Genomic DNA, 144,179 nt, shown 5'->3' on the forward strand with positions numbered 1-144,179 from the left:
TGACTATTTTTGCACGACAGATTTAAATTTCATGTTTATAGTTCAATTTTATGTTATATAAACAAAATAATTTTTAATACAGTGCATTTTTTTATTAATTCAACAGCACCCATGTTCAATCCACTTAAGTTTGGAAGGTGTATTGGAAGGTAACGCAGATATTTCTTAAGTGGGTATCCAGAGATATCGTCCCCCCTCCAAGCACCCCTTTTCCCCACTACTTCTGTATGGAGCTCGACAGGAGGAATGGAGAGGTAGAGAAAGGGGTTAGTCTCACACATAATGTAATGCAAAATAAAGAGTAAATACAAGTGCCATGAAGCAGAATTGAGCTCCAGCAGGCCTCGACTTACAGTAAAGGATTTGTAAGGCAGACATGCTAACAAAACAGCTTTACATTCCCAATTCCAAACCATTAATGGGCAACCTTAGAGTGACGACGGCTAAAAAAAACCTTCGCTATAAGCAGGAATGAAACATTGTGAAAAGCCAAGACTCCACATGAACATGTTCTCCCCTTGCAGAGTCAGATCACGCATTTGAAGTGTTCCCAAGTGTTTGTGTGTTTTAGGTTCCTGTTAGTGAGGGGTCCTTTGCCATTCTGTCTGACATCCAACAGAAAGTCCACTGTGTCTCTGCAACTTAAGCTGAGTCAGTGTAAGTGTGTGGCTCAGTAGCTCAAGTATTTGGGCTTGTAATCCAAAGTTTGCTGGTTTAAATCCAGCTTCAGATGGATAACTGTATGTTCATGGGCCATTGAGTTATGAAAAATAATCAATGTAGTGAATCACTATATTCTCAAATTACTTGTTGTACTTTTACAAACAACACCGTTTATTAAACAAACAAATCTGCATTGGCAGAATGAAGAATTAAAAATGAAAATAAACTATCATTTAAGAAACTGTGGAAAACTGAATATACAATATTTGTAAATTGAAGGAAGAGTCCATTAACTTAACGGAAAATGTGCTGGTAATTTTCTGCCACTACATTTTCCATTTTTTGGTGGATTTTTTTTTTTACAGTGTATGACACGCTTGAATTCACTGAGCTCAAGTGTATGTGAAAATTAATATATTTACATCTAGTATGTTTCATGGCTTCACTGTATTTCCCTCTGCAATGATCAGTTTCATCTAACTGCTGATGTTAAAGGCAGAGCTGAAATTTAGTTTAGTCATGACCTCAAAATTTAATTGAAGTAGGTATTCTGTACAACCAGACGGAACTGCTGGTTGGGCTGGTCATCACCTGCTTTTCTAAGTGAGGTGTAAATGTAAAGTTTCAAATTGCACAATATATATTAATCTGTTTTTAATGTTTTTGCAAAATATTTTTTATGTGTTTGCATCTTATATTTTGTATAACAGGCTTGTACATTTGATTCTTCCTTGATTTCGGTGTAATGAAGTGTAACTAGTGAAAAAGAGAGAAGCTTTTGGGAAGCATTATTGAGCTGATTGTCCAGAGTCACTTGGGTGATAATTAAGGTCAATATAAATCACCTATTACCCACTGTAACCCTTTGTATTCCCCCCGCACACTCTGTTAACAAAATAAGAGGGTTGAAGTTAAATCAGGTTAAAAAGGTAAATTTGATCCTCCGCCTATCATGGAAGATGCGTTCCAGACCCATCAGCGATAGGTGAAAATCCACGATACAGAAAGACCATATAAATTTTTTTTTAAGTTTAAGCCTCAAAATACCCCTCCCACATGCTTTAAACACATGTAATCTCATTAAAACAGCACATATATCTGTATGTCGGGCTAAGGATATGAGTGACATAATAATAATAATAATAATAATAACAATAATAATAATAATAATAATAAAATAATAATTTTTAATATATATACACACACACAACTTTCTCTCTATATATGTAATAGAATATATAAAAATAAAAACATATATGGCTCTTACACATTCTTTTCATCCTTCTTCATGTAGCGTACTGTTGATTCATTCAAGCCATAATGGCGAACGCCGTCCGCATAACGCTTTCCTTCCCGAAGCACATCCAGAAGTTTTACCTTCTCCTGAATGGTCAACGTCTTCCATCATAGGGCTTAGAACAAAACGAAAACAATCGGACCGCAAACAATGTACGGGATACGCAGAGAATCGTGAGGCGTCGGAGAAAAATCCGCGATATAGTGGGGGAATCGCTGTAATGTGAAATCTGCCAATCCTGGTTTTCAGCACCATGGACAGAAACCTGTCGTTTATAGGGACCTATTATGCCCATTTTCACTGTTCATAATTGGATTTTTATGGTCTGCTAGAATAGATTCACCCTTTTAATAGATGATATCCTAGAATCCAATATATTATTGCAGGGCTGTTTTCATTTGATATTAACCAAACGTGATATATTTATTTTTACTTTTGATATCTCATCCTTTTCCCCTTATCTGATAAGAGCCGCTGTCCGCTGAGACAAGCTGGTGTGTTTTTACTGCTCATTGAAAAGTGGGTGGTGTGGACTTTGTGTATTACATCACACTCTGAGACAGTCACTGATTGGTGGGCTCTGAGGGGGCGGTGTGACCTGAAAATCATCCATCAATCAACCCAGGATGGGGGGCCAGCCCATCGCAGGGCAGACTCACACACCATTCACTCACACATGCTCTCCTACGGGCAATTTAGCAATTCCAATTAGCCTCAGCATGTCTTTGGAATGTGGGGGGAAACCGAAGTACCCAGAGGAAACCCCACGACGACATGGGGAGAACATGCAAACTCCACACACATGTGACCCATGCGGAGACTCGAACCTGGAACCCAGAGGTGTGAGGCAACAGTGCTAACCACTGTACCGCTCCTGAAAATCATGAACTATTTTAAATGTTGAAGTATTTTTGAAATATTTATTAATTTTAAATATTTATTAAATCAAAACATTGGGCAGTCTACATGTTATAGCTACTTATTAATGAATAAGCAATATAATAAGATTCAATTTTGCTTTCACTACTTAAAGCGCCAGAACAACGTATTTGAAAAATTCAACAGCAATATCTCTTACCAGAAATCAGGAACAGGTTAAGAAAATCCACAGACTTCGTCGCGAGCAGTTTAATATACGAACTATTTCCTTCTACCCAACTCCACACATCAATAATATCACTGCGCAGCAGATATCGCCAGGGAGCTCGCGCTTGTGTCTAATGCGCAGTGATACGAGTAGTGTACTTCGATAGAAGCCCGACATTTCTACGGCTGATATTTCCAAACCTGAACAACTCCCAGCAGAACTTTGATGAATAGATAACATTAAGACCCCTCTAAAATATATTTTTATAGTTTTGGGGTGAACCTCCCATTTAAACGAAGTACATGGTGGTGCTCATGAATTTGAAAGCCTAGATGCCTCACCTCGCTTTTCCACAATGTGTCAGCAGCGCCACCATCTTGGAGCGGTAATTAGACATAAACAAGCAACATGTCAGGGTGTAGATGGAAAGATCTTTTAGCCATAACTTCTTTACTAATTAACGCATTTATATCTTACAATTATGTAGAATAAATAAACAAGCCCACCACTACTGCCCCCCCCCCAAATTTATGTAGTATTGCTCATAGTATTCTCAACAAAAACTAATGCTAGTATCCCATCAGTGTGACAGGCTAGTAAACATGTTATGTATCTTATTTGACCGTACCGCAGATTTTTTTTACCTGTGAAATGTGGTTCCCTGTTTTCTAGTTTTAACATTCCTCATGTTGTTGCAGTTTCGAAAATAGTCGGTTCACTAAGTCATATCTATGAATCCTCTATTTCACAATTACCGCGCCAACATCGCGTATCGGCATACAGGGTTTCAAATCTATGGCGGTGCTGCCTACGCTACTACCAGTCACATGACACAGGAGCTACCGAATTCCCGCCAATCGGGAGCCGGCTAGATCAACCACGCCCACCCGTCACATAAAGAAGAGTGAGGCGAAAGAAGCGAATCAGTTTAAAAATGTCACCATTAACGCGGTATTTAGTAGTCTGGAGATATTTTACTTTAAGCAAGGCACAAAATAAAGTTGTAGTATTTGTAATAAAATTTGAAGATTAGCCATCCCCAAGGAGCTGACAGGAAAGCCAGGTACAGGTTTAGTCCTCCTTAATCAGCTTGTCAGTTACTAAATGTCGGCAAATAAGCTTGCCTTTTTCTGTGATTTTTTTTTCCAGTTTAATTGACACTTAACGAAGTAATCTGAGACCTGAGATATAACATTAGCAACGATGGTCATTTTTTACAATCATGGATTTTAACATTGAGGACGTGTGTCTCATGTCATTTTCACATAGAGGGAGTTTAATTGTTTTTATCTGTGTCTGTGTGTCAACATATGTCTATTTAGTTATGCTAGTCATCAAATGTATGATTAGTATTGACATTTCCGTAGACTACTATGTTTTAATAAAACTGTATGATCCTTTGGGAGTTGGGCAATAGAACGGAATTGTAAAGTATCAATAAGAAACGCTATTAATGAAGTAGCCGCCATAACCTTTTGCTTTGTATGAAACACAAATAATGCAGTTGTACTGTTATGTATATAATTTAAAAGGTATACTTGCCAGCAAAAGATTGAGTTAATTAAATTAAATGAAAAGTATTAAGACCCCTTGTCATTCATAGTATTATATACTTCTTAATTTTACAAAGACTTTTTTTCTCTGATATATTTAAGTTTTTGAAGTTGATAATCTGGAAAACTGCTGCTTGGGATCAACTATCCATTCTTGACTCTTGGAATAGGAATTGAAGTCGAATAAAACAGCCTTACAGCACCCTCTTGTGACATACAGTAATATGTAAAACAGAACAATTACTAACTGAACGCAACATCCCCCCTTTACTTATGTATTCTTCTTCCTGCAGCAGCACTGTATTCTATAAAAGACACGCCTTACCTGTAACATTTCTTCCTATAAGGTCATTACACCCCAGACAAAAAATAATGTAAGTTCAACAAAAAACATTGTGCTTGTGCCTTCCTGTAAGTGCACAACCTTTTCACTATGAACTGCCTGTTTTGCTTCCAACAGATATCATTTACAATTAGAAATGTTCCATTCACTGAGGACCACAGTAAGAGGATCTATGAACAACTGTTATATATTTTATACTGAATCTATCTTTTCCTTTAAGGTATCTCTTTCTAACCAGAAAATCACGCTCAGAACATGCATTTCATTTCTTTGTTTAATTCTGTGAAGTTCCATAGTCCTTGAGCCGATGATGGTTTGTGTGCCCTGGCTGCACAGCTTCCAGTTCCTTAGGCCATTCCAAGCTCAACTGTTCTTTCAGGACCAGTCTTTGGCAGGGCTGGAAATTTGGGAAGTCCACTGGGTACTGAGGCCAAATGGGCAGCATGCCATGCTTTCCCGTCAGCCAGGATGGGTCTCGATGAGTGCAGAGAATTTCTGATGCCCTTTTTGCACATGCGCTGGTTTCCACAGCCGCACTCTGTGCCCTTCTCTGAATGAGGGAGTGCGAGCTCCCTGTCTTGCATCACAGTACTGTTTCATGCGAGGTTGGCAAAGAGACACCCAGCAATGCACTTTATTATCATGTCACTTAATTATCACTTATGCCCCTTCAGTATCAGGCCAAGTACAAACACTACACAAGCAGAGTATTCTGTGGGGAAAGATTAATGTCCTCAACTGCTGAGAGCAGCGTGCTGGTGATGCTCTGTGCTCATTACATCTGTGAGCTCATTACTCTGTAGTGCTTTTCAATGCTGCATTGAGCAGCTGCCAGGATGTTATGCTGCCTCTGAGGATAACTGTTTGTTTAGAAGTAGAATAATTCAGAATAATTCAGAAGATGGATACAGATTTTCTCTTATTAAACAAGACACTGGCTCACTCATAATTGTCCAATAAGAGATAAGGAGCATTCCTATTGAACAATCATGACTTCTAGCTTAAGTTAACTCCGCTAACTGAGAAATCCTGCTTAGTGGAACACCTCCCAGGTCAGAAGAGAACAACTACAACAACCAAGAGTCACTACCTGGGTTCTGGTTATTGTGCATTAGCTCTCAGCTCAGACTGGGAGTCATTTCATAATGAATCGACTCCTCAAGTCCAAGCCTTGCAGTGGACTGCAAAGCATCCAGGGACACTGCGCAGCACGTTAAAGGACAGCTCTTATGGAGTGACCACTAAACGTAAAAGTGGAAAAATAAATCATTTAAAAAATGTTAAATGAATAGTTAAGGAAGATGTAGCATTTGATTATGTCCATGCATTTTATAATCTATTCAGTACAGGATCATAGGGGAGTCACAATAGGACATACTGTAAGGAAGGGGAATATTCTGCCAAGAAGGTCAGTGCATCATAGGACTCACTGACAGACACAGATACACACACGCACAAGGAAACAAGCAGCAGAACATGCATATTACATGCAGAGCCAACAAGCCTGTAGGACCTAAGAACAAACTTAGATTTGGGTTTAAAGTGTTCTATCTGGGATTTTCTTGCTGTTGGTACTACAGCCAGACACACAACAGTCTGTAGTCATGATCCTCGTTCCCCAGTAAAATACTATTATTTTCTTTCATGCGTACTTTGACAAAGACATCAGCTTAATACAATGCACAAGGCTCACAAGTTGAAACTTCAAGAATAGGCACAGACCATGACATCATCTTAAAACCAGCTTGGAAGGTGATGAAACTGTAACCTGGCTGTCTTCATCGCCTGATTTAATCCCCATCGTTAACTATGGGGCCTTAATGTAGCATAAGATTAACCACGATCACAAACATTACACTTCTCAGAGCGGCGTCTAGGAGGTTGTCCTAGTTGCTTGTGTGTGTGTGTGTGTGTGTGTGTGTGTGTGTGTGTGTGTGTGTGTGTGTGTGTGTGTGCGTGTGTGAACTGATACCAGGCTCATGATGGTCATTGACAAGAAAGGGCATTAAACTTGGCAAAAGGGACCGCAAAGAATGGCAGATTGTTATTCTTTATATAAATTCAATAACTAACTAAGTCTTCTTTTATTATTGCTTCTCTTAATAGAAAAGAGAGAAAAATCCGTCAGTTTCTTTTGTTTTCGTTTGTAACAAATTTTCTCTAAAAAAGAATTTACTTTTAGCAAGACAAAACTTCTGAATTCATTTTCTCAGTCTGTCAGTTTGCACGCACACACACACACACACACACACACACACACGCACAAACACACACACACATACACAGTCAAATGCATTCATAAATGTATATATATAGTCAGGAGTGGTACTTTCACCACGATATGTCACCCATGTGCACTGTCTTCGAGTAGTGAACCAGTTTTCAATACAATGGTTAAAAAGGCTGTTACGATCCTCAGTCTAGGGTTGAGGACCGCCAGAAAGGTAAAGGGAAAGGAGAGGGGGAAACGAGACAACCAGGGTATGGGAAAAGGGAACACGGGACACAAAGGGATCTATTTTTGTATTTTTTTTATGTTTATTCACAAAGACTTTCACACACAATAGGGCAACAGACTTCGGGAGTGACACCGCCAAAACAATAAACAAAACACCACTAACGAACACGTCCCAAACTAAGCTAACTCTAAACGAAAAGAAAATGACACAGACTAATCCTAACTCCCTAACCAAAACACAGAATAAGCAACACGTACGCAAAACAAAACAGCCGTCACTCCCTACGCACTTAACAGAAACCAACATACAGAACACCAAAGCCGAAACACAGTATCCGAGGGGCGAAGCAAGAGAGGAGTCAGGAGGAAGGCAATAGATCACAAACCAGAAAGCAGTCAAAACCAAAGGCAAAGGTACAGAGGGATAAGGCAAGAGACGAAAACCAGAAAACCAAAACTGTCATACACGATCAATCAAAAGAACACAAGCAACCCAATAACGCAAAAACCAACTGTGAGCAGAGCTGCCGCTACTCTCCCGCCACGGCCTTTTAAATCATAAATGCGGAAGTAGCGTATAGCTCGGGGCGTGGCCAGGTCCGGGAGGCGGAGACGAAGGCAGCCGGACAACGATCAGGACAATCCCCCCCCCAAACCTTACGGCACGTAACAAGGCTCAGACCTTCAGTGCCTCGTTGTGCCATCTCTACCAGTGTTTTTTCAACAGGGAAAATACAACTTGTATGCTGGCCTTAGAAGCACAACTTCAAAGAATAGCTGCCATGCTTCTGCCTAGCATGGCAGAGGGAGTAAAATGGTATGGGACTGCATTGGTGCTGGTAAGGTGGGTGATTTACACAGAGTATAAGGTGCAATGAACCAGCAAGGTTACCGCTCTGTTTTACAACTCATGCCACCCCCTGTGGTCAGCACTTCTATCAAGCAGCAAGGCTGATTCAAAGCACACTGGTGAAAGATGAGGAATCCAGAGAACTGTCCTGCTTGACTGGCCTACAGAATCATCGTTGATGGACCACTTGCTGAGGCTGAGGATGGTGGTATTTACGTATCCCCACTGTTAGGCCTCTGCACACCCATTTCTTTTGCTGACCTGTTGCACAGAAACATTTCATAGTAAACTGTAACATGACTACAGCAATTATTTCAATGTTGTTCAGTCAGTGAGAATCATTTACATAGTAGGGAGCAGATAAGCAAGAAGGGAGGTGGTGCTGCAGAATATGTAAAAGAAAACTTGCAGGCAAGGGAACTCACTGATAAAAATATAGCTAGAGAAGCTACAGCGCCCTCCACAATTATTGGCACCCCTTGTAAATATTTGTGTTAGGTTGAAGAAACAGTTGTTAATCATTTCTGTATGATCAGCAATGAGTGTAAATATATATGTATACGTTATTTCTTATCTTCTAGCCACATACTCTTAGCTATTGTACTCTAAGTAGGTGGTTAACAGCTGCCTACTTAGATAAGAATCTCACTTCCCTCTCTTGCGCCCCCCATTGACTATAAATAAAGAAGCCAAGGGGAACCACCCTTTGTAACACATTCTGCTGTAGTTTGCATTGCAGAGAGTGTGGGTACCCTTGCAAGTAAAACTGTAACCTGTGTGTGTCTCATAAATGTGGAGTTGGGGTGGAAACGCCGGGCGCTTTCCCCAACACCTCTAGACCTCTGAAGGTTTGCTGTACTATCTGCCATGTAATGAGCCTCCGTCACCCGTTCACATATTTCCCTACAGTTTTGGAGATGCTGTGACCGAATCATCAAGCCATCACAACTTGGCCCTTGTCAACTCAAATCTTTAGGCTTGTCCACTTTTCTGCATCCCAGTATATCCTACACATTGTTTATTTGCTGCCTAATAGGTCCCACCTACTAGCAGGTGCCACTATTACCAGGTAATCAATATTATTCACCTGTTAGTGGGCGCAGTGTTTGACAAATATAGTTTAAAATATCAGTCATTTAACCTAATTCCGAAATATTAAATGTGGAATGGAAATAATGGAAGCTATTGCTTATGTGGAGTGAACTGAACTTAATTTTGAACAATGTTTCAAATTGCTACATACCTGAAATGTTTGTGGTTTCTTGTAGAAAGAACAGAAGCACTTGAGGTTTGCCTCCAGGACATCACACCTCCTATTAAGCACCTTTACAAAGTAAGTAATTTCCTTGAAATATCATCAAAATATTTTTTTTCTGGACAGCTCTAAGACTGGGTTTCCGTGGGACATTATTAGGATTAGAAGTAATTAAACCAATTTGGTCTTACATAGCATTAAAAATGGTTTAATTGACAAACAACGCCTTAAATGGCTTTAAAAAGCATGACGTTTTATTGTCATGTACATTAAACATTTAATATACACACAGGACCAGTTGGCTAAATTCTCCAACCTGTGATTGGCTGGTTTGTGATGCTTGTGGATATCACTGTGCTCTCAGAATGGAGTCACAAATATACCAGTGTAAAATATACGGTGTTAAGGGGGAATTTGCTTCTGGGTTAATTAGTGACAATTGCAAATGTTTTGTGTTGATTCTTCAGCTTCATATACAGATTCGCAGATTCATAATTACCACAGAAGGGGAAGTAAAGTCTGTTCTATTTAAAAGCCAGACATGTTAAATTACTGCAGGGCACATTAACCTGTCCACAGTGCCTGTTGTATGAGAGCATCATGATTATTAATAATATACACTGTATTTCAAAAGGACCTGTGGGATTAAAACTGAGGGTTATTAAGACACACCTTGCTTATACCTCTATACCACTGTGAGTCCAAGTCCTCACCCAGCATTTACTGACACAGGTTAATGTAAAGAAACATCAGCACATTTTAACATGGCCACGATTCCATCTTTAGCAAATACCTTATATATATAACATAATATGGATTTGCAGACACCCTCAAAAACCCTGTAATAACAAGAATAAGGCTATATAAACTCTTTCACTGGCTGGTTTGTTTTTTTATCTCATACATCTTACTGACTGATCCGAATGTCAATACATTTTGATGTACAAGTTGTAGTAATTGCATGTTTGAAGAAGCTCCATCCTCCTAATATTTTTTTTCTTCTTTACCATTATAGGCAGGAGAAAGAGTGAAATGGAGGAAAAAATACATAGATGGGTCAAGTAAGCAGCAGGAGCAAAGAGCAGAAGAGGAAATAGGAAAGAAGAAGGGAGAGGAAAAGAGAGAGAGAGGAGAGAAGACAGATGAGGAGGGAAAAGCAGTGGAAGAAGGAAGCAACAAACATAAACTTATAGCCCAGCGAAGGCTTTCCAAGCCCAAGGGGGCAAGCGGCCGGTAAAAGGAAGGAAGCAACAAATGTAAAGGAGGAAGAGGCTATGAAGACGGAGCTTATAGCCCAGCGAAGGCTTTCCAAGCCCAAGGGGACAAGCGGCCGGTGTTATGCCGAAAAAGGCATCCCTGCCGTAGAATGCATGCCTGTCTCGGGAGCGCGCACCGCTGAAAACAGCGAAACGAAAGCTCTTTTTTGTAATGCGTAGAAATGATCGTTCCTGTTTACTTAAACTCATAAAACTCACGTAACACATCACATGACGTTGTATTTTGTTAAAATACAGATATATAACACAAAACAAATAAAATAGATCGCTGATCTGAAAACGCTTTGTTACTTAATGGGCTGTCACTGTTGATATCGATTCAAAAGTTCAAAACAGCAGACATTAACGTGGCAATATAAAGCTTGTTACATTATAAGTGTGTATCAGATGCACAGCAACACTGTTTTTTCACGGAAAAAAAATTTGTTACTCAATCTTTTTAAAATGTCTGGGTCTCGTTTTAATTAATGGCTAAAATAGTGTTGCACCATGTAGCTCAGATGACACTGACCTGTCTCTAAATTGTATTAGTTAGACGTGCATGGGGTTAGTGCAAATATAATGATGAAGTTGGTGAGGGGCTATACTTTTTTTCTGTGGGGGGGGGGGGGGGGGGGGGGTGGGGGGGCAGCGTGTGGCTTGATTGGCTAAGCCTGTATCCATGTAATCAGAAGGTCACTAGTTCAAACGCAGCCTCAGCATGTCTGCAGGTTCTTCAGCAAGGCTCTTAGCCCTCAGCTTTCTGGGTGTCCCACCAGATGGCTGCCCTTTGCAAACAACTTACTCTATAAATAGGGAGGTGTAAAGACAATTTCTCCATGAGTATCAATGAATTATCTATTATTATTATTATTATTATTATTATTATTATTATTATTGTTGTTGTTGTTATATACTTGATGATGGGAGCTACACAAATCCAAAATCCAAGGGGATGCCTTTTTCGGCAAGCACCTGCCGGAAAAGGCATCCCCCCCGTTAAAACTGGCTGTACTGCAGCTATGCAGCTGAAATTTGCACAGGTAACTTAACACTCTCTAAAATAAAAAGTCCCAAAGGCACTTGATATTGGGAGCTACACAAATCCAAAATCCAAGGGGATGCCTTTTTCGGCAAGCACCTGCCGGAAAAGGCATCCCCCTGTTAAAACTGGCTGTACTGCAGCTATGCAGCTGAAACTTGCACAGGTAACTTAACACTCTCTAAAATAAAAAGTCCCAAAGGCACTTGATGATGGGAGCTGCAAAAATGCAAAATCCAAGGGGATGCCTTTTTCGGCAAGCACCTGCCGGAAAAGGCATCCCCCTGTTAAAAATGGATCTACTGCACCTACACTGCTGAAACTTGCACAGGTGACTTAAAACTCTCTCAAATACACAGTCCCAAAGGCACTTGATATTGGGAGCTACACAAATCCAAAATCCAAGGGGATGCCTTTTTCGGCAAGCACCTGCCGGAAATGGCATCCCCCTGTTAAAACTGGCTGTACTGCAGCTATGCAGCTGAAACTTGCACAGGTAACTTAAAACTCTCTCAAATACAAAGTCCCAAAGGCACTTGGTGATGGGAGCTGCACAAGTGCAAAATCCAAGGGGATGCCTTTTTCGGCAAGCACCTGCCGGAAAAGGCATCCCCCCTGTTAAAAATGGATCTACTGCACCTACACTGCTGAAACTTGCACAGGTGACTTAAAACTCTCTCAAATACAAAGTCCCAAAGGCACTTGGTGATGGGAGCTGCACAAGTGCAAAATCCAAGGGGATGCCTTTTTCGGCAAGCACCTGCCGAAAAAGGCATCCCCCTGTTAAAACTGGCTGTACTGCAGCTATGCAGCTGAAACTTGCACAGGTAACTTAACACTCTCTCAAATACAAAGTCCCAAAGGCACTTGGTGATGGGAGCTGCACAAGTGCAAAATCCAAGGGGATGCCTTTTTCGGCAAGCACCTGCCGGAAAAGGCATCCCCCTGTTAAAACTGGAATAGTTGGAATAGTTTTATTAATATTTTTTATTATAATTTGCAAATATAATCTATGTCTTCTTTACTGCAAAGAGTCATACCTTATGTGTAATCTAATGTGGCGATTAAAATAGTTAGTTTTCAGCCAATATAAAATTTTGTAAAATGTCTATTATGTAATGGCTTGTGCTTGTGGTATTATATCTTTGTATGCTTGCGGCCACAGTTTTTCTACTCAATGACTGTGCCTGGTCCTTACCTGTTGTGATGCAATTTTTAGTATCTGTTGCTATCTTACCATTTGGTCACTGACAAAGGATAAGAGCCAAAACTTTGAAACCTGATAGTCAGGTGCCCAGAGTAATTACTGCCATAAAGTTGTCACATGTATGGAGAAGCCTTCGGGGAAGGCAAGAGAAAACAATTTTACCAAACGAATAATGCTGGAAATATCTAGTGGTGGGCTTAGAGGGCAAAGTATTACTGCTGATTAATTTTTTTCCCACCACAAACGTTGCCTTACGATAGTATGCACTGTGCGCCTAAATCGTCCAGAGTTGCGGCGGCTGTACTCTTCAAAGTTCGTATTTGCACATAATACAATAACTGTGTTCTATATCCCAAAAAAACTTTTTTAATGAGCACATTCCACAAGAAAGTAAACGCTTTCGCTGCTAAACAGAAAGCTACAAATTATACTAGATTGTAACAAAACTAAAAACAAAAATAAAGTGATACAATAAACCAGCCCATTGCAAACCACAGCTGCAAAAGAAAAACATTTTGCTTCCCTATTTTATAACATTATGGATATTTCAGCACACAACACATACGTTCTGTGGAAAGAGCGAAATCCCAGATGGAAGGCAAGCAAAAAGCAAAGTCGCAGAATATTCCTGCAGGAGCGCCCATCGCACCTAATTTGGAGAAGCCCAGCTCAGTGGACGGGGCAATCCCCCCCCCCCCCCCACCCCCCCCCCCCCCCCTCCCCCGCCGGGCGGACAAGAGGACATGTTGCGCCATGTTTCCCTACATCTGACCGCAAAAGAACATGTTGTGAATGTGGGTACTGCCCTAATCCCAGTCAGGTGAATACTGGGTACCCAGAACCTAAGTTGAATCCAAATGGACCTAATTTTTTTTAGATTACAGCATGACTGTTCCCCAAAACTCCCAAAGTCACGTCTAAGCGGAACCAGACAATTTCAGTAAAAATGCTCTATATTTTAATATCCCCATCTGGGTCCCCAGGAGTATACATAGGTATATATAATATTGTGCTCTTTATTCACGCATGCTTAAGCATGTTCATCTTAATTTTAGTCATGCATAATAAATTGTCTTTAAGAATAATATATTGCTCATTAGTGACATCAGCGCTGTGAGTAAAACATACAGTGTGGTCTTTAGGATCTAACGTAAGCGGTTGTCTTTTACGTTGCTGCGCAACTTTAACCCAGCAAGCAGTGCTCGGAGTTGGTTATATAGTGCGTTATAAACTTCAGAGTAGTTTGTTTTGAAAGTTCTTTTCAAATCAGAAATGGATCCTCAACTTTACAGAGAGCTATTAGAATACAAAACGAAGAAGGAGTACACAGTTGCTGTGTCAAAGGCACAAAAAACTGAAATTCGTCGCAAAGCCTCCAAATATGTGGTAGAAGGTGAGAATAATACAATCTTTACCGTCACCGAGAACAACATTTTTATATATATTTTTTAGAATACAACATTAAGTGACAACGACCTCCCATAAATTTAGTTTGAAACTGAAATGCATATACCCACAAGAAATTTCTGCGCTGAATTATTATTTTGGATTAAGGCCTAATTGATATAATTGTTCCTTTTGTAGGGGGAGTGCTTTACTATACAAAAGGGCCAGAGAAATCATTCAAAACGAAGGTGGTTGTTGGTGCTGAAGAAGCCAACGCCATCTTCATTGAGTTTCATGACAGCCCAATAGGGGCCCACACTGGGCAAAAACGGACAAGGGATGCTATTAGCAGACGATTTTACTGGCCTGGTATGTCTGCAGACATTGATAAATGGGTGAGTAAGCATTATAATTACAGTCATCCCTTCACATCCGCTAATTCTTATATTTGCGGCTTCGTTTCTTTCGCTGTTAAATTTGAATATTTTTGGAGCTTGCTGCCCCAAATTAGCAGATGACACGTAAGCAAGATATATAGGCATATAAACAGTATAAACAGTGTGTGTGTATTATTATATATTATTGTATTATTGTCAAATCTTAACATTTGCACCTTAGGAGCTGAGTTAGACTAAGTTTCTTATGAATATGTGTCTTAAACTACTATTCGACGTCCACATTATTACACAGGTGGCAGAATGCGCGGTGTGCCAGGCCAGCCAACGATTAATTAAAGAAGAAGTGCAATACACTCCTATTAATGTACGTAAACTTGGTGAATCTTTTCAGATTGTGCAAAGTTTTTTTTTTTCTTTTAGATATTTCTGCTTTAGTATCAAATTTCTCATTCCTTATTTACATATAACTGTATAATATTTATGAAGGAATGTAATTATGACTGATAGTGAATGCTTAAAGTATATGGCCAATAAACATCCTATTTATATTCCTAAATCTGCATGTAGGTGACCCACCCCTTTGAACTGGTAGGGATGGACCTCATTGGAAAATTAAAGGAAACAAAAAATGGCAACAAATACATCTGCGTGCTGGTGGACTATTATACTAAATGGCCACAAGCTTATCCACTGAAATCAAAATCTGCTGGTGAGGTGACACAGTGCATACTTAACTTCTTCTACCAGTTTGAGGCACCAAAAAGGATCCTCACAGACCAGGGAACGGAATTTGTCAATGCTGTGAGTGTGATTTTATTTTGTGTAATTTTGTTTATGCTGCCAAATAAATGTTTATGTGTGTTTGTGTGTGTGTGTGTGTGTGTGTGTGTGTGTGTGTTTGTATATATATATATATATATATATATAACACACATACACACTTCTGGTTGTTTGTATCTTATTCACAGGTTAACAAGAGGGTTTGTGAAAAACTCCAAATAAAGAGAAGCCTGTGTGCCCCATACCACCCCCAAACAAATGGCTTGGTGGAGAGACTGAATTCCACTATACAAAGGTTTTTTATTCATAAAATCCAAATGAGCTTTCACATGCTGTTTTCACTTGAATACAGGTTTAAATTTGCACTTTTTTTGACCCATTACATGTTTATGGGTCCTCTGTTTCTTGTTTCCAGAGCTCTGAGTAGACTGGTGGGACAAAAGCCGGACACCTGGGACCAGTACTTGGATGCAGTAATGTTTGGCCTACGTACCAAAAAACAACTGACAACCAAATACTCCCCATTTTACCTCATGTTTGGAAGGGAGGCCCGGTACCCTTCTGAGGTCCCAGAGCACTACCTAGTACGTCAAAATGTTTCACATTCATATCAGTTTTACTTGTATAAGTTAAATTGGATAAGTGTTTAGCACTGTTGCCTCACACCTCTGGGACCCAGGTTCGAGTCTCCGCCTGTGTCACATGTGTGCGGAGTTTGCATGTTCTCCCCATGTCATCGTGAGGTTTCCTCCGCGTACTCCGGTTTCCCTCCCACAGTCCAAAAACAATAAAATGACTTAATAGGTGATGATAGAAATTCTTTGCTTACAGATAGACAACAGTGTTGAGGCGGTTGTTGGAGAAGAGATGGTGTCAGAGGACATCAAACGGCTGGATGACCTTAAAGACATAATCCAGGAGAATGTTAGGAAGGTGCAGGAAGGTTCAAAAAGAAGGCTGAAGTCAGGAATTCCAAAGCCGGACTTTAAAGTAGGCGATAAGGTGTGGAGACAAAATGTGAGGAGCCAGCAGAGAAAGGGTGGGAAGCTAGAGCCCAACTTCCTCGGCCCCTTTCTAATCACCCAAATCGAGGGCAAGAGTGCTGACCTTTTGGGAGAGGATGGTGCTGTTTTTAATAAAGTTAGTGTGGACCATTTAAAAATGGTACAAGAGAAGCTCCCTCGTCTTCCACATAAACTTTCAGCACCAGTCTCCACAGCACCAACAGCCCCCCCAGCACCAATGGCCTCTCCAGCTGCAGCCTCCCCAGCACCAACAGCCTCCCCAGCACCAACAGCCTCCCCAGCACCAATGGCCTCTCCACCAACAGCCTCCCCAGCACCAATGGCCTCTCCAGCTGCAGCCTCCCCAGCACCAATGGCCTCTCCACCAGCAGCCTCCCCAGCACCAACAGCCTCCCCAGCACCAATGGCCTCTCCACCAGCAGCCTCCCCAGCACCAATGGCTTCCCCAGCGCCAATGGCCTCTCCAGCAGCAGCATCCCCAGTCACAAAGGCCCAATTAGAAATATGTATGTATTACAAGTATCTTATACACTTGTATTTGAATTTGTTTAGAGTAGAACTGTGAAGGATCTTCCTTGATAAAATTACCGTTACAATAGAACATTTCGCTAAACAATCACTTTGCATTTCATTTGTGCATGACCTAATTTTATAATAATTAAATAATAATATGTTTAATAATTTAAAACTCAAATGTAAACATTTTGCAGATCTCCACGATGCTTGGGCAGGCAAAGATGTGCATGTACTGTTGTCCAAAATTGGACCATACAAGATATTCTACTGGGACATAAAGAAGACTGGTCCTCACCAGCAGCTTGAGAGCGAGGTATGTCTTTACATTTTTTCTATGTATAAAATTATTCACATTTCGGGTATAAATTGTTCTTATCTACATCGGTCAATGAATGATTATTATTATTATTATTATTATTGTTAATAATAATAATAATAATAATAATAATAATAATAATAATGATAGTGATAGTAATAATAAACAAAATAAATTACAGAATCTGGTAATGATCAATTCTTTATGCATTCATAATAATATTCTATGTTATTTTAGGTAATTAATGCTTTCTTAAGGTTGCTGGTCATTGAGAACAATAAGGTCAACATGAGTAAGGCAGTCATGATTGACTCTTATGAAATGACAGCAATCTGGATGGGGAGGACATCCAAAGTTAAAGTAAGTATAATATTGTTAAATTGTAATCCCTGTTTTATACTCAATTCTATTCAGATGTTACAATGTAAAATATTTCAAATATTTTAAATGTAATCAATATCTTTTCAGATGAATCCAATGGATTTCCAAACCGTTTTGGGCATTGTTAATGTGCATTACCACTGGATGCTGATGGTAAGGCTTGAAGTATAATGTCAAGCATGTGAATGTAATTGGAATTGAAATAAGCCTTTTACCCTAGATAACTTTAAGTATGACAAGTACATGTGAAAGAAGGTCTTAGGAAGAGTAAAACACTATCAAATATTGCTATACATACTGCATGTGTCACATAAAATATTTAGAGTCTCTGACAAACATCAGGGTTTTGACCCTTTTTTAAAATAAAACAATCACCCAGGTTTCTCTATAGATCATTTTGATCCTGCATATTCTGAGTGGAATGTTAGCATTTCAAACTGCTCAACTCCAAACATACAATGCACATCTTATGGCTGACATTGCAGGTGATCTCTCCGCATGAGAAAAAGTGTGTTTTCCTGGACCCAATGGGAGAGACTTCAGGAAATATAAAGAGATGCTCAGATGTAACAAGGTAAATTCAGCCGTGACTATAACAATAACACCAGATACGTGTTATTTTGTAAACAAAGGTTTTTTGTAACAATCTTTTAATTCTGAAGGGCATTCATGCGGAAAAAAGGGTGTAATGTATCCAGATGGCCCTGCAGTGCTCTGCCACATGAACGTCAGCGAGACGGTTCATCATGTGGCATTCTTACTTTAAAAGTAAGTGTACAAGGGACTTCTGTTGTGTTATCAGCATTAACATCAGTGAAATTAAATAGAAATAGTAAATGACCGTTAACTCTTTTAAAAGTTTGAAGGTAGTTTTTAAAGTATCATATGATATATAAAACAAGATTTACATTTTGTTTATCATGAGGGTAACATTTACAGTGTATTTTTAATGCTCCCTTATCCTGATGAAATACTCACAATGCCCTTAAGTTTGCTGAGTGCATCTTGAAGGGAGTGCCAATCAACATCCTGACCACAGAGGAGGCTGTGAACCAGATGAGGTGGGATGTTGCAATAAAACTTCTTGAAGAATCAGGTATGCTAGACTTAGTGATGTTCCGAAATGTGTGTATTCGGTGGTGATGTTGATATTACCATGCACAAATTTTCTTCTGAAATGCATATTGTTAATGTTTATGTATGTATTATCTTCACAGACAATCTCAGCAACCTGTGTCATTATTGTGGGTTGGATGAAAATGAAGACCCAAATTGGGTAATTTCTACAGTATAATGACAATCAGATGTTGATTGACATTGTAACAGCTGCTCATTGTCAAGTCGTCAATATAATAATACAAAATTTAATAATATATTATATTTTGTATAATAATAATACAAAATTTAGTTATGTTTTTAGGTACTCGGTAAGGATGAATAATGCGAAATATGTAATCTGAACATTTTAGGATGATGTCCATAGACTTAAGGTTTAGTTTTTTTTTGAGGATGGAAAGGGGCAGGTTGAGGTGTATGATGCATTGTAGTGCCTACTGAGAACCTACATCATTACTTTCATATAGTGGGCCTAATATGTGAACTAAAGCTTCCTATATGTAAATTCTAATTACCCAGATGGATAAAGATGATTTATTTGTGCCAGACTAGCAATGTAATGTTTAGTGTATTACATTAGTTATAAAGGAGATAGCTTCTGTAAAACAAAATATGGCACTCAGCAGTAGAAGTGGTGATTTAAGGGCATTGGTGACCCTTTAGTTAGGGAAGTGTGCTTGTGACTGGAAGGTTTCAGGTTCAAATCCCAAGTCAGGAAAGTACCACCAAAATATCCTGAGCAAGCTACTATACCCACACACTGCTCCCCAGGCACTAAATAATAGCTGCAAGCTGCTATGTTATGATGTCACATATGGGCTGAACATGTAGGGCACATTGTTGTGTGCTGTGCTGTGTCATCAATGATAATCACTTCACTTTATTTTTTCAGATCTGCTGTGATAATTGTGGGAGGTGGTACCACCATGAGTGCGTACAGAGGCCGCCACTGCACAAGAACTACCTGTGCCCTGCATGTAAATAAATGTTCAGTTCTTGCTTTTTTTTGTTAATTGTTGTTTGCATTTATTTTTTTATGTTCTTGTTCATTTAATTTGGAAAAATTCGTTATTTATTGATTAATTATTCATTCTTGTTCTTTTAATTTGGAGCAATTTGTTATTTTTTAGTTTATTTGTTCATGTTCTTGTAATTTTATTTTGTACAAATAATAATTATTTATTATTATTTATTATTATTTATTATTATTGTTATTCAAATTATTGTATTAATATTTTGTTTGGAACTATTTATCAATGTTATTTATTTTATTTATTTTTTTATTGTTTGCGAAATTTGAATAATTTGAGTATTGTTTTTGTCTTGTAATTTTAAAACAAAATTAAACTTTTCTACTTCTTCACCATATACTGCCCTCAAAACCACATAACTTCTTTTAAACATAAAATACGATGTTATTAGCATGATTACTAAGCCAACAATGTTATGGCAAACTGTAATACAGAGAAAAGTGTCCTATCATCATTTTAATCCTACTGTAAAATTACTCCATTTAGATTTCATTGTGATTGTGAAAAAAATGTAATACAATGTAAGAGTAAATGGACTGTAGTTATGAGTACATATACAATTACAGTATGCTTTATTTTGATCAGTTTATTTTACCTGTGCATGTATCACATGTGTAGTTACAGTACAGCCAGATTAACCAGAAGCCAGGGTCCAAAAAAGTTTTACATTTCTGTTACTCCCATTATCAAGTGCTTTGTATAAGATGTAGTTACAACATGGCATGATATAGGGCAGTGCACAGCACACCTTAGAAACAAGGGGACTTAATTATAATAGAAACTCAAAAGGAAAAAGTAACAAGGACAATGATGGGTCAAAATAAAGGCAGGCAGGTGAAACAAGAGCTAACAAGAGCCAAACTAAACGCAAAGAAAGACTATGGAAACAAAGCCAAGAAATGCAAGTCGAAAAAGGCATCCCCTTGGATTTTGGATTTCTGCAGCTCCCATCATCAAGTGCATTTAGGACTTTGTATTTGAGAGAGTGTTAAGTTACCTGTGCAAGTTTCAGCAGTGTAGGTGCAGTAGATCCATTTTTAACAGGGGGGATGCCTTTTCCGGCAGGTGCTTGCCGAAAAAGGCATCCCCTTGGATTTTGCACTTGTGCAGCTCCCATCACCAAGTGCCTTTGGGACTTTGTATTTGAGAGAGTTTTAAGTTACCTGTGCAAGTTTCAGCTGCATAGCTGCAGTACAGCCAGTTTTAACAGGGGGATGCCATTTCCGGCAGGTGCTTGCCGAAAAAGGCATCCCCTTGGATTTTGGATTTGTGTAGCTCCCAATATCAAGTGCCTTTGGGACTGTGTATTTGAGAGAGTTTTAAGTCACCTGTGCAAGTTTCAGCAGTGTAGGTGCAGTAGATCCATTTTTAACAGGGGGATGCCTTTTCCGGCAGGTGCTTGCCGAAAAAGGCATCCCCTTGGATTTTGCATTTTTGCAGCTCCCATCATCAAGTGCCTTTGGGACTTTTTATTTTAGAGAGTGTTAAGTTACCTGTGCAAGTTTCAGCTGCATAGCTGCAGTACAGCCAGTTTTAACAGGGGGATGCCTTTTTCGGCAGGTGCTTGCCGAAAAAGGCATCCCCTTGGATTTTGGATTTGTGTAGCTCCCAATATCAAGTGCCTTTGGGACTTTTTATTTTAGAGAGTGTTAAGTTACCTGTGCAAATTTCAGCTGCATAGCTGCAGTACAGCCAGTTTTAACGGGGGGGATGCCTTTTCCGGCAGGTGCTTGCCGAAAAAGGCATCCCCTTGGATTTTGGATTTGTGTAGCTCCCATCATCAAGTATATAACAACAACAACAATAATAATAATAATAATAATAATAATAATAATAATAGATAATTCATTGATACTCATGGAGAAATTGTCTTTACACCTCCCTATTTATAGAGTAAGTTGTTTGCAAAGGGCAGCCATCTGGTGGGACACCCAGAAAGCTGAGGGCTAAGAGCCTTGCTGAAGAACCTGCAGACATGCTGAGGCTGCGTTTGAACTAGTGACCTTCTGATTACATGGATACAGGCTTAGCCAATCAAGCCACACGCTGCCCCCCCCCCCCCCCCCCCACAGAAAAAAAGTATAGCCCCTCACCAACTTCATCATTATATTTGCACTAACCCCATGCACGTCTAACTAATACAATTTAGAGACAGGTCAGTGTCATCTGAGCTACATGGTGCAACACTATTTTAGCCATTAATTAAAACGAGACCCAGACATTTTAAAAAGATTGAGTAACAAATTTTTTTTCCGTGAAAAAACAGTGTTGCTGTGCATCTGATACACACTTATAATGTAACAAGCTTTATATTGCCACGTTAATGTCTGCTGTTTTGAACTTTTGAATCGATATCAACAGTGACAGCCCATTAAGTAACAAAGCGTTTTCAGATCAGCGATCTATTTTATTTGTTTTGTGTTATATATCTGTATTTTAACAAAATACAACGTCATGTGATGTGTTACGTGAGTTTTATGAGTTTAAGTAAACAGGAACGATCATTTCTACGCATTACAAAAAAGAGCTTTCGTTTCGCTGTTTTCAGCGGTGCGCGCTCCCGAGACAGGCATGCATTCTACGGCAGGGATGCCTTTTTCGGCATAACACCGGGCTTGTCCGTGTCATCCTTCTTAATGATCTTCACCATCTCCACGCTCTCGCCGATGTTCTTCTCCAGTGCCTCGTTTTTTGGGGAAAAAGTTCCCCCTTCCTTGGGTGTTATTTTAACTTTGATTTTAATTTTAATTTTAATCTTAACAACTTTAATTTCTTGCTTGTCCATTTTTTTAAATGCTGTGAGTTTTCCAAATGCAAACTGTCTCTCAGATGATCGTAAGAAGTTTGAGAAGATAAGTACATGTGATTCAAAAGTAACCAAGCTGTTGTCACGGACGCCTATTCGTACCATAACAGACGATGCGATCCTCTGCAGCTCGTCGGTGACTTTCGGCCGCGTTCGGCTCCGACTGACCGGTCGTAGGTCCGATTCGGCTGTAAGCAGGTTGCCAACTCTGACGCATCTGGCGCGAGACTCGGGCTTTCAGACTCAAACGCACACAGCAATAAATCTTATGGAGAATCTCTATTAATCCATTTAAAACCTAAAACTGGCTACATCAAAAGTGTTTGGGCAGTTTGCAAATCCTGAAGACTATTTACAAGGTAACAAAACCGTTATATAAATGTGAATACGTATGTAGACTTGTCTCGAATTGAAAATCTCACGCCAACCAGCTGACCAAAGTTGGCAACCCTGCGTAAATCGACCCTTTATTTTATATGCAAACATGATCATATGCAGGGGGCACATAACTGGTATGAAAGTACTTATTCGCCGTTTAAACCGATACGCGCGGTAATGTTTTGTAGCAGCACAAATACGTGTTTATTTTATGTACATTCGCAATGTTATGACAAGAAATCATTGTGCATTTTAGCCTTCATGCCGCAGACGAAGTACAAATTAGCCACATAAATGTTAAGATGCAGGGTAATTTCTTTTCATAACAACGTGAATGCACATAAAATAAATGGTACGCATTTGCGCTGCTACAACAAGGAGTTGCCGCGAGTGTACAGGGAATGCGTACTTGCGCACCATGCAGTTATGTGATCCTGATCATATGTATAGCATATTGTACAATAAATGCTATGACATTTAAGTTGTATTGTTGGATCTTTTTTAATCATAATTTTCTTCGTTCATTCCTGCCGACAGTTGGGGCAGAGACTGTCATATGCTCTGGGTAACACTCACAGCCAGACGCGGCCTAACAGTAAAACATTTAGAAATGTGACAAAAGGTCTTCTGTTTGTCCATTTATTCCTACATAGAGTTTTAATCCCGTTTACATGAAAAGCTGTACTTTTTGTGTCCCTGACTATTCCAAATTTCTTTTTGCAGCAAACTGACAAACCGAATAAGCCCAGGACACTGGAAAATACTTGAAAAACATGGTAAAGTGGATTTCAGCATTTTCTGTCGTCACATTTGTATTAGAATTGTAACAAATGTCTTCGTTAGTACTATATTGTATTTAGCAGGATGTTCCTTGACAGATTGGTTCTGTGGACTGTGGTGTGTTCATGTTGATTGTTGTCACGTCACGGATCGGGGAAGCAGGAGCAGGAAGACGGAGAATCGGGAAACAAAGGATTTATTGGGGAAACCAGCTAGGAACACGGAACAATAGAAGTAGCGACTTAAATGACATGATTGGGGAAACATATTTTGAAGCGGAGTTAAATACATAGGACTAATGAAAACAACTGGAAACAGCGAATGACATCGGGGTTCCACACGAGGTTAACGAGGGGGCGTGGCACACGGGAGGAGTGGACAAGCGGCGCATGACAATTGTAAGACAGACCACCTTGAATTGTTGGACTTGTAATACAGAGAATGTATTGAAGTATTCCCCCCTCCCCTCCCTTTTATCAGTATGCACTCTGCATGGCCTTGGTGTGTCTTGAGTATTACAAAATGCACCATGAACTGTCTATATTATATGTCTATATTATATTTTTATTTATGTCATAATATGTGAATTTGATCTGTTGTTTTTCAGTGAGTTGCAGGGATTTGACAAAAACATCCTTTTAGAAATGCGTGAGGAAGTAAGTTCTTTTCTTTTTGACAAGTAGTGTATCTGTCAGGTCACACAACAGAGAAATTAAATATTTTATTTCACTCCTCAGGGTCAAGACTCTGGTCTCCAGCTCACCGCTCTCTCTTACATTTCCATGGCCATTTTGTCCGATAGTATTATTGGATTTTTCTATGCTATATATATATTTTTTATGTTTAGTTATTCTGTGCTCCATAATTATAAATAATAGTTTATTTTCCTTGTGACGTGTCTGTGCTTAATAGTATTAAATAAGAGTTTAAACAATTACAGTTTCCTCAGTAATGTATCTCATGAACTGATACTTCCCCAACAAAACCCATGCATGCATTCAAGTCTCTGTCATGGTTTGTACATAATATTTGCAACAACCATTATGAAATTTTTTGCAGAATATGTACTACAAGCCTCTCCAGTTGCAGCCACACCCATATCCAAACTCACATATAAGGTATATTTGTATATGTGTGTTTCCAAGGTACCAACATTCCTACAGAACCATGTTACATAATATATCCAAATATAGGGAATTTCAGCGTGAGCCTTGATGCATTATGCATACTGCTTTCAAATCTGTGATCAAAGCACTGACTGCAAAAAAACATGGAGACCATAATGTCTCTAAAAGGTGAAAACTCTACATGTCAAGCGCCCCCTACTGGCTGGCTGCAGTACCATTATTAGCACCACCCATCCCCATGTGTTTCAGTGGTAAGAGGCGATTTTCCACATCACTTTCATGTCTTTCCATCCACATAATGACAAACCATTTCTTCTCAATGTATTATTAGCTATGTAATGAATGTAATCCGAAAATGAACGTCACTAATATTATTATTACAATTAATTTGCATATTTTGAAAATCTATACTTTTCTTCAAGACAAAGTGCAGCTTCTATCCCAAGCACAATCCACATTATTACTTAAAAGCTTATTGACCCCCTGATTCTGGTATCACTTACTTTTCAGTATTTTCAAGTAAACATTATATGTGCTGTATTTGTATGATGAAACCAATCCTTGAGTCCAATATAAAATAACTGAAATAAACACACAGTGATTCAAACTTCTGCATTTTTTAATTTTGTTTTGTCTTTCAATAAAAGCTGAAAAGGCTAAAAAGTAAATGCTGGTGTTATCAAAAACTATGTCATATAACTATATTCCAGATTTATTACAGCCAAACACATCTCGGAGCTCCGAGGAACCTCCTTCTCCTTACATTTGGGGAAGATGGTGGCGCAGGAGGTAGTGCTGTTGTTTAGCAACCAGAGAGTTGCAGGTTCGAGCCCTGGTTTCTCGTGACCCCATCAAAGTGTCCTTGAGCAAGACACTGAACCCCAAATTGCTCCCGGCATGCAGGTTGGCGCCTTGCATGGCAGCCTCCGCCACCAGTGTGTGGATGGGTGAATGTGAGGCATGAATTGTAAAGCGCTTTCAGTTCTCATAAAAGTATAAAAGCACATTTATCATGTGTGTTTTGGATTTGGATTGTATTAGTGTGAAGTCAATCGCTGATGTACATACTCAATCGCAGTAACATTTTCACAGGAATTTGGGAGGTTGAAGTGCTAATTCTATGGGGGTGTATTCAGTGGGAAAGGTGTGTATGTAGGGCATGTCCCCCCCCCCTATTTGTGGTGTTAGATATTCTGTTCCCCCCCGTGTGTTAAGTACTGGGTTTGCTTTTGTGTGTTTAATAAAAGATTGTACTACACTGCTTGTCCTGGCATATTGCCTGTGGTTTGGGGGGAGGTTAATCTGTGTGTGTGACCATGAGTGACGCGACATGTGTGCTACAGTATACATCCAGTATGTAACTGTATAAAGTAAAACTCACTGTGTAATATTAAATGCAAATGGATACTGTAATATGAAGCATTGCAGTAAGAGGACAATATTACAGTACAGGGCACATTGTTGGATTACATACCTGTTGGCTCTATAAAATGTTTGAATGGTTGAGGACATGGTTGTTCTCCCATCATTCGGCCAACCAGCCTCAGCCATTGTAAGGCCATGATTGAGGACCTAAATATATATATACAGTACTGCGCAAAAGTCTTAGGCAGGCAAAGAAGGCAGGCACCTCATATAGCTAGTCAATCTCTCACTGACTTTTTGAACCAATATATTTAATTATTTAATTGAGCTGTTGGTGAAATTTAACAAAATCGTGGAACGGCTGATGTGCCCCTGAAGACAAGTTTGGGAACTGAAGCGGTGTTCATCTAGCCATCCAACTAGATATCAGTAACTTTTTAGAAAACAGAAGAAATTACTAGTTTTTATTGTGTTACTCTTAGTTTGCACACATTCTAATATTAAATTGTATTTTTTGTTCTAAGCCAAAGTGCACTTGCTACCCAGATAAACAGCTTTAAACATTTCTTTGGACTGCCTAAGACTTTTGCACAGTACTGTACTGTATATGGTAATGCTAAATTGATAACTCCTATCAGTGTTGTGTTTATGGGAAATATGCAAAATTTGCTGATGCAGTCTTCTCAGTTGCCCCTTTATCCACCTTACTTACTGTTGCTATGCCTGCTATGTGCTCACTCTGCGTGCCTTAATTATATTATGGGGTTTTATTATTAATTTATTCATAATCATTGTTATTTTTTCAACCTCTGTGTGGTCATAATATTTTGGGTTTTATAGTTACAGTCATGTGGATTTGTCACGGGACGTGGTGCGCGAGCGCGGCGGAGAGCGGCGATTGTGCGGAAGGAGGAAGCAGGCAGGCAGGATACGGGACGAACGGGGTTTAATCGGGAATACGGGGATCTCACGCAAACGAACATCAATAAACATCAATGACGGACACAGGACTCGGGTAAGACACGGACTGAAATACACAGGACTGATTGAAAATAATCAGACACAGCTGGGTACAATCCGGGAAACACACGTGGGCAGGCAGGGGGCGTGGCACACAGGAGGAGCCGACGAGCAGGGCATGACAGGATTAATCTATTTTCTCTGTGTTTTACCATGAAGAACAAGGTGTGACAGGGGATGATTTTGTGGACATTGGGGAGCAAGATGTTTACCTTTTGTTCCCCAAAAACCTCAGACTGAGGAAATCCCTAATTTCCATTTTAAAACTAAAGTCAGGTAAACTGTCTGTTTGATAGCAAGCTCTGTGTTTTTTGTGGTTTCACAGACATACTGCTGTCAGGTCATGGTTACAGAATATATCATATTTAGTTTCATGATCTTTCCCTCAATCAGTCTGGAGTGGAAGCAGAAGACTTCCTAAAAAATAAGCAGGGAAATCAGCGGCAACACCTGAACAAAAGAGATTCAGTGTAAGTATCACACAGTCCTGGAAATAGAAACTAAAGTGGACAGAGCTGTTAGAACACAGACAGTGCAGGTGGAAGTAGAATCAGCAGAATAAGTGGTTCTCACATCAGAAATACTGCTACCATTCATTCTGCTCATTCTATGTCCACCTGCACTCCTCTCTATTCTAACGTTTTTGGTGGAAAACTGATATCTTTCTTTTATCTACACGTCTCCACCAGGCTGTTGTAAGATCATCCCTGGGTGCATCAAAAATGTGGACCACTGCCTGCAAGGGAGCGGAAATTGACTGGAACCCTGTCATAAGCAAAGTCTGTACCTCATAAAATTTTTTAAAATCAATATTTCTAATCAAATAGTTTAATTTCTCTATTTTACTTTTTTACCACATAAAGCCCAATGAGGGCTTAAATTTTCAATCACCAAATAAAGTGTTTTAACAGAATATTTCATGTAATTTCAAGGTCACAGCAGAGTTGCCCTGCAGCCTCGTCGGCAAAGAGCAGGAAATTCTGAAAAAAGCCTTAAAAATGCTCCGAAACAGGAGCGAGGACCTCTGAAGGTCAGGAAAGGTAATACATACTGTACATAGGGAACCCGCAAGCAAGTTAAAATTATTCAAGCCCCCTGCAGTCAAATTAAATCATGAATGTAATGTCCGGAATACAGACCTAGTCAGCCAAGGCTGAATAATGTTCCTGTTCATGTTCTGCTTCACTTTTCTGGCTTCTCATGTCGTGGCAAAACTTCATTTCTACTGATTCCATTGTCTAGAAGAGAGAAGGACTTCAGCTTCACTCCAACAGTATGTAGCTTTTCTGTATTTATACCTTATCATTGTGTAATATAAATAGTAATACGTTTCATAATTTAGCTTCTAAAATATTGTGCAATCACCAGCCCAATTAATATTTTTGCCATCTTAATCCTCTCAGGATCAGTACAGTATATGTGCAAACATATTTTATGTCTTTACAGACGTGTAAGACTGCTGAAAAAAGGTTGGAGAACAGTGGCCCTTGGAGGTAAAATGTGTTTTTACATTTTTCCAGTGCAGCTGCATAATTCACTGTACTGCAGTGTCAGGTTTCCCATTGCTCAGCACACCTAATTTGGCTAAAGAACTTGATGATGTTACGATGATCAGTGTGTTGGCCAGTGAAACTGACAATGTGCTGAATTTTGGGAAATTTTTAAATGTATTATAAACACAGCATATTAATCTGCACAATGTAGCAAAACAGTCTGAAACGTAACTGAGATACAGAGGTTATACACTGATCAGCCATAACATGTGAAGCGAATAACATTGATTATTTGGTTACAGTGGCATCTGGCTGTGGGGGGGTTATATTAGGCAGCAGGTGGATGCTTTGTCCTTGAAGCTGACGTGTTAGAAGCAGAAACAATGTGCAAGTGTGAGGATGGGAGTGACTTTGACATGGGCCATTTGGTGATGGCTAGAGAGCTGGATCATAACCCCAAGCTCTTGTGAGATGGTCCTGCAGTGGTCAGCAGGTTCATGGTGGGGCCCAGGCTCACCTTTGCCGCCAAAATAGCCATGACTCATCAGGGCGTGGATTCCTCTAGACCTCTGAAGGTTTGCTGTACTATCTGCCATGTAATGAGCCTCCGTCACCCGTTCACATATTTCCCTACAGTTTTGGAGATGCTGTGACCGAATCATCAAGCCATCACAACTTGGCCCTTGTCACTCAAATCTTTAGGCTTGTCCACTTTTCTGCATCCCAGTATATCCTACACATTGTTTATTTGCTGCCTAATAGGTCCCACCTACTAGCAGGTGCCACTATTACCAGGTAATCAATATTATTCACCTGTTAGTGGGCGCAGTGTTTGACAAATATAGTTTAAAATATCAGTCATTTAACCTAATTCCGAAATATTAAATGTGGAATGGAAATAATGGAAGCTATTGCTTGTGTGGAGTGATCTGAACTTAATTTTGAACAATGTTTCAAATTGCTACATACTTGAAATGTTTGTGGTTTCTTGTAGAAAGAACAGAAGCACTTGAGGTTTGCCTCCAGGACATCACACCTCCTATTAAGCGCCTTTACAAAGTAAGTAATTTCCTTGAAATATCATCAAAATATTTTTTTTCTGGACAGCTCTAAGACTGGGTTTCCGTGGGACATTATTAGGATTAGAAGTAATTAAACCAATTTGGTCTTACATAGCATTAAAAATGGTTTAATTGACAAACAACGCCTTAAATGGCTTTAAAAAGCATGACGTTTTATTGTCATGTACATTAAACATTTAATATACACACAGGACCAGTTGGCTAAATTCTCCAACCTGTGATTGGCTGGTTTGTGATGCTTGTGGATATCACTGTGCTCTCAGAATGGAGCAGTGTTGTGCAAGTTCACACTTTTCATGATCTAGTTCAAAGTTCAGTTCATACATGCTCAAAGTGAACTGTTCACATTCATAGCTCACAATTTAAATTTTTGAACTAGTTCAAAGTTCAGTTCATTTTATTTTTAGGTGCAATATATAGTCTAAATCAAAATTTGTTTTGTTTTAACATACATCTATAACCTACCTACATTCTTGCATATATGGACATGTATAGACAAAGGACACAAAATATGATTCTTATTTATGGTTTATTTATCTCTTGCCCCAATACTAGACAAGGGAAGGAAAAGAAAAGTACTGTAAACACATATCGGCATCATATCCATCTCAAATGAAAACTAGACAGAACAGAATATTTATTATTCAGCAAAATATCTCTTTAGTTTTATTTAAAAAAAAAAAAAAACTCACACTTCTTGAAGGTGTGTGGCACCATCTCACTGAACTATTAAAAATAAAAACTTTCACATACAGAAGCCATTGTTGTAGTAAGTAATGAACACTCCACAGACCATGCCTATGGCTTCAGTCCAAACTGTTTTTTGTTCACGTTTAACAGCAGTTGCTTTTCAAAGTTGGCATCTCCCAATCGGTTTCTCCTGGGCCTAAATATCTGGCCACCAGTATTGAAGAGTCTCTCCACTGGAGCACTTGATGGGATTGCTGTGTTATATTTGATGAAGAGCTTCTTCAGTTTGGGCAGCAGCATGTATTCAGTAAACTCGTCAGTGGTTGGGGCGTCCAGATAGATGTCCACCTCAGACTTATTGACAGCTGATGGGCTTTGCTTGAACTTAAAAAAGGATGAAGCACTCTTTTTCCCCTCAAGGTCATCAGGGGGTTAAAATAAAGGTTTGGATGAGGGGGCGGCATGCCGTCAGACCTGGTGTAGCTGTAGGCTTTGAACTCTCATCCAACAGACCATCCAAATCATTTTTCAATTGCACAATGGTAGGAGCCAGGTAGCCGAGGAATGTGTTTTTTTCCCCCTGAAGGATGTTCAGAGCACATGCCAAGGGACCCATCACACTCACAAACTTGTTGATGAAGTCTATTTCCTCTGGAGTGAATCGACGAAGCCCAAACTCATCACAGATGGTGTGCAGAAGGAGTCTGTCATACTCAGGAGTGGCATCCAATGGCACTGTTAGATTGCTGGTCTGGGGAGTCAAGGTGGCTATGTGAGCCAGGCGCTGCATTGAGAGGAACATAGAATTCCAACGTGTGTCGTTCGGAGTGACAAAGCCAATCTTTAGCTTTTACTCAACAAAATCTGAGGCTTTCGCACTCCTTTTCACCCTATTCCACAGAGCAGATGCCTTGGAAAATACAGGCCTCGCTAATTTGTTGTACAGCCTATCCGTTACATTCTTTGCATCTGTGGCAACAAGATTTAAAGTATGGGCCATGCACCTTCTATGAGGTGGGAGGCAGGGATCCTCTAACTCTGACAGAGGTGCAGGCTCAAGACCATCGTCCTCATCATCGGAGCTCTCAGCAGGGGTAGATCCTGTGTCACTGCCTTCAGTCACCTCATCAGCTGCTCTAATAACAACACTGTCTCCAAAACAGCTGAATGCTTTGACGAAATTGGAAGCATTGTCAGTCACTGTGCACACAATTTTGTTTTGAATTTTAAATTCCTTGTACACATCCGTCAGCACTTTAGCCAGGACATCATATGTGTGTGACCCTCTGACACGACGACATGCAAGGGCTGCTGATCTCCTGAATGACACATCATTTTTATCAAGCCAATGAATTGTGATGCCCATGAATCCTTTGTTGACAGCTGACCAGCAGTCAGCTGTTGTGCATACAAAGTCAAGCTCAGCAAGTTCAGCTTTTAAATTACTGATAACCTCAATGAATTCCTTATTCATTAGTCCCTGCACCTGTCTTCTTGAGGGCACATGTCTGCCTGGTTGCAAACCAGTTACTAGTTTTATGAAGGAGGGTTTTTCAACCTTACTCAGTGGCTGTAAATCTCCAACAATGTAGTCTATTATTAATCTGTCTACCTGTTGCTGGGAGATTATACCCCTGAAGGCAGCAGGCAGTGTGACTTGAGTCGTTTGGGGACTTTGGCTGGGGGTTTTGCCCTTCCCTCTATGACCTTGAAGGGCTTGCATATATGCTTTCACGCTGGACGAATGCTTCAACTCAACGTGTCTTTTCAAATTGGAAAATGAGGTCATTGATGTTCTAACTTGTTTTTTCAGCGCAGGTGGACAAAGCTTGCACAGAAAGGTTAGGTTTTTACCGTCAGAGTCTCTGTGAAACAGTGTGTAAAATGCCCGTAAATTGTCAGTTACAGCCAGCATCATCCGTGTTTTCTGTGCCAGCTCCACTGGTGGTTGAGCTTTCCTCCTCTGCGCTTGCCATGGTTACTGCTGTTACTACTATTATCATACACTGTTTACACTGTGAACTCAGGCTGTTACAGCGTACATGATGGTGAATTCAGGTCTAACTGACTGCAGAAATACATCATATATTTAATATAGTTCTAACAATATTGCACATTGTCCAGTATTGCACATTACTGTATATTGCACAATCTACTCCTCTTCCTCAGTTGCACTGTCCTGTAAGTCCTTTGCACATTGTCTTGTCTTGTTCTCTATATTGGACTAAGTTTATGCTTACACTGTGGGCCCTGAGCTTCGCCATTTCATCTCTCTGTATACTTATATATGGTGGAGATGACAATAAAGTTCAATTTGACTTTGATCTTGGGGGTTTGTTCACGGTGCAGCAATTTGGAAAAAGAGGGAACTGAGCTGGAAGGTGAAGCTTTTAATTTACCAGTTGATCTACGTTCCTACCCTCACTTATGGTTATGAGCTCTGGGTGATGACCGAATAAATGAGATTGTGAATACTGTACAAGCAGCAGAAATGAGTTTCCTCAGCAGGGTGTCTGGGCTCAGCCTTAGAGAGGGTGAGGAGCTCAGACATCCGGGCTCAAAGTAGAGTCGCTGCTTCTCCGCATTGAAAGGAGTCAGTTGATAGTTCTAGGATACCTTTTGGATGGCGCCCCGGGGAGGTGTTTCAAGGCATGTCCAACCAGGAGGAGGCCTGGGGGCAGACCCAGAGATTATATATTATATATAACCTGAGAGATTATATATAATATATACTACATTATATACCAGCCTAGATGCGTCCGTGTTGGGAGCATCGCGTTGGTGCGCTGCTGGAGAGAGGTGTGTGTCCAAAGTGGATTAAAAGACGTTCATATTGTGATCTAAAGACAAACTCACTTTTATTAATAGCTGTTGTAGAATCAATATTAAACTCACTATTTTATTTGTGTCCATTGCTTGGTCAAAATATCAGGCGGATCATTGTGAGCAGCAATAAGTAATAAACATAACAATCTCAAATAATGATAGACATTAATTAGCTTTGCACATTAGTTAATTTTGCACATTGCTTACTAAGCAAAATTAGCACAATACGATCATTAATAACATAATCAGTTTACTGAATGTGTCTGGCAGGCTGTGGGGTGGACTCTCTATAAAACAAAACAGGTGTTTAGTACCAAATTAGGACCCAATAAACTCATTTTTAATTCTTAATTAAAAATTAAGGATGGCATGGTGGTGCAGTGGTTAGCACTGTTGCCTCACACCGCTGGGACCTGGGTTCGAGTCTCCGCCTGGGTTACATGTGTGTGGAGTTTGCATGTTCTCCCCATGTCGTCGTGGGGTTTCCTCTGGGTACTCCGGTTTCCCCCCCCCCAGTCCAAAGACATGCTGAAGCTAATTGGAGTTACTAAATTGCCCATTCAGTAGGTGTGCATGTGTGAGTGACTGGTGTGTGAGTGTGCCCTGTGATGGGCTGGCCCCCCGTCCTGGGTTGTTCCCTGCCTCGTGCCCATTGCTTCTGGGATAGGCTCCAGACTCCCCGCGACCTAGTAGGATAAGCGGTTTGGAAAATGAATGGATGGATATATATATATATATATATATATATATATATATATATATATATATATATATATATATATATATATATATATATATATATAACCGCACACACACACAAATAGAATATATGTTATATATTAGATAAGTGACAGAAAAATCGATGGATGGATGGAACTGTATGAAAAATAATGCTGCTTATGAAAGTAGGCAAGTAAGAATTTCAGGTTAGAATTTCATTGTACCTTGTACGCATGACACTGCTTTCTTAGAAACTTATACTGCCATTAAATTTTGAAGACGCTGTACAAAGAAGGACACAATAGTGTTCGGAATATTTTTTTCTTGTCTGTGAAAATATACAGCTCTTCTGGACACTCATTCTTAAAAAAATCAGATGCTACTTTAATACTATCTGTACCGTTAGTAAAGACAATGTTCCGTGACAAAACGTGACCATACTGCCACGCCAATTTCTGGTAGCACTGCACGTCGCGCATGCGTCTTGTTATCCTCATGTAAGTGCACAGACGAAGCCGGAATCAACACAGAAAACACATGGCGGCCAGACTGGTACCTCTCCGCGCACGTATAAGCGGACGTGTTTGTATAGACTTTTATGATGCATTTTACTCCTCCGCGGACGACCGCCTGCCGCACTCCAAATTTGTCTTTAAACGCCAACATAGATGATTTTGATGAGGATTGGGGTAGTTTGCAAACCCTACAGCCAATTTTCAAGGTAATAGAACTGTTACATACATATAAATGCGTATGCATATGTGTGCAGACTTGTCCCAAATTGAAAATCTCACGCCAGCCAGTTGATCAAAGTTGGCAGCCCCGTGAACTGCCGCTCTGAATTTGTAAAACGTAGGGAAACATACACAGACCTCGCGGCTGTGGTACGTGTGTAGGGAATATCAGAATTACTACTAATACTTAAATAGGACACGTGCGCATGTGCAAAGTACACAGCTTGACCAGAGAAATATGAACGTTTCCATGTACGCATACGCGGTGTAATACGCGAGTGCTGCGCTTTGCGGAGAACCAGCCTAGATGCGTCCGCGTTGGGAGCGTCGCGTCGGCGCGCTGCTGGAGAGAGGTGTGTGTCCAAAGTGGATTAAAAGTTCATATTGTGACCTAAAGACAAACTCACTTTTAGTGGTAATCTTTGTTGTGTAATTTTATGGTTAATATGTTTGATGAATGCTGTTTCTAATTTTATTTACCTGTAATTAAGCCTATTAGTTTAACACCCGCGTCATTTCGGCGCGTCTTCCCACCGGCGTCGCGCGGGCGTCCAACATTTCCTGAGGTATTTCACATATTTGACTTTTTATATTTTATGTATCGTACAGAATAATAGAGCGCAGGCTAAAGTGCAGTTCGGCCCCAGCGAGTCTCTCAGCGCGGCGTGTCTCACAGCGCAGGGGGCAGCCGGAGCGCCGCAGACTCGGGCGGCTACATGAGTATATTGGGAATAAAATGTGTGTATTGGAGCGAGTTCTGTGTGAGTGAGTGTGTGAGGTGTGACAGTGATAATGATGGAGATGCTGGGCTTCGTCATGGGATTAATGGCTCTTCCTCTTGCCTACAGACTCCTGCCAGCTGACGCTGGACCCCAACACTGCAAACAGCCGCCTGTCTCTGTCAGGGGGGGACAGGAAGGTGACAGGGGGGGGCAGAGCAGCCATATCCTGATCATCCAGAGAGATTTGACTGCTGGAGCCAAGTTCTGTGCAGAGAGAGTCTGACTGGTCGCTGTTACTGGGAGGCTGAGTGGGATGGATATGGAGCCTGGATAGGAGTGACTTATAAAGGGATCGGGAGGGAAGGATGGAGTGACTGTGTGTTTGGAGCCAATAACAAGTCATGGATGCTGTGCTGTTATACTGACAGTTACTCTGTCTGTCACAATAATAAAGAGACTCTCATACCCATAAAGCCCTCAGGTCCCCACAGAGTAGGAGTGTATCTGGACTGGGGGGCTGGTGCTCTGTCCTTCTACAGAGTCTCCTCTGATGGACTGACCCTGCTGTACAGCTTCACCTCCTCATTCACTGAACCCCTCTATCCAGGGTCTGGGGTTTATCCAAACTCCCCCGAGTCGCTGTGCATGCTGGGATAGCTCACTGTGTGCTGGAGGAATCATTTTTACCGTATCAGAGTCTCACATGTCGCTGCTTCTCCATGGCAAAAAGGTAAAATCTCTGCTTTATAACCAGTATAACCCTTTTTACTCTGTCTGAAGTGTGACGTACGTTAATAATTGGGTTCTGTAAGCTGAACAAACATATAAAATGACTGTTTTTCTCTGACTTATGTTCTATGTTGGCTGTTAATGCACCAAAACTGCCTAAACAAATTCATAGTACATGCAGTTGTACCAATGGAGTGAATTCTGATTCTGAATAAAATAAAATGTAATGAAATCTAAGCCTGATGAGTGGGGGGAGCTTTTCCCCTCCCCTCTATATGTATATTTTATATTTCGGTCTATATATTGTATTTGCTACCTGTACACTGACAATAAAGGCTTCCTATTCTATCCCATTAATGTCCCGGTTCCGCGCTGCCCAGAACGTAACTGAGTAACAGACTTAATCCGCGCTCTCTGCTCACTGAGCGCAGCAGCCTGATATCGCAGCGGCGACGCTTTGGCCAGCAGGGGGCGGCAGACGGCAGACAGTTTATTAACTCAAAACCTACAGCGGTCCTGAGGTAACTTAGTAAAGATAATGATATAATCAAATTAATCATATATTAACTAAGTAAACATAAATAACATAAAATCTTAATAAGTCACGTTAGTACAACAACAGAAAAGCACCTGATCATCATCAAGTAGTGTAGGTGATTACCAATTACCAGAAAAAAACACATAAGTCCTGTTTCATTAGGAATCCTGAGATATATACAGTACTGTGCAAAAGTCTTAGGGAGTCATAGGAAATGTTTAAAGCTATTTATCTGGGTAGTAAATTTATATTTTCTCAGTATGAAAAAGAAAATGTAATATTAGAACATGTGCAAATTATGAGTAAAACAAAAAAACTAAAAGGAATTTCTTATGTTCTCCAAAAAGTTACTGATATCTTGTTGGATGGCTAGATGAACACCAATATGGTTCCTAAACCTCTCCTCAGGTTCACCTCGGCCATTTCATGTATTTGTTAAATTTCAGCTCACTTAATTAATTAATGAAACTAGTTTTATAAAGTCACTGAGGTACTGATTAGCTATATGAGGTGAGCTAGTGGTCATGTCAAAAAATACATGAGTATATTGAAAATACTGCCAATACTGGGATGACTTTAGGAGAGATTTTGAAACGGTTAAGGGCAAACAGTTTGACAGACATAATATCATAGGTTTAAATCAACATGGAGATCATTTTAAAAGTTTATGTGACTGCCTAATATATATATATAATGTGTGCAGTTATATATATATATATATATATATATATATGGCCAGCCCACAGCTGTTTCTGCTCCCATTGCATTAATATGGAAGCCATCTGTTTGTGTTGATGTTTCGCCTGATATTTCAGGTGATATTTCAGGATGCAGGCGGGTGGACTGGGTGGTATTACTGTTATAGTGGGGTTTGCTGGATAGATGGACGATTCACAGTTTATATTCCATGAAAGTCCACATATATCATTCCATTCACCCTACTCATGTACACCATCACAGTGGCCAGCGTCCAGGCAGGATGTTCACCAGCACTTTTCAGTCTCTTAATGCATGTTACAGTGAGCAGCTGCCATTCTGGGAAAGTCTGGCTTCCCTCTTGGGGACATGATCAACAGAACAACGTGTGAAAGACAGTGAACTAAGGTGATGTGTTTTGGGGCAACTCTCAGGGGGCGGCTGATTTATCACTGTTTGCCCAATTGTGAGTCAAAGTCAGAAAACAAAAGCCTTTGTTCTGTTTTGGGCTCCTGCGCCCAGATGGGGTGACTGGCCCTGCAGGCTGTTTGACTTCACTGGCTTGTTGTCAGACAATTTAGCTGTACCTGTGGCTCAGATCACGTGGGGACTTGTGGAACCCATCAGCTGGGTCCAATAAATCTGACCGCCGTAGTCACAGTTAGCATTAGCACAACTTTTCTATCCATGGCCTTCTCACTTCATAAGTCAAAGTCAACTTTACTGTCATTGTGTATGAGCACAACGAAACGGGGTAGTAGGGCCAATAAAGGCAGTAGGATAGAATAAATAACAATAAAGGCAGTGCGACAATTAGCGTCTTGAAAATATATATATGAAATTGCTAATGGCCACATTCGGATTCAGATATAAAGTCAAAGTAATTAAAAATCTGGGGCCGAGTGCCTGAAAGACTACAAGTCCTGCTACAGGTTATTGTGTTTGTGTCACAGTCAAGTTTCCAGCAAATCCAAGTAACTCTGGGCAATGACATACAGTGGTTTGCAAAAGTATTCATCCCCCTTGAACTTTTCCACATTTTGTCCACTCTTCCATAAAGGCCAACTTTGTGCAGTGCACGACTAATAGTTGTCCTATGGACAGATTCCCCCACCTGAGCTGTAGATCTCTGCAGCTCGTCCAGAGTCACCATGGGCCTCTTGGCTGCATTTCTGATCAGCGCTCTCCTTGTTCGGCCTGTGAGTTCAGGTGGATGGCCTTGTCTTGGTAGGTTTACAGTTGTGCCATACTCCTTCCATTTCTGAATGATCGCTTGAACAGTGCTCCGTGGGATGTTCAAGGCTTTGGAAATCTTTTTGTAGCCTAAGCCTGCTTTAAATTTCTCAATAACTTTATCCCTGACCTGTCTGGTGTGTTCTTTGGACTTCATGGTGTTGTTGCTCCCAATATTCTCTTAGACAACCTCTGAGGCCGTCACAGAGCAGCTGTATTTGTACTGACATTAGATTACACACAGTTACACACTATTTAGTCATTAGCACTCATCAGGCAATGTCTATGGGCAACTGACTGCACTCAGACCAAAGGGGGCTGAATAATTACGCACACCCCACTTTGCAGTTATTTATTTGTAAAAAATGTTTGGAATCATGTATGATTTTCGTTCCACTTCTCACATGTACACTACTTTGTATTGGTCTTTCACATGGAATTCCAATAAAATTGATTCATGTTTGTGGCTGTAATGTGACAAAATGTGGAAAAGTTCAAGGGGGCCGAATACTTTTGCAAGCCACTGTAAACCACAGGCATCACCCTAACGGTAAGAAGTGTGATCCGCTTACGACTGACACGCAGTAGAGACAGGATCCCATCCAACATGGGACCCACTATAGGCTCACACAGAAATAAAGGAGAAAAACACCAGCTGCCTTTTCCAAGCTGTTTACATTCCTGCGCTTCCTCATGGTGACAGTAACAGCCCGTGTCACATGACCACTGTCATGTCCTACCCATCACACCTGCCTGACCCTCCTGTCTCCTCACTAGCGCGACCCTCATGATTCATGCCTGTTGGTTGTTGCCCCTCGTTAGTCTTTGCATTTAAGTATCTATTTGTCTCGGTCATTGATGTTAAACCTTCCTGCTGCCTGTGACCTTCCCGGTTGCCAGTCCTCCCATTTGTGATCCCTCACGATCCTCTTTGTTTCCAGTCTCAGCCCATCTAGTTCAGCAAACCCCCTTTTTGTTTCGCTACCAAGAATGCAGAGATGAGAGTCTTTTACCAAGCTTACAGTGTCCAGAGTGGATGAGCATGACCACAGTGAGAAGAGGATGTGATGGATGGAGGACCTAAGTACCATAATCTTAGTAACGCATGAGCAGAATTGGACCATAAGAGGAACTGGCCGGCTCCATCTCACACATGGTACGTGGCTGCAGAAGTTACTCAAAACCATATGGCTGAAATCCTCCACATGTGCATTTTGAATATATTGGGCATGCTGTCCTGTTTTAACCATGAGAATCCAGTGAGGGGCGGCTCAGTGGGTAACAGGGCTGCCTTGCAGCTGCAGTGTCGAATGTTTCCATCCTTCTCCTATGCTGTCTGTGTGGCGTTTGTTTGCTCTCTTTATCCCACATGGGTTTCTTCCTGCAGCGACTCTGACAGGCATCTGTAAATTGTCTGGACTCCATAACTGTGAGTGTTCCTTGTGATTAAATGGCATTGTATCCATGGTGGACCCCAGCTTTTTGCCCTGCGTTTCCTGTAATTGGCTCTGGGATACCCTTGTGATAAGTGTTTGGAAGATGGATGCATCACATCTTAGTACTTGTGACGATCTGTCCCGTCTCCTCCTGATTGGGCCAGCAGAGGTCACTGCTGACACTCCGTAACTCTCCTAACCCTCCCCAGCTGTATCCCATTGTTGACGTTCTCCACCCTGGTCTGTTAGCCTCCTACACCTCTCTCCCGTCGGTGATTACTGTGTATAAATGTTCCTGCTCTCATGGTTCCTCAGCTCCGTCATCATTCTTCCAAGTGTTGTTTGCTGTATTCCCTTAATAAAGCCTGTGTCTTTCCCAGAGCTACTGCATCTGAGTCGTCCTTAACCCAGATTATATTACTCATCACATAGAATATCCATTTACATTTAACCCCATGGACACTAAGCTTTTCTCCCAGGGGTCTAAGGTAAGAGAGACCAATTGGACCAATTCGTCCAGATAAATACATTTGTAAAAGAAGTAGTGAATACGTTTCCAATCAATTCCTATTACACATTGATGTTATAATCAGAAGCCACATTATGAAATGGAATATATCCAAACAGCATTTTAATCTGACCAGTAGGGCATGCTGTTGTACCACTTGTAGAAACACTTTTGCATTTACCAGACTTGTTTACCCAAAGTGACTTACAGCAGTGGGAAGGGTTATGTTTTATGCATATTGTTGGGGGATTTGAACCCATGACCAATGCATCATAAATGCAACACTCTACTTGTTCAGCTAGAGAATCTCTATGAAAAAAGTCCTAATGACTTGAAGTAATCAGCTCCTAATGCCAGGTAGCTGAAAACACAATGAGGTTCTTCCTCAATGTGATGCTGCCCAACCCAGCAGACGGGAATCTGATGAATCAGACACGCCTGCCAGTGTCCAGTTTAACCTTTGGGGTCCGTGGACTCGACGGCCAATCAGAGATGGCAGACAGCTGTCCACATGGCCCCAATTGAGCGGTACGTTTGCGTAACCTGCTGGCTGTAAAAGGAGACCATGTGTTTGAATGCTGCATCGCAGGCCTGACACATGAGAAAGACCAGATGCCAGCCACCTCAGACATGTGGATTTTATCTGTGTTCCACAGGCACTTTCATATAAGTGATTTACAGGAACAGGCAGTCTAGTGCAGAGCAGCGCAAACACCCTCATGCATATACTGGTTTTAGCACAGCTTCATTGTAAAGCATTTCAGATGGCCTCAGAATCCTGCTCCCTGCTTAATACAAGGTGAATAGGGAGTAGGAACTGGGGGACTAAGGAGTAGTGGACTATGGGATTAGGGGCCACAGGACTAGGAGACTATGGGACTAAGGGAATAGGGGACCAGGGGAAAAGGGGCTACAGTGTTAGGGACCATGGGACTAAGAAACAAGGAGACTAGGGACTTGTGGATCATGGAAGAGGGGCAAAGGGGAATTGGGCACTATGGACTATGAGACTAAGGTATAGAGGGACCACAAAATTTGAGCACTTAAGACTAGAGGACTGTGGGACTGCAATGCATCATCTCCGGAAACCTGTTTACTCCTGCTGGGCAGCTTTCATGTGGCACCCCTTGCTGGACAGTGGAGACACTACAGAGGCTGTGTATTGTGTTCAGTCACCTTTTACTGTAAATCACACATGGGTTCACGCTCACTTGTGTCTGCTCTGAATCCCCATGCGCCGAGGTGAAAACTCCATCCACTTCAGGTAATTCAGGGGCCTCTTGCCAAGTTATGTGAGCTTCGTGTCTGATTCTTTGGGCTTCCGTACTGGAAGCAGTCCAGGGTAATTCTGGGAAAGTGTGGAGCTTAGACAAACCAAACTACAGCGTAACATGCAGCCAAGGGGGATTTTAAGATTTTGGTATATTGTGTGGACATCTTTCTGTTCTTGATATTGATTGATGTATGTAATTATGTAGTATTTTTAATATACGGATAGCGCACTATTGTATACAAAGCGACAAGCCAAGCTTGCAGTTTTGCAGTGTTCATGTGCTGCCACCTTCTGGGAAAACGAAGAACGGATTTTCAGATTAAGATCTAAAAAACTACACATTTACATTTTAGCCCATGTTACACTGGGCTTTTCTCCCAGTGCAGTAAGGTCAGAGAGACCTACCAGAGAGAAATCTACCATAGTTACTGTTGTATATACATTTATACTGACTTACATTTTACTTATTTATCAGAAGCTTTTATCAAAACGACATACAAATGAGGAAGCAGATTGACACTGTACGGTGCTGGGCGTCGCCCCGGTATGCAAAGTGCTTGGAAAGATTAAAAGCAACAAAACATTGTATCAAAGATCGAGTGCAAGTGCATCAATTATTAAAAATAATACTTAAGAATATCAGTAACAGAGCTCAGCACCAGCATTTATGGGCCCTCAGGACCTGTGATGATGAGCCCAAAAACACCAACGCAAATCCCCAAACTGCACAATATTGTGTTTGGAGTGAAACCTCAATGAGTCTTTAGGTCCATGATACTGTAACAATTTCGAGGAACTTTGGCGCTACATGCAATTCCCAAAGCGCACCACTAGATGGCGGCTTCCTACCGTGAGCTGAAACAGCCGCCGTAGGGGCGATACGCGGCAAGTTTCCCCAGCCGCCAACCGGCGTGCACCGGGGCTGCGTCTGGGTCAGGCTTTTGCCTGCTGCTTTCCTCCAGCTTATTTTCTTGTGTAACTTGGTGCTGGGCTCCTCGCCATAGAAACAAACTCAGCCTAGCAAACATTAAGAAATCTGGATGCTATGAAAGGATCGTCTACCATACTCCCATATTCCACTCTGCTTTCATCCGATTGTCTTTGGTTTGTGCTGCTGGGAACCATTATCGCTGTCCTTTTATTTTTCTGCAAACGTAATCGTATGATCACATTATATCACGACGTCCCTTGTCCCCACCCACGTTTTGTTGAAACTGCATGAAGGTCAGACCCACTTTTGTACCGTTTAAAACACATGTTGATCATTTTTTCTCCTGCAAAAAAGAGCATTTACTTTTATTTTGGAGATATTTTTTTGCTAAGCGACTTACAATTGAGAAAGCGGCGAGTTGAGCAGCAAACTTAAGGCGGTGTGACTAAGCAGGTTTGGACCCACAAAGCTCAAATTCCACGGTCAAACAATTAAAAAAATTTTCTTTGAGAAGGCAGACGCAGGCAGTCACTGGTGCGTTTGGGGTTAAGGGCCTTAGTCACAGGAGCATAGTGATATAAGCCACTGAGCCAAACGCCAACCCACAGCACTGACCTCTGGCAGAATTCACCTTTACAAGCATGGTTGGCAAATGCCACTAAGTACAAAACTGATGCACTTTTACATAAATAATTGTACTTATCATCAGGGTTCAAGTGTCAGAAGTGCTTCTGCTACTCTTTAGTAAGGTTGCAAATTCCATCTGTCCATCCATCCATCTTCTGTAGCCAGGTACACGCACACACACAGGCGCACACATGCACGCTAACACGCGCACACACACACAGACGCACACACACAGAGGCGCACACATGCACGCTAACACGCGCACACACACACAGACGCACACACACACACACAGACGCACACACACAGAGGCGCACACATGCACGCTAACACGCGCACACACACAGACGCACACACACAGAGGCGCACACATGCACGCTAACACACACACAGACGCACGCACGCGAACGCGCACACACACACACACAGAGGCGCACACATGCACGCTAACATGCGCACACACACACAGATGCACACACGCACGCTAACGCGCCCACACACACAGAGACGCACACATGCACGCTAACATGCGCACACACACACAGACGCACACACACATGCTAACGCGCACACACACACACACACACAGGCGCACACATGCACGCTAACATGCGCACACACACACAGACGCACACACGCACGCTAACGCGCACACACACACAGACGCACACACGCACGCTAACGCGCACACACACAAACACACATGCGCACACAAACACGCACGCACACGCGCACACACACAGAGGTTTGTAATTATATCTTTGTGGGGACTCTCCATTTGTTTCGATCGTGAAAACTCTAATCCCAACAATGACAGTCTACCCAGCCCCAACCTTAACCATAAGTAAGCAAACAAAATACAAGATTTTAGGTATTTTCAGTTTTGTGATTCTATTCACAGATTTTTTTTATGAAATTGAGGTTATGTTTGTGGGGTGTGGGGAGTGAAAATATCCTTATATGGCAAAAGGTTTTTATCACATCGTGGGGGACATTTGGTTCCCACAATGTAATACACTGTGTTCACAATTATTAGGCGAGTTGTATTTTTGGGATTAATTTCAATAAAAAACAAATATAGTGTCATCAGTCAGTCCAAAATGTTAATGAACCTGAAGCTTGAATGTTATGCAAAGGAAATGTGAGTGTGAACATTATCAGGGGAAAACACGTGTGCGCACAATTATTACACAACTATTAGTGTGCAGAATTATTACACAACTATTAGTGTGCAGAATTATTACACAACTATTAGTGTGCAGAATTATTATACAACTATTAGTCTGCAGAATTATTACACAACTATTAGTGTGCACAATTATTACACAACTATTAGTGTGCACAATTATTATGCAACTAAATGAAAAACCTACATTTTCCCATCTCCCTTGTTTATTATCATCTTTCAAAGTGTGAATAATAAACAAACATCACATAATTTCCAAATAAACATTTCTGACATGAAATATCAATTAGTGAGCAATATAGCCACCTCCTTACGGACGCAGCAGGAAGTGTGAGTGTCCAGCAGGCTGGAGAGAGAGCTGCTGATGACGCGCTCAGCGGTCCGGACCCTTCAGAAGACTGTGCAGACCGCTGAGTGCATCATCGGCAGCTCTCTCCACAGCCTGCAGGACACTTACACTTCCCGCTGCATCCGTAAGGCCACCAGCATTGTGACTGACCGGTACCATCCCACCCACCAACTGTCTACTACCCCTCTTCCATCCGGAAAGAAGATTCTGCAGCATCAGGAGCAGGTCTGCACGACTGTGCAATAGCTTCTTCCCCCAAGCAGTCCGGCTGCTGAACAGCAATAAGTCCTCCATTCATGGAATCTGGTATTTTCTTGTTCTGTTGACGATTAACTTTTTGTGCAGCAGCAACCACAGCCTCCCAGACACTGTTCAGAGAGCTGTACTGCTTTCCTTCACTGTAAATCTCCCATATAAGCAGGGCCCACAAGTTCTCAATAGGGATTATGTCAGGTGAGGAAGGGAGGCATGTCATTATTTTGTCATCCTTAAGGCCTTTACTGGCTAGCCATGCAGTGGAGTACTTCAATGCATGCGATGGAGCATTGTCCTGCGTAAAAATCATGGTCCTCCTGAAAGATGCTGACTTTATCCTGTACTGCTGCTTGAAGAAAGTGTCTTCTAAAAACTAACAGTAGGTTTGGGAGTTGAATTTGAATACATCTTGACATTTTCTGGGAAAGTAGAGTGTACCCTTGGGGAGGTGAGCTCCGGCTGGGCTTAAGATCCGGTTTCATTAATGAGACTCACATGGTCAGAAAGATTGAGGTAAACGAGTCTCACTGGCTGTTTCTGAAAGTGGGACCCCCCCCCCCCCCAATAAAAATCTCACGTCTTCCCATTAAAATAATAATTGTAACTCTCCACTATGATTATTCATGTTACAAGGTCCAACTGACAGCACTACTTTGAGGAGAGTTCATCATCTTCTACCTGTGTGTTGGTAGAATAGTGATTCAGAACATGGGCTTGTGATCTGAAGCAGGCGGGTGTTCGCCGTTGTACCTTTGAGGGAGGTTCCTCACTAAATTAGCCTAGTTGTGGGCATCTCCATCACTGCAGTTTGCGAGGGCTTGGTAACCTAGCCACTTGCAGTTGTTTCCCGTTTTAAGTTTCCCTTTTAATACCGCTTGTAATCAGTCAGTGGATGGCGATTTGGTGGAGTGTCCCGGACCGGCGTGAGCCAGGCAGCCGGCGGGATACTGAGCCACTACAATTGCTGCTGTTTTGTCCTGCTGTGTTTTCTGCTTTTGTTTCGTTTTTTATTTTGTTTTCGGGTTTCCTGTTTAATTAGTATTAAGTATTTATGTGTTTTGTTTAGTTTGTTGTACGTAAACCGTGGGGCGCCGTTGGGGAGGCTTGGTGTTGGGTGGTGAGGATCTGGTTTGGGGGGGGGGGTAGGTCATGGTCGTGGTCGCTCTGCCTTCTTAGCCCACCCCCCTGGTGTGTGTATCTACGCCATGTGATGTGGTGACCCCGTGGAGTACCTTCTGACAGTGTGTCCCCCCACCCCAAGGTAATAGCTGCCGGGTTTGGGTTTCTTTGTGTGATTGGAGTGTTATTCTAACATGATTTGATTTGTACCATTTGTGGGTAATTTTTAAAGTAATTGCTTTGCTGTTTGGTTTTTCCTTTGGAGTGTTAACTGAACGCAGAATAATAAAGGCAGTGTTCATGGTCTTCACGTCCCCCGGGCGGTGATTATGAATTTGTGTGCTTTTATATCGGAGTGGGCGTAGTCGGCAGGATTTCACCAGTACATGGTGCAGATGTGACTCCCTGATCGCTCCCTGCGGAGATTAGGTGAGATTTTTTATTTTTTGGTGTTTAATTTGTCATAGTGGAAAGGCAAAGTAAAACAGCAGCATTAGTTTCCCAGGAGCCGCTACTATCTTGAGTAAATTTTGTTTGCCGGGCTTCGTTTGTGCCGTCTAGTTTTATTGTCCTATTGTCATTATGGACGACGAAGTGCAGCAGCTCAGGAATTTGTTTGGGCAGCTCCAGCCTGATAATGATCGTTTGCACCAGGAACGAGCAGAAGTTCCAGGTCCCTCTACTGCCACCCAATCCTCCCCTGCACCTCCACCTGTTTCGGTCGAGCCTCGTGTCTATACTGAACGTTTTACTTTTATTTCTAGAGACCGGAAGTGTCCAATGTTTGGGGGCAGGTCTGGTGTGAGCTTTGAGGAGTGGGAGGAAGAGGTGCGAGTTTGTATGCGGGCCCGGCTTCTGTCGTCTGCTGATCAAGCATTTTTTCTTTTTGACCATTTAGAAGCGGAAGCTAAGGAGGAGATTAAATATGGCCCTGCTGTTGAACGGGGTGACCCAAAAAGGAGATACTGGCACATGGAGAGTCACGTCACCGGTTACAGGGTGGTCCCACACGCAACTACAACCAGATCTTATATACGCACGCTGGCCACAACAATTAATCAATCAATTCAACAAGATCACGATACCTGAAAAGATCACACATGGAACTCATGTTTTTTTTCATTGGTACATGTCAGGGTCTTATGTTCACCAGAAATGGTTGTCAGTTCAACAAGACATGTATCAGGATGCACCAAGAGAGCTACAGAAAGTCAGTGATACCAGAGGGGCATGCAGGTACTATGCATGTAAAAATCTCATGGACAGACTGCCAGCTGTATTGCGTGTACTACATGAGATAGATGGAGAGAGCAGTGCGGAGAGATCAGTGGATGCACGGGGCCTGCTTTCACAAGTAGACCTTACCTTTATTGGAATTCTAGCAGTTCTTAGGAAGATTCTTGGGGAAGCCAAATATCTGTCAGACATGCTTCAAGCACCTTCCCTTGATCTAGCTAGAGCTGTGGACCTAATCCAGGCCCTACAGGACACTTTATGGGAATACAGGGGTGAATCATGTTTTGATCAACCGTGACAAGATGTGGCAAAAATGTATAATGTTGTAGTTGAGGCTGTTTTGTTTGTGATTATAATTTTATTGTCATTCCGTCAATTTATCAGAAGGCACATACAGGACAGAGATACCACAAGAATAAATGACAAAAAAAGCAGCAAGAGAAAGGAGAAAAAAGAAAAGAAAAAAGAAAAGGAAACACAGAACAACTTTTCACACTTGACATGTTGGCAGCAAACTCATTTAAACTAGACCCTTTAAAGAAGCTCTTTAAGAGCAGCAGCCATATTCCTCCAGGTATTTACAGTGATTGCTTTGCCTTGTTAATCTTTGCAGTGGTATACTCTAAACAGACAATGTAATGGAATGAGACAATCCAGAATTGCTTCAGGTTTGTATCAGGGTGTATCCATCGCTGTAGTGTGGTTTTCTTAGCAGCTGTAAAGCCTGCCTTTAACAGTTTTTTATCACGTAATGAGAACTGCTACATCAAGTCATCGTTAAGCAATAGTAAGCAAGGTTCCATGTCAAAGTATAGTCCAGTAAGATCACATTACACACGAGTGACAAGCTTCCATAAATGTTGGGTCACTGGACAGTCCCAGAACATGTAGAAACGTACCGGTAGTGTCAGTGTTGCAAATGCTGCAGTATGGATGGGGAGCAGGTTTGATGAGATACCGTTTGTAGGGTTACAATAGAAACGATGGATAGTTTTAAAGTGAATACGTACATGACTAAGGTTTTTGGAAGTAAGGCAAAGATTCAACCGCACTGTTTCCCAAACCGGGTGGAATCCTAACCTAGAAAGTTCTAAATCCCATTTTGACAGAATCTTCAAAGGCTTATAAACCTTAAGGAGTAAATTGTTGTAAATGTTTGTGACTGTGCCTTTAGATGCCTCGACAGGATCGATCCAGCTAAACACTGGGTGATCATCTAAGACAGAATTCCATGGCACAGCATAGGCCTTCATTGTGGATCGTAGCCTGAGGTCGAAGAAAAATGAGAAGCCAGGCAGACTGTATTCTTTTTGAATGTCCTGGAATGTGCGCACAACATTCGCATCAAACGTATTAGAAAATGTGAAAACCCCCTTGGATGACCAGGGGGGACAAACAAAAGCTTTATAGTCTGACAGAAAGTGGAAATTGTTCCATAAAGGAGATTGTTGACCTATTACTTTTTCGGCGTTGTACCATGCAGCTAAGGTGGATGAAAAGATACGACCAAGTTTGTGTCGTGATTTACGAAGACCTACCCCTGGGAAAGGTAAGTCCTGGAGTCCGTGGGGATGCACTATAGCCGATTCAATACCTCTCCACGACACTACACGGCCTGCGTCTGTCCAAGTGCGCATAGCCCTAATTTGAAATGCCCAATGCTAGAGCTTAAAATCAGGGAGGGCGAGGCCACCGTCTGATTTGGTGCGCTGTAAAACTGAGAAGCGTTTCCTGGGTTGTCTGCCGTTCCAAATTAATTTGGATACAATGAAATTCAAATCTTCAAAATAATTTGGAGGTGTTACACATGGAATCATAAAAGACCAAAAGATAAGTGAGTAAAATATTCATTTTGATTGAACGGCATCTTCAGCTAGAGAAAGACGTGGAGACAAAAGGCTGGAGGAGATAAAGACAGCGCAGAAAGAAGACGACGTATGCAGACAAGTGACAAACCACTGTTTCACAGAATGGCCAGAGAGATGTAAGTTAGATCCAGACATTAAACCATACTGGCAGCGCACAATGGATTTTCACCTTGCTCACGACCTTCTCATGAAGGGAGAAGGACTTGTGATACCTCCCCCCTTGAGAGCAGATGTTCTTCAGCGTCTGCATGAAGGCTATCAGGGAATTACAAAATGCCGAGCCAAAGACACACTGTCAGTATGGTGGCCCGGTATCACAGCACAGATTAGCCAGATGGTGGACAGCTGGGTCCTAAATGGCCAGATCTGCAAGTTTTTCGCAAGCAGGATGAGGAGAGAAGGCGTCAGCAGGCAAAACACTACAACCGCAGACTCCGCTCCAGACCTCTCGCAGAACTGACATCTGGTCAGACAGTTTGGATTAGCACAGAAGGGACTGCTGGGAGTCGTCAGACCTGCAGATACTCCTAGACCATATGTGGTAGAGACTGATAAAGGTCATCTTTGGCCTACAGGGACTGTTACTAGGTCAAGTTGACTGGAAAACCACCTGACAGAATGGACTTGTGAACAAAGAGGGAAGTTCAGTAGAAGAGAGAGAGAGAAGGAGGTTGTTGATAGCAGTAATAGAAATTAATGTCAAAAGGTACACAGCACATTTGACTTAAGCTAAAAGGAGGAGGTGTAATAATAGAACTACTGTTCCCATAATGCTCTATTCCCCACAGTGCTTTTGTGCCTTGTATGCAGTATTCCAGTTGTTGTATTAAACACGATCTAACCATGTACTGACAGTCCCATCTGCTCATTATACAGTTTAGTCAGGGTGATGACTGACTGATGACTGATAACTGAGGGGGACAGTTAAGTTACTTTGGTTAGTCTTTATTTATTTATTATTTTTTTATTCTGGGTTATTTCTGTATTTTTTCCCCTTTTTTAAATTTTCTTTAATTACATTTGGTTGTTTGGAGCCTATTGACACTTGATAGAGGGATTTAATGGACAATAAAGAGTGTGCATCCTATCCTATCCTGTAAGGCATTCAAGTTTGTCCATCAGCCCACAGGCCAGCAAGCAAAGGCAGTTTAAAGTTTATAAAAGTTTAGATGAATGCAAGTATTTTCTGGCTGATCATGTACACGGGACTGATTGCTTCCTAATCGTATAGTTTTTATTGTTTATCGTTTTATATGTTTTATCCTGATTAATTCTGCAAGGTTTTTGTGGTTTTTCGACCTCCCAAGAGCAACTTCGATTTCGTTTTGTTTTTAGTTCATACTTGGTTCAGGCAGAAGTTCTTTTGGTAAGTAGTAGTAAATTTATCGGATTTAAAATTTTAAATAAAAATAATAATTAAGTTCCGTTTCAACCCAAGTAACTTATTTTAGTGTACTCGGCACTTTATTGCATTTAACGGTACGCTAATTAATCTTTAAAGTTAAATACGCTATATAAATTTACTGGGCTGGGAGTACGGGGTCATAGTGAGTTAGTTAATTATGGGGCCGGCTCAGTGTTGCGTTTGCAACATGTTTGCCCTTCTGGACGTTAGTGTCCAGTCGGACTTCATCTGCGAGCGATGTAAGCTAGTGGACTCGCTCATGGTCAAGGTTCGCGGCCTTGAGGAGCAACCGGCTCTCATCCAATGCAACAGTGAGTTAGAGGAGCAAGTTAATACGCCTTTTAGGGAGAAGGTGTGTACGCCACTAGCCGGGAGGGGGGAGAATGAAGAGCAGAGAGGTCGAGAGAGCTGGGTGACCGTAGGTCGTAGACGCAGGAAAGGGCGTACACACGTTGCAGAGGCGGCATCACCTGAGGTGACTGTGTCGAACAGGTTTCAGGTTCTTCCAGCTTTAGAGCCGGAACGGACTGGGGAGGCAGGTGGGCACTTGGGCACTGAGGAGCCCCCTCCCCCCAGGAAGAGGGAGGTTGTGGTAGTGGGGGATTCCATTATTAGGGGAGTAGACAGTTATGTGTGCACGCGTGATAGAGGGTCCCGTACGGTGTCTTGCCTGCCTGGGGCCCAGGTAGGAGACCTTCCAGATCGTGTGGATAAGCTTTTGGCCCCAGCTGGGGTGGATCCAGTTGTCGTGGTGCATGTTGGCACCAACGACATAGGCAAGGGTAGAAGGGCTGTTCTGCAGGATAAATTTATAGAAGTCGCCAATAAGCTTAGAAGCAGAACGTCCACGGTGGTATTCTCCGAAATACACCCCGTGGCACGTGCAAGTCAGGCTAAGTTAGCTGAGATAAGGAAATTAAATGCGTGGCTAAAAGGATGGTGTAGGAAAGAGGGGTTTAGGTTTATGGGGCATTGGAGGACCTTCTGGAACAGGTGGGACCTGTTCAAGCCAGATGGGTTGCACCTGAACCAGAGGGGAACCAGTGTATTGGGGAGGCGTATGTGTAGAGTAGTTGAGGAATGTTTAAACTAGGGACTGGGGGGGCAGGGAGGTTAGTTAACTATGTCAGTGGGGGGAAACGGAAAGCCCCAAATAATCATATTGTAAGTGGGCACCGTAATAGGCCTACCCTTTGTTGTCTGTATTTAAACGCCAGAAGTATTAGGAATAAAATTCATGGTTTAGAGGCTTTTATCTCATCGGACTCTTATGATATTATAGGAATAACTGAAACGTGGTTGAGTGAAAAGGATGGACAAGAATATAATATGGATGGTTACACGTTGTTCCGTAAGGATCGTATAGGAAAAAAGGGAGGTGGTGTTGCAGTATATGTAAAGGAAAACTTGCAGGCAAGGGAACTTACTGATATAAATAAAACTACGGAAGCAATATGGGTAAAATTAGATGCTAAAAACTCAAATAGCCTAATTGCGGGTGTTTGTTACAGAACACCTAATATAGCTGCTGAGGAAAGCAGATTGTTATACAGTGATATTAGGACTATGAGCAATAAAAATGATGTGGTAGTTATGGGTGATTTTAATCTACCAAGAATGCAGTGGGACATTGTCACTGGCTCTTCAGAAAATGAACTGGAGATGGTGGAATTAGTACAGGATTGTTTTTTTACTCAGTTTGTTAACACCCCTACCAGGGGAGATGCCATTCTTGATCTTGTTCTCTCTAATAACCAGGACAGGATTGGTAAATTAGACGTTTTAGAACCACTTGACAGTAGCGATCATAACATGGTCAAATTTGAGGTTAAGTTTAGTGTTCGAAGAGCTAAGTCCAAATCAAAAATATATAATGTTAGGAAGGCTGACTTTAAGTGTATGAGACTAAAACTAGAAACTGTGAACTGGATGGAGTTAAATAACAAAACTGTTGAAGAGGCCTGGGAATTTTTTAAAAGCACATTATTGCAAGTGCAAGAGGACTTCATACCTGTTTCCAGCAAGAATAAATCTAGGAAATTGAAACCTAGGTGGTTTACTAGGGAAATAAAGTATAAAATAAGGAGGAAAAGGGCTTTGTTCCAGCAATGGAAAATAACTGATGATGACAGAATTAAGCAGGAATATCTAAGTCTACAGGCTGAGTTAAAAAATGATATTAGACGAGCTAAAAGAAATGTCGAAAGGATGGTTGCATTGGAAGCTAAGGATGACGTTAAAAGTTTCTTCCAGTATTTTAACTCTAAAAGAGCTCTAAAACCTGAAATTACTAATCTGCAGGATAGTAAGGGTCTTATAATAGTAAACGACATTAATATAGTAAATGAGTTCAATGATAGTTTTGCACGGGTATTCACTGTTGAGGACCATAGTAATTTACCAGTTATTACCTATCCAGCATTGTCTATAGCTAATATATATATAACTGAAGCAGATGTTTTGCAAAGCCTAGCTAAGCTCAAAATAAATAAATCACAGGGCCCTGATGGCATCTTACCTATAGTGTTAAAAGAGATGAGGGATATTATTTGCTGACCCTTAACTTTACTGTTTCGAAAATCCTTATCTGAAGGTGTGGTACCTTCTGATTGGAAGCACGCCTTCATAACGCCTATTTTCAAAAAAGGGGATAGAAGTAATTTGTCTAACTATAGGCCAATCAGTCTAACTTGTATAACTGGTAAAGTTATGGAGGCTATAATCAAAGAGAAAATGGTAGATTACCTGGACTCCAATAACATTTTGCGGGATAGCCAGCATGGATTTAGGAGAGGTAGATCCTGTTTAACAAATCTGTTGGAGTTTTTTGAGGAAGCTACTCAGGAAGTTGATGATAAGAAGGCCTATGATGTCATCTACTTAGATTTCCAAAAGGCTTTTGATGTTGTCCCCCACAAGAGGCTCCTACTTAAACTCAAAGCGACAGGTATTTTAGGTACCGTAGCGACCTGGATTGATAACTGGTTAACAGATAGGAAACAGCGAGTAGTTATAAGAGGCACAATGTCACAGTGGGCTTGCGTTCATAGTGGGGTACCGCAGGGTTCGATTTTAGGACCACTATTGTTCCTAATTTACATAAATGATATGGATACCAATATATACAGTAAACTGGTGAAATTTGCAGATGACACCAAGGTGGGTGGTGTAGCAGATACTGAATTAGTGGCTCAGCAGCTACAGCGGGATCTTGATTTAATTAGTGACTGGGCCGATACCTGGCAGATGAAATTTAACGTCGATAAATGTAAGGTACTCCATCTAGGGAGCAGAAATATAAAGTACAGGTATTTCATGGGTGTCACTGAAATAAAGGTAGCTGATCATGAGAAAGACCTTGGTGTGTATGTTGATGCTTCCATGTCCCATTCTCGCCAGTGTGGGGAAGCAATAAAAAAGGCCAATAGGATGTTGGGGTATATCTCCAGGTGTGTGGAGTTTAAGTCAAGGGAGGTAATGCTAAGATTATACAATTCCTTGGTGAGACCTCACCTAGAATATTGTGTGCAGGTTTGGTCACCATATCTTAAAAAGGACATTGTGGCCTTAGAAAAGGTGCAGCGTAGGGCCACAAAAATGATTCCTGGTCTTAGAGGAATGTCATACGAGGAACGGTTACTTGAGCTAAATCTGTTCAGTCTCAAGCAAAGGACTGAGGGGGGACATGATCCAGGTATATAAGATTCTAACAGGTTTGGATGCTGTTCAACCAAATAGTTACTTCAGCATTAGTTTAAATACACGAACTCGTGGCCATAGGTGGAAATTAGCGGGAGAACATTTCAAGCTGGATTTAAGGAAGCACTTCTTTACACAGTGTGAAGTCAGAGTATGGAATAGCCTTCCTGATAATGTAGTGCAAGCTGAATCCTTGGGTTCCTTTAAATCAGAGCTAGATAAGATTTTAACGACTCTGAGCTATTAGTTTAGTTCTCCCCAAGCGAGCTTGATGGGCCGAATGGCCTCCTCTCGTTTGTATAGTTCTTATGTTCTTATGTTCTTATGTATAATGACAGACAGACAATATGTAAATCAATTTTGAAATCAGCCTATGGCTGGGCAATATTGTACAATAGTAAAGTTTTTTTCATAGGAAATGATATTGATAATTATCACGATATAATTTTATTCTACATTTTTACTTAAAATTCACATAATTGCGTTTAAAAAGGCAACGTGAAAATTGAGAAACGTGGAAATTGAATTGACTGCAAACTTAAATCTAAATTTAATAAATTATATATATGATATTTGAATGATGTGTGAATGTGCCCTGCGATGGGCTGGCCCCCCATCCTGGGTTGTTCCCTGCCTCGTGCCCATTGCTTCCGGGATAGGCTCCGGACCCCCCGCAACCCAGTAGGATAAGTGATTTGGAAAATGGATGGATGGATATATATGATATTTGATGCATACACAGGCCTATAGAGGACTCAGGCGTCAATCCCTCGCACAGGCCTATAGAGGACTCAGATGTCGGTCCCTCACACGGGCCTATAGAGGACTCAGACGTCAGCCCCCCACACAGGCCTATAGGGGACTCAGACGTCGGCCCCCCACACAGACCTATAGAGGAGTCAGACGTCAGCCCCTCACACGGGCCTATAGAGGACTCAGACGTCAGCCCCTCACACGGGCCTATAGAGGACTCAGACGTCAGCCCCTCACACGGGCCTATAGAGGACTCAGACGTCAGCCCCCCACACAGGCCTATAGAGGACTCAGACGTCAGCCCCTCACACGGGCCTATAGAGGACTCAGACGTCAGCCCCCCACACAGGCCTATAGAGGACTCAGACGTCAGCCCCCCACACAGGCCTATAGAGGACTCAGACGTCAATCCCTCGCATGGGCCTATAGAGGACTCAGATGTCGGTCCCTCACACGGGCCTATAGAGGACTCAGACGTCAGCCCCCCACACAGGCCTATAGAGGACTCAGACGTCGGCCCCCCACACAGGCCTATAGAGGACTCAGACGTCAGCCCCCCACACAGGCCTATAGAGGACTCAGACGTCGGCCCCCCACACAGGCCTATAGAGGACTCAGATGTCGGCCCCTCACACAGGCCTATAGAGGACTCAGACGTCAGCCCCCCACACAGGCCTATAGAGGACTCAGACGTCGGCCCCTCACACGGGCCTATAGGGGACTCAGACGTCGGTCCCCTCACACAGGCCTATAGAGGACTCAGACTTCAGCCCCTCGCACAGGCTTATAAAGGACTCAGATGTCAGCCCCTCACATAGGCCTATAGAGGACTCAGACGTCAGCCCCTCACACGGGCCTATAGAGGACTCAGACGTCAGCCCCCCACACAGGCCTATAGAGGACTCAGACGTCAGCCCCCCACACAGGCCTATAGAGGACTCAGACGTCAGCCCCCTACACAGGCCTATAGGGGACTCAGACGTCGGTCCCCTCACACAGGCCTATAGAGGACTCAGACTTCAGCCCCTCGCACAGGCTTATAAAGGACTCAGATGTCAGCCCCTCACATAGGCCTATAGAGGACTCAGACGTCAGCCCCTCACACAGGCCTATAAAGGACTCAGATGTCGGTCCCTCACACGGGCCTATAGAGGACTCAGACGTCAGCCCCCCACACAGGCCTATAGAGGACTCAGACGTCAGCCCCTCACACGGGCCTATAGAGGACTCAGACGTCAGCCCCCCACACAGGCCTATAGAGGACTCAGATGTCAGCCCCTCACACGGGCCTATAGAGGACTCAGACGTCAGCCCCCCACACAGGCCTATAGAGGACTCAGACGTCAGCCCCCCACACAGGCCTATAGAGGACTCAGACGTCAATCCCTCGCATGGGCCTATAGAGGACTCAGATGTCGGTCCCTCACACGGGCCTATAGAGGACTCAGACGTCAGCCCCCCACACAGGCCTATAGAGGACTCAGACGTCAGCCCCTCACACGGGCCTATAGAGGACTCAGACGTCAGCCCCCCACACAGGCCTATAGAGGACTCAGACGTCAGCCCCCCACACAGGCCTATAGAGGACTCAGACGTCAATCCCTCGCATGGGCCTATAGAGGACTCAGATGTCGGTCCCTCACACGGGCCTATAGAGGACTCAGACGTCAGCCCCCCACACAGGCCTATAGAGGACTCAGACGTCGGCCCCCCACACAGGCCTATAGAGGACTCAGACGTCAGCCCCCCACACAGGCCTATAGAGGACTCAGACGTCGGCCCCCCACACAGGCCTATAGAGGACTCAGATGTCGGCCCCTCACACAGGCCTATAGAGGACTCAGACGTCAGCCCCCCACACAGGCCTATAGAGGACTCAGACGTCGGCCCCTCACACGGGCCTATAGGGGACTCAGACGTCGGTCCCCTCACACAGGCCTATGGAGGACTCAGACTTCAGCCCCTCGCACAGGCTTATAAAGGACTCAGATGTCAGCCCCTCACATAGGCCTATAGAGGACTCAGACGTCAGCCCCTCACACGGGCCTATAGAGGACTCAGACGTCAGCCCCCCACACAGGCCTATAGAGGACTCAGACGCCAGCCCCCCACACAGGCCTATAGAGGACTCAGACGTCAGCCCCCTACACAGGCCTATAGGGGACTCAGACGTCGGTCCCCTCACACAGGCCTATAGAGGACTCAGACTTCAGCCCCTCGCACAGGCTTATAAAGGACTCAGATGTCAGCCCCTCACATAGGCCTATAGAGGACTCAGACGTCAGCCCCTCACACAGGCCTATAAAGGACTCAGATGTCGGTCCCTCACACGGGCCTATAGAGGACTCAGACGTCAGCCCCCCACACAGGCCTATAGAGGACTCAGACGTCAGCCCCTCACACGGGCCTATAGAGGACTCAGACGTCAGCCCCCCACACAGGCCTATAGAGGACTCAGATGTCAGCCCCTCGCACAGACCTATAAAGGACTCAGACGTCAGCCCCCCACACAGGCCTATAGAGGACTCAGACGTCAGCCCCTCACACGGGCCTATAGAGGACTCAGACGTCAGCCCCTCACACGGGCCTATAGAAGACTCAGACGTCAGCCCCTCACACGGGCCTATAGAGGACTCAGACGTCAGCCCCCCACACAGGCCTATAGAGGACTCAGACGTCAGCCCCTCACACGGGCCTATAGAGGACTCAGACGTCAGCCCCCCACACAGGCCTATAGAGGACTCAGACGTCAGCCCCCCACACAGGCCTATAGAGGACTCAGACGTCAATCCCTCGCATGGGCCTATAGAGGACTCAGATGTCGGTCCCTCACACGGGCCTATAGAGGACTCAGACGTCAGCCCCCCACACAGGCCTATAGAGGACTCAGACGTCGGCCCCCCACACAGGCCTATAGAGGACTCAGACGTCAGCCCCCCACACAGGCCTATAGAGGACTCAGACGTCGGCCCCCCACACAGGCCTATAGAGGACTCAGATGTCGGCCCCTCACACAGGCCTATAGAGGACTCAGACGTCAGCCCCCCACACAGGCCTATAGAGGACTCAGACGTCGGCCCCTCACACGGGCCTATAGGGGACTCAGACGTCGGTCCCCTCACACAGGCCTATAGAGGACTCAGACTTCAGCCCCTCGCACAGGCTTATAAAGGACTCAGATGTCAGCCCCTCACATAGGCCTATAGAGGACTCAGACGTCAGCCCCTCACACGGGCCTATAGAGGACTCAGACGTCAGCCCCCCACACAGGCCTATAGAGGACTCAGACGTCAGCCCCCCACACAGGCCTATAGAGGACTCAGACGTCAGCCCCCTACACAGGCCTATAGGGGACTCAGACGTCGGTCCCCTCACACAGGCCTATAGAGGACTCAGACTTCAGCCCCTCGCACAGGCTTATAAAGGACTCAGATGTCAGCCCCTCACATAGGCCTATAGAGGACTCAGACGTCAGCCCCTCACACAGGCCTATAAAGGACTCAGATGTCGGTCCCTCACACGGGCCTATAGAGGACTCAGACGTCAGCCCCCCACACAGGCCTATAGAGGACTCAGACGTCAGCCCCTCACACGGGCCTATAGAGGACTCAGACGTCAGCCCCCCACACAGGCCTATAGAGGACTCAGACGTCAGCCCCTCACACAGGCCTATAGAGGACTCAGACGTCAGCCCCTCACACAGGCCTATAGAGGACTCAGACGTCAGCCCCTCACACGGGCCTATAGAGGACTCAGACGTCAGCCCCTCACACAGGCCTATAGAGGACTCAGACGTCAGCCCCTCACACGGGCCTATAGAGGACTCAGACGTCAGCCCCTCACACGGGCCTATAGAGGACTCAGACGTCAGCCCCCCACACAGGCCTATAGAGGACTCAGACGTCAGCCCCCCACACAGGCCTATAGAGGACTCAGACGTCAGCCCCCCACACAGGCCTATAGAGCACTCAGACGTCAGCCCCCCACACAGGCCTATAGAGGACTCAGACGTCAGCCCCCCACACAGGCCTATAGAGGACTCAGACGTCAGCCCCCCACACAGGCCTATAGAGGACTCAGACGTCAGCCCCCCACACAGGCCTATAGAGGACTCAGACGTCAGCCCCCCACACAGGCCTATAGAGGACTCAGACGTCAGCCCCCCACACAGGCCTATAGAGGACTCAGACGTCGGCCCCCCACACAGGCCTATAGAGGACTCAGACGTCAGCCCCCCACACAGGCCTATAGAGGACTCAGACGTCAGCCCCTCACACGGGCCTATAGAGGACTCAGACGTCAGCCCCCCACACAGGCCTATAGAGGACTCAGACGTCAGCCCCCCACACAGGCCTATAGAGGACTCAGACGTCAGCCCCCCACACAGGCCTATAGAGGACTCAGACGTCAGCCCCCCACACGGGCCTATAGAGGACTCAGACGTCAGCCCCTCACACGGGCCTATAGAGGACTCAGACGTCAGCCCCCCACACAGGCCTATAGAGGACTCCGACGTCAGCCCCCCACACAGGCCTATAGAGGACTCAGATGTCATTCCGCTGGATGCATTAGAGAACCAGAGCGTACCTCTGGCAGATACATGGTGGCTGTGTGGTCAGGAGGGAGGATTGAGGCCTCCTCTCCCCAATAATTGTGGAGGCCTCTGCACTAGGGGGATGTTAGCTAGCCAGGTGGATATTGACAAACAGCCCTCTAGGTCCCACAGGTTTGTTACGAGCTGCGAAGATGATCCCAGTGTGTATATAGATGCCATATGCCAGCCGAGGGGCATTCCAGAGAAATATAAGGTGAGAAGTGAGATAGCTGCAGGGTTTGAATCAATATTAATTTGGCCTACTGTTAACAAAAATGTGGAATGGATAAATTATTTGTACTATAATCAGCAGAGGTTTATCAACTATACTCAGGAGGCACTCGCATCTCTGGGGGAGCAGCTTCAGGCCACCAGTCTGATGGCATGACAGAACAGGATGGCCCTGGATTGGCTCCTGGCAGAAAAAGGGGGAGTGTGTGTGCTGTTCGGGGATCAGTGCTGTACATTTATTCCCAATAATACAGCCCTGGATGTTTCATTTACTGAGGGTATGAGAAAGTTGCAGGGGTTACAGGATGAGATGGCGAGAAATTCGGGACAACATGACGGGTTGTTTGACTGGTGCTATAATATGTGGGGTAGTTGGCAGTAAGCCCTTATGAAAGCACTCTGTGTGCGTGCTGTGTTCATTCTTGCTTTGCTACTAATCTTTTGTTGTGTAGTTCCTCTTGTTCGCTCCCTAGTGGGAAGAGCGCTGTCTCAGCAGGCGACTATAGCTGCAATGTTTAGAGTGGTGGGAGGACCGTTTGGAGCGGCAACCTCCTGGACCAACACGGAAACGGATGGCGACATAGACACCTTGGATACGCTCCTGCCCATAGCTGAAGTTCGGCCGTACCGCCTGTGAATACTCCATGTTGGAAACGCTGCAGCCTGCCTGCCGCCCACGACACCTGGGACTTTCCTGCTCATGACAGAGTGCCTGTTATAGTAATCTACAGTGTTATCAGTTAACCTTTCAGTTATCTTTGCATTAGCCGTATATGTTTATGTAATGAGCTTGTGGTAGGTGATGTACTCCTGGTAGATTATGTATTCCTGATAATATATGCAATGTATCCTGGGGAGTTCATTGCTGTTGGTTGATTCTGAGTGTTGATAGTTTGTGAGCCATGTCAGCCATGGACCCCGAAGGGGGGCCGCGCCTGTGGCGGGCTGGGAGTGGAATTTCCCTAGATCTTAGGGTTTTAGCCCTCCCTCCTAGGCTGGATGGACAGAATTGTGTGTGGGACTCTTTAGAATCCCAAAGGGGGGAAATATATGGGATATTATTTAGCACTATACAATGTAGAATATAATCATTACGGTATTATTAAAAAGCATGCCAAATACCCGTGATGTAATCATTACAATGTAATCATTATAATGTAATCAACACAATGTAATCAATTGAGTATGTATTTGCACCTTGTATTAGCCTCAAATGTTCTGTTAGCTACTTTATGTTAGCCCTGAATGCATGAATATCCACCTTTATTAGTGTTATGCCTTATCATTATGTTGAAGGACAAATATATTATCAACCCTCTAATTAGACAATGTGCAACAGGCTCACCAAAAGTTCACGGCTGAGCATTTTTAAAAAACCAAGTGGAGATGGTCGCACCACCATTACGTTCGGCTGAGGGACCAAACAGTAAAAGAAATGATGGACAAACTTATCACCTAGGGGTGTGGATTGATGTAAAAAACAATGATTGTGAATGGTTGAAGGAATGATGATGCTTAAGTGACGAGATATTGTTAAATGATAAGAACTTGTATAAAAATAGGTATAAAACAGTACTGGACACACTTTAAGTGTCCGGCCTTGGTTGTAACTTAATTGTTGCAATAAAGACTGAATTTTGGATCTACACTTCTGACTTCTGATTTAGCAGGGAATGAAAAACCACAAAACTAACATTTTGCCTTTTTCCCCATCTGTAACTGTTATTATGTTATTATCATTTAGAACTGAATATCCATACTCCCTTTTAATCTCATGCATCTTTTTTATCATTCCCCAGACTTTACTAATGTCAGTTTCCCGTCCTACTGAATTACAGAAGGACCTCCAAAACTCCCTCTTTGCTCATTTAACTACCCTCCTTACGTTAGCCTGCAACTTTTTGTACTCAATCAAATTCTGAAAGTTGTGAGTACTTTTTAACATTGTAAAAGCTTTGTTCCGAGACTTAACTGCAGTATCACATTCCTTTGTTTACTATGAGATCTTTGGTTAGTCTGCTTTGCTGCCTCTAGAATTACTGCATCATGGTTAGATTTCTTTTGTCCGACATAAAGCCGGCCCTGCAAAACGTCACCTAACGTCACCAAGTCACATGGTACAAAAACCTACAAGACGATCGTGACACATCGTGCAGCACGTGCAGAGAGCAAGTAAGATCGTGCAGCACCTTTCAGCCGGCGTAACTGTAAATGTCGCTACTATGTGCCCCTGGCTTATTTTGTAAATGTCTCGTAAATGTTCTTGTTTGTTTTGTTAATCTTAATGGTCACTGGTCAGCTATTACTTCTGTTGTAATTTAAAGCTTCAATAACAAAAATAATAAAAAAAAACCTCTCAGCCGGCTGCACAAACTGGAACTGCCTCCGTGACACAACTTTGCCCTTATTGGCTGAATAATTTTAGTCACACGCATGACGTTTGTATCTCTGGAAGTTCCGATACGTTATCTGCTATTTCTCCCGAAAAGCCTGTAAAGAAGTAAAGTTTCAATAAATGCTCTAATAGTACACATAAGTTAATTGTTTATTTATTGTTAGTTACTGTAATGTTGCGCTGCTTTATGTGTTTAATCGTCTAGTCTGTGAAGAAGGCATTCAAGTAAGAATTGCATTGTATTCTGTGCATGACAATAAAAACTTTGAATCCTTGAAATAAATGTATTTGATCTTTTTCCTGGCAGCTATCTTTTCACTGCTAGCACTTTGGATCAGGAGTTGGTTATTGTAGAAGAAGTAATGTGCATGCAGGTGATATTTTTATAGATGTATCTACACCCTTTTGGAAGTGCGGCCATCTCAGTCAGGTCTCGCACTACGAGGAGTAGAAGTTGTCTAGTTTGGCTGCTGTCAGTTTATATTACAAGTTTATATTACAGTTTATATTATTATATTACACTCCTGCAGCCGCCGGCAGATGGCGTTCCCCTCACGTCAGCTGCAGTCAGACCTAAGTGAAGTCCAACGCACCCAACGCATTCCCAATTATCAAAAAACCCACTAATTGAATGGGTCGCGTAATTATCGCTATGAATTCTGGGAGTCTGTGCAACTTCAAAACCGCAGCTCTCGTGTTACTTATAACAAGGAAGGAATATTATTCTATATTTTTAATGGCGACCGAATGATTGATTGATATAATGTAGTGTTTCATTCTATATCCTGTTTTGATAAGATATCGACATTTCGTAAACATTCGATATACAGTTAAACCATAATTGGTCCGTCTTGTTTCTTTGTCACCCAGAAACTTCACAACTGTGTTGTGAGCGGATTTTCAGCGCTTATATGTTTTTAAACTTGTCTTAAAATTTTGTGGTACTTCTACGTTTCTGCGCTTTTGTAAATGTAGATCGTATGTTTTGTCATTTGATTAAAGCGTTTGAAGACTTTGCAGCGCGCTGACACCAATCGGCCACCGTAGCTTAGCAACCGAATCATAACAATTCTTTTCCGTTTAGAGTTTTCATTTGAACATTTAAAGCAGCTCAGACTTGCAGTTTATCAGCAAGAGAGAAGACGCGAAAGATGTCCATCGTGAAAACCACCGTGAATCTCCAGAGGATTGACTGGCTGCTGCCGAAAGGTGCAGTCAGTGTGCGGATCGCCCCGGAATACATCCCCGGTCCAGTTGGCCGAGGTAAGGATGGCAAAATGATGCCCAGACTAACTCAGCACTTAAAGAGTTAAAGTCAGAATATGCTTGACTAGCCTTCTTGAATCTTCTGTTCTATTATCTTGTTTTAGAAGTACATGTCTAAATAATAAAGTAGTTCACCTTTAGCTTTAATATACGGGAGTCTTTTTGCATGTCTACTGCATTATATAATGAAATCAGTAAAATCTGTGGCTGTGCTGTGTTTAAACATCCTAATATACGGTGTTTCCCCAAAAATAAGACAGGGTCTTATATTAATTTTTGCTCCAAATGACGCGTTACGGCTTATATTAAGGTAGTATTTTCCCAAGTATAACATGCTACAGTATATTTACCGGTATTCATGAAAAAAATCCACATTTATTCAAACACAGACATCATGTCATCTTCTAACAGTATCTTTCCATGTAAACAATTTGACGGTGAATTTATTCATGAACAAAATTCTGCTGTATACTGCATATGTTTATTCAAATATAGTCGTAATGTCATGTTCTTCTGGAACATCATCGTAAATCTCCAAGTTCCAAATTCCGTCCTGAATATCTCGCAACTCAATTTCCTGTAGAACCAGTGTCCCCAATCTCTCATGTTTAGCAATAACTCTGTCCTTAAATGAGCGCCTCTTGTCCATGTAGCCTTCTCGTAGTATAACCGCATCTCATTCTAGTTACCGTACAATCCATGGGACAATAACTAGGGCTTATATTACGAGCTTCTTGAAAAATCATGTTAGGGCTTATTTGCGGGGAAACGCGGTAGTAATCAGAAAAAGCATAAATCTTAGTTTGGTACCTTGAGAGTGAATAAATAATGCAACTTATGGAAAGTGTAAGATATGTAAAGGATTTAACTTAATAGTCAGTTGTTGATGCCAACATTTGGATTGAGTGGGCTGCTATATTTGATGCACATGAACCTTTCCAGTGTTGTTTTTCGCTGTTGTTCTGCGTATCAGGGAATCTGTGCACAAACTGGCTTGTTTTTATAGGTCAGGTTCCCCTGCTGAAACGCAGACGGCCCAAGTCAAGACCAGCGCATAAGTTTCCCAAGCGTGTGTTTCCTGTATCCAATAAAGACTGCAGAATTTTTCTTAGTGTGCAATACCGACTGCCAAGTGTGATATCTGTGATGGTTGTGATGTAGTGTTGTTGTACAGTGACATAATGTTTCATTTAAATTAAATATGCTGTCCCCTGTCTTTATAATCCCAAAGGACAAACCAGTTCCAGTGATGCTGGCCGTCGGAAGAAGTGCCGCACCAGGCCGCCGGCAGCCAGCTCCCTGACCACGTCTGCCTCTCCTGGATCTGCTGCCATCCCGGTGGCAACCAGCAGGGGTCAGCAGGGCACAGGCCGCCGTAGAAATACGGCGGGAGGCCGGTCAGGGCGAAGAAGGAGGTATGACCAACAGAAGGGGTTAGAGCCTAAGCCCAGCTCACCAACCTTCTCCTCCTCTTCATTTTTATTTCCGTCTTCAGCCCCCTCCCCTTTTGTTTCATCCCCATTTCTTTTTATGGGCTCCTCTGTTTTATCCCCACACTTAGTCACACCTGTAAGCCCAGCTCCACATCCATATTCAGCTCCAGGCCTGGTTCATCTGACCCCTCTGCTTCAGGCTCCAGCACAGGCTGTAGCCGCCTCATCTCACCTGGAAAAATTCTATTGGTTGTATAACTATTATGTAACAAAATACTCTAAAATGACCTATGACGCCAAGTGCTTTACTGAGTACTGGTGTCAGGAGTTTTGGAACAGACATTTAAATGAAATTAACTTAGCGAAACAGGGGAAGAATGAGGATAATGAGGGTACTCATTCATCCAAGAGGCGTAGGATTGATGAAGATGAGTTCATCTTTCCTATTGATGCACTGGAGCAGCTAAGTACCATGCCCAGGGCTCAGGAGATGGGTGTGGAGATGGGCTATCAGTCAGATGCACATAGCTACATTTCCCTGTAGATTCAGCACATAATTACACAAGAGTTGTCATACATACTTAGGATAAGATAAAATTAGGATATGTTACCATGTAGTTCTATAGCATAAGGTACTATAGGATAAGCTTAAGATAGGACAAGTTAAGATAGTCTTAACTTGTATGCCATTTTATGTTTTACAAAGACATGATAAATTACCATAAGTTTAGGATAAGATTATATAAGATAACATAGTATTAAGTAGTAAGAATAAGATAGGATTGCATAGCATAAGATAAGAAAGATAGGATAAGATAACATAGAATAAAATTAAGATAGGATAGGTTACGGTAAGCTTAAGATTGTATAACATAGGATTAGATTAATTATAAATAAAGCAGTCCTCCTTAGAGGGGGGGTGGTGGAGGGAATATTTAAAAAATAAAAATAGGGTTAGTTAACATAAGGTTAAGATAAGATTGTATAACATAGGATTAGATTAATTATAAATAAAGCAGTCCTCCTCAGAGGGGGGGGTGGTGGAGGGAATATTTAAGAAATAAAAATAGTATCAGTTAACATAAGGTAAAGATAAGATTGTATAACATAGGATTAGATTAATTATAAATAAAGCAGTCCTCCTTAGAGGGGGGGTGGTGGAGGGAATATTTAAGAAATAAAAATAGGGTTAGTTAACATAAGGTTAAGATAAGATTGTATAACATAGGATTAGATTAATTATAAATAAAGCAGTCCTCCTTAGAGGGGGGGTGGTGGAGGGAATATTTAAGAAATAAAAATAGGGTTAGTTAACATAAGGTAAAGATAAGATTGTATAACATAGGATTAGATTAATTATAAATAAAGCAGTCCTCCTTAGAGGGGGGGTGGTGGAGGGAATATTTAAGAAATAAAAATAGGATTAATTAAGATAAGGTTAAGATAAGATTGTATAACATAGGATTAGATTAATTGTAAATAAAGCAGTCCTCCTTAGAGGGGGGGTGGTGGAGTGAATATTTAAGAAATAAAAATAGGATTAATTCAGAAGGTTAAGATAAAATTGTATAACATAGGATTAGATTAATTGTAAATAAAGCAGTCCTCCTTAGAGGGGGGGTGGTGGAGGGAATATTTAAGAAATAAAACTAGGATTAGTTAACATAAGGTTAAGATAAGATTGTATAACATTGGATTAGATTAATTATAAATAAAGCAGTCCTCCTCAGAGGGGGGTGGTGGAGGGGATATTTTAAGAAATAAAAATAGGATCAGTTAACATAAGGTTAAGATAAGATTGTATAACATAGGGCTACAGTGAAGAAATCAAAAATTTCAAGGCAGCATGAAGGTAACACACAATCAGGGATGTGCAATTTCTGAGGCATGTATTCAAAAAAAGTATTTTAATTGTGTTTTATGATTCATATTTGACTTAGTTCATGAAATAAAATGTTTTTTTCTACAGACTTTGATCAGTGTTTTTGTATTTTGTAAAATACGCGAAATACTGTATGCATGGTAATGTCAGGTGTGCAAAATGTTTGTGCTAACAAAGGACACAGAGCCCCTAGAAGGGCACAGAGCCAGGCTGAGCACCACAGCGCTATCCAGCCCATGGCTGCCGATGGTCACATTCCACCAGAAGCCCCCAACACTAACTCCCCAGGGAACTTCCAAGCAGCAGAGCAGATTCCAACAACCGAGGATCAAAGGAAAGAAAAGATACTGGCAGGAAGAAGATGATCTTGTGGCCAAAGGTTAAAAATGTAGAAGTTTGGAGAACAAATGTGTTACAAATGAAATATTATTTGAAATGTGCTACAGCTTAATCATTCTATCATACATCCATCCATCCATTTTCCAAACCGCTAATCCTACTGGGTCGCGGGGGGTCCGGAGCCTATCCCGGAAGCAATGGGCACAAGGCAGGGAACAACCCAGGATGGGGGGGGCAGCCCATCGCAGGGCACACTCACACACCATTCACACCTACAGGCAATTTTTTAGCAACTCCAATTAGCCTCAGCATGTTTTTGGACTGTGGGGGGAAACCGGCGTACCCGGAGGAAACCCCACGACGACATGGGGAGAACATGCAAACTCCGCACACATGTAACCCAGGTGGAGACTCGAACCCAGATCCCAGAGGTGTGAGGCAACAGTGCTAACCACTGCACCACCATGCCGGCCCAAAAATTTAAACAAATTCATTTTAAAAAACTTTAATCTCAGAGCCAATTGCCATGTGCCCACAAATATTTCAAGTATTATTGTTTATGATTATAAATGCCGAATACATTCCTGGAGCCTTCGATTTAGCATACACAGTGCCCTCTACAGGATTCTGTCGAAACAGCATCTCTCAACCTCGTTCACAAGATTTGTGTCTTTTTCACAAAACGTTTTTCTTTGTAAATCCCAAAATCTTCCTATAAATGTATGTATGAATGCTTCTCGTCTTTTTCAGTCACACGAAGCCTTTATAAATGAGCTCCCCGATTAATCTGTTTACATGAAAACATCTTAATTGCGTTAAGGCATGTAAACGTAGCCACCTAACGAAAGGTAACCACGTGACTTAGCAGACTGCATGTTCCTCATCTCCTCTGTATGGACCATAGAGCTGTGTATCGGAGAGTCTGACAACACGCTACGTTTCAAGATACAGGCATTACAATTCAGTGCGCTGCTCTATTTTGCCATTCTTTTAAAAAAATCTGCTTTTAGGAAAACATGGCACATTATATGGCACACCACCAAATGGATGAAATCTGAGTAAAAACATTTGATTTTTAACGCAATCAGAATAAAGGGGTCTGCATTTATCACTGTCCCTGTAACAATCCAGCATCGTAGCACTACAGCTATTTCGGATTCAGCCAACGAATAACGTTGCTAGTCAGCAGCCTTGTGCAAGCTACTGAAAATTACTAATTACCAATTACTGTATATAAAAGTAATTATAATAAGGGTGGGATTCGACCGTGTGTCTGCCTGGGGGGTCGCCGGCCAGGATCGCCAGCAGTTTGGACGTGTGGTTGGTGCGGCAATGTGCTGCATCAGCGTCTGCTCCCTCTGCCTGACCTGCCCAGTATAATTACATAATCAAGGAAAATAACAGTGGGCTAAAGGTTGCATAGTGATCACATTAACATCGCGTCGATGTTGAAATACATGGTGCAAACAAAAGTAGTGGAATTACACTGACGAGTTACTACCAACACTGCTAGGCAGCTAGGTTTGCTAATGCTAACGTTAGCAGCGCACCCATATGCTACTTCCTCTCGCAAGATAAGGCAGCGTTACTGTCACTGTAAATACAATGAGATCTCTTTGGAGCAAGCCTGTCGATACCATGTTAAGTGTAAAACCACAAGTAAAATACCTTGAAAAATAATAGAAATATAGATGGTGCTGAACCATGGTGAACAATGGAGTCATAACAGAGGCTGTGCGTTGTGTTCAGTCACCTTTCACTGTAAATCACACATGGCTTCACAATCTTTTGTGTCTGCTCTGAATCCCTCAGGGCTGGAGTGAAAACTCCATTCACACTAACATGGTGCCAAGGGGTATTGGGTAGACATGATTCTATCCTTTTTGGAAGTAATTTGTTTTACTGATTTAAATAAGTTTTAAAAAATTTCAAAATATAAGGATAGCTCATTGTATCCAAAGGGATGTGCCAAGCTTGCAGTGTTGATGTGCTGCCACCTTCTGGGAAAACGATGAACTGATTTTCAGATTAAGAACATGTATGGTTTTCTGGTATCAGGTGAGAACCGTTCATGCTGCGAACCTATGCTTATGGGTTAGGGTTAAGCTTGGGTCTAGAGCTCAGGGTACTTCCAGGCTTGGAGGCCAAGGGTAAGGTCTCTCTTTCCCCATGTAAGCATTGAATGATGATCCAGCACCAGGGCTTGGGTAAGTCACCACGAGTTGGGAGCCTCATTCCCCAGGTAAAGGATGAACGATGTCCATCCAGCCCGGGGATTCTGGTGAACCTCTCCTTACGCTGGAAGCCTCCTCCCTCAGGTAAGGGTTTAAGAATCTCGCGGTACTTCCATTGAGCCTTGGGGTTCTGGAGAAAAATCCCAAGGCCATCCAACTGTAGCAGTGTGGAATTTTGCGGGTAGGACTTGTTGATTATTTCTGGTAAGTGTGTGTGGGGACCCCTAGTGTGTGGAGGTGTCATTGGCGTTTCCCGGTCCGGTAACTCCCCTTCCGCACCGCACTGGTCTGCCGTGGTACGCTGGCATGCTGGCTGAGGTTCACACTTATTCTGTGTCTTGGTGGGAGGTTTTGCTGTTTTAATTAGCGTTAATCCTCTGCTTTATTTAAATGGCTAATGGTAATATTTTATATTGCAGTGTTTCTCTGGTGTCTGTGTTGCAGCTCCAGTGGTTGCAAGTTATTCTGGTGACTAGGCCTATAGCTACTTGTCAGTTGCTTTACTTGATGTGTTTTAATTGTAGTTACGGTTGTTGCCAGGATTACAGTTTCAGTTGCTCGTTAGCTTCAGTTTATGCCTCTTCCAGCAGATTTGTCAGACAATAATAGTTTGAACCTGCACTGTGGCTGCTGTGTTTCCTACATCAGTTTTTCTTTTCCATCAGTCTTGTCTTGTCCTCAGGCGGTCCGATGTCGCCCAACAACTGCTGCTTGAAGCTCCTGATCCTCGGTGGGACATCGGCGATGTGCTGGGAGCCTTGGAACGCGCTAAGGATCGTCGCACCTTTTCCTGCATTTGGAGCTGTTTCATTCCCTAGTTCTGCGACTTAACAGACTTTAGGCCGCCCTTTCTTTCTGTTTGGGACTGATACAGAGGGACAGCCTGTATTCTGCTACTCATTGTTTGCACTCTTCATAGTTTTCAACACTCAGATTCTTGGTTAGATTGGGGTATTTTCTGGGAGACTGTGAGCAGTGGCTGCCTCGATTGATCTGGCTGACTAAGATTTGATTTGTCTGGGGTGGTAGTGTTCACACTTTCACCTTGTGCAGTATATTTGTGTTGGGATCAGTGTGGTGGAGCACAGGTGCGTGTGTGTGTGTGTGTGTGTGTGTATGTGTGTGTGTGTGTGTGTTAGTTTAAGGGACTCTATTCCCCCTTTTGATCAACTTCCCCGGACACCTGTCTCCTGCTTGAGTTTAGTCAGCCAGTGGCCAAAGGCTGGTTGCTGGTTTCTTTTTTAAGGTTGTTGATGCTAAAGCGCTTGTCTTGTTTTTTTGTTTTATATTTTCAACAACCTGTTAATAGTACAAACATGTCCAGCTCCATTCGGTAAATGAACTTGTGTGCTCTTAATTTAGAGTAATTTTTCCTGTGGTGAAATTCCCCAGGTGGCATAGTCGTGTCCTTGTACTACTGACCGCTCTCTGCCACAAACACTTTACCCTAAACCTAAGCCTAATCCTAACCCTAACCATAGCCCCAAACGTCATGTCCTGCCACCTCCCTGACGTGGCTCTAATAAGCCATGCCTGCTGCTCATTGGTCTCGCGTCTCGTTCCATCCCTCATGTTAAACACTCCCAGCTACCTCCAGTCTGTTCCCTTGTTATTCCTGTATAAGTGCTTCCTGGCCCTGTGTTCGCCATTGATGTGGTGCCCTCCATGTTGCTCGTTCCCTAGCCTCCCATCTTGATCCCAGTAAATCCCAGTTTATTGTCTGACAACACCTGCTCCCAGAGTCGTTCATCCTGGCACCCAACAGACTGACGGAACTCGACAAGCCCCAGTAGATTCCCCAGGTCCCTACAGCCGATCACTGCTGCTTGTGTCAAGCATACCTAATGTCGCTGGTTCAGGCCGCAGTACATCTTTCCCCAGAGAGAATGGCCCATCTCTGACAGATGGCATAGCCGCCCTCTCCCCGGACTCCCAAGTGGAGGGTGTGACAGCTATAGCGGAGATCCTCAGGGCCCTCTGGAATGGAGTGAGTGTGCTGAACCCCGCAGAGGTGGGGTGCTCTGGAGAAAAGGAGCCCGCCGTCTCCATGTCGTTTGCCGTAGGGCGACCTGCGTCCTCATTGTCACTTGAAGTCTGACGATGATGCTTCTCTGGGATTTACTGTGATCCCCCTGTTCGCCAAAACATGCTCCCCAAAGCTCTCCAGCACAGAAGAACAGGCTTCACTCCTAGTTCTATGGTTGTCAGAGTGCTGGACCACAGTAGAGGTCGGACTTTGCTTCAACATGGTTTTATTGGAAGTCTGCACACAATACAGATGTTTCCTACCGTCCTTCGTTCCAATTAAATGTGGAAACGTTTTGTCAGCTGGCTGGACAAGACCCTACTGCCTCTTTTAATAGTACACATAGTAGTGAGCAGTGGTGACATAATGGTTAGGGAAGCGCACTCGTGATTGAAAGACACTGAATCTACAGCATCTGGCCCAGGAGAGCCGGCCGTTGCAGTCGTTACATCCGCACTCAAGGCTCCCGGCCCAGAGGGCCGCTCAGGCCGCACCCACAGTGTCCAACACAGGTGAGGCCTTGGTTGCCTCTACGCTTCTCATAGAATCTGACACGGTTCCCTGGTAACCAGCCGACACCTGCCACACTGCTCCATAATGTCAGGCCAGCGTCCACCTCTCTGTCCCCTGATGCCTGGCCAGCACCCACCTCAATGTCCCCAGACGTCCAGCCGGTGCCCACCTCATCTCCTGACGGCCTGCTGGTGCCCACTTTCTATCCTGACGTCCCATGGGCACATGCCTGCAGGCTTCCACCAGCCCAGAGAAGATGGATCCAGAGGATGTCCTGCTGGACTGCCCTGGGTCCTGCTACGTGGGTCCCTCCTTCATCCCAGACTCCAGTTACTCTGGTCCCAGTTTCTGGTCACCAGTATCAACAGGAGCCCAAGAAAGCGGCAGGCAGAATGTCTGTCTCCCAGAGAGGGTTTGCCAGTCTCTACTCTTGCCCTGTATGTCCCTTGTCATCTTCCTGTTCCTGTCCTGTTGTCTCCTTGCTGCTCTACTGCTGTGCGGTTTTCTCATCGCCCGCCAACCCCTCACGTCCTCCGGCCCTGCTGGCCCTCCCAGACCCTCTGGTCCTGTGATTCGGCAGAGTTCAGCCTCACCTGGAAAGGGGCCTAGGAGGGTCCCCAGCCCCGAATCTTCGCCTGGCTTCCCTGGATGCCCCATGTTATTCCTTTTTGTGCCTCAGTGTTTGTCTTGTTGCTCTGTCCCGCCTGTATCTCTCCTTGTCTTCTGCATCCTGTGCCCTTGTTCTTGTTGACCCTCCACCTATCCGTCCTGTTTTGGGGTCTGACAGGACTGCTGTACCTGTGGTTCCTAGCTTTTCCTTTATCTGGTCTTGTCCTGTCTACCATCTGTTCTGTCGTCCCCTGTCTAGTCCAGAGTCCAGTCTGGTTCCATCCCTGTTGTCTAACCCCCTTGGACTTCATGGCCGGAGCGCATGCTTTTGGTGGGTTGGGGGGGGGGGGGTGGGTACTGTCACATTAAGCAATGCCATTTTTATCCAGTATGCTTGTCCATTTATGGGTCAACGCATGTTCTGACCATCCATGCTCTCTGCCTCCCCACATTTCCAGGTGCTGCCCGGGGGGGGGGGGCACCATCTCAGCTGGAGTCCTGGTTCTGTCCCATGGAGGGGTGACACTGCGAATTGGACCTGCTAACTGTGTCATCCTGGGTGCAGCCTTGAGTGTCACCCTACACAGGCCAGCGTGGAGAACAGGCTTATTGACAGACTTTAATCACACCTCACACCTGGCCTTTAGCAAGCAGCTCCACTCTTTTCTGTTCTCAGCAATATTAGTCTGCCGGGGGGGTTGGGCAGCCAGTTGTCCATGGACCCCCAGAGGTCTTTTTTTCTCCTTACTAGGGGTTTTTTGGTTCCTCTCCTCTGTTGTCATCTGGCTTTCTTTATTTAATATCTTTCTTTCCTTTTTCCCATTGTGTATTACTGTCTTTAATGATGTTGTAATGTATGACTACACATCTATGTAAAGTGCCTTGGGACGACTCTGTGAGGCACTATATAAAAATGAAATTAAATGTCCCGCCTCCTCCCTGACGTGGTTCTAACAGGCCATGTTTGCTGCTTGTTGGTCTCACGTCTCGTTCCAGCCCTCGTGTTAAACACTCCCAGCTGTCTCCAGTCTCTTCCATCATTAGTCCTCCATTTAAGTGCTTCCTGGTCCTGTGTTCCCCAGTTTGATCACTGATGTTGTGCCTTACGTGTTGCCGGTTCCATAGCCTCCCATCCTGATCCCAGTAAGTCCCTGTTTGTTGTCTGAGAAACACCTGCTGCACGAGTCTTTCACCCCGGTGACCACGACACCAACCACCAGTGATGTCTGTGGAGCCCAGAAATACCAGCCTAGCTGCACTAGTGCCCAGGCAGCACCTTGACAGCGGCATGTTTGCATTGTTATATTTGCCTCACTTGTTCACCACTTTCAGCAACAGTATCTGCTATGTACTAGAACTGTAATCATATGTGAGTAAGTCTGTCTGCTTTGAAGGAGCAGAGATCCCACCTCCTTACTGTAGGTACAGGGCACAGAAACGGGTAAATCCTGTAAGGTAACATTCTTACAGTCAGCATAGATTCCAACACAGTTCTGGAATAGTCATAGTCAGTCATAATTTTGTAGCATTAAAATATAAATGTTAAATAAATCCTAACAGTATGTGTGATTGTGGGGGGGTGTGGGGTCTCGGGGTGTAACCTCTGTCTCTTGGCTTGTTTCCTGTCCCTCCTGCTGTATGTGTGAAGTCTGCATGTTCTTCCAATGTGGGCTTTCTCCTCCTACTTTGGAGAACATGAAACTGCGATCAGCCGATTGGAATCTCTAAGCTGCCCTTAGTGTGCGTCTGTATGTGTGAGTTTGTGCTCTGCTATAAACTAGTATCCTGTCCATTGTGTCCCCCGCCCTGTGCCACCTGGGACAGGCTCCAGGCTCCCCACCCCCCCGTACAGGATAAGCAGTAATGCAGGACGGCTCCACACTGTTCCAAAGAAATGGCGCTACAGCTCCCTTCAGGACTTCAGACCAGCTGCTCTCACTTCACACCTCCAGGCTTGTGGGTGTGGTTCCCAGTCCTGGTTCTGCATGTACAGCTTGCATGTTCTCCCCGTGTTCCTGTGGGTTTCCTCAGGTTTCCTCATGCTGTCCACGATCATGCAGTTTGGTGAATTAGTGTCTCTTGATTGTCCTCAGCATGTGAGTGAGTGTTTGCCCTGTGATGGACTGGCATCCCATCCAGGGTGTCTCTGCCTTGTGCCCTGTGCTTCCTGTGATGTGTGTGTCCCATAACCCTGTACTGCAGTTATTGGAATTTGTTGGATACTTTTTTGATATATGATCTTTCTGTTCCTGGGGATGGCTGAAGCTGGTCCATTAACTTTTGGCTTAAATATAAGAGTAGTGTTCAATTTTCATTATTAGAGTATGGAATTATTTTGGATGATTAAAATGATCACTCTGAACTTGACTGTCCTTCCTAACATAAATACACTCCCTGCACAAACACACAGAAAGAAAAGGAAGAGATGACATATATTTTCATGAATATTGTATATAGAATAATGTAAAAAGACAAATCTGTGCATTGACAGCACTTGTCAAAGCTTGTTCTGTCTAATCCTGACACAGTCTGTCTATAATTGCACATCCCTGCATGTTTCACCTGAAACCACATGATCCCAAACGTGATTCTAAACCGACACAGAAATTCATTCTCAGTAGATCTGCTCTCTTATACCTTTATACCTAATTTCTATCTACTGCACAAAATCAAAGAGTAGGATTATAGTTTGTTTACAGAAAAACAATGTCAGTAACTGTTATTCTCATAAAAGATAAATAAATGTTCGCTTTGGGTACAGTTTGTATAATGTACTATTTTGTTCATAAACTGCAGCTCCACTGTTTGCCCAGTCTGCTCTTCTCAGTCTGGTCTCAGTCCAAAACCACACCTGCTGCAGTCTGAGAAGCAGGAAGTTCCTCCCACTGTCACACACAGACGACTGTGAGAGAAAACGAGACTGAATCCTATCAGTGTTCGTGGTAAAATGGCAGAAGTCAGAGTTGCAGTGGATGTAAATGAGTTAAGTTGTGCAATCTGTCTAGATCTACTAAAGGATCCAGTAACTATTCCCTGTGGACATAGTTACTGTATGAGCTGCATTAAGAGCTGCTGGGATCAGGAAGATCATGCTGGAGTTTACAGCTGCCCCCAGTGCAGACAGACCTTCATACCCAGACCTGTTCTGGGCAGAAACACCATGCTGGCTGAAGTGGTGGAGAAACTGAAGAAGACTGGACTACAAGCAGCTGCTCCTGCTGACCAGTATGCTGGACCTGGAGATGTGGAGTGTGACGTCTGTACTGGGAGAAAACACAAAGCTGTCAAGTCCTGCCTGGTGTGTCTGGCCTCTTACTGTGAAACTGACCTGCAGCTTCACAACAAACTCCACCATGCAAAACAGCACAAGCTCATTGATGCCACCGGCCATCTGAAGGACAAGGTCTGTTCCCACCATGACAAACCGCTGGAGGTCTACTGCCGTACTGACCAGCAGTGTGTCTGTTATCTCTGTACGATGGATGAACACAGAGGCCATGATACAGTCTCAGCTGCTACAGGAAGGGTGGAGATACAGGTCAGGCTAATTTAAAAGAATTTCCCCTTTCTATCTAAAACAATTTCTCCAAAGGGATCAGTGAAAGTATCAATTATTGTTATTATCTAAAAGTTAATTTTAAATAAATGGATTTTGTCTTAACACTTGTTCGTGTAATTGCTACGAAACACTCAGATCAAGTCTGGTTCGGTAAAGTTGTCATGACCTACTTGTCCGGTCTTACTAGCGGGGTTACTAGCTTGTCGGATTTAAGGTAGTCTGGGCAAAATGTAAGTAAACGAATATGAAGTCCATTTCAACTGTGGTACCTTACATCCGACAAGTTACCCCGACAAGCCAGTAACCCTTCATAGTACAGAAGAACTCACTAGGGCCACAGTACAGTAAGGCCGTGCCCGCCGAAGATGTTTGTACGGGACGCCATGACACTCAAAATAAAATAATAAGTATATCAAAAAATATAAATAAAATGATCAATATTTCAATAATGTATCCTTTTATTTTTAAATAATTTAATAAAATTTCATAAATTTCATTAAATTATATTTCATAATAACATTTGTCTTCTATGTATAATTTTTAAATTTTACAATTTATTGTTTCGTAATAATGTTGCGATTTTCATTAGACAATCATTATTATAAAATATTATTTTCACAATAAAGTTTAACTTTTCACATTATCCACATGCATATTTATACTGCATCAGGAGGTGTTTTGCAGGATTGGCACTGCAGCCACCGGATAAAACTCACACTATTCCATTGGGACTGGTGTGGTGCTGATGTGTCACCCACTGTACGGCTGCACTCAGGTTCTCATCCCTGAGGTGGTTCGTCGTGTGGTGGGTGCGGTAAGGCACTGTACTCAGTGTGTGCTCCTTACCTCCGTACCTTACCTTACCTTACCTTACCTTACCTACATCAACACAGTACAAATGTACATGTTAAAAAAGGTCTTTCGGTACTAAGATGTACGTAGATTAATACTTTTCTATTCAAGGTTAAAGGGCTCAGCCTTTAATGCATTGTGTTGGTTGCCATAAGATAATATTTTGGCTTTCAATGATAACCAGTGAAGCTCAAAATTTATGAAAATATTAACAAAGAGGTTCATTGTTTTGTCTGATATGCTGAATTATGTCTGACTTGGAACATGTGAAGTAAAAGTAGTCAGGGCTGGAGTGGGACTGAATATCTAACCAGGAATTCAAGCCCCCGGACAGCCCAATATAAAACTATATAAACAATTACACTGTTATTATATGTTTCTATTCACACATCCATTTGCTAGGCTACTGAACACACATTCTTACCTACATGCTTTAATTTTACCTTCATGTCATTTTTACCGGCACATTTCACTAATATTAATAACGCGTGGAGCAGCTTTGACATAAATAATGAAGCTTTGTCTCAGTGCCTGTCCTTGTGTCTCTTCCCCGTGTGGCCAGCAGCCATCGCTGTCCATCCCCTTTGTCTTCTCATCATCTTTGGCCCTAGTGTGTTCTTCCTTTTCCCCACATGGCTGCATTTGACTCAATGGGATGAGTGTGTGACATAGAGGCTGGGACCAGCTGGTTATGGGTTTGAGGCAGGTCAGGAACCAACCTCACCTCTTTCATTTAATTATTGCTTTTCTATTCTTCCCAGTGTTTATTAGTTTTCTGTTCTGCTTGTGAAGCTTGTGCCTTGTTTTATTATGTTCCACATGTTTCTGTACTTTCTAAGTATTGAATTCCTTGTGTGTGTTTCTTACTTTCAGTGTTTGTGGGAGTTTTCCTAGTCTTGTGTTCATTAATATAAGTTACTGCACTTGTTGCCTGTTTTCCCTGCACTGTTGTTGGATCCAGGATCCCCACAACCTCCCTAAATCCTGCGTTATCCACTATGGTGAAGGGTTGTGCATATTGACCAAAGCCTCATCAATCATTTGTTTCTTGGTCTCTATACTGGGAAAATTATACAGATTATTGGGTAATACCCTCACCCAAATCTGATATTATGTATTCATACAATTAAACTGAACCTTGGACACAATAATGACTAATAATAATTATTATTATTATTATTAAATTAATTATTGAAAATGAATTATTATTAAATTATTATGATGATTAAAACTTACGCTGCAGTGTGTGTGTACGCCGAAATATGTGCTGTACACCAGGTTTGAAACCGGTAATGAGGATTGTGCCACATTTTCAGTTTCCAAAGCAGTCACATGGTTGAGTGCAGAATGAAGCTTCAGATGACCATGGTCACGTGTTCAGGGTGGAACGAAGGAAACTGAAGCTGTGCTTCAGAATGTAGTGAATCGCTTTTTTATTGTCAAGCTTAACATCACTAGCTGCCCTATTCCCTCTGTTAGTCTACGTGTCATTTTCTTAGCTACTTTTTCCCTGGTGAGTTTTGACCCCTTATTGTTCCTTTATTGTGTGTCTTTCCAGTTTGGTTCAGTCTCCTTAATTCCCTTTGTCTTGGAGCTTTTAAGTGGATCCTCACCTTGTTTCCCTGCCTGCACCAGGCTGTGCCCCAACATGCACATTAAATATATGATATGTTCAAATTCTGAAACATCTAATAAATCCCATTTTACACATTTTCCTTTCTGAATTTGCGTGGAACATCAGTGATGCAGACTTTGACACAGTTTCCATATCAATGGGTCAAACAGTCCAATATTAAACCAACTTCCCAGCAGATTCAGAGGTTTCAGTATCGCAGGAGAAAAGATGCATTATTGTTGTTCACAGTGCAGTTTATACACAGTGGCCCATTATCAACTGACATGCGATCTGACATCAATCTAATAGGACGCCAGTTGAGTAGCCGGTCCTGCAGTGCAGCCCAGGACACATTCGCCTTCACATTGCTATAAGAATGTGGCCATATGCAGCCCAGACCACCTCCCAATGTGGTTTGAGTGATCGGATCTCAATGCATCTTCAATACGTCCTGGGTAATTAGCGCTGTCCACTTGTGATTGGATCACCCAGGACGCATGTTAATACCAGGTGGAAACAGGACCAAAGGGTCTATGTCCATTGAATCCTACCTACAGTCAATAAATCATTAATGAACATCCATCCATCTATCCATCCATCCATCCATCCATCCATCCATCCATCCATCTATCATCCATCCATCTATCCATCCATCCATCCATCCATCTATCTCCTATCCGGTAATCCCGGTCAGGGTCAGGGGGAGTGCCTGGAGCTTTTCCCAGGCAGCATAGGGCCCAAGGCTGGGGTCCACCTTGGACAGGATGATAAATGAATGTGATCTCAGCTAATGAAAAAAACTTGTTTTGTCGTCTTGTTTCCTACCTATAGAAACAAATGGGTGAAACACAGAGGGAATTTCAGCAGAGAAATCAGATGAGAGAGAAGGAGCTGCAGGAGCAGAGAGAGGCTGTGGCCTCATTCACTGTGAGTATGAACCTGAGGAGAAGATAACAGCTGGCTTGTGATCATAATGAATCTTCTCTCAGATTCAACAGATTGCAGATTTACAGACTTGTGCGGATTAATCAAATTAATGCTGCTCTGGGTTATTCTGGGTAAGTGGGATAAAGTTGCTGGATTACAAAGTTTAACCAAGTGTTGCAGCAGTAGTAGCTTATTTATTTAAAAAAATACCATAAATGCCTATTTGAGAAAAATGAAACTTTTCATAACCCAGCATAATGCAAATAAACACTAAAAAAGTCACCTATTAAACTGAGACCTAATGGTGACAACCAACCTGCCCCATACAGCCACCAGTCTCTGCCAAATCCCTGCAGCTGACAGTGTATGAGCTTAATGAGTGATCATTTCCAATCAGTGCTGGCTGGGTTTCAGTACCTGAGGCGTCCTGCATGGTGATGCTCCAAACCCCAGTCCTGTGCTGTTTTTATACCTCCTGTCAGCTCACATCTCTATTGTACAATGAGGCTCTCTGGAGTCTCAAAAGGGGCCAATTGTAATTTACTGTCCTCTGCTCCCTGTGTCACCAACAGAGCTCAGCACAGTCAGCAGTGGAGGACAGCGAGAGGATCTTCACTGAGATGATCCGCTCCATTGAGAGAAGACGCTCTGAGGTGACAAAGCTGATCAGAGATCAGGAGAAGGCTGCAGTGAGTCAGGCTGAAGGAGACATGGAGAGACTGAAGCAGGAGATCGATGAACTGAAGAGGAGACACTCTGAGCTGGAGCAGCTTTCACACACAGAAGATCACATCCATTTCCTCCAGGTAACAGAACAGCTACTTTGGCAATAAGGAAACCAGAGTATTCAAATGGATGCATATTGTCATTTGTATTTCAACTAGTCTGTCATTGGTCAGATGTTAATGGTCCTGTTAATTAGATTGCAATACACATTTGTATTGATGAAGCTGTTTAATCAGACTGTGTGTCTGTAGAGGCGCCAGGCTCTTCCTGTCACTCCTGAAGCTGGATTTGGACCCAGAATCTCTGTCAGTCCCAGATCTGATTTTGGGAATAAGAGGAAGGCGGTTTCTGAACTGAAAGATCAACTGGAGAATGTTAGCAGAATGAAAATGGCAGAGATCCATCACCCGGTTAATACATTTTCTAGTCTGTTCATGTTAATATAGACCAGGGCTGGCCAATCTTACCCAGAAAGAGCTGCTTTTGCTGAAGGGTCTCACACCTGGGGTTGAACAGCTGACCTAAAGGTTACCCCAAAGACCTGCGTACACACTGGCACTTTGCGGGTAAGATTGGCCCCCCCTGATGTGGACCATGCAGAGAGAGTATGCAGTACAGTCAGCCTCACATTTGTGTGACCAAGTCAGTTTGTTTACAATAAGTTTAAATCTTTGTGATAACTGGTGAAAGAGCTTCACATTCTACTGGCTGCAAAACCCAGATCACATGAAACATGTTTCTTCTACATTATAGAAACCAAAAATCTGTATTATGTGTAACTTACCATGATTTGCAGTTTGTTAAAATGCCTGTTATTGTCCCTCATAATGATAATACCCCACTGCTGTTATCTCCACAGTGAGTGAAGTCCATCTCCCACAAGTAAATTCCTTTTACTCACATCCCTGTTTCTCTCTGTCTCCTTCTAGTTACCAAAGACACCGTCCTACTGGTATTAGTGCCCAGGACCAGAGCAGAATTCTTACACTGTGAGTCTGTTCACACACACGCTTCTCTCTCCCTGCATGAGGTGGAGTGTGTTTTATTGTGTTTTATTGTGTTTCATTTTCTACTGCTAGTGGAGCTTCTCTTTCTCTCTTCCGCTGCCTCCTGGTCTTTCACATTTACATGAGCTTTTTATTTCGGTGGACTTTGAATCCCATTGCTAAGTAAGGCAAGTTTATTCAGGGTGCTTTTCCACTGCACCAGGTTCGGTACTTTTGGTTCTTTCCCTTTTCCATTAACTTCCAGTCGAGTACCAGTACCAGAAGTTCCAGTACCAAAAGCATCATTGCAGCTGTGGTACTTTTTCGGTACTTCGGAACTTTGGTGTGGGACTTACAAACACGTTCATTGTCAATTTAAAAAACAATTTTAAAAAGTCTAAAAGCCCAAAACACAAATAAACAGTTAACTAAAAAGAAGTGACATTGTAGAGGCAGCGTATGACTAAACTCCTGCTGATTTAATTTATTGAAACAAAGCAGCAACAGTAACGTTTTAAGCCCTGATTATAATGAGCTGACAGTGTTAGCAGACCTCAGGTCTTCAGGAAGCTTGTTCCACAGACAGGGAGCATAGAGACTAAAAGCTGCTTCAGCCTGTTTGGTCTTCATTCTGGGACACTGAGTAAAGTTTCAGGGGTCTGGATGCTTCACAAGGTTCAAGGAAGTTAGTGCCATTTAGTGCCTTGTAGATGTAATCCGGGGTTCGATTCTTTTTTTTTGGTTTGTTCTGCGGAGTATGAATGGAACATGATATATGTGCTGCGCTGATGCGGGCACCGCATAGGTTGTTTTGTATTCTGTTTCCGTTTACTTTAATTGGGTACTGTTATGTCCACCAATCGGGAAGAGGGGCGGGAGCAGGAGACGCTGGCGGGAGCAGGAGACGCTGGCGGGAGCAGGAGACGCTGGCGGGAAAGAGGAGACGCTGGCGGGGAAGAGAGAAGCGGAAAAGACTGCTCGTCTTGTGAGCGACTGTTTTCAAGCCGTGGAGCGGTAAGAAACAACAGCGTACCCAGTGAAGAGAGAGAAGCCGGCTGGAGCGGGAGTCGCAGGACTGCTCGTCTTGCGAGGGGCTCGCCATAAGCTGCGGACAGCGGCGAATCACCAGCACAGCGCTTCGGAGAGGGAGAATAAATTCGCCCTACAGGAGGGAAAGACTGTGGGACGAAAGAAAAATATTGCTTACTCCAGGATTTGGAGCACGCCTGAAATTGGGTGGACTGGTAGGCATATTATTTTATTTATTTTGTTTTTGCTCTTCAGAGTGAAGCGGCCATTTTTCCGTTTGTGGTCACTACGGACTCAAGCATCAACCAGGCCTGCCACGATCTTTTGCTTTAATTTTCTTCATATTTAAGTGTTTGATGGACTACCGGACTGAGGGTTATTGTATATTTGTTGTTGTTTTTGAATATGTTTGAATGTATTATGTTTAGTGTCGATTAGTGTAATTTAGTAAATGTTTTAAAGTTAACTGCGTCATTGTGTATTGCGGAGAAGAAGATTGCACCGAACTTAGCCTATGCTGGCTTAGCACAGGCTCTGATTAGATCGCAACGCATAAGGAAAGGAGAGGACGAACGAAACCAGGGCCCCCCGGTTAGTGTTAATGCAGTGTACGACCCCATAGAGGGCCGACGGGGGCGCTACATAAATTGGAGGCACCGCTGGGATCTGCGTTGCGTTTACTAAAATTAACTGATAGTTAGGTGCGGTCTTCTTCTGTTTTAGAAAATTGCCAGGCGTTTGTCAAATGGAGTCCCAGTTATATTTAACGTTTCAGGGCGAGCTTGTTCGTTGGTGTCAGGGGGAAGGTCTTGAGGCTAACCATGCCTTCTTAGTGGTTGGAGTAGACGAGGAAGTTACCAGTCGGCAAATTGAGGAAGTACTTCAAGCCGTTCAGGGTTGCGGACGCGTGAGAGTGAGAGGTAAGACGTACAGTAAAGAGGCCGATTGCCTGATAGTCCTGTGCGAATGCTCGGAGGAGATAGACCTCTCGACTGCCCCCAGGGAAGTTAAATATATTGATGGAGCCCAAGTGTGGAAAATCGTAGTGGCTAACCCGGCTCCTATGGCTCCAAGTGGGTTCACAGAAAAATTGAAGGACCTTTTAATGACTGAAGGGAAAACGGTGGCTGATTTACGGAGCTATTGTGCTGCCAGTAGTTCTAAAAGGGACAGCGAGGAGTCACTTTTTGAAGTAATGGGAGAGTTGTTAAAACAGGTTTATAAGGGTCAGTCTGAGGGTCAGGGTTACCGCCGCCTCAGGGTTTTTTCAGGCATCACTCCCACTCCTGCAGGGGAGGAACCCTTGGAGTATTGGCTGGAGCAGGCAACTTTGATGGTAGAGGAGAGTGATTGTCCTGATAGAGAAAAGAGGCGTAGAATACTGGAAAGTTTGAGGGGCCCTGCTTTAGAGATTATCAGGGTTCTGAGATTCAGTAAACCTGAAGCCAAGCCCGAAGAATACCTGGAAGCTATAAACAGTGCTTTTGGGTCACCAGAATCTGGCGAGGATTTGTATTTTGCGTTCCGTCTTATGCAACAAAAATCTGGTGAGAAATTATCAGATTATCTTAGGAGACTGGAACCTTTCCTGGCAAAAGTGGTAAAGAAAGGAGGAATATTGGTAAGGGATATGGATAGGGTAAGGGTAGAGCAGTTACTCAGAGGAGCAGTGGGCGCTGATTTGCTGTTATTACAATTGCGCCTCAAAGAGAGGAGGAATAACCCCCCTGCTTTTATTGACTTACTTACCGAGATTCGAGAAGAGGAAGAGTATGAAAAGTCACGGCAGCGAGTAAGTGTTAGGGTTCGTAATGTTGGAGCTCAAGAGGATTCTGTTGTGTCAGGATTTGAGATGCAGGAGTTAAAGGCTGATCTAAAGGCCTTGAAGGCTAAAGTAATAGCAATGAGCAGCAATCCTAATGCTACTAGGGATGCTGTGGAAACACAAATTTTACCTTTGGAACCATTATCTGTGGATAAGGACAGGTCAGATGTTGCTGCACTGCAGAAGAGAGTTAGTAGGCTTAAACAGAAAGTAAGGACATTAGAAGAGGACGGGGGACGATCGGTTTTGGCTAGTGCTGTGAAACCGATTTCAACCGAAGGCAGTTCACCATCTTCTTACAAGACATATGGCATGAAAGAAGCTGACCGTTTCTGTTACCGTTGTGGAGGAAACGGGCATATAGCTAGAAAGTGCATGTATCCAGAAAATGATAAGGAAGTCATAAAAAAACTGATAGCTTCACTGCGTAGAGCCAGGGAGAAACATAGTAATAGTGACCGAGAATCTGGGAACGAGGCATTGCATTGTTCTGTAAAAAAACAAGCCATACAGTTCAAGTCAGTAAATTCTGTGCCAAAAGGTTTAGTAGGGCCTGTATCTACAGTGCAGCTTAGGATCAATGGTCATTCGTGTGCAGCACTGTTGGATAGTGGGTCACAGGTAACTATTATCTTTGAGAAGTGGTATGCACGGTACTTGTCTAATGTCCCCATCCACCCTGTATCTGGTTTAGCCATATGGGGCCTTAGTGAAGCCAGTTATCCATACAAAGGCTATGTGGTGGTGGAGGTTCAGTTCCCAAAAGAGTTTACAGGTGCTCCTGAGACATTGTCTGTTCTGGCACTGATTTGCCCGGGTCCAATTACCCCAGATCAGACTCCAGTAATCTTAGGGACTAACGCCAGTTTGTTTCAGAGGCTCACTTCTTTGTGTCAGGGAGCACAGGGTGCAGTGTTGACGCGTGTTTTGAGGGCCACCGGTACGACTGATGCATGTGCCCCTGCGTTGCGTGGTTCAGATGATGTGATAGGGCAAGTGAGATGGACGGGGCCCGGTCCGTTAGCTATACCACCTCAAGAGAGTTGTTGTGCATTGTGCCACCTAGATTTTTGTCAACCAGTGTCCAAGGGCTTGCTGTTGACTGAGGCTTGTGATTCCATACCTTTGCCTCAAGGAATACTTCTGCAACCCATTGTTGCCCCAGTTTCGGCTGTAAAGGGAAGTAGTTTCTCGGTTCTACTGCAGAATGAAACCAAGAAGGAGGTTACGATACCGGAAGGTACACCATTGGGAATAGTGCATGAAGCAGATATAGCTGCTTCTCCTGTCAGAGCAAAGGGTTTGAGAGAAATGGATCCCAATCTTATTGATTTTGGAGACTCTCCCATTCCTTCTGAATGGAAAGAGAGGCTTAGATTAAAGTTGTCTGAAAGACGGCAGGTGTTTTCTGTACAGGAATGGGAGGTTGGGCTAGCAAGTGGTGTAACCCATCAAATTCGCTTATCGGATTCCCGACCTTTTCGAGAGAGGTCCCGACGTTTGGCCCCTGCTGACATTGAAGACGTACGTAGGCATCTGACCGACCTCTTGGGGGCAGGGATAATTAAAGAATCACGGAGCCCTTATGCGTCACCTATAGTGATAGCCAGGAAAAAGAATGGCAGTGTACGGATGTGTGTCGATTATAGAACTCTTAACCGTAAGACAATACCGGACCAGTACACTACTCCTCGTATTGAAGACGCACTGGATTGTCTGGCAGGGAGCCGGTGGTTTTCAGTGTTAGACCTTCGCAGTGGCTACTACCAAATAGCCATGGCGGAAGAGGATAAGGAGAAGACTGCGTTCATCTGTCCCTTAGGGTTTTACCAATTCGAGCGGATGCCACAGGGGGTCACGGGAGCCCCGGCGACATTCCAAAGATTGATGGAAAAGGCTGTAGGGGACATGAACCTTCTCCAGGTTTTGGTGTACTTGGATGATTTAATAGTGTTTGGAGCAACTTTGGAGGAGCATGAGGAGAGGCTTCTGAAGGTGTTGGACCGTTTAGAGGAGGTAGGATTGAAAATCTCATTGGATAAGTGTCAGTTCTGCCAACCTAAAGTTAGGTATGTGGGGCATATAGTCTCCGCGGATGGTATTGCTACTGACCCTGCAAAAGTGGAGGCTGTCACCTCATGGCCACAACCAACCGATCTAAAAACGCTGAGGTCGTTTTTGGGTTTTTGCGGCTATTACCGCAGATTTATCGCAAACTACTCCTCCATCATTAAACCTTTAACAGACCTCACTAAGGGGTATCCTCCCACACAAATGGGAAGAAAGCAAAAAGCTATGTGTGACAAGTCCTACTACAAGGAGTCAGAGCCATTTGGTGTCAGATGGACCGATGGTTGTACTCAGGCATTCCAAGAGGCGATTTCCCGCCTTACTCACGCGCCTGTACTTGCTTTTGCAGACCCCAGAAAACCATACGTGTTGCATATAGATGCCAGCCTAAATGGGTTAGGGGCAGTGTTGAATCAGGAGTACCCTGGAGGACTGAGGCCGGTTGCTTTTGCCAGCAGAGGGCTGAATGCAGCTGAGAAAAGATACCATATCCATCAGCTGGAATTCTTGGCACTGAAGTGGGCAGTTGTGGATAAGTTCCACGATTACCTGTATGGTGTGAGATTCACAGTAATGACTGATAACAACCCACTTACTTATGTTTTGACCACAGCAAAACTTAATGCTACTGGTCATAGATGGTTAGCTGCCCTCGCCACATATGATTTCGAAATAAAGTACCGCCCGGGAAAGGGAAATACGGATGCCGATTTGCTGTCTCGAAATGGGGCAGGGGAAGAGGACAGGTCTTGGAGGAATCTTTCCAGGGGTGAGGTAAAAGCTATTTGTGACCATGTGGAGGTACGCAAGTTACCTGAGAATCCTGTTTGTTTGGCAGAGAAGTTGGGAATTCCGGGAGAGGGTGTTCCCAACCTTTATTCCTGTGCCACCCATCTTGACTTAGGCCAGCTAGAACAGTTTACACAAGAGGACCTTAAGAAGGCCCAATTGGAGGATGGTGTTCTGAGGGTGGTAGAGGAGTTTGTGAGTACAGGTCAGTGGCCTTCCGATTTAAACAAAGCTCATCCAGAGATTTTACTTTTTAAGCGTGAAAGGGGAAGGTTGAAGGTAAAGGATGGTCTATTATTTAGAGTCACTCAGACTGTGTCTGGGAAAGAGATGTGTCAGCTGTTATTGCCTGAAAAGTTCAGAATGCTTGTGGTCCGGGCATTACATGATGACATGGGACATTTGGGTATAGACAGAACTGTGGATTTAGTCAGGAATCGGTTCTACTGGCCAAAACTGGCCCAGACGGTAGAACAATATATAAAAAATTGTGGGAGATGTGTTGCCTGGAAGAGCCCTTACACCCGTGCAGCTCCCCTACATCAGATCGTTTCAGGTGGTCCCATGGAGTTAGTCTGCATTGATTTTCTATCACTTGATCCTGATGCAAAGGGGTTTGCTAACATATTAGTTGTCACTGATCACTTTAGCCGCTATGCTCAGGCTTATCCCACCAAAAATCAGAAGGCTATCACAGTGGCTAAGGTATTGGTGGAAAAGTTTTTCGTGCACTACGGGCTGCCGGCACGAATTCACTCAGATCAAGGTCGTGACTTTGAAAGTAGAGTGATTCGGGAGCTGTTGAGATCTTTGGGGATTCGTAAGTCACGAACAACACCATACCACCCACAGGGGGATCCGCAGCCTGAGCGTTTTAACCGAACTTTGCTATCAATGTTAGGGACATTGACATTAGCTCATAGAAGGCACTGGAGTCAACATGTGAATCAACTTGTGCATGCTTATAATAGCACAACGAATGATGCCACAGGGTTTTCTCCCTACTATCTGATGTTTGGTCGAGAAGCCAGGCTGCCGGTCGATGTGTGTTTTGGATCATATGGACATAGGGGGCAGAGTCATTCTCACTATGTGGAGGAGTTAAAGAAGGATCTGCAGAGTGCTTTTCAGTTGGCTGCCAAGGCTGCTACCAAAGTGCATTTAAGGAATAAGAGGGCACATGATAAAGTGTTGCGCCATCAGGTTGTAGAAAAGGGTGATAGGGTGCTTATGGAAAACTTGGGGTTGAGAGGCAAAAGAAAACTGCATAGCCGGTGGAATCCGTCGCCTTATGTGGTAGTGGAGAAGATCCCTGATATTCCTGTGTATCGGATAAAGCCAGAGAGTGGCATGGGGAAAGTGCAGACTATTCACCGAGACCACTTGCTGCCTATTGGGTACATGGTTAGAATGCCTGATGAAAAGGATGTCGAGTTTCTAGGGCGAGGGCCTCGGACTCGTAACCAGCAGAAGGATGAGTTGGAGGGAAAGCGAGACTCAGAACATCAGAGTACGCAGGGTTTCTTGGCTGGGGAGACTAGTGAGTCGGAGGATGAGGTTGAGCCATGTTGGAGGAATGTAAGATGCAAGCAACACCCCAAACCGGAGTTTGAAAAAAGAATTGTGAAGCCTGTGGAAACTGTAGAGGATAACAATGAGTTCAGTGTAGAAACAAGTATGGGAGATGAGGTAGAGAGGACAGCTGTAGAGGTAGAGGGCTCTGTAGAAGAAACTGAAGAAGTGGAGGCTGAGGGTGAGGATGAGCATTTACCTTGTTCAGTTGTGAACCCGGTTTCCAAACGAACCATTAAGCCGGTCATTAGATTGACCTATGATGAAGCTGGAAACCCCAGAGACCAACCATTGACCATAGTTCATAGGGGGGTAGTAGTTAAGATTATGTGAAACTGGTTTAGTGAGATATAGGCTATTGAGGTCTCATAGGGACATGAAGACCATTAAAAAGGGGGGGGAGAGTGTAATCCGGGGTTCGATTCTTTTTTTTTGGTTTGTTCTGCGGAGTATGAATGGAACATGATATATGTGCTGCGCTGATGCGGGCACCGCATAGGTTGTTTTGTATTCTGTTTCCGTTTACTTTAATTGGGTACTGTTATGTCCACCAATCGGGAAAAGGGGCGGGAGCAGGAGACGCTGGCGGGAGCAGGAGACGCTGGCGGGAGCAGGAGACGCTGGCGGGAAAGAGGAGACGCTGGCGGGGAAGAGAGAAGCGGAAAAGACTGCTCGTCTTGTGAGCGACTGTTTTCAAGCCGTGGAGCGGTAAGAAACAACAGCGTACCCAGTGAAGAGAGAGAAGCCGGCTAGAGCGGGAGTCGCAGGACTGCTCGTCTTGCGAGGGGCTCGCCATAAGCTGCGGACAGCGGCGAATCACCAGCACAGCGCTTCGGAGAGGGAGAATAAATTCGCCCTACAGGAGGGAAAGACTGTGGGACGAAAGAAAAATATTGCTTACTCCAGGATTTGGAGCACGCCTGAAATTGGGTGGACTGGTAGGCATATTATTTTATTTATTTTGTTTTTGCTCTTCAGAGTGAAGCGGCCATTTTTCCGTTTGTGGTCACTACGGACTCAAGCATCAACCAGGCCTGCCACGATCTTTTGCTTTAATTTTCTTCATATTTAAGTGTTTGATGGACTACCGGACTGAGGGTTATTGTATATTTGTTGTTGTTTTTGAATATGTTTGAATGTATTATGTTTAGTGTCGATTAGTGTAATTTAGTAAATGTTTTAAAGTTAACTGCGTCATTGTGTATTGCGGAGAAGAAGATTGCACCGAACTTAGCCTATGCTGGCTTAGCACAGGCTCTGATTAGATCGCAACGCATAAGGAAAGGAGAGGACGAACGAAACCAGGGCCCCCCGGTTAGTGTTAATGCAGTGTACGACCCCATAGAGGGCCGACGGGGGCGCTACATAGACAAGTAATAATATTTAAAAACCAATCCTGTGATGCTCAGGAAGCCAGTGCAGTGATTAAGGACCTGTGTGATATGCTCTACTTCCTTGGTGTTAGTGAGGACTCTGGTGTCAGCATCCTGGATGAGCTGCAGCTGTCTGACTGATTTATTACTAAGACCTGCAAAGACACCATTTCAATAGTCTAGCCTGCTGGAAATAAACACATGAACAAGCTTTTCCGTATCTGGTTTAGAGAGAAATCCTTCTCTCTCTCTCTTATTGGGCTGGTTTCAGCTTCCGTTGGGTGGATCTTAAGCAGACCTTGGGCTGGACCTGGGAACACTGTACTGATGCCTCATTTCCACCAACATGGAGCCGGTGCTGGGCTGGTTGTCACTTGATGCCTTTTCAGAACCTGCCTGTGTTTCCACCAGTTTAGAAAATGAACATAGGTGACAGTGAAAGTAAAGGTTCATATGTATTCCGTTTTGTGGGATTTATTCTTTTCTGTTCCAGAATAAGTTTTATAAGCTGCCAACTGTCCTTTTAACAGTCGCACTATTAAAGATGCCAATAACTGAACTTTGCAATCTGCCTCATGATCTCTTTGCCACTCAAGTGCCATAATATTTTATTTATCAGACCCGTGGCATGGTTTTCATTTACAATGCAAAGTTACTCCGATAATAAGCTGGCTAGTTGTTTTACTGCTGCCACCGGAAATATTAGACAAAACTATATTGGTGATTGACTGAATTATCCAGGTATCCAGGCGGACGGTTTGGACACGATGGCCCCTCCCACTTGCACTGATGTTATGAGAACTATTTTTTTTTTTTTTGTGGTGGCCTGTAGCCTTGTGCCTTTGACCGAATCACAGCCATGATATAGCGGAGTATCTTCTTATATGTTATTGCTTAATTATACTGCACTCATAAAGCATTCTAAACACAGCTATAAATATTTATAAAACAGCATAACACATTATATCCACCATTATAACGCTTTATCAATGCTTTATGACACACTCAACTATAAGGCACTATAGATACCTTCATAATGTAATACAAAGCATCCTTAATGCTTATACTGATCATTATAATGCATTATGAAGGTATTTATAGGGCACTAAAGATGAGAGCTTCATACATCATTCATTATGCATAATAAGTATGCCTATTATGTGTTATGCCTTTTGATAAATATTTAAAGCCATGATTATAATGCATAACAATGGATTATTATTTGTTGTGATTTTTTTTTTAATTACTAACAACATGGCCTTAAGTGTTCCAGAGATTTTATAGTGTTCCGTAATCTGAGCAAATGGAAGCATGTAGATGTTGAACAAAGAGGCTCAGTGAGGATTATAATTCTAATTGGTGATCAGTGTTGACACACCACAGCACACAGTGTACAACACCGAAATGTGTCCTCTGCATTTAACCCATATGTGACATCGTGACATAGCAAGGGGCAGCTAATTCAGCGCCCTGAGAGCAGTGTTTTGCTTAGGGTCCCTCAGCAGTGCCTTGCTGGTCGGGGATTCAATCCAACAACCATTAAGCCACCACTGCCCACTGCCAATAACGGACCCTTGAGGAACTCCACATGTAATTTCTGTTCATTCAGATTCATAATTACCCTTCTGACAGAAAGTAGTGCCTGACTTGTAAAAATAATTCAAACCCATTAAATAAGGCGGCGGCTCCACCTCCTTCCCTAAGTGCTCTAGTCTCACTGATAAAGGGCAAGTAGGAGTAGCTGGTTTGATCAGGGCTGCTGCATAGTTTTCATTTGACCCCATTTCAGTTTAACGCATAAAAATCAAGGTTTATCCTGATAATACAATCAGTCATTAATAAAGATTTTTCAACCAAAGGCTTGATATTCAGTAAAGATCAGTTTAATGTATTAAACACATTGTCTGACCCAGTGTGTAGGTGACACACAACTGGAGTCAGATGAGAGCGAGAGTAGCTGTGGGCTTTGATGCACTTTGTTCCCCCTGAAGTCCTTCCTTCATGTTTGCTCTTTTTGTGTATTCGCTGAGTGTACTTTTTTCAGATTCTTTAATATTGTCCTAAGACGGCACCTGCAGTCTTACCCAAACTGGCTGTGACACTGAACATCTCCTAAGTCTGTGCTTTAGGGCCATGACTTCACACGACACGACTACACTTGCGTGCGTAGTTTACATCTATCTGGAGGATTGAAGGTCATGTCCACCGGGGGGCAGTGCGAGAAAACCATCTTGGTCGGTTCCTTCGTTTCCAGTCTCACTTGTGAGCATGTGGTTGTGGCATTAAATGTAGAAGGAGGAGGGAGTCAAGATGGCACTCTGAAGAACACGCTTTGATTAGAGCTGCAAGCCGACCTGTTTTGTTTACCGTGTAGTGTGAACTATATGCAGATTTACTACTGTCTGGATTTATCATCCAGTAACGGCAATAACTATACATAGTCATGATGACAGGCTCTGAAAAAAGAAAAAACGATGGAAGAGATTAAACAAGAGATTTTCCAACCAAATGTGTTGGACCTTTCAAATCAGTCACAAACTGATTTTTGGCTTTTTTCTAATGAATTAGGAAATATTTAAACAAACATTATAGCTTCACCATTTTCTGACCACTGAGCCATTGACATCCATATATCCATATTGTCATCGTCTATCCATCTATCCATCCATTTTCCAAACCGCTTGGGTCGCGGGGGGTCCGGAGCCTATCCCGGAAGCAATGGGCACGAGGCAGGGAACAAACCCAGGACGGGGGGCCAGCCCATCGCAGGGCACACTCACACACCATTCACTCTCACATGCACACCTATGGGCAATTTAGCAACTCTAATTAGCCTCAGCGTGTCTTTGGACTGTGGGGGCAAACCGGAGTACCCGGAGGAAACCCCACGACGACATGGGGAGAACATGCAATCTTTGTCATCGTCTACTGGATATAAAATATCTTCAAACGGGATATTAAACAGTTCAATCTTGAGAAATAAATTAGCTATTTTAAACATAGAATAATTAACTGACTTACACTGGAACAGACCCAATACAGAAAAAAGTATTGCAATAATAACATGATGTAGCAAAATTTGTCAGAAGGTTTAGTAGTGACTTGGCTCGAATCGGAAGAGATGAAGAAAAGAAAATTATAAATGAGATTTACTGCTTTAACCTGCAAACCAGTCATTTGTCTTACTGATACAGAAAATAATGTAGGAGGTGACTTACAGAATAAATTGTATGATTATATATAAACATAAGGCAGAAGGAGCCTTTGTTAGATTGTGGTAAAAATGGCTTGAACAAGGTGAACAGAACTCAGCCTATGTCTTTAGGCTGGAAAGTCAGCAAGTCAGGAACAACTGCATTATGCGGGCGAGGATTTATGGAAATGTTGCAGATGACATCAAGAAAATAGCCAAATTCTGCACTGAGTTCTTTAATAATTTGTATGTCAGGAGTCTTGATCCAAAATTTTTGATTTCTTCTCAAACATCACGGGAATAACTGATGTGGATCGTGAACTTTGTGACGTCCCAGTTGGTTTAACTGAGATGTGTGCAGCAATAAATTGCTTTAAAAAAAAAAAAAAAAAAAATTAAAAAAATTGCTTTTTTCATCATTGCTGGAGATTTCAATCAGGCAAATCTGAAGCCAGTTTTCCCCAAATTCTTCCAATATATGAACATCCCAGCTAGAGGGAGAATCTGTCTGGACAATGTTTACACAAACGTTTGTGAGGCCTACAAGGCCCCCCCCCCCCACCTCGGCTACTCAGACCATGTCACTGTGATCATGGTTCCTGTGTATAAATCCCTGCTGAAGCACAACAAACCAGTCAGTAAGAGTGTGGCCAGCTGGTGCCGTCTCAGCTCTCCAAGGCTGCTTTGGATCTACTGACTGGGACATTTTTAAGGAGGCTGCTATAAATGGTGACGCCATCAACCTGGAGGAGTATATAAACTTTGTGATCGATGACCACGAGAGCCGACCAAAGGCCCTGGATGATGAGGGAAGTGCTCACATAACTAAGAATCAGAAATCCAGCTTTCAGATCTAAAGACAAGGCTGCCCTCAGGACGCCCACAGACAACCTGTCCCGAGCTATGAGGATAGCCAATCAGGCACATGCACAGAGGATCAATGTACACTTTAAATGCACCAAAGACACGCCGTATATGGCAGGGAATTCAGCCAATCACGATCTACGAGCCCATCCTATACATCAATGGCGGTGATGTCTCCCTTCCAGATGAGCTAAACAACTGTTTTGTACAGAATAAGCCGACACCCTCCCCCCCCACCCCCCAAGTGAGAAGCTACTTTGTCTGACCACAGCTGATGTGAGAAGTACTCTATCCAGAGTCAACCCACGCAAGGCAGCAGGAGCTGACAACATACTTGGCTGAGTGCTGAGAGAATGCACTGACCACATGGCTGGGGTCCTCACAGAATGCACCTCTTTAAGCCAGTGGTCTGTCCCAGCATGCTTCAAATTAACCGCCATCATCCCAGTGCTGTAGAAGCCATCAGTGACAGGCCTGAATGACTACTGCCCAGTAGCACTCATGTCAATCATCATGAAGTGCTTGGAAAGGCTGGTCATGGCAGTAATACATAAAGACCAATCTTCCCACCTCTCTAGACCCTCTCTGATCTGCATACCGGTCCAACAGGTCTACTGAGGACACCGTAGCCTCTGCCCGTCACCTTTCCCTGACACATCTGGGTAAGAGAGTCACAGATGTCAGGATGTTATTCATAGACTTCAGCTCTACCTTCAATATCCATCCATCCATTTTCCAAACCGCTTATCCTATTGGGTCGCGGGGGGTCCGGAGCCTATCCCGGAATCAATGGGCACGAGGCAGGGAACAACCCAGGATGGGGGGCCAGCCCATCGCAGGGCACACTCACACACCATTCACTCACACATGCACACCTACGGGCAATTCAGCAACTCCAATTAGCCTCAGCATGTTTTTGGACTGTGGGGGGAAACCGGAGTACCCGGAGGAAACCCCACGACGACACGGGGAGAACATGCAAACTCCGCACACATGTGACCCAGGCGGAGACTCGAACCCGGGTCCCAGAGGTGTGAGGCGACAGTGCTAACCACTGCACCACCATGCCGCCCCTACCTTCAATATGTCCCTCAAAAACTGAGGGGGTTAAGCTTGAACACCACTCTCTGCGGCTGGATCTTGGATTTCCTGACAGACGCCCCAGTCAGTATGTATGGGCTGCAACACGTCCAACACCATCATCATCAAGTTTGTGGATGATACAACTGTGGTGGGACTGATAAACAGAGAAGATGAATCAGCATACAGAGAAGAGGTGGAAAGTCTGTCCACAAGGTGCAGAGACTACAATCTATCTGTCAACGCTGACAAGGCAAAAGAGATGATTGTGGACTTCAGAAGGACACGTCCTGCCCACACCCCACTCAGCATCAACGGTACTGCTGTGGAGATTGTAAGGAGAACCAAGTTCCTCGGTGTGGACATAACTGAGGAATTTACATGGACAAATAACACCAGCTCCTTATTCAAGAAAGCCCAGCAAAGACTAAACTTCCTGAGGTGGCTGAAATAAGCAAACCTTCCCCATCCCATCCTCACCATGTTCTATAGAGGCACCATCGGCAGTGTTCTGACTAACTGCATCACCATCTGGTGTGGCAGCTGCAACAAATCTGACCGCAAATTCCTGCAGAGAGCAGTGAAAACAGCAGAGAACATTATGGGATGCCTCTCCCTTCCCTACAAGCCGCTTTTTGCAAACGCAGTGTCCGCAAGGCCTGCAGCATTGTGCAGGACCCATCACATCCCTCACATGGTCATTTCACACTCCAGCCACCTGAGAGAAGATACTGCAGCATCAGAGCCGGATCTGCCAGGCTGCGTGGCAGTTTTTACCCCCAGGCTGTCAGGCTCCTCAACACCATGCTGCCTCCCAGGATCCCTCACTCTGCCTCCTCACTGCCTCAACCCCCCCGTAACCCACAACTAAAGGCCACAGACTGACCCTTAAGCACTGCACTGCACTTAACACTTTGTCACTCTGACATGGGGGCAATAATAAGAATCCCCATTATTCTCTGTCTGCCCCATTATTCTGCTTCTATTCCTATTTTCAGCTGTTAGAAATGTTAGGCGTGTTACTGCTGTTACTACTATTATCATACACTGTTTACACTGTGAACTCAGGCTGTTACAGCGTACATGATGGTGAATTCAGGTCTAACTGACTGCAGAAAAAACATCATATATTTAATATAGTTCTAACAATATTGCACATTGTCCAGTATTGCACATTACTGTATATTGCACAATCTACTCCTCTTCCTCAGTTGCACTGTCCTGTAAGTCCTTTGCACATTGTCTTGTCTTGATCTCTATATTGGACTAAGTTTATGCTTACACTGTGGGCCCTGAGCTTTGCCATTTCATCTCTCTGTATACTTATATATGGTGGAGATGACAATAAAGTTCAATTTGGCTTTGACTTTGATCTCGGGGGGTTGTTCACGGTGCAGCAATTTGGAAAAAGAGGGAACTGAGCTGGAAGGTGAAGCTTTTAATTTACCAGTTGATCGACGTTCCTACCCTCACTTATGGTTATGAGCTCTGGGTGATGACCGAATAAATGAGATTGTGAATACTGTACAAGCAGCAGAAATGAGTTTCCTCAGCAGGGTGTCTGGGCTCAGCCTTAGAGAGGGCGAGGAGCTCAGACATCCGGGCTCAAAGTAGAGTCGCTGCTTCTCCGCATTGAAAGGAGTCAGTTGATGGTTCTAGGATACCTCTTGGACGGCGCCCTGGGGAGGTGTTTCAAGGCATGTCCAACGGGGAGGAGGCCTGGGGGCAGACCCAGAGATTATATATTATATATAACCTGAGAGATTATATATAATATATACTACATTATATACCAGCCTAGATGCATCCACGTTGGGAGCGTCGCATTGGCGCGCTGCTGGAGAGAGGTGTGTGTCCAAAGTGGATTAAAAGACGTTCATATTGTGATCTAAAGACAAACTCACTTTTATTAATAGCTGTTGTAGAATCAATATTAAACTCACTATTTTATTTGTGTCCATTGCTTGGTCAAAATATCAGGCGGATCATTGTGAGCAGCAATAAGTAATAAACATAACAATCTCAAATAATGATAGACATTAATTAGCTTTGCACATTAGTTAATTTTGCACATTGCTTACTGAGCAAAATTAGCACAATACGATCATTAATAACATAATCAGTTTACTGAATGTGTCTGGCAGGCTATGGGGTGGACTCTCTATAAAACAAAACAGGTGTTTAGTACCAAATTAGGACCCAATAAACTCATTTTTAATTCTTAATTAAAAATTAAGGATGGCATGGTGGTGCAGTGGTTAGCACTGTTGCCTCACACCGCTGGGACCTGGGTTCGAGTCTCCGCCTGGGTTACATGTGTGTGGAGTTTGCATGTTCTCCCCATGTCGTCGTGGGGTTTCCTCTGGGTACTCCGGTTTCCCCCCCCCAGTCCAAAGACATGCTGAAGCTAATTGGAGTTACTAAATTGCCCATTCAGTAGGTGTGCATGTGAGTGTGCCCTGTGATGGGCTGGCCCCCCGTCCTGGGTTGTTCCCTGCCTCGTGCCCATTGCTTCTGGGATAGGCTCCAGACTCCCCGCGACCTAGTAGGATAAGCGGTTTGGAAAATGAATGGATGGATATATATATATACACACACACAAATAGAATATATGTTATATATTAGATAAGTGACAGAAAAATCGATGGCTGGATGGAACTGTATGAAAAATAATGCTGCTTATGAAAGTAGGTAAGTAAGAATTTCAGGTTAGAATTTCATTGTACCTTGTACGCATGACACTGCTTTCTTAGAAACTTATACTGCCATTAAATTTTGAAGACGCTGTACAACGGAGGACACAATAGTGTTCGGAATATTTTTTTCTTGTCTGTGAAAATATACAGCTCTTCTGGACACTCATTCTTAAAAAAATCAGATGCTACTTTAATACTATCTGTACCGTTAGTAAAGACAATGTTCCGTGACAAAACGTGACCATACTGCCACGCCAATTTCTGGTGGCACTGCACGTCGCGCATGCGTCTTGTTATCCTCATGTAAGTGCGCAGACGAAGCCGGAATCAACACAGAAAACGTGGCGGCCAGACAGGTACCTCTCCGCGCACGTATAAGCGGACGTGTTTGTATAGACTTTTATGATGCATTTTACTCCTCCGCGGACGACCGCCTGCCGCATTCCAAATTTGTCTTTAAACGCCAACATAGATGATTTTGATGAGGATTGGGGTAGTTTGCAAACCCTACAGCCAATTTGCAAGGTAATAAAACTGTTACATACATATAAATGCGTATGTATATGTGTGCAGACTTGTCCCAAATTGAAAATCTCACGCCAGCCAGTTGATCAAAGTTGGCAGCCCCGTGAACTGCCGCTCTGAATTTGTAAAACGTAGGGAAACATACACAGACCTCGCGGCTGTGGTACGTGTGCAGGGAATATCAGAATTACTACTAATAATACTTAAATAGGGCACGTGTGCATGTGTAAAGTACACAGCTTGACCAGAGAAATATGAACGTTTCCATGTACGCATACGCGGTGTAATACGCGAGTGCTGCGCTTTGCGGAGAACCAGCCTAGATGCGTCTGCGTTGGGAGCGTCGTGTCGGCGCGCTGCTGGAGAGAGGTGTGTGTCCAAAGTGGATTAAAAGTTCATATTGTGACCTAAAGACAAACTCACTTTTAGTGGTAATCTTTGTTGTGTAATTTTATGGTTAATATGTTTGATGAATGCTGTTTCTAATTTTATTTACCTGTAATTAAGCCTATTAGTTTAACACCCGCGTCATTTCGGCGCGTCTTCCCGCCGGCGTCGCGCAGGCGACCAACATTTCCTGAGGTAATTCACATATTTGACTTTTTATATTTTATGTATCGTACAGAATAATAGAGCGCAGGCTAAAGTGCAGTTCGGCCCCAGCGAGTCTCTCAGCGCGGCGTGTCTCACAGCGCAGGGGGCAGCCGGAGCGCCGCAGACTCGGGCGGCTACATGAGTATATTGGGAATAAAATGTGTGTATTGGAGCGAGTTCTGTGTGAGTGAGTGTGTGAGGTGTGACAGTGATAATGATGGAGATGCTGGGCTTCGTCATGGGATCAATCGCTCTTCCTCTTGCCTACAGGCTCCTGCCAGCTGACGCTGGACCCCAACACAGCAAACAGAGAAGTGTCTCTGTCAGGGGGGAACAGGAAGGTGACAGGGGGGGCAGAGCAGCCATATCCTGATCATCCAGAGAGATTTGACAGCTGGAGCCAAGTTCTGTGCAGAGAGAGTCTGACTGGCCGCTGTTACTGGGAGGCTGAGTGGAGTGGAAATGGAGCCTGGATAGGAGTGACTTATAAAGGGATCAGGAGGAAAGGAGGGAGTTATGACTGTGGGCTTGGAGACAATGACAAGTCATGGTGTCTGTACTGTGATACTTACAGTTACTCTGTCCGGCACAATAAGAAACACACTGTCATACCCATAAAGCCCTCAGGTCCCCACAGAGTAGGAGTGTATCTGGACTGGGGGGCTGGTGCTCTGTCCTTCTACAGAGTCTCCTCTGATGGACTGACCCCCCTGCACAGATTCACCTCCTCATTCACTGAGTCCCTCTATCCAGGGTTTGGGGTTTATCCAAACTCCCCCGTGTCGCTGTGCATGCTGGGATAGCTCACTGTGTGCTGGAGGAATCATTTTTACCGTATCAGAGTCTCACATGTCGCTGCTTCTCCGTGGCTAAAAGGTAAAATCTCTGCTTTATAACCAGTATAACCCTTTTTACTCTGTCTGAAGTGTGATGTATGTTAATAAAACAAGTAATTGGGTTCTGTAAGCTGAACAAACATACAAAATGACTGTTTTTCTCTGACTTATGTTCTATGCTGTCTGTAAATGCACCAAAACTGCCAAAACAAATTCATAGTACATGCAGTTGTACCAATGGAGTGAATTCTGATTCTGAATAAAATAAAATGTAATGAAATCTAAGCCTGATGAGTGGGGGGAGCTTTTCCCCTCCCCTCTATATGTATATTTTATATTTCGGTCTATATATTGTATTTGCTACCTGTACACTGACAATAAAGGCTTCCTATTCTATCCCATTAATGTCCCGGTTCCGCGCTGCCCAGAACGTAACTGAGTAACAGACTTAATCCGCGCTCTCTGCTCACTGAGCGCAGCAGCCTGATATCGCAGCGGCGACGCTTTGGCCAGCAGGGGGCGGCAGACGGCAGACAGTTTATTAACTCAAAACCTACAGCGGTCCTGAGGTAACTTAGTAAAGATAATGATATAATCAAATTAATCATATATTAACTAAGTAAACATAGATAACATACAATCTTAATAAGGCACGTTAGTACAACAACAACAGAAAGGCACCTGATCATCAATGAAGTAGTGTAGGTGATTACCAATTACCAGAAAAAAAATCACATAAGTCCGGTTTCATTAGGAATCCTGAGATATATACAATACTGTGCAAAAGTCTTAGGGAGTCATAGGAAATGTTTAAAGCTATTTATCTGGGTAGTAAATTTATATTTTCTCAGTATTAAAAACAAAATTTAATATTAGAACATGTGCAAATTATGAGTAAAACAAAAAAAAACTAAAAGGAATTTCTTATGTTCTCCAAAAAGTTACTGATATCTTGTTGGATGGATAGATGAACACCAATATGGTTCCTAAACCTCTCCTCAGGTTCACCTCGGCCATTTCATGTATTTGTTAAATTTCACGACCAGCTCACTTAATTAATTAATGAAACTAGTTTTATAAAGTCACTGAGGTACTGATTAGCTATATGAGGTGAGCTAGTGGTCATGTCAAAAAATACATGAGTATATTGAAAATACTGCCAATACTGGGATGACTTTAGGAGAGATTTTGAAACGGTTAAGGGCAAACAGTTTGACAGACATAATATCATAGGTTTAAATCAACATGGAGATCATTTTAAAAGTTTATGTGACTGCCTAATATATATATATAATGTGTGCAGTTATATATATATATATATATATATGGCCAGCCCACAGCTGTTTCTGCTCCCATTGCATTAATATGGAAGCCATCTGTTTGTGTTGATGTTTTGCCTGATATTTCGGTTGATATTTCAGGATGCAGGCGGGTTGACTGGGTGGTATTACTGTTATAGTGGGGTTTGCTGGATAGATGGACGATTCACAGTTTATATTCCATGAAAGTCCACATATATCATTCCATTCACCCTATTCTGTACACCATCGCAGTGGCCGGCGTCCAGGCAGGATGTTCACCTGCACTTTTCAGTCTCTTAATGCATGTTACAGTGAGCAGCTGCCATTCTGGGAAAGTCTGGCTTCCCTCTTGGGGACATGATCAACAGAACAACGTGTGAAAGATGATGTGTTTTGGGGCAACTCTCAGGGGGGAGGGTGATTTATCACTATTTGCCCAATTGTGAGTCAAAGTCAGAAAACAAAAGCCTTTGTTCTGTTTTGGGCTCCTGCGCCCAGATGGGGTGACTGGCCCTGCAGGCTGTTTGACTTCACTGGCTTGTTGTCAGACAGTTTAGCTGTACCTGTGGCTCAGATCACGTGGGGACTTGTGGAGCCCATCAGCTGGGTCCAATAAATCTGACCGCCGTAGTCCCAGTTAGCATTAGCACAACTTCTCTATCCATGGCCTTCTCACTTCATAAGTCAAATTCAACTTTACTGTCATTGTGTATGAGCACAACGAAATGGAGTAGTAGGGCCAATAAAGGCAGTACAATAGAATAAATAACAATAAAGGCAGTGCGACAATTAGCGTCCTAAATATATATATATATACACACGTGGACAAAATTGTTGGTACCCTTCAGTCAATGAAAGAAAAACTCACAATGGTCACAGAAATAACTTTAATCTGACAAAAGTAATAATAAATAAAAATTCTATGAAATTTAACTAATAAAAGTCAGACATTGATTTTTAACCATGCTTCAACAGAATTAATAAAAAAAAAAACTCATGAAACAGGCCTGGACAAAAATGATGGTATCCCTAACTTAATATTTTGTTGCACAACCTTTTGAGGCAATCACTGCAATCAAACGATTCCTGTAACTGTCAATGAGACTTCTGCACTTCTCAGCAGGTATTTTGGCCCACTCCTCATGAGCAAACTGCTCCAGTTGTCTCAGGTTTGAAGGGTGCCTTTTCCAGATGGCATGTTTCAGCTCTTTCCAAAGATGCTCAATAGGATTGAGGGCAGGGCTCATAGAAGGCCACTTTAGAATAGTCCAATGTTTTCCTCGTAGCCATTCTTGGGTGTTTTTAGCTGTGTGTTTTGGGTCATTGTCCTGTTGCAAGACCCATGACCTGCGAATGAGACCAAGCTTTCTGACACTGGCCAGCGCATTTCTCTCTAGAATCCCTTGATAGTCTTGAGATTTCATTGTACCCTGCACAGATTCAAGACACCCTGTGCCAGATGCAGCAAAGCAGCCCCAGAACATAACAGTGCCTCCTCCATGTTTCACAGAAGGGACAGTGTTCTTTTCTTGATATGCTTCATTTTTCCGTCTGTGAACATAGAGCTGATGTGCCTTGGCAAAAAGTTCATTTTTTGTCTCATCTGTCCATAGGACATTCTCCCAGAATCTTTGTGGCTTGTCCACATGTAGTTTGGCAAATTCCAGTCTGGCTTTTTTATGACTTGTTTTCAACAATGGTGTCCTCCTTGGTCGTCTCCCATGAAGTCCACTTTGGCTCAAACAACGACGGATGGTGCGATCTGACACTGATGTTCCTTGAGCTTGAAGTTCACCTTGGATCTCTTTAGAAGTTTTTCTGGGCTCTTTTGTTACCATTTGTATTATCCATCTCTTTGATTTGTCATCAATTTTCCTCCTGCGGCCACGTCCAGGGAGGTTGGCTACAGTCCCATGGATCTTAAATTTCTGAATAATATGTGCAACTGTAGTCACAGGAACATCAAGCTGCTTCGAGATGGTCTTATAGCCTTTACCTTTGACATGCTTGTCTATAATTTTCTTTCTAATCTCCTGAGACAACTCTTTCCTTCGCTTCCTCTGGTCCATGTTGAGTGTGGTACACACCATGTCACCAAACAACACAGTGACTACATGGAGCCCTATATATAGGTCCACTGACTGATTACAAGATTGTAGACACCTGTGATGCTAATTAGTGGACACACCTTGGATTAACATGTCCCTTTGGTCACATTATTTTCAGTCTTTTCTAGGGGTACCATCATTTTTGTCCAGGCCTGTTTCATGAGTTTTTTTTTTAATTAATTCTGTTGAAGCATGGTTGAAAATCAATGTCTGACTTTTATTAGTTAAATTTCATAGAATTTTTATTTATTATTACTTTTGTCAGATTAAAGTTATTTCTGTGACCATTGTGAGTTTTTCTTTCATTGACTGAAGGGTACCAACAATTTTGTCCACGTGTGTATATGACATTGCTAATGGCCACATTCGGATTCAGATATAAAGTCAAAGTAATTAAAAATCTGGGGCCGAGTGCCTGAAAGACTACAAGTCCTGCTACAGGTTGTTGTGTTTGTGTCACAGTCAAGTTTCCAGCAAATCCAAGTAACTCTGGGCAATGACATACAGTGGTTTGCAAAAGTATTCAGCCCCCTTGAACTTTTCCACATTTTGTCCTCTCTTCCATAAAGGCCAACTTTGTGCAGTGCACGACTAATAGTTGTCCTATGGACAGATTCCCCCACCTGAGCTGTAGATCTCTGCAGCTCGTCCAGAGTCACCATGGGCCTCTTGGCTGTATTTCTGATCAGCGCTCTCCTTGTTCGGCCTGTGAGTTCAGGTGGACGGCCTTGTCTTGGTAGGTTTACAGTTGTGCCATACTCCTTCCATTTCTGAATGATTGCTTGAACAGTGCTCCGTGGGATGTTCAAGGCTTTGGAAATCTTTTTGTAGCCTAAACCTGCTTTAAATTTCTCAATAACTTTATCCCTGGCCTGTCTGGTATGTTCTTTGGACTTCATGGTGTTGTTGCTCCCAATATTCTCTTAGACAACCTCTGAGGCCGTCACAGAGCAGCTGTATTTGTACTGACATTAGATTACACACAGGTGCACTCTATTTAGTCATTAGCACTCATCAGGCAATGTCTATGGGCAACTGACTGCACTCAGACCAAAGGGGGCTGAATAATTACGCACACCCCACTTTGCAGTTATTTATTTGTAAAAAATGTTTGGAATCATGTATGATTTTCGTTCCACTTCTCACGTGTACACCACTTTGTATTGGTCTTTCACGTGGAATTCCAATAAAATTGATTCATGTTTGTGGCTGTAATGTGACAAAATGTGTAAAAGTTCAAGGAGGCCGAATACTTTTGCAAGCCACTGTAAACCACAGGCATCACCCTAACGGTAAGAAGTGTGATCCGCTTACGACTGACACGCAGTAGAGACAGGATCTCATCCAACATGGGACCCACTATAGGCTCACACAGAAATAAAGGAGAAAAACACCAGCTGCCTTTTCCAAGCTGTTTACATTCCTGCGCTTCCTCATGGTGACAGCAACAGCCCGTGTCACATGACCACTGTCATGTCCTACCCATCACACCTGCCTGACCCTCCTGTCTCCTCACTAGCGTGACCCTCATGATTCATGCGTGTTGCTTGTTGCCCCTCGTTAGTCTTTGCATTTAAGTATCTATTTGTCTCGGTCATTGATGTTAAACCTTCCTGCTGCCTGTGACCTTCCCGGTTGCCAGTCCTCCCATTTGTGATCCCTCACGATCCTCTTTGTTTCCAGTCTCAGCCCATCTAGTTCAGCAAACCCCCTTTTTGTTTCGCTACCAAGGATACAGAGATGAGAGTCTTTTACCAAGCGTACGGTGTCCAGAGTGGATGAGCATGACCACAGTGAGAAGAGGATCTGATGGATGGAGGACCTAAGTACCATAATCTTAGTAACGCATGAGCAGAATTGGACCATAAGAGGAACTGGCCGGCTCCATCTCACACATGGTACGTGGGTGTAGAAGTTACTCAAAACCATATGGCTGAAATCCTCCACATGTGCATTTTGAATGTATTGGGCATCATGTCCTGTTTTAACCATGAGAATCCAGTGAGAGGCGGCTCAGTGGGTAACAGGGCTGCCTTGCAGCTGCAGTGTGGAATGTTTCCATCCTTCTCCTATGCTGTCTGTGTGGCGTTTGTTTGCTCTCTTTATCCCACATGGGTTTCTTCCTGCAGCGACTCTGACAGGCATCTGTAAATTGTCCGGACTCCATAACTGTGAGTGTTCCTTGTGATTAAATGGCATTGTATCCATGGTGGACCCCAGCTTTTTGCCCTGTGTTTCCTGTAATTGGCTCTGGGATACCCTTGTGATAAGTGTTTGGAAGATGGATGCGTCTAATCTTAGTACTTGTGACGATCTGTCCCGTCTCCTCCTGATTGGGCCAGCAGAGGTCACTGCTGACACTCCGTAACTCTCCTAATTCTCCCCAGCTGTATCCCATCATTGACGTTCTCCACCCTGGTCTGTTAGCCTCCTACACCTCTCTCCCGTCGGTGATTACTGTGTATAAATGTTCCTGCTCTCATGGTTCCTCAGCTCCGTCATCATTCTTCCAAGTGCTGTTTGCTGTATTCCCTTAATAAAGCCTGTGTCTTTCCAGGAGCTACTGCATCTGAGTCGTCCTTAACCCAGATTATATTACTCATCACATAGAATATCCATTTACATTTAACCCCATGGACACTAAGCTTTTCTCCCAGGGGTCTAAGGTAAGAGAGACCAATTGGACCAGTTCATCCAGATAAATACATTTGTAAAAGAAGTAGTGAATACGTTTCCAATCAATTCCTATTACACATTGATGTTATAATCAGAAGCCACATTATGAAATGGAATATATCCAAACAGCATTTTAATCTGACCAGTAGGGCATGCTGTTGTACCACTTGTAGAAACACTTTTGCATTTACCAGACTTGTTTACCCAAAGTGACTTACAGCAGTGGGAAGGGTTATGTTTTATGCATATTCTTGGGGGATTTGAACCCATGACCAATCATTCATAAATGCAACACTCTACTTGTTCAGCTAGAGAATCTCTATGAAAAAAGTCCTAATGACTTGAAGTAATCAGCTCCTAATGCCAGGTAGCTGAAAACACAATGAGGTTCTTCCTCAATGTGATGCTGCCCAACCCAGCAGACGGGAATCTGATGAATCAGACACGCCTGCCAGTGTCCAGTTTAACCTTTGGGGTCCGTGGACTCGACGGCCAATCAGAGATGGCAGACAGCTGTCCACATGGCCCCGATTGAGCGGTACGTTTGCGTAACCTGCTGGCTGTAAAAGGAGACCATGTGTTTGAATGCTGCATCGCAGGCCTGACACATGAGAAAGACCAGATGCCAGCCACCTCAGACATGTGGATTTTATCTGTGTTCCACAGGCACTTTCATATAAGTGATTTACAGGAACAGCCAGTCTAGTACAGGGCAGGGCAAACTTCCTCATGCATATACTGGTTTTAGCACAGCTTCATTGTAAAGCATATCAGATGGCCTCAGAATCCTGCTCCCTGCTTAATACAAGGTGAATAGGGAGTAGGAACTGGGGGACTAAGGAGTAGTGGACTATTGGATTAGGGGCCACAGGACTAGGAGACTATGGGACTAAGGGAATAGGGGACCAGGGGAAAAGGGGCTACAGTGTTAGGGACCATGGGACTAAGAAACAAGGAGACTAGGGACTTGTGGATCATGGAAGTGGGGCAAAGGGGAATTGGGCACTATGGACTATGAGACTAAGGTATAGAGGGACCACAAAATTTGAGCACTTAAGACTAGAGGACTGTGGGACTGCAATGCAGCATCTCCGGAAACCTGTTTACTCCTGCTGGGCAGCTTTCATGTGGCACCCCCTGCTGGACAGTGGAGACACTACAGAGGCTGTGTATTGTGTTCAGTCACCTTTTACTGTAAATCACACATGGGTTCACGCTCATTTGTGTCTGCTCTGTATCCCCATGCGCCGAGGTGAAAACTCCATCCACTTTAGGTAATTCAGGGGCCTCTTGCCAAGTTATGTGAGCTTCGTGTCTGATTCTTTGGGCTTCCGTACTGGAAGCAGTCCAGGGTAATTCTGGGAAAGTGTGGAGCTTAGACAAACCAAACTACAGCGTAACATGCAGCCAAGGGGGATTTTAAGATTTTGGTATATTGTGTGGGCATCTTTCTGTTCTTGAAATTGATTGATGTATGTAATTATGTAGTATTTTTAATATACGGATAGCGCACTATTGTATACAAAGCGACAAGCCAAGCTTGCAGTTTTGCAGTGTTCATGTGCTGCCACCTTCTGGGAAAACGAAGAACGGATTTTCAGATTAAGATCTAAAAAACTACACATTTACATTTTAGCCCATGTTACACTGGGCTTTTCTCCCAGTGCAGTAAGGTCAGAGAGACCTACCAGAGAGAAATCTACCATAGTTACTGTTGTATATACATTTATACTGACTTACATTTTACTTATTTATCAGAAGCTTTTATCAAAACGACATACAAATGAGGAAGCAGATTGACACTGTACGGTGCTGGGCGTCGTCCCGGTATGCAAAGTGCTTGGAAAGATTAAAAGCGACAAAACATTGTATAAAAGATCGAGTCCAAGTGCAACAATTATTAAAAATAATACTTAAGAATATCAGTAACAGAGCTCAGCACCAGCATGTATGGGCCCTCAGGACCTGTGATGATGAGCACAAAAACACCAACGCAAATCCCCAAACTGCACAATATTGTGTTTTGAGTGAAACCTCAATGAGTCTTTAGGTCCATGATACTGTAATAATTTCGAGGAACTTTATCGCTGCATGCAATTCCCAAAGCGCACCACTAGATGGCGGCTTCCTACCGTGAGCTGAAACAGCCGCCGTAGGGGCGATACGCGGCAAGTTTCCCCAGCCGCCAACCGGCGTGCACCGGGGCTGCGTCTGGGTCAGGCTTTTGCCTGCTGCTTTCCTCCAGCTTATTTTCTTGTGTAACTTGGTGCTGGGCTCCTCGCCATATAAACAAACTCAGCCTAGCAAACATTAAGAAATCTGGATGCTATGAAAGGATCGTCTACCATACTCCCATATTCCACTCTGCTTTCATCCAATTGTCTTTGGTTTGTGCTGCTGGGAACCATTATCGCTGTCCTTTTATTTTGCTGCAAACGTAATCGTATGATCACATTATATCGCGACGTCCCTTGTCCCCACCCACGTTTTGTTGAAACTGCATGAAGGTCAGACCCACTTTTGTACCGTTTAAAACACATGTTGATCATTTTTTCTCCTGCAAAAAAGAGCATTTACTTTTATTTTGGAGATATTTTTTTGCAAAGCGACTTACAATTGAGAAAGCGGCGAGTTGAGCAGCAAACTTAAGGCGATGTGACTAAGCAGGTTTGGACCCATGAAGCTCAAATTCCACAGTCAAACAATTTAAAATTGTTTCTTTGAGAAGGCAGACGCAGGCAGTCACCGGTGCGTTTGGGGTTAAGGGCCTTAGTCACAGGAGCATAGTGATATAAGCCACTGAGCCAAACGCAAACCCACAGCACTGACCTCTGGCAGAATTCACCTTTACAAGCATGTTTGGCAAATGCCACTAAGTACAAAACTGATGCACTTTTACATAAATAATTGTACTTATCATCAGGGTTCAAGTGTCAGAAGTGCTTCTGCTACCCTTTAGTAAGGTTGCAAATTCCATCTGTCCATCCATCCATCTTCTGTAGCCAGGTATACACAGACGCACACACACACGCTAACGCGCACACACACACCACACACAGAGGCGCACGCTAACACGCGCACACACACACAGACGCACACACACAGAGGCGCACACATGCACGCTAACACGCGCACACACACACAGACGCACACATGCACGCTAACGCGCACACACACACAGACGCACACATGCACGCTAACACGCGCACACACACACAGACGCACACACACACGCTAACGTGCACACACACACACAGACACACACACACAGAGGCGCACACATGCACGCTAACACGCGCACACACACACAGACACACGCACGCTAACGCGTACACACACACACAGACGCACACACACACACAGAGGCGCACACATGCACGCTAACACGCGCACACACACACAGACACACGCACGCTAACACGCGCACACGCTAACGCGCACACACACAGAGGTTTGTAATTATATCTTTGTGGGGACTCTCCATTTGTTTCGATTGTGAAAACTCTAATCCCAACAATGACAGTCTACCCTTAACCATAAGTAAGCAAACAAAATACAAGATTTTAGGTATTTTCAGTTTTGTGATTCTATTCACAGATTTTTTTTATGAAATTGAGGTTATGTTTGTGGGGTGTGGGGAGTGAAAATGTCCTTATATGGCAAAAGGTTTTTATCTCATCGTGGGGGACATTTGGATCCCACAATGTAATACACTGTGTTCACAATTATTAGGCGAGTTGTGTTTTTGGGATTAATTTTAATAATAAACAAATATAGTGTCATCAGTCAGTCCAAAATGTTAATGAACCTGAAGCCTGAATGTTATGCAAAGGAAATGTGAGTGTGAACATTATCAGGGGAATACATGTCTGTGCACAATTATTACACAACTATTAGTGTGCAGAATTATTACACAACTATTAGTGTGCAGAATTCTTACACAACTATTAGTGTGCAGAATTATTACACAACTATTAGTGTGCACAATTATTACACAACTATTAGTGTGCACAATTATTATGCAACTAAATGAAAAACCTACATTTTCCCATCTCCCTTGTTTATTATCATCTTTCAAAGTGTGAATAATAAACAAACATCACATAATTTCCAAATAAACATTTCTGACATGAAATATCAATTAGTGAGCAATATAGCCACCTCCTTACGGACGCAGCAGGAAGTGTGAGTGTCCTGCAGGCTGGAGAGAGAGCTGCTGATGACGCGCTCAGCGGTCCGGACCCTTCAGAAGACTGTGCAGACCGCTGAGTGCATCATCGGCAGCTCCCTCCCCAGCCTGCAGGACACTTACACTTCCCGCTGCATCCGTAAGGCCACCAGCATTGTGACTGACCGGTACCATCCAACCCACCAACTGTCTACTACCCCTCTTCCATCCGGAAGAAGATTCTGCAGCATCAGGAGCAGGTCTGCACGACTGTGCAATAGCTTCTTCCCCCAAGCAGTCCGGCTGCTGAACAGCAATAAGTCTTCCATTCATGGAATCTGTTATTTTCTTGTTCTGTTGACGATTAACTTTTTTTCCAGCAGCAACCACAGCCTCCCAGACACTGTTCAGAGAGCTGTACTGCTTTCCTTCACTGTAAATCTCCCATATAAGCAGGGCCCACAAGTTCTCAATAGGGATTATGTCAGGTGAGGAAGGGAGGCATGTCATTATTTTGTCATCCTTAAGGCCTTTACTGGCTAGCCATGCAGTGGAGTACTTCGATGCATGCGATGGAGCATTGTCCTGCATAAAAATCATGGTCCTCCTGAAAGATGCTGACTTTATCCTGTACCGCTGCTTGAAGAAAGTGTCTTCTAAAAACTGACAGTAGGTTTGGGAGTTGAATTTGAATACATCTTGACATTTTCTGGGAAAGTAGAGTGTACCCTTGGTGAGGTGGGCTCCGGCTGGGCTTAAGATACGGTTTCATTAATGAGACTCACATGGTCAGAAGGTTTGAGGTAAACGAGTCTCACTGGCTGTTTCTGAAGGTGGGACCCTCCCCCAATAAAAATCTCACGTCTTCCCATTAAAATAATAATTGTAACTCTCCACTACGATTATTCATGTTACAAGGTCCAACTGACAGCACTACTTTGAGGAGAGTTCTTCATCTTCTACCTGTGTGTTGGTAGAATAGTGATTCAGAACATGGGCTTGTGATCTGAAGCAGGCGGGTGTTCGCCGTTGTACCTTTGAGGGAGGTTCCTCACTAAATTAGCCTAGTTGTGGGCATCTCCATCACTGCAGTTTGCGAGGGCTTGGTAATCTAGCCACTTGCAGTTGTTTCCCGTTTTAAGGTTCCCTTTTAATACCGCTTGTAATCAGTCAGTGGATGGCGATTTGGTGGAGTGTCCCGGACCGGCGTGAGCCAGGCAGCCGGCGGGATACTGAGCCACTACAATTGCTGCTGTTTTGTCCTGCTGTGTTTTCTGCTTTTGTTTCGTTTTTTATTTTGTTTTCGGGTTTCCTGTTTAATTAGTATTAAGTATTTATGTGTTTTGTTTAGTTTGTTGTACGTAAACCGTGGGGCGCCGTTGGGGAGGCTTGGTGTTGGGTGGTGAGGATCTGGTTTGGGGGGGGCGGGTAAGTCGTGGCGATATAGCGCTGCGTGGTCGCTCTGCCTTCTTAGCCCACCCCCCTGGTGTGTGTATCTACGCCATGTGATGTGGTGACCCTGTGGAGTACCTTCTGACAGTGTGTCCCCCCACCCCAAGGTAATAGCTGCCGGGTTTGGGTTTCTTTGTGTGATTGGAGTGTTATTCTAACATGATTTGATTTGTACCATTTGTGGGTAATTTTTAAAGTAATTGCTTTGCTGTTTGGTTTTTCCTTTGGAGTGTTAACTGAACGCAGAATAATAAAGGCAGTGTTCATGGTCTTCACGTCCCCCGGGCGGTGATTATGAATTTGTGTGCTTTTATATCGGAGTGGGCGTAGTCGGCAGGATTTCACCAGTACATGGTGCAGATGTGACTCCCTGATCGCTCCCTGGGGAGGTTAGGTGAGATTTTTTTTGGATTTTTTATTTTTTGGTGTTTAATTTGTCATAGTGGAAAGGCAAAGTAAAACAGCAGCATTAGTTTCCCAGGAGCCGCTACTATTTTGAGTAAATTTTGTTTGCCGGGCTTCGTTTGTGCCGTCTAGTTTTATTGTCCTATTGTCATTATGGACGACGAAGTGCAGCAGCTCAGGAATTTGTTTGGGCAGCTCCAGCCTGATAATGATCGTTTGCACCAGGAACGAGCAGAAGTTCCAGGTCCCTCTACTGCCACCCAATCCTCCCCTGCACCTCCACCTGTTTCGGTCGAGCCTCGTATCTATACTGAACGTTTTACTTTTATTTCTAGAGACCGGAAGTGTCCAGTGTTTGGGGGCAGGTCTGGTGTGAGCTTTGAGGAGTGGGAGGAAGAGGTGCGAGTTTGTATGCGGGCCCGGCTTCTGTCGTCTGCTGATCAAGCATTTTTTCTTTTTGACCATTTAGAAGCAGAAGCTAAGGAGGAGATTAAATATGGCCCTGCTGTTGAACGGGGTGACCCAAAAAGGAGATACTGGCACATGGAGAGTCGCGTCACCGGTTACAGGGTGGTCCCACACGCAACTACAACCGGATCTTATATACGCACGCTGGCCACAACAATTAATCTATCAATTCAACAAAATCACGATACCTGAAAAGATCGCACGTGGAACTCATGTTTTTTTTCATTGGTACATGTCAGGGTCTTATGTTAACCAGAAATGGTTGTCAGTTCAACAAGACATGTATCAGGATGCACCAAGAGAGCTACAGAAAGTCAGTGATACCAGAGGGGCATGCAGGTACTATGCATGTAAAAATCTCATGGACAGACTGCCAGCTGTATTGCGTGTACTACATGAGATAGATGGAGAGAGCAGTGCGGAGAGATCAGTGGATGCACGGGGCCTGCTTTCACAAGTAGACCTTACCTTTATTGGAATTCTAGCAGTTCTTAGGAAGATTCTTGGGGAAGCCAAATATCTGTCAGACATGCTTCAAGCACCTTCCCTTGATCTAGCTAGAGCTGTGGACCTAATCCAGGCCCTACAGGACACTTTATGGGAATACAGGGGTGAATCATGTTTTGATCAACCGTGACAAGATACTGTGTACAGCAAAAATGTATAATGTTGTAGTTGAGGCTGTTTTTTTTGTGATTATAATTTTATCATTCTGTCAATTTATCAGAAGGCACATACAGGACAGAGATACCACAAGAATAAATGACAAAAAAGCAGCAAGAGAAAGGAGAAAAAAGAAAAGAAAAAAAGAAAAGGAAACACAGAACAACTTTTCACACTTGACATGTTGGCAGCAAACTCATATAAACTAGACCATTCAAAGAAGCTCTTTAAGAGCAGCAGCCATATTCCTCCAGGTATTTACAGTGATTGCTTTGCCTTGTTAATCTTTGCAGTGGTATACTCTAAATAGACAATGTAATGGAATGAGACAATCCAGAATTGCTTCAGGTTTGTATCAGGGTGTATCCATCGCTGTAGTGTGGTTTTCTTAGCAGCTGTAAAGCCTGCCTTTAACAGTTTTTTATCACGTAATGAGAACTGGTACATCAAGTCATCGTTAAGCAATAGTAAGCAAGGCTCCATGTCAAAGTATAGTCCAGTAAGATCACATTACACACGAGTGACAAGCTTCCATAAATGTTGGGTCACTGGACAGTCCCAGAACATGTAGAAACGTACCGGTAGTGTCAGTGTTGCAAATGCTGCAGTATGGATGGGGAGCAGGTTTGATGAGATACCGTTTGTAGGGTTACAATAGAAACGATGGATAGTTTTAAAGTGAATACGTACATGACTAAGGTTTTTGGAAGTAAGGCAAAGATTCAACCGCACTGTTTCCCAAACCAGGTGGAATCCTAACCTAGAAAGTTCTAAATCCCATTTTGACAGAATCTTCAAAGGCTTATGAACGTTAAGGAGTAAATTGTTGTAAATGTTTGTGACTGTGCCTTTAGATGCCTCGACAGGATCGATCCAGCTAAACATTGGGTGATCATCTAAGACAGAATTCCATGGCACAGCATAGGCCTTCATTGTGGATCGTAGCCTGAGGTCGAAGAAAAATGAGAAGCCAGGCAGACTGTATTCTTTTTGAATGTCCTGGAATGTGCGCACAACATTCGCATCAAACGTATTATAAAATGTGAAAACCCCCTTGGATGACCAGGGGGGACAAACAAAAGCTTTATAGTCTGACAGAAAGTGGAAATTGTTCCATAAAGGAGATTGTTGACCTATTACTTTTTCGGCGTTGTACCATGCAGCTAAGGTGGATGAAAAGATACAACCAAGTTTGTGTCGTGATTTACGAAGACCTACCCCTGGGAAAGGTAAGTCCTGGAGTCCATGGGGATGCACTATAGCCGATTCAATACCTCTCCACGACACTACACTGCCTGCGTCTGTCCAAGTGCGCATAGCCCTAATTTGAAATGCCCAATGCTAGAGCTTAAAATCAGGGAGGGCGAGGCCACCGTCTGATTTGGTGCGCTGTAAAACTGAGAAGCGTTTCCTGGATTGTCTGCCGTTCCAAATTAATTTGGATACAATGAAATTCAAATCTTCAAAATAATTTGGAGGTGGTACACATGGAATCATAAAAGACCAAAAGATAAGTGAGTAAAATATTCATTTTGATTGAACGGCATCTTCAGCTAGAGAAAGACGTGGAGACAAAAGGCTGGAGGAGATAAAGACAGCGCAGAAAGAAGACGACGTATGCAGACAAGTGACAAACCACTGTTTCACAGAATGGCCAGAGAGATGTAAGTTAGATCCAGACATTAAACCATACTGGCAGCACAGAATGGATTTTCACCTTGCTCACGACCTTCTCATGAAGGGAGAAGGACTTGTGATACCTCCCCCCTTGAGAGCGGATGTTCTTCAGCGTCTGCATGAAGGCTATCAGGGAATTACAAAATGCCGAGCCAGAGCTACACTGTCAGTATGGTGGCCCGGTATCACAGCACAGATTAGCCAGATGGTGGACAGCTGGGTCCTAAATGGCCAGATCTGCAAGTTTTTCGCAAGCAGGATGAGGAGAGAAGGCGTCAGCAGGCAAAACACTACAACCGCAGACTCCGCTCCAGACCTCTCGCAGAACTGACATCTGGTCAGACAGTTTGGATTAGCACAGAAGGGACTGCTGGGAGTCGTCAGACCTGCAGATACTCCTAGACCATATGTGGTAGAGACTGATAAAGGTCATCTTTGGCCTACAGGGACTGTTACTAGGTCAAGTTGACTGGAAAACCACCTGACAGAATGGACTTGTGAACAAAGAGGGAAGTTCAGTAGAAGAGAGAGAGAGAAGGAGGTTGTTGATAGCAGTAATAGAAATTAATGTCAAAAGGTACATAGCACATTTGACTTAAGCTAAAAGGAGGAGGTGTAATAATAGAACTACTGTTCCCATAATGCTTTATTCCCCACAGTGCTTTTGTGCCTTGTATGCAGTATTCCAGTTGTTGTATTAAACACGATCTAACCATGTACTGACAGTCCCATCTGCTCATTATACAGTTTAGTCAGGGTGATGACTGACTGATGACTGATAACTGAGGGGAACAGTTAAGTTACTTTGGTTAGTCTTTATTTATTTATTATTTTTTTATTTTGGGTTATTTCTGTATTTTTTCCCCTTTTTTTAAATTTCCTTTAATTACATTTGGTTGTTTGGAGCCTATTGACACTTGATAGAGGGATTTAATGGACAATAAAGAGTGTGCATCCTATCCTATCCTGTAAGGCATTCAAGTTTGTCCATCAGCCCACAGGCCAGCAAGCAAAGGCAGTTTAAAGTTTATAAAAGTTTAGATGAATGCAAGTATTTTCTGGCTGATCATGTACATGGGACTGATTGCTTCCTAATCGTATAGTTTTTATTGTTTATCGTTTTATATGTTTTATCCTGATTAATTCTGCAAGGTTTTTGTGGTTTTTCGACCTCCCAAGAGCAACTTCGATTTCGTTTTGTTTTTAGTTCATACTTGGTTCAGGCAGAAGTTCTTTTGGTAAGTAGTAGTAAATTTATCGGATTTAAAATTTTAAATAAAAATAATAATTAAGTTCCGTTTCAACCCAAGTAACTTATTTTAGTGTACTCGGCACTTTATTGCATTTAACGGTAATCTTTAAAGTTAAATACGCTATATAAATTTACTGGGCTGGGAGTACGGGGTCATAGTGAGTTAGTTAATTATGGGGCCGGCTCAGTGTTGCGTTTGCAACATGTTTGCCCTTCTGGACGTTAGTGTCCAGTCGGACTTCATCTGCGAGCGATGTAAGCTAGTGGACTCGCTCATGGTCAAGGTTCGCGGCCTTGAGGAGCAACCGGCTCTCATCCAATGCAACAGTGAGTTAGAGGAGCAAGTTAATACGCCTTTTAGGGAGAAGGTGTGTACGCCACTAGCCGGGAGGGGGGAGAATGAAGAGCAGAGAGGTTGAGAGAGCTGGGTGACCGTAGGTCGTAGACGCAGGATAGGGCGTACACACGTTGCAGAGGCGGCATCACCTGAGGTGACTGTGTCGAACAGGTTTCAGGTTCTTCCAGCTTTAGAGCCGGAACGGACTGGGGAGGCAGGTGGGCACTTGGGCACTGAGGAGCCCCCTCCCCCCAGGAAGAGGGAGGTTGTGGTAGTGGGGGATTCCATTATTAGGGGAGTAGACAGTTATGTGTGCACGCGTGATAGAGGGTCCCGTACGGTGTCTTGCCTGCCTGGGGCCCAGGTAGGAGACCTTCCAGATCGTGTGGATAAGCTTTTGGCCCCAGCTGGGGTGGATCCAGTTGTCGTGGTGCATGTTGGCACCAACGACATAGGCAAGGGTAGAAGGGCTGTTCTGCAGGATAAATTTATAGAAGTCGCCAATAAGCTTAGAAGCAGAACGTCCACGGTGGTATTCTCCGAAATACACCCCGTGGCACGTGCAAGTCAGGCTAAGTTAGCTGAGATAAGGAAATTAAATGCGTGGCTAAAAGGATGGTGTAGGAAAGAGGGGTTTAGGTTTATGGGGCATTGGAGGACCTTCTGGAACAGGTGGGACCTGTTCAAGCCGGATGGGTTGCACCTGAACCAGAGGGGAACCAGTGTATTGGGGAGGCGTATGTATAGAGTAGTTGAGGAATGTTTAAACTAGGGACTGGGGGGGCCGGGAGGTTAGTTAACTATGTCAGTGGGGGGAAACGGAAAGCCCCAAATAATCATATTGTAAGTGGGCACCGTAATAGGCCTACCCTTTGTTGTCTGTATTTAAACGCCAGAAGTATTAGGAATAAAATTCATGATTTAGAGGCTTTTATCTCATCGGACTCTTATGATATTATAGGAATAACTGAAACGTGGTTGAGTGAAAAGGATGGACAAGAATATAATATGGATGGTTACACGTTGTTCCGTAAGGATCATATAGGAAAAAAGGGAGGTGGTGTTGCAGTATATGTCAAGGAAAACTTGCAGGCAAGGGAACTTACTGATATAAATAAAACTACGGAAGCAATATGGGTAAAATTAGATGCTAAAAACTCAAATAGCCAAATTGTCGGTGTTTGTTACAGAACACCTAATATAGCTGCTGAGGAAAGCAGATTGTTATACAGTGATATTAGGACTATGAGCAATAAAAATGATGTGGTAGTTATGGGTGATTTTAATCTACCAAGAATGCAGTGGGACATTGTCACTGGCTCTTCAGAAAATGAACTGGAGATGGTGGAATTAGTACAGGATTGTTTTTTTACTCAGTTTGTTAACACCCCTACCAGGGGAGATGCCATTCTTGATCTTGTTCTCTCTAATAACCAGGACAGGATTGGTAAATTAGACGTTTTAGAACCACTTGACAGTAGCGATCATAACATGGTCAAATTTGAGGTTAAGTTTAGTGTTCGAAGAGCTAAGTCCAAATCAAAAATATATAATGTTAGGAAGGCTGACTTTAAGTGTATGAGACTAAAACTAGAAACTGTGAACTGGATGGAGTTAAATAACAAAACTGTTGAAGAGGCCTGGGAATTTTTTAAAAGCACATTATTGCAAGTGCAAGAGGACTTCATACCTGTTTCCAGCAAGAATAAATCTAGGAAATTGAAACCTAGGTGGTTTACTAGGAAAATAAAGTATAAAGTAAGGAGGAAAAGGGCTTTGTTCCAGCAATGGAAAATAACTGATGATGACAGAATTAAGCAGGAATATCTAAGTCTACAGGCTGAGTTAAAAAATGATATTAGACGAGCTAAAAGAAATGTCGAAAGGATGGTTGCATTGGAAGCTAAGGATGACGTTAAAAGTTTCTTCCAGTATTTTAACTCTAAAAGAGCTCTAAAACCTGAAATTACTAATCTGCAGGATAGTAAGGGTCTTATAATAGTAAACGACATTGATATAGTAAATTAGTTCAATGATAGTTTTGCACGGGTATTCACTGTTGAGGACCTTAGTAATTTACCAGTTATTACCTATCCAGCATTGTCTATAGCTAATATATATATAACTGAAGCAGATGTTTTGCAAAGCCTAGCTAAGCTCAAAATAAATAAATCACAGGGCCCTGATGGCATCTTACCTATAGTGTTAAAAGAGATGAGGGATATTATTTGCCGACCCTTAACTTTACTGTTTCAAAAATCCTTATCTGAAGGTGTGGTACCTTCTGATTGGAAGCACGCCTTCATAACGCCTATTTTCAAAAAATGGGATAGAAGTAATTTGTCTAACTATAGGCCAATCAGTCTAACTTGTATAACTGGTAAAGTTATGGAGGCTATAATCAAAGAGAAAATGGTAGATTACCTGGACTCCAATAACATTTTGTGGGATAGCCAGCATGGATTTAGGAGAGGTAGATCCTGTTTAACAAATCTGTTGGAGTTTTTTGAGGAAGCTACTCAGGAAGTTGATGATAAGAAGGTCTATGATGTCATCTACTTAGATTTCCAAAAGGCTTTTGATGTTGTCCCCCACAAGAGGCTCCTACTTAAACTCAAAGCGACAGGTATTTTAGGTACCGTAGCGACCTGGATTGATAACTGGTTAACAGATAGGAAACAGTGAGTAGTTATAAGAGGCACAATGTCACAGTGGGCTTGCGTTCATAGTGGGGTACCGCAGGGTTCGATTTTAGGACCACTATTGTTCCTAATTTACATAAATGATATGGATACCAATATATACAGTAAACTGGTGAAATTTGCAGATGACATCAAGGTGGGTGGTGTAGCAGATACTGAATTAGTGGCTCAGCAGCTACAGCGGGATCTTGATTTAATTAGTGACTGGGCCGATACCTGGCAGATGAAATTTAACGTCGATAAATGTAAGGTACTCCATCTAGGGAGCAGAAATATAAAGTACAGGTATTTCATGGGAGTCACTGAAATAAAGGTAGCTGATCATGAGAAAGACCTTGGTGTGTATGTTGATGCTTCCATGTCCCATTCTCGCCAGTGTGGGGAAGCAATAAAAAAGGCCAATAGGATGTTGGGTATATCTCCAGGTGTGTGGAGTTTAAGTCAAGGGAGGTAATGCTAAGATTATACAATTCCTTGGTGAGACCTCACCTAGAATATTGTGTGCAGGTTTGGTCACCATATCTTAAAAAGGACATTGTGGCCTTAGAAAAGGTGCAGCGTAGGGCCACAAAAATGATTCCTGGTCTTAGAGGAATGTCATACGAGGAACGGTTACTTGAGCTAAATCTGTTCAGTCTCAAGCAAAGGAGACTGAGGGGGGACATGATCCAGGTATATAAGATTCCAACAGGTTTGGATGCTGTTCAACCAAATAGTTACTTCAGCATTAGTTTAAATACACGAACTCGTGGCCATAGGTGGAAATTAGCGGGAGAACATTTCAAGCTGGATTTAAGGAAGCACTTCTTTACACAGCGTGTAGTCAGAGTATGGAATAGCCTTCCTGATAATGTAGTGCAAGCTGAATCCTTGGGTTCCTTTAAATCAGAGCTAGATAAGATTTTAACGACTCTGAGCTATTAGTTTAGTTCTCCCCAAGCGAGCTTGATGGGCCGAATGGCCTCCTCTCGTTTGTATAGTTCTTATGTTATTATGTTCTTATGTATAATGACAGACAGACAATATGTAAATCAATTTTGAAATCAGCCTATGGCTGGGCAATATTGTACAATAGTAAAGTTTTTTTCATAGGAAATGATATTGATAAGGAGTTTGCATGTTCTCCCCGTGTCGTCGTGGGGTTTCCTCCGGGTACTCCGGTTTCCCCCCACAGTCCAAAAACATGCTGAGGCTAATTGGAGTTGCTGAATTGCCCGTAGGTGTGCATGTGTGAGTGAATGGTGTGTGAGTGTGCCCTGCGATGGGCTGGCCCCCCATCCTGAGTTGTTCCCTGCCTCGTGCCCATTGATTCCGGGATAGGCTCCGGACCCCCCGCGACCCAATAGGATAAGCGGTTTGGAAAATGGATGGATGGATGGATGATATTGATAATTATCACGATATAATTTTATTCTACATTTTTACTTAAAATTCACATAATTGCGTTTAAAAAGGCAACGTGAAAATTGAGAAACGTGGAAATTGAATTGACTGCAAACTTAAATCTAAATTTAATAAATCATATATATGATATTTGAATGATGTGTGAATGTGCCCTGCGATGGGCTGGCCCCCCATCCTGGGTTGTTCCCTGCCTCGTGCCCATTGCTTCCGGGATAGGCTCCGGACCCCCCGCAACCCAGTAGGATAAGTGATTTGGAAAATGGATGGATGGATGGATGGATATATATGATATTTGATGTATACACAGGCCTATAGAGGACTCAGACGTCAATCCCTCGCATGGGCCTATAGAGGACTCAGATGTCGGTCCCTCACACGGGCCTATAGAGGACTCAGACGTTAGCCCCCCACACAGGCCTATAGAGGACTCAGACGTCGGCCCCCCACACAGGCCTATAGAGGACTCAGACGTCGCCCCCTCACACAGGCCTATAGAGGACTCAGACGTCAGCCCCCCACACAGGCCTATAGAGGACTCAGACGTCGGCCCCCCACACAGGCCTATAGAGGACTCAGACGTCAGCCCCCCACACAGGCCTATAGAGGACTCAGACGTCGGCCCCTCACACAGGCCTATAGAGGACTCAGACGTCAGCCCCCCACACAGGCCTATAGAGGACTCAGACGTCGGCCCCTCACACGGGCCTATAGGGGACTCAGACGTCGGTCCCCTCACACAGGCCTATAGAGGACTCAGACGTCAGCCCCCCACACAGGCCTATAGAGGACTCAGACGTCAGCCCCCTACACAGGCCTATAGGGGACTCAGACGTTGGTCCCCTCACACAGGCCTATAGAGGACTCAGACTTCAGCCCCCCACACAGGCCTATAGAGGACTCAGACTTCAGCCCCCCACACAGGCCTATAGAGGACTCAGACTTCAGCCCCTCGCACAGGCTTATAAAGGACTCAGATGTCAGCCCCTCACATAGGCCTATAGAGGACTCAGACGTCAGCCCCCTACACAGGCCTATAGGGGACTCAGACGTTGGTCCCCTCACACAGGCCTATAGAGGACTCAGACGTCAGCCCCCCACACAGGCCTATAGAGGACTCAGACGTCAGCCCCTCACACGGGCCTATAGAGGACTCAGATGTCAGCCCCTCACACAGGCCTATAGAGGACTCAGACGTCAGCCCCTCACACGGGCCTATAGAGGACTCAGACGTCAGCCCCCCACACAGGCCTATAGAGGACTCAGACGTCAGCCCCCTACACAGGCCTATAGGGGACTCAGACGTTGGTCCCCTCACACAGGCCTATAGAGGACTCAGACTTCAGCCCCCCACACAGGCCTATAGAGGACTCAGACTTCAGCCCCCCACACAGGCCTATAGAGGACTCAGACTTCAGCCCCTCGCACAGGCTTATAAAGGACTCAGATGTCAGCCCCTCACATAGGCCTATAGAGGACTCAGACGTCAGCCCCCCACACAGGCCTATAGAGGACTCAGACGTCAGCCCCCCACACAGGCCTATAGAGGACTCAGACGTCAGCCCCCTACACAGGCCTATAGGGGACTCAGACGTTGGTCCCCTCACACAGGCCTATAGAGGACTCAGACGTCGGCCCCTCACACGGGCCTATAGGGGACTCAGACGTCGGTCCCCTCACACAGGCCTATAGAGGACTCAGACTTCAGCCCCTCGCACAGGCCTATAAAGGACTCAGACGTCAGCCCCTCACACAGGCCTATAGAGGTCTCAGACGTCAGCCCCCCACACAGGCCTATAGAGGACTCAGACGTCAGCCCCTCACACGGGCCTATAGAGGACTCAGACGTCAGCCCCCCACACAGGCCTATAGAGGACTCGGACGTCGGTCCCCTCACACAGGCCTATAGAGGACTCAGACTTCAGCCCCTCGCACAGGCCTATAGAGGACTCAGACGTCAGCCCCCCACACAGGCCTATAGAGGACTCAGACGTCAGCCCCCCACACAGGCCTATAGAGGACTCAGACGTCAGCCCCCCACACAGGCCTATAGAGGACTCAGATGTCATTCCGCTGGATGCATTAGAGAACCAGAGCGTACCTCTGGCAGATACGTGGTGGCTGTGTGGTCAGGAGGGAGGATTGAGGCCTCCTCTCCCCAATAATTGTGGAGGCCTCTGCACTAGGGGGATGTTAGCTAGCCAGGTGGATATTTACTCTGACAAACAGCCCTCTAGGTCCCACAGGTTTGTTACGAGCTGCGAAGATGATCCCAGTGTGTATATAGATGCCATATGCCAGCCGAGGGGCATTCCAGAGAAATATAAGGTGAGAAGTGAGATAGCTGCAGGGTTTGAATCAATATTAATTTGGCCTACTGTTAACAAAAATGTGGAATGGATACATTATTTGTACTATAATCAGCAGAGGTTTATCAACTATACTCAGGAGGCACTCGCATCTCTGGGGGAGCAGCTTCAGGCCACCAGTCTGATGGCATGACAGAACAGGATGGCCCTGGATTGGCTCCTGGCTGAAAAAGGGGGAGTGTGTGTGCTGTTTGGGGATCAGTGCTGTACATTTATTCCCAACAATACAGCCCTGGATGTTTCATTTACTGAGGGTATGAGAAAGTTGCAGGGGTTACAGGATGAGATGGCGAGAAATTCGGGACAACATGACGGGTTGTTTGACTGGTGCTATAATATGTGGGGTAGTTGGCAGTAAGCCCTTATGAAAGCACTCTGTGTGCGTGCTGTGTTCATTCTTGCTTTGCTACTAATCTTTTTTTGTGTAGTTCCTCTTGTTCGCTCCCTAGTGGGAAAAGCGCTGTCTCAGCAGGCGACTATAGCTGCAATGTTTAGAGTGGTGGGAGGACCGTTTGGAGCGGCAACCTCCTGGACCAACACGGAAACGGATGGCGACATAGACACCTTGGATACGCTCCTGCCCATAGCTGAAGTTCGGCCGTACGGCCTGTGAATACTCCATGTTGGAAACGCTGCAGCCTGCCTGCCGCCCACGACACCTGGGACTTTCCTGCTCATGACAGAGTGCCTGTTATAGTAATCTACAGTGTTATCAGTTAACCTTTCAGTTATCTTTGCATTAGCCGTATATGTTTATGTAATGAGCTTGTGGTAGGTGATGTACTCCTGGTAGATTATGTATTCCTGATAATATATGCAATGTATCCTGGGGAGTTCATTGCTGTTGGTTGATTCTGAGTGTTGATAGTTTGTGAGCCATGTCAGCCATGGACCCCAAAGGGGGGCCGTGCCTGTGGCGGGCTGGGAGTGGAATTTCCCTAGATCTTAGGGTTTTAGCCCTCCCTCCTAGGCTGGATGGACAGAATTGTGTGTGGGACTCTTTAGAATCCCAAAGGGGGGAAATATATGGGATATTATTTAGCACTATACAATGTAGAATATAATCATTACGGTATTATTAAAAAGCATGCCAAATACCCGTGATGTAATCATTACAATGTAATCATTATAATGTAATCAACACAATGTAATCAATTGAGTATGTATTTGCACCTTGTATTAGCCTGAAATGTTCTGTTAGCTACTTTATGTTAGCCCTGAATGCATGAATATCCACCTTTATTAGTGTTATGCTTTATCATTATGTTGAAGGACAAATATATTATCAACCCTCTAATTAGACAATGTGCAACAGGCTCACCAAAAGTTCACGGCTGAGCATTTTTAATAAAGCAAGTGGAGATGGTCGCACCACCATTACGTTCGGCTGAGGGACCAAACAGTAAAAGAATTGATGGACAAACTTATCACCTAGGGGTGTGGATTGATGTAAAAAACAATGATTGTGAATGGTTGAAGGAATGATGATGCTTAAGTGACGAGATATTGTTAAATGATAAGAACTTGTATAAAAATAGGTATAAAACAGTACTGGACACACTTTAAGTGTCCGGCCTTGGTTGTAACTTAATTGTTGCAATAAAGACTGAATTTGGATCTACACCAGCGGCTTCTGACTTCTGATTTAGCAGGGAATGAAAAACCACAAAACTAACATTTTGCCTTTTTCCCCATCTGTAACTGTTATTATGTTATTATCATTTAGAACTGAATATCCATACTCCCTTTTAATCTCATGCATCTTTTTTATCATTCCCCAGACTTTACTAATGTCAGTTTCCCGTCCTACTGAATTACAGAAGGACCTCCAAAACTCCCTCTTTGCTCATTTAACTACCCTCCTTACGTTAGCCTGCAACTTTTTGTACTCAATCAAATTCTGAAAGTTGTGAGTACTTTTTAACATTGTAAAAGCTTTGTTCCGAAACTTAACTGCAGTATCACATTCCTTTGTTTACTATGAGATCTTTGGTTAGTCTGCTTTGCTGCCTCTAGAATTACTGCATCATGGTTAGATTTCTTTTGTCCGACATAAAGCCGGCCCTGCAAAACGTCACCTAACGTCACCAAGTCACATGGTACAAAAACCTACAAGACGATCGTGACACATCGTGCAGCACGTGCAGAGAGCAAGTAAGATCGTGCAGCACCTTTCAGCCGGCGTAACTGTAAATGTCGCTACTATGTGCCCCTGGCTTATTTTGTAAATGTCTCGTAAATGTTCTTGTTTGTTTTGTTAATCTTAATGGTCACTGGTCAGCTATTACTTCTGTTGTAATTTAAAGCTTCAATAACAAAAATAATAAAAAAAACCTCTCAGCCGGCTGCACAAACTGGAACTGCCTCCGTGACACAACTTTGCCCTTATTGGCTGAACAATTTTAGTCACACGCATGACGTTTGTATCTCTGGAAGTTCCGATACGTTATCTGCTATTTCTCCCGAAAAGCCTGTAAAGAAGTAAAGTTTCAATAAATGCTCTAATAGTATACATAAGTTAATCGTTTATTTATTGTTAGTTACTGTAATGTTGCGCTGCTTTATGTGTTTAATCGTCTAGTCTGTGAAGAAGGCATTCAAGTAAGAATTGCATTGTATTCTGTGCATGACAATAAAAACTTTGAATCCTTGAAATAAATGTATTTGATCTTTTTCCTGGCAGCTATCTTTTCACTGCTAGCACTTTGGATCAGGAGTTGGTTATTGTAGAAGAGGTAATGTGCATGCAGGTGATATTTGTATAGATGTATCTACACCCTTTTGGAAGTGCGGCCATCTCAGTCAGGTCTCGCACTACGAGGAGTAGAAGTTGTCTAGTTTGGCTGCTGTCAGTTTATATTACAAGTTTATATTACAGTTTATATTATTATATTACACTCCTGCAGCCGCCGGCAGATGGCGCTCCCCCTCACGTCAGCTGCAGTCAGACCTAAGTGAAGTCGAACGCACCCAACGCATTCCCAATTATCAAAAAACCCACTAATTGAATGGGTCGCGTAATTATCGCTATGAATTCTGGGAGTCTGTGCAACTTCAAGACCGCAGCTCTCGTGTTAATTATAACAAGGAAGGAATATTATTCTATATTTTTAATGGCGACCGAATGATTGATTGATATAATGTAGTGTTTCATTCTATATCCTGTTTTGATAAGATATCGACATTTCGTAAACATTCGATATACAATTAAACCATAATTGGTCCGTCTTGTTTCTTTGTCACCCAGAAACTTTACAACTGTGTTGTGAGCGGATTTTCAGCGCTTATATGTTTTTAAACTTGTCTTAAAATTTTGTGGTACTTCTACGTTTCTGCGCTTTTGTAAATGTAGATCGTGTGTTTTGTCATTTGATTAAAGCGTTTGAAGACTTTGCAGCGCGCTGACACCAATCGGCCACCGTAGCTTAGCAACCGAATCATAACAATTCTTTTCCGTTTAGAGTTTTCATTTGAACATTTAAAGCAGCTCAGACTTGCAGTTTATCAGCAAGAGAGAAGACGCGAAAGATGTCCATCGTGAAAACCACCGTGAATCTCCAGAGGATTGACTGGCTGCTGCCGAAAGGTGCAGTCAGTGTGCGGATCGCCCCGGAATACATCCCCGGTCCAGTTGGCCGAGGTAAGGATGGCAAAATGATGCCCAGACTAACTCAGCACTTAAAGAGTTAAAGTCAGAATATGCTTGACTAGTCTTCTTGAATCTTCTGTTCTATTATCTTGTTTTAGAAGTACATGTCTAAATAATAAAGTAGTTCACCTTTAGCTTTAATATACGGGAGTCTTTTTGCATGTCTACTGCATTATATAATGAAATCAGTAAAATCTGTGGCTGTGCTGTGTTTAAACATCAGAGAAAATCATCATGAAGTGGTAAAGTAACAGCTGAATATGTCCTAATATACGGTGTTTCCCCGAAAATAAGACAGGGTCTTATATTCATGTTTGCTCCAAATGACGCGTTACGGCTTATATTAAGGTAGTATTTTCCCAAGTATAACATGCTACAGTATATTTACCGGTATTCATGAAAAAAATCCACATTTATTCAAACACAGACATCATGTCATCTTCTAACAGTATCTTTCCATGTAAACAATTTGACGGTGAATTTATTCATGAACAAAATTCTGCTGTATACTGCATATGTTTATTCAAATATAGTCGTCATGTCATGTTCTTCTGGAACATCATCGTAAATCTCCAAGTTCCAAATTCCGTCCTGAATATCTCGCAACTCAATTTCCTGTAGAACCAGTGTCCCCAATCTCTCATGTTTAGCAATAACTCTGTCCTTAAATGAGCGCCTCTTGTCCATGTAGCCTTCTCGTAGTATAACCGCATCTCATTCTAGTTACCGTACAATCCATGGGACAATAACTAGGGCTTATATTACGAGCTTCTTGAAAAATCATGTTAGGGCTTATTTGCGGGGAAACGCGGGTAGTAATCAGAAAAAGCATAAATCTTAGTTTGGTACCTTGAGAGTGAATAAATAATGCAACTTATGGAAAGTGTAAGATATGTAAAGGATTTGACTTAATAGTCAGTTGTTGATGCCGGCATTTGGATTGAGTGGGCTGCTATATTTGATGCACATGAACCTTTCCAGTGTTGTTTTTCGCTGTTGTTCTGCGTATCAGGGAATCTGTGCACAAACTGGCTTGTTTTTATAGGTCAGGTTCCCCTGCTGAAACGCAGACGGCCCAAGTCAAGACCAGCGCATAAGTTTCCCTAGCGTGTGTTTCCTGTATCCAATAAAGACGGCAGAATTTTTCTTAGTGTGCAATACCGACTGCCAAGTGTGATATCTGTGATGGTTGTGATGTAGTGTTGTTGTACAGTGACATAATGTTTCATTTAAATTAAATATGCTGTCCCCTGTCTTTATAATCCCAAAGGACAAACCAGTTCCAGTGATGCTGGCCGTCGGAAGAAGTGCTGCACCAGGCAGCCGGCAGCCAGCTCCCTGACCACGTCTGCCTCTCCTGGATCTGCTGCCATCCCGGTGGCAACCAGCAGGGGTCAGCAGGGCACAGGCCGCCGTAGAAATACGGCGGGAGGCCGGTCAGGGCGAAGAAGGAGGTATGACCAACAGAAGGGGTTAGAGCCTAAGCCCAGCTCACCAACCTTCTCCTCCTCTTCATTTTTATTTCCGTCTTCAGTCCCCTCCTCTTTTGTTTCATCCCCATTTCTTTTTATGGGCTCCTCTGTTTTATCCCCACACTTAGTCACACCTGTAAGCCCAGCTCCACATCCATATTCAGCTCCAGGCATGGTTCATCTGACCCCTCTGCTTCAGGCTCCAGCACAGGCTGTAGCCGCCTCATCTAACCTGGAAAAATTCTATTGGTTGTATAACTTTTATGTAACCAAGTACTCTAAAATGACCTATGACGCCAAGTGCTTTACTGAGTACTGGTGTCAGGAGTTTTGGAACAGACATTTAAATGAAATTAACTTAGCGAAACAGGGGAAGAATGAGGATAATGAGGGTACTCATTCAACCAAGAGGCATAGGATTGATGAAGATGAGTTCATCTTTCCTATTGATGCACTGGAGCAGCTAAGTACCATGCCCAGGGCTCAGGAGATGGGTGTGGAGATGGGCTATCAGTCAGATGCACATAGCTACATTTCCCTGTAGATTCAGCACATAATTACACGAGAGTTGTCATACATACTTAGGATAAGATAAAATTAGGATATGTTACCATGTAGTTCTATAACATAAGGTACTATAGGATAAGATTAAGATAGGATAAGGTTAAGATTGTATAGAATAAGATTGATAGTCTTAACTTGTATGCCATTTTATGTTTTACAAAGACATGATAAATTACCATTAGTTTAGGATAAGATTATATAAGATAGGATTGCATAGCATAAGATAAGAAAGATAGGATAAGATAACATAGAATAAAATTAAGATAGGATAGGTTATGGTAAGCTTAAGATTGTACAACATAGGATTAGATTAATTATAAATAAAGCAGTCCTCCTTAGAGGGGGGGTGGTGGAGGGAATATTTAAGAAATAAAAATAGGATTAATTAAGATAAGGTTAAGATAAGATTGTATAACATAGGATTAGATTAATTGTAAATAAAGCAGTCCTCCTTAGAGGGGGGGTGGTGGAGGGAATATTTAAGAAATAAAAATAGGATTAGTTAACATAAGGTTAAGATAAGATTGTATAACATAGGATTAGATTAATTATAAATAAAGCAGTCCTCCTCAGAGGGGGGGTGGTGGAGGGAATATTTAAGAAATAAAAATAGGATTAGTTAACATAAGGTTAAGATAAGATTGTATAACATAGGATTAGATTAATTATAAATAAAGCAGTCCTCCTTAGAGGGGGGGTGGTGGAGGGAATATTTAAGAAATAAAAATAGGATTAGTTAACATAAGGTTAAGATAAGATTGTATAACATAGGATTAGATTAATTATAAATAAAGCAGTCCTCCTTAGAGGGGTGGTGGTGGAGGGAATATTTAAGAAATAAAAATAGGATCAGTTAACATAAGGTTAAGATTAGATTGTATAACATAGGGCTACAGTGAAGAAATAAAAAATTTCAAGGCAGCATGAAGGTAACGCACAATCAGGGATGTGCAATTTCTGAGGCATGTATTCAAAAAAAGTATTTTAATTGTGTTTTATGATTCATATTTGACTTAGTTCATGAAATAAAATGTTTTTTTCTACAGACTTTGATCAGTGTTTTTGTAATTTGTAAAATACGAGAAATACTGTATGCATGGTAATGTCAGGTGTGCAAAATGTTTGTGCTAACAAAGGACACAGAGCCCCTAGAAGGGCACAGAGCCAGGCTGAGCACCGCAGCGCTATCCAGCCCATGGCTGCCGATGGTCACATTCCACCAGAACCCCCCAACACTAACTCCCCAGGGAACTTCCAAGCAGCAGAGCAGATTCCAACAACCGAGGATCAAAGGAAAAGAAAAGATACTGGCAGGAAGAAGATGATCTTGTGGCCAAAGGTTAAAAATGTAGAAGTTTGGAGAACAAATGTGTTACAAATGAAATATTATTTGAAATGTGCTACAGCTTAATCATTCTATCATACATCCATCCATCCATTTTCCAAACCGCTAATCCTACTGGGTCACGGGGGGTCCGGAGCCTATCCCGGAAGCAATGGGCACAAAGCAGGGAACAACCCAGGATGGGAGGGCCAGCCCATCGCAGGGCATACTCACACACCATTCACACCTACAGGCAATTTTTTAGCAACTCCAATTAGCCTCAGCATGTTTTTGGACTGTGGGGGGAAACCGGCATACCCGGAGGAAACCCCACGACGACATGGGGAGAACATGCAAACTCCACACACATGTAACCCAGGCGGAGACTCGAACCTGGGTCCCAGAGGTGTGAGGCAACAGTGCTAACCACTGCACCACCATGCCGGCCCAAAAATTTAAACAAATTCATTTTAAAAAACTTTAATCTCAGAGCCAATTGCCATTTGCCCACAAATATTTCAATTATTATTGTTTATGATTATAAATGCCGAATGCATTCCTGGAGCCTTCGATTTAGCATACACAGTGCCCTCTACAGGATTCTGTCGAAACAGCATCTCTCAACCTCGTTCACAAGATTTGTGTCTTTTTCACAAAACGTTTTTCTTTGTAAATCCCAAAATCTTCCTATAAATGTATGTATGAATGCTTCTCGTCTTTTTCAGTCACACGAAGCCTTTATAAATGAGCTCCCCGATTAATCTGTTTACATGAAAACATCTTAATTGCGTTAAGGCATGTAAACGTAGCCACCTAACGAAAGGTAACCACGTGACTTAGCAGACTGCATGTTCCTCATCTCCTCTGTATGGACCATAGAGCTGTGTGTCGGAGAGTCTGACAACACGCTACGTTTCAAGATACAGGCATTACAATTCAGTGCGCTGCTTTATTTTGCCAACACATGGCATATAGAGAGCACACCACCAAATGGATGAAATCTGAGTAAAAACATTTGATTTTTAACGCAATCAGAATAAAGGGGTCTGCATTTATCACTGTCCCTGTAACAATCCAGCATCGTAGCACGAGAGCTATTTCGGATTCAGCCAACGAATAACGTTGCTAGTCAGCAGCCTTGTGCAAGCTACTGAAAATTACTAATTACCAATTACTGCATATAAAAGTAATTATAATAAGGGTGGGATTCGACCGTGTGTCTGCCTGGGGGGTCGCCGGCCAGGATCGCCAGCAGTTTGGACGTGTGGTTGGTGTGGCAACGCGCTGCATCAGCGTCTGCTCCCTCTGCCTGACCTGCCCTGTATAATTACATAATCAAGGAAAATAACAGTGGGCTAAAGGTTGCATAGTGATCACATTAACATCGCGTCGATGTTGAAATACATGGTGCAAACAAAAGTAGTGGAATTACACTGACGAGTTACTACCAACACTGCTAGGCAGCTAGGTTTGCTAATGCTAATGTTAGCAGCGCACCCATATGCTACTTCCTCTCGCAAGATAAGGCAGCGTTACTGTCACTGTGTAAATACAATGAGATCTCTTTGGAGCAAGCCTGTCGATACCATGTTAAGTGTAAAACCACAAGTAAAATACCTAGAAAAATAATAGAAATATAGATGGTGCTGAACCATGGTGAACAGTGGAGTCATAACAGAGGCTGTGCGTTGTGTTCAGTCACCTTTCACTGTAAATCACACATGGCTTCACAATCTTTTGTGTCTGCTCTGAATCCCTCAGGGCTGGAGTGAAAACTCCATTCACACTAACATGGTGCCAAGGGGTATTGGGTAGTCATGATTCTATCCTTTTTGGATGCAATTTGTTTTACTGATTTAAATAAGTTTTAAAAAATTTCAAAATATAAGGATAGCTCATTGTATCCAAAGGGATGTGCCAAGCTTGCAGTGTTGATGTGCTGCCACCTTCTGGGAAAACGATGAACTGATTTTCAGATTAAGAACATGTATGGTTTTCTGGTATCAGGTGAGCACCATTCATACTGCGAACCTATGCTTATGGGTTAGGGTTAAGCTTGGGTCTAGAGCTCAGGGTACTTCCAGGCTTGGAGGCCAAGGGTAAGGTCTCTCTTTCCCCATGTAAGCATTGAATGATGATCCAGCACCAGGGCTTGGGTAAGTCACCACGAGTTGGGAGCCTCATTCCCCAGGTAAAGGATGAACGATGTCCATCCAGCCCGGGGATTCTGGTGAACCTCTCCTTACGCTGGAAGCCTCCTCCCTCAGGTAAGGGTTTAAGAATCTCGCGGTACTTCCATTGAGCCTTGGGGTTCTGGAGAAAAATCCCAGGGCCATCTAACTGTAGCAGTGTGGAATTTTGCGGGTAGGACTTGTTGATTATTTCCGGTAAGTGTGTTGGCGTTTCCCGGTCCGGTAACTCCCCTTCCGCACCGCGGTGGTCTGCCGTGGTACGCTGGCATGCTGGCTGAGGTTCACACTTATTCTGTGTCTTGGTGGGAGGTTTTGCTGTTTTAATTAGCGTTAATCCTCTGCTTGATTTAAATGGCTAATGGTAATATTTTATATTGCAGTGTTTCTCTGGTGTCTGTGTTGCAGCTCCAGTGGTTGCAAGTTATTCTGGTGACTAGGCCTATAGCTACTTGTCAGTTGCTTTACTTGATGTGTTTTAATTGTAGTTACGGTTGTTGCCAGGATTACAGTTTCAGTTGCTCGTCAGCTTCAGTTTATGCCTCTTCCAGCAGGTTTGTCAGACAATAATAGTTTGAACCTGCACTGTGGCTGCTGTGTTTCCTACGTCAGTTTTTCTTTTCCGTCAGTCTTGTCTTGTCCTCAGCCGGTCCGATGTCGCCCAACAACTGCTGCTTGAAGCTCCTGATCCTCGGTGGGACATCGGCGATGTGCTGGGAGCCCTGGAACGCGCTAAGGATCGTCGCACCTTTTCCTGCATTTGGAGCTGTTTCATTCCCTAGTTCTGCGACTTAACAGACTTTAGGCCGCCCTTTCTTTCTGTTTGGGACTGATACAGAGGGACAGCCTGTATTCTGCTACTCATTGTTTGCACTCTTCATAGTTTTCAACACTAAGATTCTTGGTTAGATTGGGGTATTTTCTGGGAGACTGTGAGCAGTGGCTGCCTCGATTGATCTGGCTGACTAAGATTTGATTGGTCTGGGGTGGTGGTGTTCACACTTTCACCTTGTGCAGTATATTTGTGTGGGGATCAGTGTGGTGGAGCACAGGTGTGTGTGTGCGTGTGTGTGTGTGTGTGTGTATGTTTGTGTGTGTGTTAGTTTAAGGGACTCTATTCCCCATTTTGATCAACTTCCCCGGACACCTGTCTCCTGCTTGAGTTTAGTCAGCCAGTGGCCAAAGGCTGGTTGCTGGTTTATTTTTTAAGGTTGTTGATGCTAAAGCGCTTGTCTTGTTTCTTTGTTTTATATTTTCAACAAACTGTTAATAGTACAAACACATCTCTAGCTCCATTCGGTAAATGAACTTGTGTGCTCTTAATTTAGAGTAATTTTTCCTGTGGTGAAATTCCCCAGGTGGTGTAGTCGTGTCCTTGTACTACTGACCGCTCTCTGCCACAAACACTTTACTCTAAACCTAAGCCTAATTCTAACCCTAACCATAGCCCCAAACGTCATGTCCTGCCACCTCCCTGACGTGGCTCTAATAAGCCATGCCTGCTGCTTGTTGGTCTCGCGTCTCGTTCCATCCCTCATGTTAAACACTCCCAGCTACTTCCAGTCTGTTCCCTTGTTATTCCTGTATAAGTGCTTCCTGGCCCTGTGTTCCCCATTGATGTGGTGCCCTCCATGTTGCTCGTTCCCTAGCCTCCCATCTTGATCCCAGTAAATCCCAGTTTATTGTCTGACAACACCTGCTCCCAGAGTCGTTCATCCTGGCACCCAACAGACTGACGGAACTCGACAAGCCCCAGTAGATTCCCCAGGTCCCTACAGCCGATCACTGCTGCTTGTGTCAAGCATACCTAATGTCGCTGGTTCAGGCCGCAGTACATCTTTCCCCAGAGAGAATGACCCATCTCTGACAGATGGCATAGCCGCCCTCTCCCCGGACTCCCAAGTGGAGGGTGTGACAGCTATAGCGGAGATCCTCAGGGCCCTCTGGAATGGAGTGAGTGTGCTGAACCCCGCAGAGGTGGGGTGCTCTGGAGAAAAGGAGCCCGCCGTCTCCATGTCGTTTGCCGTAGGGCGACCTGCGTCCTCATTGTCACTTGAAGTCTGACAACATGATGCTTCTCTGGGATTTACTGTGATCCCCCTGTTCGCCAAAACATGCTCCCCAAAGCTCTCCAGCACAGAAGAACAGGCTTCACTCCTAGTTCTATGGTTGTCAGAGTGCTGGACCACAGTAGAGGTCGGACTTTGCTTCAACATGGTTTTATTGGAAGTCTGCACACAATACAGATGTTTCCTACCATCCTTCGTTCCAATTAAATGTGGAAACGTTTTGTCAGCTGGCTGGACAAGACCCTACTGCCTCTTTTAATAGTACACATAGTAGTGAGCAGTGGTGACGTAATGGTTAGGGACTCGTGATTGAAAGACACTGCATCTACAGCATCTGGCCCAGGAGAGCCAGCCGTTGCAGTCGTTACATCCGCACTTAAGGCTCCCGGCCCAGGGGGCTGCTCAGGCCGCACCCACAGTGTCCAACACAGGTGAGGCTTGGTTGCCTCTAGGCTTCTCATAGAATCTGACACGGTTCCCTGGTAACCAGCCGACACCTGCCACACTGCTCCATAATGTCCAACCAGCATCCACCTCTCTGTCCCCTGATGCCTGGCCAGCACCCACCTCAATGTCCCCAGACGTCCAGCCGGTGCCCACCTCATCTCCTGACGGCCTGCTGGTGCCCACTTTCTATCCTGACGTCCCACCAGCACATGCCTGCAGGCTGCCACCAGCCCAGAGAAGATGGATCCAGAGGATGTCCTGCTAGAGTGCCCTGGGTCCTGATACGTGGGTCCCTCCTTCATCCCAGACTCCGGTTACTCTGGTCCCAGTTTCTGGGGTGGTCACCAGTATCAACAGGAGTCCAAGAAAGCGGCAGGCAGAATGTCTATCTCCCAGAGAGGGTTTGCCAGTCTCTGCTCTTGCCCTGTATGTCCCTTGTCATCTTCCTGTTCCTGTCCTGTTGTCTCCTTGCTGCCCTACTGCTCTGCGGTTCCTCACTTGTTCACCACTTTCAGCAACAGTATCTGCTATGTACTAGAACTGTAATCATATGTGAGTGAGTCTGTCTGCTTTGAAGGAGCAGAGATCCCAGCTCCTTACTGTAGGTACAGGGCATAGAAACGGGTAAATCCTGTAAGGTAACATTCTTACAGTCAGCATAGATTCCAACACAGTTCTGGAATATGAAGTTCATAGTCAGTCATCATTTTGTAGCATTAAAATGTAACTTTTAAATAAATCCTAACAGTATGTGTGATTGTGGGGGGTGTGGGGTCTCGGGGTGTAACCTCTGTCTCTGGGTTTGTTTCCTGTCCCTCCTGCTGTATGTGTGAAGTCTGCATGTTCTTCCAATGTGGGCTTTCTCCTCCTACTTTGGAGAACATGAAACTGCGATCAGCCGATTGGAATCTCTAAGCTGCCCTTAGTGTGAGTCTGTATGTGTGAGTTTGTGCTCTGCTATAAACTAGTATCCTGTCCATTGTGTCCCCCGCCCTGTGCCACCTGGGACAGGCTCCAGGCTCCCCACCCCCCCGTACAGGATAAGCAGTAATGCAGGACGGCTCCACACTGTTCCAAAGAAATGGCGCTCCAGCTCCCTTCAGGACTTCAGACCAGCTGCTCTCACTTCACACCTCCAGGCTTGTGGGTGTGGTTCCCACTCCTGGTTCTGCATGTACAGCTTGCATGTTCTCCCCGTGTTCCTGTGGGTTTCCTCAGTTTTCCTCATGCTGTCCAAGATCATGCAGTTTGGTGAATTAGTGTCTCTAGATTGTCCTCAGCATGTGAGTGAGTGATGGACCCTGTGATGGACTGGCATCCCATCCAGGGTGTCTCTGCCTTGTGCCCTGTGCTTCCTGTGATGTGTGTGTCCCATAACCCTGTACTGGATAAGCGGTTATTGGAATTAGTTGGTATGGGGCGCTGTTTGTAAAGGTAGCAAACATTTTTGTACTTGCCACTTTTTCAACATTTAGTGCAATTTTCTGACTTTTAGCTAGAAGTCAATGGTGTTGTGGATCATCAGGTTTTTTTGCTGTGTAAATTATGTTCGAAATTGTTTATCATATGTAAATATAAATGGTTTGTCTATATATAAATATTAAATGTAAATGTAAATATAAATATAAATGTTAAATATAAAACTTAAATCTAAATGTTAAATCTAAATGTAGACTCTAAATGTTGAGAATGTATGCAAATTAGCCACGCCCATTTGTGTAAAATGGGCGGTACCAATGAGATCGCAGGATAGGGCTGATGCGGGACAACATGGCGAATTCCGCTCTCTTAGAGGCCATAGAATGTGCAGTTTTGGCAGGTGTTCGCGCTGCGTTACATGGTATTGCTACACAGCCGGGAGCAACATCATGTACACCTTCCACTGTGACATCGGGAAGTTTTATAGTGGGTAATATTTGTGTGAGTTTATCCATGACAGTATGGTATTGGATCAGTGGGTAACGCCTCAGTGAGGTTATCCATGTCAATATGGTATTACATCAGTGGGTAATGCTTGTGGGAGGATATCCATGTCAGTATGGTATTAGATCAGTTAGTAATGCTTCTGGGAGGTTATCCATGACAGTATGGTATTAGATCAGTGGGTAATGCTTCTGGGAGGTTATCCATGACAGTATGGTATTAGATCAGTAGGTAATGCTTGTGGGAGGTTATCCATGACATTATGGTATTAGATCAGTGGGTAACGCCTGAGTGAGGTTATAGATGTCAGTATGGTATTAGATCAGTGGGTAATGCTTGTGGGAGATTATCCATGGCAGTATGTTATTGGATCAGTGGGTAATGCTTCTGGGAGGTTATCCATGATAGTATGGTATTGAATCAGTGGGTAACACCTGAGTGAGGTTATCCATGTCAGTATGGTATTAGATCAGTGGGTAATGCTTATGGAAGGTTATCCATGACAATATGGTATTGGATCGGTGGGTAATATTTGTGTGAGTTTATCCATGAACGTATGGTATTGGATCAGTGAGTAATGCTTGTGGGAGGTTATCCATGACAGTATGGTTTTAGATCAGTGGGTAATGCTTGTGGGAGGTTATCCATGACTGTATGGTATTAGATTAGTGGGTAATGCTTGTGGGAGGTTATCCATGACAGTATGGTATTAGATCAGTGGGTAACGCTTGTGTGAGGTTATCGATGTCAGTATGGTATTAGATCAGTGGGTAATGCTTGTGGGAGGTTATCCATGTCAGAATGGTATTGGATCAGTGGGTAATGCTTGCGGGAAGTTATCCATGACTGTAGGGTATTGGATCAGTGTGTAACGCCTGAGTAAGGTTATCCATGTCAGTATGGTATTAGATCAGTGGGTAATGCTTGTGGGAGATTATCCATGACAGTATGTCATTGGATCAGTGGGTAATGCTTCTGGGAGGTTATCCATGACAGTATGGTATTGAATCAGTGGGTAACGCCTGAGTTAGGTTATCCATGTCAGTATGGTATTAGATCAGTGGGTAATGCTTGTGGGAGGTTATCCATGACAATATGGTATTGGATCAGTGGGTAATATTTGTGTGAGTTTATCCATGACAGTATGGTATTGGATCAGTGAGGTTATCCATGTCAATATGGTATCAGATTAGTGGGTAATGCTTGTGGGAGGATATCCATGTCAGTATGGTATTAGATCAGTTAGTAATGCTTCTGGGAGGTTATTCATGACAGTATGGTATTAGATCAGTGGGTAATGCTTCTGGGAGGTTATGCATGACAGTATGGTATTAGATCAGTGGGTAACGCCTGAGTGAGGTTATCGATGTCAGTATGGTATTAGATCAGTGGGTAATGCTTGTGGGAGGTTATGCATGACAGTATGGTATTGGATAAGTGGGTAATGCTTGTGGGAGGTTATCAATGTCAGTATGGTATTAGATCAGTGGGTAATGCTTGTGGGAGTTTATCCATGACAGTATAGTATTAGATCAGTGGGTAATGCTTGTGGGAGGTTATCCATGACAGTATGGTATTAGATCAGTGGGTAATGCTTGTGGGAGGTTATCCATGACAGTATGGTATTGGATCAGTGGGTAACGCCTGAGTGAGGTGATCCATGTCAGTATGGTATTAGATCAGTGGATAATGCTTGTGGGAGGTTACCCATGACAGTATGGTATTAGATCAGTGGGTAACGCCTGAGTGAGGTTATCCATGTCAGTATGGTTTTAGATCAGTGGGTAATGCTTGTGGGAGGTTATCCATGACAGTATGGTATTAAATCAGTGGGTAACAGTTGAGAGGGGTTATATATGACAGTATGGTATTAGATCAGTGGGTAATGCTCTATGGAGGTTATCCATGACAGTATGGTATTAGATCAGTGGGTAACACTTGAAAGAGATTATCCATGACAATATGGTATTAGATCAGTGGGTAACGCTTGAGGGAGGTTATCCATGTCAGTATGGTATTAGATCAGTGGGTAATGCTTCTGGGAGGTTATCCATGACAGTATGGTATTAGATCAGTGGGTAACTCTTGATGGAGGTCAGCCAGGACAGTATGTTGGTAGGTCAGGAGTGACGTTTGGGCACTTCCATGTATTGACACTATTGTGCTGGAAGGGTTCGTGTCCCTCTGTGAGGTTAGCAGCTATGTTGTTGGGGGAGCTGCCCCTCTTTGGGTCTCCTAAGGCAAATTGTTCCTGGGTGAGCGGCCAGACAAAGTGTGAGTCACTAACACTAAGGATCATGTGACCCTGCCCACATTGGGGAGACCGGGACCCTTCCCTGGAGCAGGTGAGCGCCTAATTTACATGGGCTCCCCCTCCTGTGTATCCACCATCTGCAGGGCGAGCCGTGGGGGTTGGGTGCAATGTGGATCAGGTGGCAGTGTATGCAGGGGCCTAGGCGGACCGATCATCAGCTACCAGTTCTGGTTCTAGGAACATGGAACGTAACCTCTCTGGTGGGAAAGGAACCTGAGCTGGTTGGGGAGGTAGAGAGATACCGACTAAATATATGCACAGGTTGGGCTTGAGAGGGGCTGGACTCCCCTCTATTCCATTCTTGACTTGCCCCTGGTGAGAGGGGCTGGACTCCCCTCTATTCCATTCTTGACTTGCCCCCGGTGAGAGGTGCTGGGCAGGTGTGGGTCTACTTATGCGCTGATTTCACACGGCCGCCATTTTGAATGGAAAGCGAGGCAGAGGAGGGAGTCACCCCAAGTGGAAGCCTGGAAGTACAGTCACATAACAACGGCTTGGACCGTAAACTTTGAGCTGGTGCCACGTTTTACCATAAACGATGCTGAAAAATGGGCTGAGGAGGGGGATGTTGAATATCAAGAGCAGTTCTGTTAAAAGGATACAGCGACTGAATAGAGGGGAACATTACTGATATTAAAGGTAAGTTAAGGATTTTGACAGGCGTAGCCTAAGTGTCAATGTACTAGCTAATCAGCAAACATCAAAATATTCTTTGCAGTGTGAATAACTAACGTTAGTCATTAACAAGCTTGATTTATTTTCTGAGTTTACAATTTTCTGAGAGAACAAGCACTATTATCCTGAGAGAGGCTGAAAACGCTGGATACATATTACTAAACATATATGGTACATTACAGAGTTAATCAATGGGGTATGAATATATTTTAGGTCCAAGCAGAGTCAGGTACTTCACCTCCAATGGATCTTGGGTTTTCACATAGAAAATAAAAATCTTCAGCCCCACTGTGAGGAATTATAGCAGGAGGCAGCTTGGTTATATGAAACATCCTCAACACTGTAAATCCATGATTCTGCAAAAGTGTGTTTTCTAAATTTGAACTTATCTTCTAAGTGTCCCGGTTACAAGGAAATCAAGGGAAAGACAAACCTTGATCACATTCTCGTCTTTGATAAGATGTACATCCTGGTTCACAACAATATGCCACACTAGCATCAACGAATTTTGTGGAATTCATCCCATCTCAGCTTCGTTTTCATTTTTAAAATGGTGACCTCTGCGAAATAAGCTAATAGCCCCCCAATTCAGTGCCAGAACGTTGGAGTTCACCCCAGTGAGTGAGAGGGTTACCTCCCTTCCCCTTCGAGTTGGGGAGGGGGTCTGACTGTTTATGCGTATGCACCGAACACCAGCTCAGAGTACCTGGCCTGCTTGGAGACCTGGGAGGGGGGCTGGGAGGTGCCCCCCATGGGGACTGCATTGTCCTGCTGGGAGACATTAACGCTGATGTGCGTAGCGACAGTGAAACCTGGAAGGGTGTGATTGGGAGGAACGGCCTGGCCGATCTGAATCCCTGTGCTGCCCACAGTGTGTCCATAACGAACAGCATGGTGGAACATAAGTGCTCCTGTGACCGGAGCACCCTGGGCCGCAGGTCGATGGCCGATGGCCGTCTGATGGGACTGGCAATTTGCTACTTTTAATATCTGTCCTTAAATGTTTCATGTTCTTCTAATTTAATTTTTTATTGTCATATTTAGTCGTACGACTTTACTTTGTGCATTAAGAATTTTATTTCTTATCATCTTTTCTGGAAAGCACTTTGACTGACCTTCTTGTATGAAAATGTGCTATACAAATAAACTTGACTGAAACCGACATAAAATATTCATTCTCTACTCACTTCAGCTTCTCCAGTTTACAGCTGGGATCCTCCGGTACAGCAGAGAGCAGCTTCACTCCTGAGTCTCCTGGGTGATTGTAGCTCAGATTCAGCTTTCTGAGGTTTGACTTCAGAGCTGAAGTCAGGGAAGAACAGCCTCTCTGTGACTCTACAGCCTGACAGCCTATAGAAAGGAAACCACAAAATTTCAGACAAAATACAGGCAGCAGCGACCTGTCAAATCACCAGTGCTGAAGTTGCCAGTGACTGGCCTGGACCCACCAGAGCAAACAGCCCTTCAGCACCCCCCCCCCCCCCCACCCCACCCTTCCCCCATCCCAGGTCTCCCTGTTGCTGATAAAAAGCTGCCATTCGGGGGTAATATTCTGCACTTGGGTTTGCCTGAGTGCCTCTGTTCCTGCAGCTGCCACACACTGTTCACTGAAGCTCACCTTTTAGCGCCACTGACTGACATAAATGATCAGCTTCTAAATTAGACCATCCAGTGAGAGCGACCCACTGCATCAAACAACTGGTCTCTCTCATCCCCAGTCCTGCCAGAAGAAGAGCACTGAGGACAGAGAGGATGAGACCCTGGACTGACATCAAGATCAAATGGTGTGACATCATAGAAACCGTAAAAGGCCCACAGTCGAGCAGAGAACCACCCGTGAGGAAGTGAGGAATGCCAACAGGAGGCGGTTGGTATTAGATCAGTGGGTAATGCTGGTAGAGTAACCAGTTCTCCCCCCCACTCCTTATTTATTACATCCTTCTTCCTTTGAATTTTTGCCTGCTGTCGTGTCACAGAGACACAGAGTTTGGCCAAAACACACTGATGCTCTTTTTTGGGCAATGTAACAATTCTGCTGATATAAGACCCATACAGAGTATCAGACATATGAGTGTCCCAGTTTACCTTTGTCCCATTTAACATTCACCCAGCCCAAAAGGTCTCACAGTACATTCCATACCTGTTGGCAATATGAATACAATGAATGATTTCAATGATCAAATTCACCTTGTACTGCAAAGGAAGAACTGCAATCAACTGCATTCCCTGGCACAACAACCACCCTGTGTACCAATCGACGTGTCTGGAGGGCTAAGAGCTGCCAGCCATCGCTGTTACCGGGTCCCTCATCCTCTGACTGTATATGAAGACGCTCAGTCCCCACAAGCCGTAGTGAGGAATTGTCTCTATGAAAAATGACCCTTTTCTTTCCCGAGTGCTTGCAGCTCCCTCTGTGTTGTCCTGTGTGTGTGACGCAGCTCCTGACCCCCTGCCCAGTCAGCATGATCCCCAATCCCCATTTATCCCCAGTTATCACTTTGTGAGGCTGGAGAAGTCCTGCCATTTCCTGCAGACTTCAGTCCCAGATCACTGCTGGCCACAGTAGCCTTTCATCCCGGCAGTGATTCCCCCCATTGTTCCCCCACCTCCTCCATTAGTTGTATCGCCGCCTTGCAGAGCTGATGTTTCCTCTTTCTCTGGCTGCTGTCCATGGTTTCTTTGTACAAATGAGCCCCATCACGTTTTCAGCCTATTGGTATATTTGCAACTGATAATTTAATTTGTTATTCCATCTGTGCGTTTTCACACATTTAGATTTGGATTATATGTTATATTGTTCATGTTTACATGCATCATGTAGCAATGATTTGACTCGCATTTTGCTATTGACAAACTTGGAATCGATTTTCCTGTTATTGACAGTTTGTGCTTTTCTCACATGGAGGCTGGGAAGAGCCAACAAAGTCCTACTTAAAGTTTGTCTGTTAATTCTGGAATAACAAAGGCTTTTAGAAAACATACATAGACCACACTCATTCTTTACTTACATTGTTTATTATTTTGTTTATTATTCGCTAAGACTGATCGCCTTTGGGAAAGCCATCTGTCACGCCTCCCGGGTGTAGACCGATGGAGAGGTCCAATTAGAGTCCAAAACGGGAGACTACATAAGCGTGACACACGCAATTTGGGTTGCGAAGTATTTGCCTATGTCCTATAGCAGTACAGAGCGATTTCTTGTCCGTTGTCTTTCCCTAGTTTCCTACTGCTTCCGTCTGCCCATTGTGTGCACCTTACCCTGTTTACCTTCCTTCCCCAGACCAGCCCTCGACCCTGAACCTCCTGCCCTGCCTTCCCTACCAGTCCCAGGATCTCTCATCTCCTCTTCCCTGTGTCTTCGTGTCCCATGCCTACCCGTAGGACTGACCACCCCGGCTGCTGACCTCCTTTTCCGACCACGACCATCCTATCCGTCTCGCCCCTTGAAAGTCTGTTGCCTGAGTGATCTAATAAAGATCAATTGGTTCTGCACCTCTGGGTCTGTGCTTCCCTGCGAGAGCTCGGTTGACACCATCCCTGACTATTAACTCTGAAAGAAGGAGATGTGAACATCCCCAGCAACTACTGCTGGCCTGTCAGGCTTTAAATTATGCAAATTATAAAGATAAAGAAGTTAATTGCAAAAAACTTTATGGATGGAACAGTATTTTCTGAAATTCTGTTTGAGAGCCCTTAGCGCATGAACATTTTAAAGCCTGTGGTCCACACAGATCTGTACAGTACAGTGAGAGCAGATTATAGGAGAGATTCATCTCTCATAGCTGACAGACGGCTGATGTGACACAGAATTGTGGCCATGCAGCAGATTTATAAAATAACAGAGTATTTTATTTGATTTAATTCCACCTGAGGAAATGTGATTTTGCTTCTTCTATGGGACTGTGAATAGTCCAGCGCATGCATTTACTCTAGTGTACAGCAGAACAATATTACAGGTTTTCTCGGTCGCTTTGGTACATTTCTCAGATCAGAAATGAAATTCTCATAACTACTTGTACAACCTCCACATCATCGAGTCCCTTTTGCACATCATACATGCAAAGTCTCATTCTTTTGGTCAAATTGCAAATGCTTTGGCTCAGTCGTGCGAATAATTATGTACAATCATCTGCTGATTCCTACATTTTCAATTGTTCATGACATGTTGGTCAAAATATATGTGACTCATCACCATGAAATGAGTCTTATGGGTGACTCTTATGGGTGGGGAATAAGACTCATTTCGTGGTGATGGGTCACATATTATACTGGTTCTCTGTTGAAAAGTCTGACCCCCCAAAACATCTGGTGTTAGTTCATTGTATAAGTCATTACATGCAAAATGGTCGTCATAATCGCTCAAGCATGTTCTCTATACATCTGTATAACTGCGTGTG

At 43.6% G+C, this 144,179-nt stretch overlaps 4 protein-coding genes and 1 long non-coding RNA gene across 5 annotated transcripts; all 5 read left to right on the forward strand.

Annotated features, from left to right (window-relative positions):
- The first annotated feature begins 17,037 nt into the window (after positions 1-17,037).
- On the forward strand, positions 17,038-20,073 carry LOC125722190 (sentrin-specific protease 2-like). Its single transcript, XM_048998375.1, has 9 exons — positions 17,038-17,106; positions 17,311-17,429; positions 17,670-17,792; positions 17,901-17,966; positions 18,299-18,387; positions 18,476-18,581; positions 18,804-18,909; positions 19,031-19,089; positions 19,822-20,073. Exons 1-9 carry the CDS (start codon positions 17,055-17,057, stop codon positions 19,912-19,914), a joined length of 813 nt encoding a protein of 270 aa, XP_048854332.1. The 5' UTR covers positions 17,038-17,054; the 3' UTR covers positions 19,915-20,073.
- A 4,217-nt stretch (positions 20,074-24,290) lies between these two features.
- Positions 24,291-24,818, forward strand: LOC125722228 (uncharacterized). Its single transcript, XR_007386229.1, has 3 exons — positions 24,291-24,322; positions 24,532-24,580; positions 24,662-24,818. It is a non-coding gene; the product is annotated as an uncharacterized LOC125722228 (long non-coding RNA).
- Positions 24,819-35,461: 10,643 nt separating this feature from the next.
- Positions 35,462-100,643, forward strand: LOC125722204 (stonustoxin subunit beta-like). Its single transcript, XM_048998388.1, has 3 exons — positions 35,462-35,719; positions 35,830-35,900; positions 99,683-100,643. Exons 1-3 carry the CDS (start codon positions 35,698-35,700, stop codon positions 100,142-100,144), a joined length of 555 nt encoding a protein of 184 aa, XP_048854345.1. The 5' UTR covers positions 35,462-35,697; the 3' UTR covers positions 100,145-100,643.
- LOC125722188 (uncharacterized) lies at positions 63,815-66,049 on the forward strand. The gene is made up of 2 exons (XM_048998373.1): positions 63,815-64,027; positions 65,262-66,049. The coding sequence occupies exons 1-2, from the start codon at positions 63,916-63,918 to the stop codon at positions 66,005-66,007; spliced, it is 858 nt and encodes a 285-aa protein (XP_048854330.1). The 5' UTR covers positions 63,815-63,915; the 3' UTR covers positions 66,008-66,049.
- Positions 76,014-80,925, forward strand: LOC125722180 (E3 ubiquitin/ISG15 ligase TRIM25-like). Its single transcript, XM_048998366.1, has 3 exons — positions 76,014-76,604; positions 79,924-80,019; positions 80,592-80,925. Exons 1-3 carry the CDS (start codon positions 76,014-76,016, stop codon positions 80,850-80,852), a joined length of 948 nt encoding a protein of 315 aa, XP_048854323.1. The 3' UTR covers positions 80,853-80,925.
- Positions 100,644-144,179: the final 43,536 nt, after the last annotated feature.

This window comes from Brienomyrus brachyistius, unplaced genomic scaffold, assembly GCF_023856365.1.
Source record: "Brienomyrus brachyistius isolate T26 unplaced genomic scaffold, BBRACH_0.4 scaffold37, whole genome shotgun sequence".
Taxonomy (NCBI): Eukaryota; Metazoa; Chordata; class Actinopteri; order Osteoglossiformes; family Mormyridae; genus Brienomyrus; species Brienomyrus brachyistius.

Coding starts and splice junctions, on each gene's coding strand:
- LOC125722190 (XM_048998375.1), top strand. CDS start 17,055: ATGGCCTCTCCAGCAGCAGCATCCCCAGTCACAAAGGCCCAATTAGAA. Junction 17,793..17,900: donor GGAGGACATCCAAAGTTAAA/GTAAGTATAATA, acceptor ATATCTTTTCAG/ATGAATCCAATGGATTTCCA. Junction 18,910..19,030: donor AAAACTTCTTGAAGAATCAG/GTATGCTAGACT, acceptor TTATCTTCACAG/ACAATCTCAGCAACCTGTGT.
- LOC125722204 (XM_048998388.1), top strand. CDS start 35,698: ATGAGTATATTGGGAATAAAAT. Junction 35,720..35,829: donor GAGTATATTGGGAATAAAAT/GTGTGTATTGGA, acceptor TCTTGCCTACAG/ACTCCTGCCAGCTGACGCTG. Junction 35,901..99,682: donor TGTCAGGGGGGGACAGGAAG/GTGACAGGGGGG, acceptor GGGAACAGGAAG/GTGACAGGGGGGGCAGAGCA.
- LOC125722188 (XM_048998373.1), top strand. CDS start 63,916: ATGTCCATCGTGAAAACCACCGTGAATCTCCAGAGGATTGACTGGCTG. Junction 64,028..65,261: donor CCCCGGTCCAGTTGGCCGAG/GTAAGGATGGCA, acceptor ATAATCCCAAAG/GACAAACCAGTTCCAGTGAT.
- LOC125722180 (XM_048998366.1), top strand. CDS start 76,014: ATGGCAGAAGTCAGAGTTGCAGTGGATGTAAATGAGTTAAGTTGTGCA. Junction 76,605..79,923: donor CAGGAAGGGTGGAGATACAG/GTCAGGCTAATT, acceptor TCCTACCTATAG/AAACAAATGGGTGAAACACA. Junction 80,020..80,591: donor AGGCTGTGGCCTCATTCACT/GTGAGTATGAAC, acceptor TGTCACCAACAG/AGCTCAGCACAGTCAGCAGT.